The sequence below is a fragment of the Eubalaena glacialis genome, chromosome Y (genome assembly GCF_028564815.1).
Source record: "Eubalaena glacialis isolate mEubGla1 chromosome Y, mEubGla1.1.hap2.+ XY, whole genome shotgun sequence".
NCBI lineage: Eukaryota > Metazoa > Chordata > Mammalia > Artiodactyla > Balaenidae > Eubalaena > Eubalaena glacialis.
The window spans coordinates 6,018,343-6,159,828 of NC_083737.1; the positions used below are offsets into that span (position 1 = coordinate 6,018,343).

Below are 141,486 nucleotides of genomic sequence, written 5' to 3' on the forward strand. Positions count from 1 at the left end.
GGGGAGTTGCAATCAGATCAGAGTCGAAGGCTGGGCCCTGGCCTCGCCGGTGGCTCAAGGACCACGTTTCCTGCTCACAGACATCCAGGGATGGACGCCCCTGTGACCATGTCGGGACAAGTCAGACTGCAGTGGGGATGGGAGCTGTGGGTGTCTTAGGGGCCTGACGCCCGGCTGAGCCCCACACCCTGATCTCAGGAGCCCCGGCATCGTACACACTTGCGGTCAAATGCAGAAGGGACAGCCTCGGCCAACGGCAAAATAGCAACTCGGTCATCCCCGACGGGATCTCGAGAAGAGAAGGAAGAGGCACGGTGAGAAACACAGACCTTGAAACCCCAGGCAGATGGCAGAGTTTCCTCTCGTGGGGTGTACGCTGGGCTCCAGGGAAAGACCCCCAGGCTGGCTGAGACCCGGCCGACTTTTACATGATATGCTGTTTGCACAAGCTTGCAGCTCCGGTTTCCGAGTCCCAAACCCTTGGGGGCAAAGGGCTTCTCCAGGTGAATGCAGCCAGAAGGAAAGTCTGGATTCACGTGGAGTGAGTCAAGACCCAGGTGAATCCATCAGTGAGACCTAAGAGCCAGATGCAGGGTCCTGTGAGGTGCGGTGCAGGGAATACACACCTGTGACCAGTGCCGTGTCACCACAACAGCGCACGTGGTGCTAAGGTGCCTGCAGCCACGGGCTGAGGCCATCAGGATAATGTCTGTCTGGGTCAGGTCGGGCAGCTATCACAGAATATCGCAGACGGGGCGGCTTAAACAACAGGCATTTATTTCTCCTGGTCCTGGAGGCTGGATGTCTGGGATCACAGTGCCAACAGGGTCACATTCTGGTGAGGACCCTCTTCCCAGCTTGCAGACGGCCCCTTACAGGAACGTGGCATCCTGGGCAGATCCTCAGCCGAACAGCACACTTAACGGTCCCTTATGGCATCCTTAAGCCATGTCCTTGACCCCCACCCCGTGGACTCCAGGTCAGGTGGCCCAACTTGGGTGCCATCTTTGAAAGTGAGAAAATACACACGCCGCGCTTCTCTTTCTTTCTTTTGTGTTTGTTTGTTTGGTTTGTTGGGGTATTTTTGTTGTTGTTTTTCCTACTTTAAGTGTTAAAGCTCTTTTGTCCAGCATTCAAAGAAAGAGAAATCTGGTATCATCCAGGTCGATATGGCAGCGAAGCCGTCACCCAGACTTTGAAAACCAACAGAGGTGAACTAGGAGCTGCCTTTGGGTTGTGTTTACATGAGAAATTAGAAAGAAAGTGAAACGGGGACCCACTGTGCCCACAAGGCGGGGTGTATGCAGCCCCAGGATCCCTTGTCCCCGCCGGGCCCGGGCCCTCCCTCTCTGCGGGTCTGAGGGGCCGGCAGTCAGCAGCGGGGTGTGCAGACAGCTGGGCAGACTTCTCTGTCACGGGGGTGGGGGGCGGGGGGAAGATCGCAGGAAAAACAGAAGTTCAGGAGTGCAAGGTTCAAGTGCCAGCGGTTCAAGTTCCAGCAGCTCAGAGCCCACTGGCTGCAGAGGGTTTGCATTTCCAGACCGGGTCCCGGGCATCTTCCCACAGCTCAGTTATGTCCGCATTTGCAGGAGGGACCCGGCGTGTTGGGACCTGGCGTCGGCATGGGTGCCCAGCCCAGGGCTCTGGGGCTCCGGCTCCAGACTGCTCCGTGAGCTCTGAAGGGCAGGCTTGGTGCTCCCCAGCGGCTCCAGGCAAAGAACAGGCGCTTTCACGCCGTGAACGTGGGCAGGAGACCCAGCCACTTGTTCCCAACTGGTTTTGGTTTTAACGTTTCTGATAAAGCGCGGCGTGAGGACCCGGTGGGAGGTGTCGCCGTGGGCAGGGACCTCCCACCTCTGTTATCCCGAGCGCTCTATGGAAGGGTCTGGAAACGCAAACCCACTGTCTCTTAACATGAGGGTCAGCATAAAAGTAACGAGCATCTAGTCATGGTTCCCCAGCCTCAGGAGGGCCCTCAGGACCATTGGCTCTGCACCGTCAGGGTTCTCCGGAGGAACAGAAACCTAAGGATGGAGAGCTAGAAGGATGTATATACAAACACGTATATTCAATTGCACGTACATGTATGTGTACACATGCACTACTGCATAGGTGTGTATGTACATCTATACATAGACATCCTATGACATGCATATATATATATATACGTGCATACACACACACACGCATATAACCTACGGCATCTATGCCCTATTGCATTTATATACATATTTATGTCTACATATATGCACATAAATTGTATACACATACTTGTGCAATTGAATATACATGTGTATATATATACATACATATGCATGGATATGCCATAGGATATATATCTGTGTGTGTATACACACACACACACACACACACACACATATATTGGGTTGGCCAAAAAGTTTGTTTTGGTTTTTCCATAAGACCTCACGGAAAAACCCGAACGAACTTTTTGGCCAACCCACTGTATACAGGCAATAGGGTGTGTATTGTGTATAGACACGTATGTATACATGCAATATGATATGTATGCGACCGGATACATGTGTATATGCACGCACACACGTATATACACACCCATACATACAACTATATACAAGAGGATATATATACACATAAGTGTACACGTGTATACAAACACACATGCCTATATTTGCACATATACGTACCTACAAATGTAAAATACGATATATATACAAAGACATTTATCTCAAGGAATTGGCTCACACGGTTGTGGGGCTGGTGAGTGTGAAATCCGCAGGGCAGGGGGCGGGGCTAGAGGCCCAGGCACGAGCTGACGCTGCTGTCTGGACTCAGAATTCCTTCTTCTCCAGGAAACCTCAGCATCTGCTCTTAAGACCGTGACCTGATGGGCAGTTTCCCCCACTCCTGTAATACATATTCCGACTGCATCCTCCTTTGCCCACAAAGAGCCTGTCCTATGCTTGGGAAAAGCTCTGGGAGCTCACTGGGGGGGTCAAGACAAGAACAAAGATGTCACACACCCGCCCATCAGCCATTCCGTCTTCCCCATGGTTTGCAGCAGGATGGGCTGCCATTCCCACGAGGTACCTGGGCCTCTCCGTGGGCTCCTATATTGCTGTGCACTTCCCGGGAGGCAAGGAGGCCGCTGGGGCTCCAAAACCACATCCGGCGGGGACGGCGGGGACGGCGGGGACGTGGCACCTGGAAGCAGGTGCTTGCAAGACAAACACCGCTCCCTTCAACCGTGGTCCCCGGCTCCCTTGGCTGGGAGCAGCCCGGGGGAGGCTCCTCTGTGGGACCATTGGGGAAGGAGCAGAGGTTTCTCTGTGTGGTCTGGGGGGGAACCCCCAGGAGCCCCCATCAGGGCCGGGGCCGGGCAGGGGATCCACTCCCCTTTGCAGTTTGGGAACATAAGAGGATTATTGTGACATCACCGGGGAGGGAGGGAGGGAGGACATGGGGATGATGTCTCAGGGGCCCCAACATCCCCCCCCCGCCCCAAAGGAGCAGCCACAATGGGTGCTCTGGGATTGGGGTCCCGAATGTGGAAGGGAGTGGAGCTGGGGTGTTGGGGTGATGAGCGGCTATGGGCCAAAGGCAGGAGGCCAGGCCCAGGGTGACAGTTACTAACTATCCTGCTGGGACCACGACGCCAGCAGCACAGCACACCCGTGTGGTCGGGGAGGGCAGCCTGCGATACCCAGCACAGCCCTGGGGTGGGGGGAACCCTGACTTCACTGTGTGCCAGTGAAGAAATCGGGGCTCAGAGCATCTGAGGGAAGCTGCTTTGCAGGTTGGAAACAGAGTCATTCCCTTGGTAACTTTGTAACCTTGTACCTCGGCCTCACTGCCCTGCATCCTCATGGCCCCAGCATTGAAGCCTCCGCACCGTGCCTCACAGCACGCTCCCCATGCTTCCAAGTCGCAGGAAGGAAGGAAGTTGCCAGGGGAGGGGCAGGAGTGCAGTGACCCAGGTGCAGCCGGGCTGTGGGCAGTTACAGGAAGAGTCTTCTGTCCTCTGGCCCCAGCAGACTTGATCCCACACCTGCTGCCTGCAGGGACAGGACACGGGGTATCCACGTCCTGGTGCGGGGTCTCTTCCCCCTCCCCACCCAGTGCAGGATGGAGGGGCAGGTTTGTGACCCCCATGCTGGGTCAGGAGCTGGGCAGCCAGTGGTGGGTGTTTTCAAATGGTTCCTTGTAGTTTTGTGGGTGATGCAGCCCTTGAGGATTTAGCATCCATTGGGTCTGGGATACAGGTGGAGGGCGGGAAGAGGGACCAGAAGGGAGGGAGGGTCAGCAGAGGAGGAAGCGGGAGCTGCCTGCCCCTCGGGCGCCGGGGACCCTCCCACCTCTCCGCCCCTGCGCGAGCAGACCCCGTCGTCCGCCCCTCTCACCCCTGGCGCCCCTTTTCTCTTCCAGATCGGCCCCCAAACGCCCGGCTCCAGGATGGACATGAACCTGACGCGTCCAGACAACGCCACCCTCCTGATGCTGCGGGATCCGGCCATCGCGGTGGTCCTGCCGGTGGTGTACTCGCTGGTGGCACTCATCAGTATCCCGGGCAACTTGTTCTCCCTGTGGGTGCTGTGCCGCCACATCGGGCCCAAGACACCCTCGGTCATCTTCATGATCAACCTCAGCGTCACGGACCTGATGCTGGCCTGCGTGCTGCCCTTCCAGATCTACTACCACTGCAACGGCAACCACTGGGTGTTCGGCGAGCTGCTGTGCAACGTGGTGACCGTGGCCTTCTACGCGAACATGTACTCCTCCATCCTCACCATGACCTGCATCAGCGTGGACCGCTTCCTGGGCGTCGTGTACCCGCTGGCCTCCGCCCGCTGGCGCTGCCGTCGCTACGCCGCGGCTGCCTGCGCCGGCACGTGGCTCCTGCTTCTGGCCGCCCTGTCGCCGCTGGCCCGCACGGACCTCACCTACGCCGTGGAGGCGCTGGGCATCGTCACCTGCTTCGACGTCCTCAAGTCCACCATGCTCCCCAGCGTGGCCACGTGGGCGGCGTTCCTCTTCACCCTGTTCGTCGTGCTCTTCCTCATCCCCTTCGTGGTCACCGTGGCCTGCTACACGGCCACCATCCTTGCGCTGTTGCGCTCGGCCGACCGCCACGGGGAGGCCCGGAGGCGGCGCGCCGTGTGCCTGGCGGCCGTGGTGCTGCTGGCCTTCGTCACCTGCTTCGCGCCCAACAACTTCGTGCTGCTGGCCCACGTGGTCAGTCGGCTGTTCTTCGGCCGCAGCTACTACCACGTGTACAAGCTCACGCTCTGCCTCAGCTGCCTCAACAACTGCCTGGACCCCTTCGTCTACTACTTCGCCTCCCATGAGTTCCAGCTCCACATGCGGCGCTACCTGGGCTACAGGCCCCTGGCCACCGGCAGCCCCGAGGCGCGCTGCGAGAGCCTCGGCTCCGGCCGCACGCTGTCCGTGCGCTCCGCGGAGGGGCTGGACGCCGCCGGCCGGCCCAGCGTCAAGCGGCAGGAGAGCGTCTTCTGAGCCGGGCGCCCTCGGGGGCGGGCGAGGGGCAGCCGGGAGAGGGCGGCGGGGTCCTTCCCCCGCCCTGCGGGCCATCCACCCGCCGGCCCGCCGGGCGCTGGGATTTGGCCACGTGCCCGTGGACCGGCCACCTCGGGCCCCGTGCTCTGGGGGCCCATGGGTCCCTGCGACCTCACCTGTTCCCCCCGACATCACCTGGTTCCCACCGCCCCCCGGAGCCAAGCAAACACGGGGGCTTCCCGTCGGGGGTCAGGTTCTCCTTAAATATCCCCTGCTTTGTGGAATCCAATCCCTCGGCTTGGAGGTGCAGCCTGGAGGTCCCCTTCACCCTCCTCCGCCCCAGGCCATGCAGCTGGGACATCTCCACAGAGGACAGCGTCCGAGCCAGTTCCTGTGTTTACAGGGAGCCGAGAGCCACCCTCGGGAGCCTCAGAGGGACAGCCGGACGTGCCCCTGAGGAAGGACTTGAGCCCATGGGCGGAAGGGACAAGAAAAGGGCAAGCGTCAGGGACCTGGATGGTCCATGGATGGCGTGCCGTCCCCCCACTCTTCCTGACTGTCCCAAAGCCGAACCCTAGAAAGCCAGGTCGAGTGAGCAACAGGCCGGGGGCGGAAACTCTGAGCCGGGGAGACAGTGGCACCCATGTCTGGGCGTGGGCCTCCAGTGTCTGATGCTGCAAAGCTGTGAAAAACCTCAAACCACCCTCACAGGACGTTTTTCTGCTGCTTTGTGATTAAGCATCACAGCTTGAATTCAGAGGAAGCCAGTCTAGGTAGTAACACCCTCCCCCAGTGGATGTCACGTCCCTCTAGCCTTTGGGTCACAGAGGGCTCTGCCAGCCCTTATTTGGTTGTGCGGCCACTCAGCCATCCAGGGCTGTCGACGCCCCCGTGACTTCTGCATTCTAGGGGCCCCCAATTCCACCGAAGTTCAGGAGGTCCGACAGGGTCTTTCGAATTGCTGGGAATTTCCATCCAGAACTTCAGGTGACCGTCAGCCTGTCCGAGAGGTCCGTCAGATCACCTGAAATCCCAGGGCGGGATCTGCCCCTCTTTCAGCCTTTTAGTAATGTTGTGTGTGTGTGTGTACGTGTGTGTTCTCCCCACACACTCGCTCAATCTGTCGCCCTCTTAAGCCTCCCGTAAAAGGATAGCACATTTGCATTTACATAGACATAAAAAAAAACAACAAGATGTGATTCTGTGATTCAGCTCTTGGGAGGGTGTGGGAGAAGAAGGAACGCAGAGACCCACATCCCTGACTTTTCCCCGTGTGCTGGGCGGACAGGTTTCTCTCTTTGACTCCTGAGACCCCTGCCTGGCCAAGACCCCTCCCATCTCACGGCCGAACCAGCCCATTACCCTCCCACCAGGCTCCCTGGAATTTCAAGGACGGCAGAATCACGTTGTTCTGGGCTCCTGGCATGAATCGGGGCAGCAGAACATGAACGGGGCGTGGGGTGGAATCCAGGACTGGTTGGGTGGGATGATGGGGCTTTGGCTTTGTTAAAAGAAATCCTAAAAGGCTGAAGATGTAAATGAAAATAGTCCTGGGTGGAGTGCTACGATGCTTGATGCTTGCTTTAAATACGAGAGCAAATACAAGCACGCACGTACATACGTGCGTGCGTACCCATATACGCACACTTCACACGCGTGTACACGTGCATGCGCCCACGTCTTTGTGTGTGCACGCGCGTGTGTGCATGTGTGCCTGCGCACCTGGGGACCGGATGAACGAAAACGGCCAGAATGCCGATGGCTCACAATGCTTGAGCCTGGGCGACGGCAACACGGGGTTGCATTATGTCATTCTCTTTACTTGAGCCTGTTTTAAAATATCCATGCTAAAAGCAGGTGGTTTGTTGGAAGCTCTCGCACGAAGACATTGATTTATTTTTTCTTCCAGTGTCTGATCTGTCTTTGGAAACCTATACGATTCTGTAATGCCAGTGAGATTCCTTAGTGCTGTTAAAATACCTCTAGCGTAGGAATGGATGTAAATAAACGTGCAGGGCGTGTTCCTAAGGGTGATGAGATGTGTAGGATTACTGCTGTGGGACTCAGCGATAAAGGCCACAACGGTGGCCCGGAGCTGGTGAGTGAGACGGCAGGGAGTCGAACCCAGCACCTGCCCCAGAGTCCCATCCCACACCCGTGGGGACCCAGGTTTGGCTGGTAACTTCCGCCGGACGTCCCTGGCTAAATCCCTAATTTAAAGTGTGTCCCGTGCCAACCACCGTTCCTTTCTTGCCTTCCTCGTCACCTTGTTGAGTTTGTCTGTCACCAAGACCTTCCTACAGCCTAAGTCAAAACCATCAACACATCCGTCAGCCTGCTCCCCTCCATGTCAACAATCCTGAGAAAGATGGAAGCTGGAACATCTAAGGAAAATGAGAGGATCGCAAACTGGATCCCAGAAGAGCACTGGGAAAACGGGCGAGATTCCAACACCGATCCCTCCTTCGAAACGGACCGATGTCGGTTCTTCGTTATGGCCGGGATGTCGGGTGTTAACATGGCGGGGAAGGATGGGGAAGGTGGTTGAGGAGCTTCAGTACTACGCTGACAACTGCCCTGTACACCTAGAACTTCCTCAGAATAAACCGTCTATTTTTTTAAGCAAGATGTTTGGCTTGTGCATTGAACTGAACAGGAGTCTTCGGGGCTGGTTCTGGAGATTCGGGGGGAATTGACCCCGTCGGATAGGGATCCTTCATTAAATGGTTTTCGAGTTTGCCTTTGCAATACCTTCTCTGATGTCTTCATCCAGATAAAACTCAGTGACACCAGCATCGACAGAGCAGAACCAGTAAGGGCGCCTCAAGCTCGGCTGGAGGGCGGGCAGTTTGGCACCTTTTCTGCTGTGCAATTTGAAAACAGGTATTTATGCCTCCATCCTGACCTTTCCAGCTAAATATTCATTGTCACTGTCGGGGGAAGATGATTCTGTGATAAAGATGCTTCCTGACTGGTTGAACTTTTACATTTCCTTGAAATGCCTAGAATTAGAAAGAAGAAGAAGAAAAAGAATTATTTCTAACTGTAGACATTTGAGGGAAACGTAAAGTTCAACCAATCAGGAAATGACTCCCCCAAAACGGGTAAAGTTTGGGGCAGGGTGAGTCCACACGGTGAATCAGAACTCACTGTGGAGGGGCTTGCTGGTGGGTGGTCAGCCCTCTGATGGGTTAACCAAGAGAGGGTTAGGGTGGGGACCTGGGGGGCTTGGTGCACAGGGACCTGGTTTGCACGACCATCCGATGCCTTGTGCGGGATCACCCAGCACAGAAAGTTAAGGGGAAAAAAATAGGACATTACGATGCCATCAAAACGTATATTAGGATGTCACGTTGATATATCCCGCATACCATGATATACCATATATATATACAGACACATGTACATCTACATACACGTAGGTATGTATTAGTTTATATATATGTGCTCTGTCATCTACCTATTAATTATCTGTGTATCTATCTATGTATCCATCCATCCATCCACCCGTCCATCCGTCATATCTATTTGTCTCTATATTAATAATCTATCTCTATCATTTATCCATCTAGCATTTATCTAACATCTATTTATCTATCTACGATCTATGTATCTGTAGCCATCCATCCATCTAACTGCCCATCCATCCATGGTACCTATCAATCATCTATTCACCTTATCTATCCATCTATCTATCCATCTATCCATCTATCTATCTGTCTATCTATCTATCTATCTATCTATCTATCTATCTATCTATCTATCTATCTATCTATCTATCTATCTACCATCTATCTATCTATAGCCCAGGCACACAACGAGGGGCGATTCGGTCCCCCAGTGGATAGGACATGGCGCAGACGTTCGGTTGTCCCCAACTTGGAGGGCAGCTACTGCCATCTAGTGGACAGAAACCAGAGATGCTGCTAAATACCCTGCAATCGCCCAGGGCAGCCCCACAAAAATGAATGACCTGCCCCCAAACAGCACTAGCGCTGAGGCTGAGAAGTGCCGCACGCCCACTGCGCCCCGTCGACCCCCATTTCCGCCCCCCACCGCGCCCCGGGGACCCCTCATCTCCGTCCCCCACGGCACCCGCGGGGACGCCTCCACCGATTCACACGGACACTCCTTTTTTTTTCCCCATCGCCCGCTCAGTGCTCTCAAGGTGCCCCTTGGTCTCCGGGTTCTGGGGACCTGGAGACCGCCCTCGCCCCAGGCCCCCAGCCCGCGCCCAGCTCGCGTCGCCGGCTGCCGGTTGGGGGCGGGGCGAGCGTGGGGGCGGGGCTTCGTGGGTGGGGCGGGGCTTCGTTCGGGGCCGGCACGGAAGCGGTCCGGAGCCGCTTCCTCCGAGGGGGGGCGGGCCCTGGGCGGGGCTTCATGGGGGGTTGAGGCCTGGGCGGAGCTCCAGTGGCCGGGGCGGGGCTTGGTTGGGGCGGAGCCGGGGCGGAGCCTGGGCCGCGGTGGCAGGCGCGCGTCGCTGGGCGCGCGGCCCGGGGCGTGCGGATCCAGGCGCGGAGTCGAGCTTGGGTCGGGTCGCGGCGGCACCATGGTGCTATGCCCGGTGATCGGGAAGCTGCAGCACAAGCACGTGGTGTTGGCCAGCGCCTCCCCGCGCCGCCAGGAGATCCTCAGCAACGCGGTGAGCGGCCTGGGCCCGGCCTGGGCCGGGGTCTGGGGCGGGCCTAGTGACCCGGGCCTAGTGACCAGGGGCCTGGTGACCCGGGGGCTAGTGACCAGGACTTAGCAGGGGGCGGGGTGGTGTCTGCAGGGCCGGGGCCTAGTAACTGGGAGTGTCCAGTGATGGGGGGGGCAGGGTCTGGTGGCTGGAGACGAGTGACCGAGGGGCCTAGTGACCTGGGCTTAGTGGGGGGCGGGGGCACGGGGGTCGGTTGGTCTGCAGGGCCGGGGCCTAGCGACTGGGGGGGTCTAGCGGGGGGGGGGGGTGCAGGCCGGGGCTTCATGATGGGGCCTAATGACAGGGTCTGCAGGGCCGGGGCCTAGTTACTGGGGGTCTGGGGTCTCTGCAAGGCTGGGGCCTTGAGGTAACCAGGGGGCAGGACCTTAGTGACTGTGGTCCAGGCCTGTGGGCCGGCCAGCGTCTTCCAGCCAGGGCCTGGTGACCTGGTGCCCTGCCGGCCGGGGTCTGTGGGGCTTCAGGCCAAGGCCAGGTCTGTGGGCCTGAGCCGTGTCTGCCCAGGAGCCGGGAGGGAGGGAGGGAGGACGGGAGCGGACAGAGGCCCCAGCAGAGGCTTGGTCTTGATGGGGAAGCCCTGCCTGGGTGGGGGGAGTGGGCTGGGGTAGGGGTAGGTGCCGAGTAAGGGGTGCTGCCTGTACCTCCAGGGGGAGGACGGGCGGGTGCTGTGTTGTGTGGTGTGGGAGGGTAGGGGGGAGGGGAGTGGACGAGGCCCTGGCTGGACATGGTCGGGGAGAGGAGCCGTGGGTGCAGAGTGAAGGGTGCCGTCCGTACCTCCAGCGGGACGGCTGGGTGGTACAGAGCCGAGGGGGGCTCACAGTGTGGTCCAGGGGGACCTGGGGGTGCGGGAGATCGTGATGGAGGGGAGAGCTGGGGAGAGCGCTGGGATGCAGGGAAGGTAAGAGCCAGCTGGGTGCTCGGCGGGGTTCCCCGTGGGGATGGGAGTTTTACCCTCTGTGGGCAAGACCCGCAATCCTGTCCCCATCCCACTCTGGATGTCGCTGTGTCCGTGACCTGCCTTCCACAGGGGCTGCCTGGTCACACGTGTTAGGGGACCAAGTTAAAGCAGCCATATTCACCCTCGCGCAGCCCCAGTTAGTGGCATTTTTGTGGCATTTCCTGCAGGCGGTGTCATTTCAGTAGTTTGACCCCTGTGGAGGCCAAGCCTTTGGGACTCTGGGAGCCCTTTGACCCCTCAGGGCTGCAGGCCCCAGCATCCCAATCAATACAGCCCTGCTGGCCTCCGCGTGCGCAGAGGTCTTCCCGCCAACGCCCCCGGGTCCTCTGCAAGTCCCGCACGCCCTGCGGCCGGGGGTTGGCGCTTGGTCAGCATCCAATGCCTAGACCACATAGTCAGGGAAGGTGGGCTGCGTGGGGAAAGGCTAGTTCCTGCAGACCCTGCACATCCGTCAGCATCCTCGGGTTCCTCCCATGGACCCTCCTGACCCCTCCTGTCCTGTTTCAGGGCCTCAGGTTCGAGGTGGTCCCTTCCAGGTTCAAGGAGAAGCTGCATAAGGCCTCATTCGCCACCCCGTACGCATACGCCGTGGAAACGGCCAAGCAGAAGGCCCTGGAGGTGGCCGGCAGGATGCACCAGGCGAGGGCTTCTGCTTCTACTTCTTCCTGGGTCTCCTGCTAGGAGGGCATCGTCAGGTTTTAAACATACGTGTTATAAATAAGGGCCATTTACAGCATGCAGTCAGTCTGGCGTCTCTATGGCTGAGGGTCCTTGTGTTGTACACTGCTGTAATTCATGGGATAGTATCATTTACAGAACGTAGCTTATCTCTTACTTTGCTAGGATGTAACATACTATTGCAATTCATATCATAGTATCATTTACGATAAAGAATTGATCTACCTGATCTGTTACTAGGTGTTACCATGTCATATGCTATTGTAACTAATATAATAATATTGTTTATGATATAGAATTAATGTAGTTTATCTATTAGTGTTACTATATAATATACTATGGTATTTAATATAAAAACATCATTTATGATATAGAAACAATATAGCCTCTGCATTACTATGAGTGTTACTATATAATATATAATTGCAATTAACATAAAAGTATGCCTTACGATATAGAATTAACGTACCTTATCTATTACTAGGTATTATTATATAATATATTCTTGTAATTAATGTAACGGTATCATTTATGATATGGAATTAATGTAGCTTATCTATTGCTGTGTGTTACTATATAATATACTAATTAATATAATAGTGTCATTTATGATATAGAATTAAAGTAGCTTACCTGTTACTATGTGTTATAATAATACCTAATTGCAGTTAACATACATGACCCATGTATTCAAGTTAATGCTGTAAGAAGTATTGGTATAAATAAATGAACATTGATGGACCGATTTCCGGCCGTGGAAAGGTTAGAATTTAAGTGCAGCCAGAGCAGAAGGTTGTGTGCAGGTTTCCTATGAGTGTCTTGGGGTCACGTGTTCCTTGCTTGGTGTGTCGAGGACACTGAAATCTTGCTTTCCAAAGTGAGGCTGGATTCGCAAGTAAGCAGTGATGCTGTGTCATGTGCGTCATGGCGTGAAAACGTGGAAGACATGCAGAGTCGTCCTTTCTAAAGTTGAGTCTGGATTTCTTGCAGAAGGACCTACGGGCCCCTGACGTTGTCATCGGAGCGGACACCATCGTGGTGAGTCTGCTTTCTGGCTGTCCGTGTGGCAGGCATGAACTTGGTAACCGAAATCAAGGCCTCGGCAAGGCTGGTTCTTTCTGGAAGACCTAAGGGAGAATCCGTCCCAGGCCTCTCTCTCTCTCTCTCTCTCTCTCTCTCTCTCTCTCTCTCTATCCCGGCTTCTGGTGGGTTGCCTGAAATCCCGGGCATCTCTGGGCTTGTGGCCGCATCCCTCGCATCTCTGCCTCCGTCTTCACATGCCTTCTCCTCTGTGTCCCAGTTTCCTTCTTCTTATAAGGACACCAGTCATCATGGATTAGGGCCCACCTACTGCAATACGACCTCATCTTAAATTTTCTTACATCTGTAAAGACCCTATTATCAAATAATGTCCTGTTCACAGGGCCGGGCATCAGGACCTCGGCATATGTTTTGGAGGGAAACGGTTCTCCCCAAGATAGGGGTTTTGGCCACTGAGGGTTGGACTTTTTGGTGGGAGGTCACAGTGACCGGTACGGCAGCTCCGCCATGCTGGTGACAACCCTCTGTCTCAGACCCTCGCTGGCCTGATGGCAGGCATCTCCCAGGGATGCTGGGCCTCATTGCTAGGGTACCATCATGGTCTCCAGGCGAGGGACCACCTGTTTTGAAGGAGTCTGGAGTTACTGTGTAGAACAGGGAACTATATTTAATATCTTGTAATAACCTGTAATGGAAAAGGATCTGAAATATATATATATACATATATATATATGTATGTGTATAAATGAACAACTTTGCTGTATACCTGAAACTAACACAATATTGTAAATCAACTGTACCTCAATTAAAAGAAAAAAAAAGAGTCCAGGGTTGGAAAATGCCAGATGGGGTGATCCCAGGGTCTGACTTGCCGTCACGTGGCATTTGTTTCTGTGCAGCCCAGGTGGATGAGACCTACCTGTGTGCAGGTGAGAATCAGACATCGTTTCTGGTTCATGGTTAAGGCTACATGGAAGTAAAAAAGTGAACGGTGCAGGTTCTTCAAAATGTTAATCGAAGAATTACTATATGACCCAGCAATTGTGTTATGGGCTGAATTGTGTCCCCCAGCCCAATTCCTGCGTTGAAGTCCTAGCCCCCAGGACCTCAGAATATGACTGTATTTGGAGATGGGGTCTTTAAAGAGGGGATGAAGGTAAAAAGAGGTCATTAGGGTGGGCCCTGATCCCATAGGATGGGTGTCCTTCTAAGAAGAGGAGATCAGGACCCAGACACACACAGAGGGACGACCCTGTGAGGACACAGGGAGGAAAGGGCCATCTACACCCCCAGGAGAGAGGCCTCGGGAGGAACCAGCCCTGCTGACACCTGGATCTCAGATTCCAGCCTCCAGGACTGGGAGAAATAATGTCTGCTGTTTAAGCTACCCCATCTGTACTGCTCTCGGGCAGCCCCAGCTAAGACATCTACTCTTAGGTATATGCCCCAAAGAATTGAAAATAGGTGTTCAAACAAAAATTTGTACGTGAATGTTCATAGCATTATTCGCAACAGCCAAAAGGTGTGAACAACCCAGATATACCCGCCTTTGATGGACGGATGGGGTCCATCCACACAGTAGAATATGACTCAGCCATGAAAAGGAGTGAAGCTCTGACACAGGCTACAATGTGGATGGACCTTGAACCCACGATGCTCAGTGAGAGAAGCCAGACCCAGAAGGACACACAGTGTGTGATTCCATTTGCAGGGAATGTCCAGAACAGGCCAATCCACAGAGACAGAGAGTGGGTTAGGGGTGTCAGGGGCTGGGGAGGGAGATGGGGAGTGATAGCTCATGGGGATAGAGTGTTCCAGATGATGCAAAAGTTCTGGAACTCAGCAGTGGTCCTCGCCCAACCCTGGAAATGTACCACACAGTTTAGTTCAAAATGGTGAAATTCATGTTATACAAATCTCTCCTGCTTTAAAAAAAAAAGTGAATCTAAAAAGTGGACAGTGCAGCTTGCACAGACCAGCTCAGGGGGCAGAAAACGACGCTTCCCTCCCGTTTCTCTTGCAGGCGGTGGGAGCGACGATCCTGGAGAAGCCTGTGGACAAGCAGGACGCCTACCGCATGCTGTCAAGGTGGGTGGGTCTTGGCCGTCCTCCGGGGAAGTAGTCCTGCGTCGGACAGAGCCTGGGCCCGGTGGAGGGGCCGCGCTTCCTGGGGGGGGGGGTGGGCGGGTGTGGGTGTCCGGGCATCACCTCCCCCATCTCCCACCGGCAGCCCCTCCTGGTTCAGGGCAGAGGATGGGCCGGTGCCCTTGAACCTACGCTGTGTTGGCCTCACCCTCATGGGTTCGTCCGGGAGCCTCCGTGTCTGCCCCTCCCCATCTTCCTCATCCCGACTCCACCTGACTTGTCTCCCCAGGAGCCCAGTGATCCTGAGCTCCCGCGCTGGGGAGCAGGCCCTGTCCCTCTCAGCATCCCGGAACCCTGCCCCCCGGGGGAGGGGGGGGCCACACCATCGCCCATCTTCAGGGCCTCTTCCTGGCTCAGCCACCCTGCGTGTCCGCGCCCAAGAGAGCAAAGGGACCCGAGAAAGAGGCGGCTGAGAGCTGCCAGGACCCGGGTCCTCCCGGCATGGCCGGCGACTCCTGTCGGGGCCCGGGTGCTCCAGCCTTGCCTCCCGTGAGACGCCCCGGCCGTCCCCCAGCCCCCGCTCCGAGAGCACTGAGCACACTCTCGCCTGGACCTGCGCGGTCGCTGCGGGAAGGTCTCCCCGGAGACCGCGTGGCCGGGGCCGGCGGGTGGACCTGGGGCTCGCGCCCGGTGGTGGCAGGGGTGGCGCTGTCTCGGACACTCCACACGGTCGCCCGCTGGGCCCCGTCGTGTCTTGCAGGCTGAACGGGAAGGAGCACAGTGTGTTCACGGGCGTGGCCATCGTCCACTGCTGCAGCAAAGGTACCGCGGCCACCTCCGTCCCCCCCTCCCCCACCGGGAGTCGGGCGTCGTGAGAGGAGCCGGGGGTCCTCGGGGACCCGGGTCCGCGGGGGCGGCTCTGTCTTTGCTCCACGTGACCCTCCCTTCCCGTCCTGCCCGGGAAAGTCGGGGTCCCACGTGGAAATCCTGGGGTTCACCCTGAGCGCCCGATGGAGACCGTGCTGGGGGGCACGGGCCGTCATAAAAGCCCGTCCAACACGACCGGCCCAGATGCTTTCTTTGACGTTTTTGGTCTGGAAGATGGAGGAGTTTGGCCCCTGTTGGCGAGGGTTTTCTGGGTGTGTGTGTGTGTGTGTGTGTGTGTGTGTGTGTGTTTTGGCCGAGCCATGTGGCTTGTGGGATCTTAGTTCCCCAACCAGGGATCAAACCCATACCCCCTGCAGTGGAAGCACAGAGTCCTAACCACTGGACTGCCAGGGAAGTCCCAAAGGGCTTTTTAAAAATTTTTTTAAATGCACCATTTTTAAAGCTGCTTAAAAAGATTTTAGGTCCAGGAAGGACCCTGAGGCTGAGCTTGAGCTCTTGGGCTCCCCGAGCACATCCCGCAGGTGGGTGACCGCGCGTCTGTCTGCTAATCAGCGACTGGGTTCCTCGTACCCTCTTGGTCCGTCCTGGACTTTAACCTGTGCTCTTCGGGGAGGAAGCACGTGCTGGACAGTGTGGGTCCTTCACCCGGGGCCTGAGACCACAGGCGTCCACCCTCCCCCATCCTGGGGACCACGTGTCTGAGGTCACGGTGTCCCAGGGCCGAGCTCCCTCCAGAGGCTCCGGGGAGGGTCCTTCCCGCCTCTTCCACCTCCTGGGAGCTCCAGGCGTCCCTGGACTTGTGGCTGCCTCCCTCCCGTCTCTGCCTCTGTCTTCCCGGGGCTTCTCCTCTGTGTCTGTGTCTCTCCTCTTCTGTCTCTTATAAGGACCCTGTCATTGGATGTAGGGCCACCCTCATCCAGGAGGACCTCATCTCAGACCCTTCACTGCATCACATCTGCAGAGACCCTGTTTCCTAATAAGGTCCGGTTCTGAGGTTTTCAGAGGATGTGACGTTTAGGGGGTACCATTCACGCCAGAACGGCTGGTGTGGAGAACCCTCACGATTGGCCGCTATGCATAGCCACCGTACTGTGTGCCTGGGGCATTTCCAGCCCCACAACCGAAAGCCTCGTGTAGACTGCAGCATTATCCTGTGGTAACTCTACTCCACAAATTAGCACAGAAACCAGAGGCCCTGTCTCATCCGGCTCTGCAGGCTGCAGCTTTTTCTCCTGCTTGCCAATTCTGTTGCCCTCTTTTCTGTTTTATTCTTTCTCTTTTCCCTTGTCTAAAAGGAACTGTTAATGACTGTGTGTGAATTCCACGCAAAACTCAGGCCAACCCCCCCCAAAGGCAGTGGCTAGAACCTGGGGACGCGGGGGCCTGGCGCCGGCCACGTACCCTCACTGCGGGGTCCTTCCTTGCAGACGGCCGGCTGGACACAGAGGTCTCGGAGTTCTACGAGGAGACCACGGTGAAGTTCTCAGAGCTGTCAGAGGAGCTGCTGTGGGAGTACATCAACAGCGGGGAGCCCATGTGAGTCTCTGTTGGGAGCTGCGGTGCCGAGTCCCCGCTGTGGGCGGCGGACACGCCGGGCACGTGGCTCAGCCTGTGTTGGGGGCCCGTGCTCCTGACGAGCCCGGTGCCCCGGTGCCTGGAAGGTGCTGGAAGGATGCCTTCCTAGGGGTCCCCGTCCCGTGGATGCTCCTACAGCGCAGCCGGCCCTCCCAGGGCGCCACACCCACTCCCATGATGGTGGGGCAGCCGGGGCCGGTCCCTGGAGGGCAGAGGTCACCATGACCCCAGCGTCACACTGACCGCCCCAAAGCGTGCCGGGTCCGGGCAGCAATCTTGTCAAGGTCACGGAGGCTCAGCTTGTGCTCCAACCTCGCTGGCTTCACTCTCCAGCCCCGCTGGGGCGGGGCTCGGCGCCAGCTGGTGGCTGCTGGCCTCACCACGGGTCTGACGGTGCCTCGGGGACCAGCCTCCCCATGTATCTTCGGGAAGTGGCTCACTCAGGGTGCTCGCGAGGGGCTGGGCACCGACAGTCGTGGGGAGGCGAGCGCAGAAGCCCTGGGCTCCTGAGACCGAGGGTCCGAGCATGTGTTCTGCTGGTTAAAGCCGGTCTCAGGTCTGTTCAAGGTAAAGGCAGCGGAGAAGAGTCTCCCTGGGATATTGGTCTTGTGGAAGCAGCCCCAGGCCCGTTCAAGGTAAAGGCAGGGGAGAAGAGTCTCCCTGGGGTATTGGTCTTGTGGAAGCAGCCACAGGCCTGTTCAAGGTAAAGGCAGGGGAGAAGAGTCTCCCTGGGGTATTGATCTTGTGAAAGCAGCCACAGCAAGGGAACTCCCCGACTGGCTTGTCCTTCTGGCGAGCGGGGGAGCCCCCGTTGCAGGGTAGTAAGGGGTGTGCTGTGTGCCCGGCCCGGTTCTCACCATCTTCTGTGATGATGAGTCCTCACAGGAGCCTCAGCTCTGGGGCATCCTAGTCTGCTTGGGGTCCTAACAAAGCACCACAGGCAGGGAGCTTGTACACAAGAGACATTTATTTCTCACTGTCCTGGAGGCTGGAAGTCTGAGATCCTGGCGGGGCCAGATTTAGCATCTGGTGAGGCTGCTTCCTGCTTCATAGATGGTGACTCGTCGCTGTGTCCTTGCCTGGAGGAAGGGGCCAGGGAGCTCCCTGGGGTCTCTTTCAGAAGGACACTAATCCCATCCACGGGGGCTGCACCCATGACCTCGTCACCTCCCCGAGGTCCCACCTCCCGACACCATCCCATTGTGGGTTAGGATTCCGCAGGGCGCTGGGCTCTGGGTGGTGCCGGCTGTCAAGAGCGGAGCTGCTGGGTATCGGGGTGTCTCATCAGGACAACACACCAAAACGAGAGGCAGCGTCAGGCCGTTCACCGCTGCAGCTGCGGCGGGACCAAGAGGCCAAACCAGAGGGCATGCCAGCTCCCCCGTCCCCTTTCCCCCAGGAGAGGGCCCGGGCAAGGGTCAGGGGTGGGCGCAGACGTGGGGACCATGGGGGTGGGTTCACTGCCGAGGGGGCCCCAGAAAACTGCCCCGTCGCTTTATGGACCCGTGTCTGGCCCGGAGGGAGAGGCAGGGGAGTCAGGATGGAGGGAGGGGCTTCACGAGCCCCTCTTCCCTCATAAGGAGGTCTCAGCAGTGGCGCCCGGGGAAGACCTGGGCCGAGGACCCACATGAATGGACATCCGAGGGACGGGGATGCAGGTGGCAGGAGAGCACAGCCGGGGGCCTGGGTCCTTGACAGCAATCCCCCTCCCCTTAGAGAGCCTGCTGGCGGCCATGCGCCAGGCCTGGGGTGGGGGGCAGCTCACTGAGTGCCTGCCAGGTGCCCCTCGTCACGTCTCAGGGGTGGGACCGAGGGGTCACTTGGGATCTGGGCCCGGACGCCCCAGTGCACAGCCACCCGGGTCCAAGGTTGGCAGGTTCCCCTGCAGGGGTCCTGGCTGCAGGTCTGCTGACCCCGGGAAGGTCAACGTCACTGCCGTCTTCTCTCCCCTCCTCCCCTCCCCGCTGTGGTTTCCTGCCCCAGGGACAAGGCTGGCGGCTACGGGATCCAGGCGCTGGGCGGGATGCTGGTGGAGAACGTGCACGGGGACTTCCTCAACGTCGTGGGCTTCCCCCTGAACCACTTCTGCAAGGAGCTGGCACGCCTGTACTACCCGCCCCGCCCCGAGGACCTGCAGCGGGTCAAGCACGACTCCATCCCTGCCGTCGACACCTTCGAGAATCTCAGTGACACGGAGGGAGGTGGCTCGGACCCAGATCCGAGCGCCGAGGGCGGCCGTGGTGGTGAGGAGGCGGACGGAGACCGGTCACAGGCTCCCGGCGCGCTGGATGCAGCCCTTAACGGGGCGGACAGCCGGCCCCCGTTCCCCACGGGCCTCCTGGAGCTGATGGACGGCTTCAAAGCATCCAAGGTACTTGTGTGATTCATGACCACATGACCCCAACACAGGGGAGCCTAAAACCGCAGCCATCCATCCTCCCCCATCCCGGGGACCACAGGTCAAGGTGACCCAGGGCCACGCTCCCTCCAGAGGCTCCCGGGGAGGGTCCTTCCCTCCTCTTCCAGCTTCTGGGGGCTCCAGGCGTCCCTGGGCTTGTGGCCACCTCCCTCCCGTCTCTGCCTCTGTCTTCCCGGGGCTTCTCCTCTGTGTCTGGGTCTCTCCTCTTCTGTCTCTTAGAAGGATCCTGTCATTGGATGTAGGGCCACCCTCATCCAGGAGGACCTCATCTCAGACCTTTCACTTCCTCACCCCTGCAGAGACCCTGTTTCCACATAAGGTCTCATTCCCATACTTTGGGGGTCAGGGCACACACATATCCTTTTGGGGCCACCGTTGAGCCCATAACTGTGGTCTGTGCCTGGAGGGGGCAGGGCGGGGTCTGTGCGGGTGTTTGAAGGTGAGCAGGGCTCACGTGACCCCAGCGAGGGGCCCACACTATGTCCCCAGCCCAGGGAGGTGGGGCTGGAATGCCGGCCATGCGGCCGCCTCTGGGACCCTGCAGCCCTGCTGGCCAGGCAGCAGGTGGATTGTGGCCCCCAGGACACCAGCTGCCTGCAGGGCAGACCGGGTCAGGGTGTGTGTCCTCGTCGTCCTGTGGCCTCGGGATCCCGGGCAGCCGTCCCAGCCAGAGGGTGTCCTGGGCAGGGGAGGGGGCAGCACTCGGCCAGCTCGATGCTTCCTGGAACCAGCAGGTACCTTTGGCCACAGGCTGCCCTGTGCCCATGTGCAAGGCCGCTGTGCGCAGGTGTTTCAGGGAAGCCCCAGGCCCGGGGCCCGACGGGGAGTGGGTTGGGCAGCGGCCCACCCAGTTGGCCTCCACCATCTCTCTGGCTCTTGTGGACGCACTTGTGCGCCCGCCCGGCTGTGACACATGGCCCAGCCCTCCCCCTCCTCCACCAGACCCTCTCCTGCAGCTCTGGGCTCCTGGGGGTTGGAGCAGGGGGTGGCCTTGCTCGAGCTGGGGCCCTGCAGGGGCAGCCTCAGTGGCTCGTGGAGAGACAGGACACTGGCTGGGGAAGGACTGGGGGCCTGACCTTCCCCCCTCCACCCCGGCCACCTTCCTGTCACCTCCTCCTCAGGAGAGGGGACCTGTGTGCCTAGGACGGAAGGTGGTTATGCTGCGTGTAGGTCAGATCCTCTGACCCACCTGGAGATGCTGTGCAGACGCGCTGCTGCAGCCCATCAGGCTGGCACTCGGAGGTGTGCTGTGCTTCCACGGTCTGTCGATCTAGCATCTGTCCATCCATCCATCTGTCCATTTCATTTGTCTGTCATCTATATCATCAATTTATATATACTGTCATTATTGTCTGTCTATGTACCTATCATCTGTCCATCCGTCCACTGATCTAGGTATAATCTATATCCGTCGTCTATGTATGTCTATTGTTTACCTATATCTATTGTTATTATCATCTGTCTACCTTCTATCCATCCATTCATCCATCCGTCTCCCTACCTATCATTTATCTATCCACCAATCTATCAATCATCTATCCATCTATGTATTATCTATGTCTGTCTGTATCTATCATCTATCTATACATATCATTTATCTATATATATATCATCTATCTTCTCTCTATCCACCATTAATCTAGCTATCATTTACCTATCTATATCTATCTGTTATCTATATTTATCTATCTACATCATCAATGTATGTATACCTACGGTTATCTGTCTATATAACTATCATCTATCTATCCCTCCACTTATCTGTGTATAATTTATATTTGTTATCTCTCTATATCTGTTATTATCATCTATCTTCTCTCCATTGTTCATCCATCCATTTTCCTATCATTTGTCTGTCTCTATTTCTATTTACCTATTTATCTGTCATCTGTCTATCCACCTGCTTATCTGTCATGTCTATCTGTATCTATGGTCTGTGTCTTATTATTCCTATCTATGTATCCACCCATTTATTTATCATCTCTATCTATCTATATATATCATCTACATGTCTATTATTATCACCTGCCTACCTGTCTATCCCTCCATCCACCCATTTACCTATCTATCACCTGTCTTTATCTGTCACCTATCTACATACCTCCCCGTCTGTCCATCCACCCTCGTGTGACACGGGTCTCCTTACAAAGGTCTCCCAATGGCTGACCATGCCGACCAAGCCGGGGTCTGTCGGGGGTCTTGGAGCAAGTGTCACCCACCCCCCGCCCCAGGTCAGTCACGGTAGTTCTGGACGCAGCTCAGGTCGGGCCCTTTCCCGAAGCGCCCCTTTACTTGCCCCTGGAGGTGTCTGCATTACGAGGTGAGAGCTTCAGGGAGGCTTACAGTGTCACGTGAGGGTGTGTCCTGAGCAGCGTGGAGCGGCCGTGTCCCGCGCAGAGGCCCCGTCTCCACGTGGTCTCATCCTGAAGCCCTGGGACTTGGGGCGTCGGTGTAGGAACCTTGGGGGACACCACGCAGCCCCCGGCAGCAGCGCTTTGGTCTTTCTCCACTGGGACGGTTTCTCTGCCTGGTGTTCACCGACTTGGTCTTACCTGGAGCAAACCTTGTACACCCTGGAGCCACAACCCACTCTCCTCTGCAGAAGTTTCCCTTGAGCTCGATGTTTTCGACCGTCCTGCCCTCCCTCTTTGGAGCCCCTGGGAATACAGAGCAATTGATAAGTCACGTTGTACGTCCAACTGTAACTGTTCTTCGCGGACAGGTCCTGTTCACGGCTTGCAAGCTCAAACTGTTTGATGTCTTAAAAGACCAAGGTCCCCTGAAGGCCGTGGATGTCGCCCGCAAACTCGACGCCTGCGCGGGCGGGACTGAGCAGCTGCTGGATGTCTGCGCGGCCCTGGGGTTACTGGAGAAGACGCACAGAGGTGAGGGGCTTCCTGGGTGTCTTCCCAGCAGCTTTGCCTGCGAGACCGAGTCACCAAGTGACAGTGGCTTCTGAGCCGAGGCGGGGAGCACAGACCGTCCATCATCCCTCTGCCCCAGGAATGCCCCAGAGGGTCAGGAGCAGAGGATGGGTGGAAGGAGGAAACGTGTGTGTGTGTGGGGTGTGTAAGGAGACAGACTTCTTTATGGGCTCAGAGGGCCTGTATCAGCCAGGGTTCTCGAGAGAGACAGCCCATAGGGTATGTATGTGTGCACAGCATAGATATCTGTTTATTCTTACTTATTTGTTTAGGTAGGCAGACAGATGAGGTGGATGGATGGACAGATAGATATCGATTGATAATAGAGATGATAGATAGGTACATGGATGGATAGATAGATGATAGATAAACAGATGATGCGTGGATGGGTGAATGGACAAATAGGTAATAGATGGGTGGATGGATAAATGACGGATAGATGGATTGGTTGGTTGATAGGTGGGTGCATAGATGTGTAGGTAGATAAGCAGATAGATGGATGAAGAGGTAGAGGATAGAAAGATAGCTAGGTTGATAGGTGATACATAAATAGAGGACAGGTGGATGGATAAATAAATAGATGGATGGATGGATAGATAATAGGATAAGTAGATGGATAGATGATAGATAAATAGATGATGGATGGATGGGTGGGTGGATAAATAGGTAGTAGATAGATTGATAGATCGATAGATATAAATTGATAATAGAGATGATAATAGATGGGTGGATAGATAGATAAATGATAGATGAATAGATAATAGATGGGTGGATGGATAAATAATAGATGAATAGACAGATGATAGAAAGATAGATAATAGATATGATCGATACATACATAGATACATACACAAATGCTAGATGATAAGTAAATAAAAAGATACATGGATACATGATGAAGATAGATGATTAATAGTTGAGAGAGATACATGTAGATGATTGATAGGTTATAGATGCATAGGTAGATAGATAGTTTGATTGATGGGTGGATACTTAGGTATGTAAATAGATAAGTAGATGGATGAACAGGTAGATGACAGAGATAGATAGATAATAGAATAGATATGATGGATGTGTAGAGCAATGATAGATAGATGATAGAAAGATAGATAGATAGATGATAGAAAATACATGATAGATGGAGGGATGGATGAATAGATAATAGATGGGTGGATGGATAAATGATAGATGAATAGAGAGACGATAAAAAGATCAATGATAGGTATATAGATACATGTATACTTGCACAGGTGATAGATGGTAAATGAATAGGTGGATGGTAGATGGGTGAATAGGTGATGTTGAAGATAGATGATTACTAGATGAGAGAGATACATGTAGATGACTGATAGGTAATAGATGGGTAGGTAGATACATAGATAGACAGACAAAACGAAGTAGATGGCAGACGAGGTAAACGGACGGATGAAGGGTGACAGTGTGGGTCTGCTGGGTGCACAGAGCTCTCGAGGGTGTTCTCCGAGCAGAGGGTGCTACAGAGGGTCCTTGCGCAGATGGAGAGAGGCAGGGGCTCAGAAGACCCCAGAGCAGGAGACACGGCACCGCTTCTGTGGTGAGCAGGGACGCAGGGTGCTGGCGGAAGCCCCCCAGAGCTGCCCCGCATACGAGAGGCGGACAAGTACACGCTAGAGATTTGGGTCACAGGATGCAGAACTTCCCCCCAGCCAGAGCACCTTAGTAACGTTCTCCTCCATTTTTTTCTTTTTTTAATAAATTTATTTATTTATGTTTGGCTGCATTGGGTCTTTGTTGCTGCCTGCAGGCTTTCTCTAGTTGCGGCGAGCGGGGGCTACTCTTCATTGTGGTGCGCGGGCTTCCGATCGCGGTGGCTTCTCTTGTTGCGGAGCACAGGCTCTAGGCACGCGGGCTTCAGTAGTTGTGGCACGTGGGCTCAGTAGCTGTGGCTTGCGGGCTGTAGAGCGCAGGCTCAGTAGTTGTGGCGCACGGGCTTAGTTGCTCCGCGGCATGTGGGATCTTCCCGGACCAGGGCTCGAACCCGTGTCCCCTGCATTGGCCGGCAGATTCTTAACCACTACGCCACCAGGGAAGCCCCTCTCCTCAACTGAAAATAATGACCAAACGTGGAGAAAGGGTCTGAGGTCCAGGCTTTCAATTCCTGCTACGTGAGGAGTGTCTTAGAAGTCTTTGAGTGCACCTCAAACCAACACAACATTGCTCATCAACTATACTCCAATATAAAATAAAACGTTTTTTTAAAATGTATATTTATATAATTAAAGATAACAGTCCTTAAAAAAACGTGTGAGGACTTCCCTGGCGGTTCAGTGGTTAAGGCTCCGCGCTTCCACTGCAGGGGGCCTGGGTTCCACCGCTAACTAAGATCCCGCGTGCCGTGCGGTGCCGCCACAAAAAAGAAAAAGAAAAAGAAAATTAAGCAACAATAAAAATTCAGTTTCTAAAACAAAGACAACATGTAAAGTGCCGAATGGGGCTTCCCTGGTGGTGCAGTCGTTAAGAATCTACCTGCCGATGCAGGGGACACAGGTTCAAGCCCTGGTCCGGGAGGATCCCACATGCGGAGCCACTAAGCCCACGTGCCACAACTACTGAGCCTGTGCTCTAGAGCCCGCGAGCCACAACTACTGAGCCCACATGCCACAACTACTGAAGCCCGCGTGCTGCAACTCCTGAAGCCCGTGCGCCTAGAGCCCGTGCTCCGCAACGAGAAGCCACCACGATGAGAAGCCCGCGCACCGCAAGAAAGAGCAGCCCCCACTCGCCGCAACTAGAGAAAGCCCGCGCGCAGCAACAAAGACCCAACACAGCCAAAAATAAATATAATTAATTAATTAATTAATTAATTTAAAAAATAAAGTGCCGAATGGACAGTTAGTTTCAATAGGCTTCTTAAAAGTTCAGAAAAAGAAAACCGTAGACACCATGCTGTTCTCTCCGTCCAATGACCGGTGTTACGTGGGGCTGTGGAGGTACAGGGGGTCTCAGCCGCCGTCCCCTCTGCCTGCAGCCTCCCAATTCTGCAGGTAGGGGTGTCCCGGAAGGGTCCCTGGGGGCCGGGCCGGATGGACAGCCCGCCGGGAAGTGGGAGGAGAGTGGGCTGCCCCGTACCACTCAGGGCTCCGGAGAGGCAGACCCCGCGGGATATGGACGGACTGGTTGCGAGCAGTTGCTCTCCGTGCCTTTGGGCTCCGGCGCGTCTGAACCCCTCTGGCTGGCCGCTCGGTGCTTCTCTGCTCTCAAGGCCTTCAGCTGATGGGGTGAGACCCACCCACGTTACCTAGCGTCACCTCCTTTACCCAAAGTCCGCTGACTTGCAGGTGCCAAGCACGTGACCAAACCGCGCCCTCTCCGCGACGGGGACGTCTCATTGGGGACTGTAGCCTGGCCAAGTGACCGTCCCGGGGGCTTGGAGGGTCACCTCGAGGAAGAGCAGCATCCTTGCGTCGTTGCCTCTGGGCGTCCGTGCCCTTGGCACTTAGTCAGATAGACGATGCTTGTGCTGACATCCCGATGACGCTGGGCGGTGGCTCGCCCCGCGGTCAGCTGAGCCGGCACACGACGCCTGTCCTTTCAGGTTACAGCAACACGGAGGTGGCGACCCTGCACCTGGTGTCAGATGGCGAACACTCTCTCCTGGGCCTGGCCGAGTACAATGACGCCCACGTCTGGGGCGTCTTCACACGCCTGGGCCTGGCCGTGCGGGAGGGGGCAGGCCACACCCGCGGGGCTCTGGGGGTGATGGAGGAGGAGGAGCACCTGTCCCAGGTACCGTAACCCCGTGTTCCTTTCACGTCCCGTCTGTGCTGCTGAGGGACCAGTGGGCACGGAAACGTCTCAGAATGTCTCAGATTCGGGACGGTCGGAATCGGTTGGGAATCCCAGCGGGAGGCTGCAGATGGGGAACGGTGGGGACGCTGTGGCGGGGGGAGTGCGGCTGGCTGGTCACAGCTCCTGAAAAGAGGGTTTTTCTAGGAAGGGGCTGCCTTGAATCCCGGCAGCGTGTTTCCTACGTGGAGTTGAATTGCACAGACTCCTGTTTCTCAGCTCAGCGCAGGGTGTGCGAAGGGCTTCCTGGCCCTTCCCCCGGCCCCTGGCACCCACGACCCCTGTTCACTGTTGTGTGGGAGGGAAGGGGTCTCAGAGAGTCTTGGCTGATCTTGGAGGGTCTTGGGTGGTCTTGGAGGGTCTTGGAGGGTTTTGAGTGGTCTCAGAGGGTCTTGGGTGGTCTTGGAGGGTCTCGGGGGGTCTCGGAGAGTTTGGAGGGTCTCAGAGGGTCTTGGAAGATCTTGGGTGGTCTTGGAGGGTCTCGAGGGGTCGTAGAGGACAGTGTCTTGGGAGATGCCGAGGTCCCCAGGCCCCAAATCTGGGTGAAATGGCAGCAGCACCATCCGTGGCCTCAGGCAACGACTCTGGCCCCCTCGGGCCCCTGTCTGCACCCCCCTGCCCCTTGGGATTTCGGCTGACTCCCTGCCTATCCCTCTCCTCCTGCCCACCCTCAGGAGCCCTAAGAGTGTCAGGCCCAGGCAGGTCCCCTGCACGCTGTCCTGCCGGCCTCCTTCTCTGACCCAGGGGCTCATTCCCTCCCGCCCGGGTGGGGCCCGAGCACACATGGACCCCACGCGGGAGCTGGGCAGGGAGCCCTGGTTTCTGTAAACAATCAGATCAGATCTTCCTCAGTGAGGTGACAGCTGAGGGGGCAGGGGGTCGTTACTCCCTAAGTCCTCCTGGTTTTGTCCAGTGAGACCCGAATGGGGAGTCGGCAGTCTCCCCGGAGGAGACCCCCTGCAAACTGGAAATCAGACCCTGAGGGTGCGCCGTGTCAGGATGCAGTGGAGCTGCCCTTCTGGCAACACTCCAGCCTCACCCCCGAGCTGGACACAGTTCAGACCCAGTGCCCCCTCCCAGCCTGCTCTACCCCAGACCCCTCCCGCCCTCCTCTACCCCGGACCCCTCCCCGCCCTGCTCTGCCCCGGACCCCTCCCACCCTCTTCTACCCCGGACCCCTCCCCGCCCTGCTCTGCCCCGGACCCCTCCCACCCTCTTCTACCCCGGACCCCTCCCCGCCCTGCTCTACCCCGGACCCCTCCCGCCCTCCTCTACCCCGGACCCCTCCCCGCCCTGCTCTGCCCCGGACCCCTCCCCGCCCTCCTCTACCCCGGACCCCTCCCCGCCCTCCTCTACCCCGGACCCCTCCCGCCCTCCTCTACCCCGGACCCCTCCCCGCCCTGCTCTACCACGGACCCCTCCCACCCTCTTCTACCCCGGACCCCTCCCCGCCCTCCTCTACCCCGGACCCCTCCCACCCTCTTCTACCCCGGACCCCTCCCCGCCCTGCTCTGCCCCGGACCCCTCCCACCCTCTTCTACCCCGGACCCCTCCCCGCCCTGCTCTGCCCCGGACCCCTCCCACCCTCTTCTACCCCGGACCCCTCCCCGCCCTGCTCTGCCCCGGACCCCTCCCCGCCCTCTTCTACCCCGGACCCCTCCCCGCCCTGCTCTGCCCCGGACCCCTCCCCGCCCTCCTCTACCCCGGACCCCTCCCGCCCTCCTCTACCCCGGACCCCTCCCCGCCCTGCTCTACCACGGACCCCTCCCACCCTCTTCTACCCCGGACCCCTCCCCGCCCTCCTCTACCCCGGACCCCTCCCCGCCCTCCTCTACCCCGGACCCCTCCCGCCCTCCTCTACCCCGGACCCCTCCCCGCCCTCCTCTACCCCGGACCCCTCCCCGCCCTGCTCTACCCCGGACCCCTCCCCGCCCTCTTCTACCCCGGACCCCTCCCCGCCCTCCTCTACCCCGGACCCCTCCCCGCCCTCCTCTACCCCGGACCCCTCCCCGCCCTCCTCTACCCCGGACCCCTCCCCGCCCTGCTCTACCCCGGACCCCTCCCGCCCTGCTCTACCCCGGACCCCTCCCACCCTGCTCTACCCCAGACCCCTCTCCATGATCCCTCCTGAGCTCCCCACCCACACAAATGCCGGGTGGAACCTTACCCCGGGTGCAGGACGGGCTGGGCTCCGGGTGGGTCTCCTCAGACCCTGCTTCCACCACCAGAGCACGGAGATGACGCTGCAGTTCATGAGGGCCATGCACAGCCTCAGCAAGCTGACTGCCCACCACGTGGCCACGGCCTTCGACCTGTCCCGATTCACCTCTGCCTGCGACCTGGGAGGTACATTCACCCCCTCCAGGAGTCGGGTGCAAAGGGCTACATGCGTTTCTTCTCTTGTATTAAATCTAGGGCACCTTACCTGCTAATAAGAATTGCAGGATGGGTTTCTCTCTACAAACCATCTGAGGACCTAAATATACCCAGGGTGGGTGCAGGGGCTTGGGCTGATATTCCCAAGTGCTAGGAGGTCCCAGGGGATGGCCCAGGACCCCTGTAGAGGTTATGGGACACTTCCTGGTGGCTGCCAAGTAGGGGAGGGGCCGTGAAGCCCGTCTGCTGCCATCGCATCAGGTCTAATTATGCCACACACACCCTCCACCCCATCCCAGAAAATCCTTTACCCGGGACAGTGGATGGAGGAGGAGTAGATGCCCTGCCCAAGGGGTGTAGTGGGATTGGTGTCCTAGGAGGGCTACTGAGCTGCCAGCTTGCGTTTCCCCACCCTCTGCACACCTTTCCTCCTGGTGGCCCAGAGAGGCTTCTGTGGCACCAGCCATTGCGTCTGCATTCCCGCAGCAGAAAGGGGCAGGGAAGAGTACAACTCCCTAGAGCTTTGCTGTCAGGATTCCCCACGAGGCTGTGCCCACCCCACTCACCTGCTCTGGGCCAGCACCCGCCCACGAGGCCCTGACTTTGAGACACCAGTGATCTCCCCACTGGCTGACCTCATTTCAGGGCACAAGCCTCAGGCCACATCTGAGAGCATCGTTTTGGTTTTGCCAGAGCTGAACTCTGGAGACACTCCAAGGGTTTCATACACGCCAGGAGGGTCCAGAGTCTGCCTTTGCTTCTCACAGGCTGCACGGGCATCCTGGCCCACGAGCTCGCCCAGGAGTACCCGCATCTGCAGGTGACTGTGTTTGACCTCCCAGAGGTCATTGAGCTCTCTGGGGGCTTTCAGCGTGGCGGACGACAGACAGAGCGGATCCGCTTTGTGCCAGGTTAGTGTGGCATCATGTCCGCCGGGTGTCAGCATTTGGGTGACCTTATTTATCTCGTATTCAGAGCGGGTGTGTGTGTCTGTGTCTGTGTGTGTATCCATCTTTCTCTGTGTTTCTGTCTGTATGTCTGAGTGTGTATGTTTCTGTTTGTGTGTTTCTGTATCTGTGGGTATGTATCTGGGTCTGTGTGTATGTATGTGTATATATGCACGTCTCTGTGTTTTTGTGTCTGTATGTGTGGATCTGTGTGTTTTTGTGTGTCTATGTACATGTATATGTATGTATCTGTGTGTTTGTGTATGTATCCATGTTCCTGTGTCTGAATGTTTGTACCTGTGTATCTGTATATCTGTGTGTATTCTCTCTGTGTCTGTATGTGTCTGTATGTGTCTTATATCCATGTTTCTGTGTGTCTGTGTGTGCATATATACTGGTGTATCTGTGTGTCTGTGTGTGTATCTCAGTGTCTCTGTGTGTCTCTATACATGTATGTATCTGTGTGTCGATGTGTCTCTATATGCGTATGTGTCTGTGTGTGTGCATCTCGGTGTGTGTGTGCACATCTGCACACGGGCGCATCTGCAAACCCCGAGAACAGGAGTTTGAAGTTCTCAGCGAGGGGAGTAGCTGGGCGGGAGGGCAGGTGGGGATGGGTACGGGCCAAGATCAGCGTCTGCAGATGTCGACCAGTGACCCAAGCCTCACAGGGAAGTGACGTGGGGGCTACAGCAGGAAGGCCTTGGGGTGGATGTGAGGAAGGACTTCCTGGCAGGACCGGATTGAAGGGAAACTCTTGGCACCTGGTGACTCATCCACACTGCAGCCCAGCCTGAGGGTGGATGTGCTAGAGGGACCTGTGCCCCATGACCGCCTGATACTTTCTTACTTAAAAAAAAAGAACCAGTCATGCTGCTGTGGACTGAATTGTGTCCCCAAGTGCCTATGTTGAAGCCCCACCCCCAGTGTGACTCTTATCTGGAGGTAATTAAGGTGAAGGAGGTCACAAGGGTGGAGTCCTAATCCAGCAAGACCGCGTCCTTAGGAGAAGGGACACCAGGAACATCTATCTATGTATCTATCGTTTATCCATCATCTATCTATCTATGTATGTACCGTTTATCTATCATCTATCCATCCATCATCTATCTATGTATCGTTTATCTCTTTATCATCTATCCATCCATCCACTTATTTGTCTATCAGTGTATCTATCTATCCATATCTATGCATCTATCCATCCATCTATCATCTATCTATCTGTGTATGTAACATTTATCATCTATCCATCCATCCTCTGTGTATCATTTATCTATCTCTCTATCATCTATCCATCCATCCACTTATTCATCTATCAGTGTATCTAACTGTCCATCCATATCTATTTATCCATCTATCCATCCAACTGTCATCTATGTATGTATCATGTGTATCTATCTGTCCATCATCTATCTACCTGTGTATCATTTATCTATCTCTCTATCATCTATCCATCCATCCACTTATTCATCTATCAGTGTATCTATCTGTCCATCCATATCTATCTATCCATCCATCTATCATCTATCTATCTGTCCATGCATTATATCTACCATCTAGCTATCTATCCATCCATTCATCCATTTATTCATCTATCATCTATGTAACTATCAATGTAGCTATCTATCCATCTATCATATCTATCTTTTATCTACCTGTCTTTATATCAATCATCTATCATTTATCTATATATCTATCATCTATTATTTATCATCTATCCATCCATCCACCTATCATTTATCTGTCCTATCTATCCTATTTATCTAATATCTATTATCTGTCTATATCATCTATGTATTCATCCATCATATCTATTCTATTATCTATCATCTATTTATCTATCACGTCTATATCTATGTATCTCTCCATCCATCCATCATATCTATTATCAATCTATGTATCATCTATGTATCTATCATTTATCTATTATCTATACCTATCCAATATTTATCAATCTATCATTTATCTACCTCTTTGTCTTTATATCGTATATCTATCATCTACCTACCTATTATTTATCATCTATCTCTCCATCCATCCATTCACCTATCATTTATCTGTTCTATGTATGTATGTATGTATCTATCTATCATCTATGTCTCCCCACTGTGAGGACACAGCGAGTAGGCCACTACCTACAAGCCTAGAAGAGGGTCCTCACCAGGAACTGACCCTGCCAACACCTTGATCTCGGATGTCCAGCCTCCAGACCATGAGAAATCAACGTGCGTTGTTGAAGCCCCTGTCGGTGGGACTTTGTTGCTTCTGCCTGAGCTGACAGAGACACACCCTAAAGCTTCAAATCTAGGAGCAGCACGATGGAAGCTGTGCTACTGATTCACCATATATAGGAAAGAGAACCACCAAAGCAAAAAAAAAAAAAAAAGAAAAGCAGCGCATATTGTCCATCTCTGTGCAGCTGTCTGGGGCCACCCCTTGTAGACTTGTCTGCACCCCCGTGTTTACTCTCCCTTCATGCCAATTCGAAATGTTTTCTTTCTTGTTTTGTTTTGTGTTTGTAAATGTGAGCTACATCTAATCCATTGTGGAACGAGGCAGAGTTAGGAGTAACAAATAGCAAAGGTGTCTGTGTCCACAGTTACAGATACACATTTGGTAGATGCAGGGACAAATGACCCCAAAGTGGGGGCTTAAAATGACCCGAATCCATCCTCCCCCAGTTCTGGGGACCAGACGTCTAAGGTCAAGGTGTCCCAGGGCTGCGCTCCCTCCAGAGGCTCCAGGGGAGGGTCCTTCCTGCCTCTTCCAGCTTCTGGGGGCTCCAGGCGTCCCTGGGCTTGTGGCTGCCTCGCTCCCGTCTCTGCCTCTGTCTTCCCGGGGCTTCTCCTCTGTGTCTGTGTCTCTTCTGTCTCTTATAAGGACCCTGTCATTGGATGTAGGGCCACCCTCCTCCAGGAGGAGCTCATCTCCGACCCTTCCCTTCATTTCATCTGCAGAGACCCTGTCTCCGGAGGGCCCGTCCCCAGGTCAGCCCTTGAACGTCTCTTTCTTGGAGAACACAGATGTCCCCACTGCAGGCAGCGTCTCTTTCGGTTTCACCCCTTGTAGAGCGTGGTGCAACTCCTTTCCGTCGGGTGCAGGCCCAGCTTCTGTGGCCCTAACGGTTCAATCCCATTTGTTTTTAAACCAGGTGACTTTTTCAAAGACAGCCTCCCGGAAGCAGATCTGTACATTCTTTCCAGAATTCTGCAGGACTGGCCGGATGACAGACTCCACAAGTTACTGAGCCGGATCTCGAGCAGCTGCAAACCAGGTGAGACCACATCAGGCACTTGCCTTTTTTAACACATAAAGACAGTTTTCAATTTAAAAAAAGAGTACATTTTATAGAGGAAGCTCCCCGTCCTCCAGCCCGCCGTCCGGTGCTCAGTTTACCGGCTCCCTGAGGACGTACCTGATTCTCAGGTGTCAGTGATGCGTTTCTGAACTTTTTGGCGCCAGCGTCTGGGGTCTTGGGCTCGTGGATGCCCCCCCGGCCGTGTCCCTCCCCGGGCCCTGCCGGGCTCAGGGTCTCCCTCCTCCGATGATGATGATTTTCCGGGCTGCTCTGTGGTACCCAGCCTCTCCCCACAGCGCTCGGGGCCAACGTGGGTCATCGGGCTCGTGGAGTCGAGGGGACCAAGCCGCCCGGGCCCCTCCCTGGGTCCCCACGTCCAGCAGCGCAAGACGAGCTCTCTTTCCACGTCCTGCGACCCCGGCGTCTCCCGGGGCACCTCCACTGCCTCTTCTGTGTGGTTATGAAACAAAATGTTCAACAATCCGGGGTCATCTTCAACACCCAAACGCCCCTCCTGTTCTCCAGCTCTCAGGAGAACGACCCCTGTTCCTGATCTCTTATTTTGGACAAAAGCCAGAGTGAGGGCTGAGTCCATGCGGGCAGCGTTTGCAGGAAGTAACCACGTGGCCGCCGTCCTGGGGCCCCGTCTCCTGTAGCCGTGACCTGTTCCCAGGGCCCGTGCGGTCCAGTACGACTGCAGCCCCTCCCCTGGGGTCTGAGCCCTGCAAGCTGCGACGACACCTCCATCTGGGGTACCCAAAGGGCCGTTTCTTTTTTTTTTTTTTAGTTAAATTTATGTATTCTTTTTTTAGAGTAGAGTTGCTTTACAACATTGTGTTAGTTTCTGCTGTACAGCAAAGTGAATCAGTTATATGTATACATATCTCCTCTTTTATTTTATTTATATATATATTTTTTGGCTGCATCACGCGGCAAGCGGGATCCTAGTTCCCCATCCAGGGATCAAACCCGCACCCCCTGCATTGGACGCGTGGAGTCCTAACCACTGGGCCGCCAGGAAAACGCCTAGGAAAATATGAAGAAAAGCGCAGACGGTGAAGTACATTCTTTAAATGAGCCGGTTTCAGTCCCCAAGACAACCGTGTAGTTGAGGCGTTCTTGTGGGTCCCTGTAGCACGATGAAGACGGTCCCCCCCAAAATTCACGTCCACCTAGAATCTTATTTGGAAGCAGGGTCTTTGCTGATGTGATGAAGTGAAGGGTCTGAGGTGAGGTCCTCCTGGATGAGGGTGGCCCTACATCCAATGACAGGGTCCTTCTAAGACACAGAAGAGGAGAGACATAGGCACAGAGGAGAAGCCCCGTGAAGACGGAGGCAGAGACGGGAGGGATGGGGCCACAAGCCCAGGGACGCCTGGAGCCCCCAGAAGCTGGAAGAGGCGGGAAGGACCCTCCCCTGGAGCCCCTGGAGGGAGCGTGGCCCTGGGACACCTTGACCTCAGACGTCTGGTCTCCAGAACTGGGGGAGGATGGAGGTCTGTGGTCTTAAGTATTTTGTTCCGGCCGCCCCAGGACACCCACGCAGCCTGTGAGATGCCGGTTTTCATGTGGTCACAGGAACATCACACGGATATTCGGGGCACCCTCCCCAGGAACGTGGCTCCAGGAGGGCCGGTTCCTGTTCGCTCCCTGCTGTGTCCCCAGCCCGAGACCAGAGTCCCCACATAATGGATGGAACACAGTTGAGAAGGAAGGAATCACACAACAGGGGTGCCCCCGGGGGCGAGGCAGGGCCGGGAGATGTGAGAGCTGGATTCTCACCCACCTCAGAGACAGTCACTGAAGCTGGGGACAGTCAGTTCGAAGTCGCGTTTATACTGCGAAGGGTTTTTGGGGGCGGGGGTCCATGCGTGTGTTGCAGCTTAGACCTGCTGGCTAGAACCGCTTGTTAGATGTTCAGCACTCCTGCCAGCCAGCTCATACCAAGCTGTCAGCGTGAAATTGGCCATGGAGGAAATACTTAGAGCTCAGAAATGGGCAGGCACTGGCAACCAGGGCTTCCCTCCACCCCCGTAGCTGGGATTGCAAAGGTTGCCTGCACCCTGGGGACACTGGGGTCACGGATAAGAATTGAGCGTGACCTCCTGGGACTTCCCTGGCGGTCCAGTGGTTAGGACTCTGCGCTTTCAGTGCCGAGGGCGCGGGTTCAAACCCTGGTCAGGGAATTAAGATCCTGCCAGCTGCACGGCAAGGCCAAAAAAAAAAAAAAAAAGACTTCCTTTCATATAGGGCTTTTGGAGCCCGTTGAGTTAATAAGCCTGTGTATCCATGAGTTTGAAAAACATAAAAACTGACAGAAAACAGAGTGAGCACAGCATATGGTCCCAATTCTTCTTATTGAAGTAGAGCTGCTGTACAATGTTATATAAGTTACAGGCGTACAGTCTAGTAATTCACCATGTTTAAAGCTTACACTCCATTTACAGTTATGATAAAATGTGGGCTCCATCCCCTGTGCTGTACCATATATCCTTGCAGCTGATTTTATACCTAATGGTGTGGCCCTACGACCCCCATTTTGTTAACTTCATGTTTACTGAAATGCCTAGAACCCAAATGAGACTTTGCACCAGAATTCTCCCAGTGACCGTCACCGGCGTGCAGAGCTGGGGCGCGTGTGCCACCACCTGCTTTGTGCGTTTTCTGGGGGTCTCCCCAGGTAACCCAAACAAAAGGAAGAAGCACGCGTAAGCTACCTCCTGCCCCTCTGCTTCCTGCCCCAAGGCTTATCTTCTCCTGGCTTGGCTCCTCCTCCGTCACAAGCGCTTCTGAAAATACATACACAGAGAGGTGGGCAGATACAGGAGTGTGTACACACGCACGCGTACTTTCTACTTCTCAAGGCTCTCGTGTAGGTTGTTCCCACCAACGTGCAGCTCCACGTACAAACACCACGCTACATAAAACAGAGACCCAACAAGGACCTACTGTACAGCACAGGGAACTCTGCTCTATATACATACATGTATAACGGAATCACTGGTCTGTACCCTAAAACTAACACATTGCAAATCAACTATAATTAAAAAAAAAAAAAAAGATAATCTCACTGAACCAATTAAAAGTCAGAAAAAAGAAAAAGAATCCTGCTCCTGGTGCCCTCGTGGCCGGTGCCAGCCCTGTGCCACGCAGGTCCGCCCGGGATACTGCTGCCAGGGAAGTCCCTGTGCGGTCCCTTATGGCATCAGGGAGGCTGCAGCTGTGTCCCTACATTCAGAACCCCTGCCGTCCGTGTCTTCCTGCAGCGAATCCCTTCAGTGGGGAGCCCGGGGCACCCGCAGCCTGGGTCCTGAGACTCCTCCCCCACCCCGTCTCTCTCTGTCTCTGTGTCTCTGGCTCCCCAGGCGGTGGCCTCCTGGTGGCAGAAGCGGCGGCGGAGGAGGAGGAGGGGGCGTCGCGGAGCCCCCGGCTGCGGACCCTGAGCGCCGGGCAGCCCCGGAGCCCCGACGAGCACCGACGCCTCCTGCAGCGACACGGCTTCCGGGACGTGCGGGTGGCGCGCGCGGGGGACCTGCTGCGCGTGGTCCTGGGCACCCGGGCTGCGCCCTGAGGGTCACCAGGAACCCGGCGGGGCCCAGCGCCCGGGAGTGAAGGGTTCCTGGAGAGCAGGTGTCACCGGACAGATTAAAGGAGGCGGAAAGCACGGCTGTCTCCGCGCGTCTGTGGCGCTTTGGACGCGGAGGACGCGGCCGGGTGGTGGGATGTGCGGGCGGGGGGACCCCGGGGCCGGCGGGGGATGCGCGGGCCAGGCCAGGTCCCCAGGTGATGTCAGCATCTCCCTCCCTCCCTCTTCACTGGTGACTAGATCTCGGCGCATCTAGACCCTATTTCCCAGTGCTTCACTCCTATTTTCAGTGCGTTTGTCCTCTGCCCTCCGGGCCGTGTGGACACACCGATCGGTGGATCCCTTCCCTTACCCTCAGGGCGGCGGAACCCACTTCTGCCCCCGTCCATGGTGAAACCACGTCCAGGAGCTCACGCGGGGGGAGGTTTACGGGGTCAGGATGCTTGTTTACTGCAAACGTCCTCCAGGCACCTGTGTGAGGCTAAGTGTCTCTTCTCTTAAAGACTAGGCGAGTACAGTGGTGACTGTATAGCAATGTATACGTTGTCTGTTACGTGTACACCGTTATTATTAGAAAAAAATGCCCCGAATGTCACATGGCGTCCTTTCAAACAGGCCCCCTGTTGAGTGTTGACAGTTCACCTGTGCTTTCCAGCTAAAACCACCACACACTGTTAGATACATAACTTCGAAAAATAGAGACGTATAATTTTCTAGGTGTAAGGATATATTTTAGGGGCTTCCCTGGTGGCGCAGTGGTTAAGAATCCGCCTGCCAACACAGGGGACACGGGTTTGAGCCCTGGTCCGGGAAGATCCCACATGCCATGGAGCAACTAAGCCTGTGCGCCACAACTACTGAGCCTGTGCTCTAGAGCCTCCGAGCCACAACTACTGAGCCCGTGAGCCACAACTACTGAGCCTGCGCTCTAGAGCCCGTGAGCTACAACTACTGAGCCTGTGAGCCACAACTACTGAAGCCCACGCGCCTAGAGCCCGTGCTCCACAACAAAAAAGCCACCGCAGTGAGAAGCCTGTGCACCGCAACGAAGAGTAGCTCCCGCTCGCCACAACTAGAGAAAGCCTGCATGCAGCAACAAAGACCCAATGCAGCCAAAAATAAATAAGTAAATAAATAATTTTTTTTAATCCTCTAAAAAAAAGAATATATCTTATATATTTAGAGCATACAAACTATATATGTCATATATAAATGTATAAGTATATATTTATAACATGTAATATCCACACACACAAGTATATAATTTTGGACAGACTCCAATTTAAAGAAAAAAATCACAAATTGTGTCTCCATGTGAGGCAAAGAGAGAGGAGGGAGGAAATGACACACTGGTTGTAAAGGGAGCTGTGCCATCCCGATGGAGTGCCGGCAGCTCTCCCGAGTGAGAGGGGCAAAGGAGAGGGGTCACGGCCCCTCCGTCCGTCTGGCCCCGGTGTGGACCTGCAGCCTCAGTGAAACTGCAGCCAGGCTCGCAGGAGCGCAGAGCAGAGCGCCCCGCCCACCCGGGTCCCCTCTGCCCACCCCGTCCCTTCACCTGGGCAGGGCGGTGCTCGGCCGCTGGCAGGGCCACATCCGCTGCGCGGTTCACCGGGGGCCACTCCCTTCCGCCCCCTTCCTCTCCCGGAAGAAGAGGTGAGTCCCTGCAGGTGACCCTGCCTCTGCCAAGGGCACCGTGTTGCAGCAGGGCTGGGTCCCCAGTGACAAGCGACGGGTACAGGGCATGTGGAACGCCTGCGCTCTGGCCGGTCAGGGAGCCAGCCGTCTTGACACTGGCTTTGCTAGAAGAAACTGCACTTGTAACCGGAGGTGTCAGAGCGCCCGCCGCGGCCGGGGGGAGGGGGGTGGTGCCCGACCGCCCCTTAGTCCTGGCCACTGGGCGCCCTGCGGGCTGCGGGCAGGGGGGCTGCTACAGGCAGGGCTCTGACCCACGGCTGTGCCCGTGAACCAAGGATGCGCCCGAGGGACACGCCCAGTTGGAAGAGTCACGGGCAAATGACGTGTGAGAGCAATGAAGGGCCCACGGCTTCCATATACTGCTCTCTCCTTCCTGTGTTGCAACAGCTTGCAGTAGAAGAAAAAAAGAAAAAGATAAGAAATTAAAAGGTGAGAAGAGAAAATATGACTTACACACAACCTGTCTCTTCATTTCTTAGAAATACATGCAAAAGCAGGATTTTTGGGGAAGCTGGCGTAAAACAGTGTACGGGTGTGGCTGCCCGCACGTGCCTGTGTCTTTAAATCAACAGGGATTTCTAGGTTGGAACTGCCCTGGACCTGACGCCCGCCCGCCCTCCGGGTCACATTCATTCATCCATCCAGCCATCCATCCATCCATTCATTCACTCAGGAGACGTCTGAGCGCCCACTGCAGACCGGGCCTGTCCGGACGCATCACTGGGTCACATCTCTGTCCTCTCCACTTGTCTGGGGCGGAGGGGACGATAAGGATGACACCCGAGACAGCAGCGTGCGGCCCCCCCAGGTCCCCCCTGCAGGGTCCCTCCACCAGGCAGGCCCCTCACCAGACCAGTTCACTTAAAGGCCACCCGCCCATGCCACCCTCATCCCTTCTGTGACACATTCTGAACCGTCAGTGGAAACCCGTCGTCTTTAAGCACCTCCTCCACTGCTTTTCGTTAGGCCCCCCGTTTTTCAGATACTCAGCTTCTAAAACTGTCCAGGTCGTAGTAAGACCTTGGGGCAGCGTGAGGAAGGGGGGGCCATACCTCGCCCTCCCCACCCCTGCCCCTGGGGATCCTAGAACAGAACCCCTTCCTCTCCCCGCCGCAACCCCACCTCTCAGCCTCCTTTCTCCCTTTCCAATCCCCGGTGCGCAGTCTACCTCCTTCCCCAAGTACACGGTATTCTTGTGCGTGGTCCTGCCGCCCTCCCGGGTCAGATTCCCTGAAGCACGAAGGCTGGGTCACCCCTGCTCAGCCCCACCCCGACAGATGCACATATGCACTGGTCAGACAGATGGGTCTGCGTCTAAGGCCCACATGAGATGCTTTTTCAAGAAAAACGCGTTCTGAACCCCAGTTAGCAATGAGGGGGGAGAGGTCACATCCATTCATTCCTCCCAACAGCGAGGTGCTGACCTGCGCGGGGGGGGCGGGGGGTGGGCGCTGGGAATGCAGGTGGGGCACAGGGAGGGGTGTCCCTTGCCTGGGGGAGGGGAGCGGGTCGCTCAGAGGTTAACCGCTCCCACCGGGGCTGGAGAGGCTCTCCAACAGAAGCGCCTACTTCCAGGGCCTCACAGCCGGAGCCTGCAGGACCAGCTTCGGCTGGCTGGCCCCTGTCGGCCCAGCGGGCAGTGATAACCATCACAGGGTCCCTACACGCCCAGACAGGTGGCTCCTGAGTACGAATGCAGACAGGAGAGATGCTTTCCTCACCTGGGAGTGCCCAGACGGAGCCAGCACCCTGTCCCTGCCCAGAACCCACGGCCGCTCTGTCCTCTACCCCAGAGCCCTGCGGTTGCTGCCAGCGGGAGCCGGGCAGGGCCCCCAGCTCTGTTCTGTCCCCCAGTCCCGTGAAGCCTCAGAAAGCGCCAGAACATCAAGCCCCACACACACACCCCCCCGACACACACACACACACACACACACACACACACACAGCAATCCTCGCCCAGTGCGTGCCCTGAGCCGCCCCACCCTCTGCAGCGGCACCAGCCTCAGGCCCCACCTCTTACCTGCTTCTCCACGGAGGTCAGGAGAGGGCAGAGCAAGGTCCTGCAAGGACACCGGGGACCTGGGAAACGAATGGCAGGCTCCGGGTGCCCTGGGCTCTGGTGGGCCCGCCCTTGGCATCCATCCACCCAGCGTCACCGGCTGGAGGGGATGCAGGAAACCCCTCGTGAAAATATGGGGGGGGGTGGAGCAAAGAGAAAAAAGAGGGAGCGAGAAGAAACAGGCAGGGAGGGAAATAAGAAATGAAAGGACGCATCCTTGCACCAAGAAAAGGATCCTTTCTTGACCTGGGTGCTGAGACACCATTGCACTCACTTTGTGAAAATTCACAGAACGATACACTTACGACTTGTGCCATTTAGTTATAATTCAATAAAAAGTTCACAGCATTTCAAAACACCTAGGTCTCAGGAGACTTCCTGGGGGGAGGGGGACAGATGTACTCCTGCGGGTGGCATGTGTGCCTGCCTGCGTGTGTATGCAGGTGTGCGTGGGCAAGTGTGGGCACGTGTCTAGGTATGGGAACGTGGGTGCATGTGTCAGTGAGCGTGTTCGGGTAGCACATGTGCCCCTGTCGCTCTGGGAGCCGCCACGTCGCAGAGCGCGGCCTGGCAGGGGGACCCGAGTCTGAGGCCCACTGGGCCCCGGAAGGGCAGGGCCCAGGGAAAGCGGCCGGGTGGGTGGAGAGGGACCCCCCGGGACCCCCCAGTGCCCGGCGCGCCCAGTGCACCCGGAGTCTCGGGGTAAGGGTCGGGGGACCCCACGGCAGGGCGGGGTCCTCCGGGGGCGCTCCTACGTGCGGACCCGGGGTCTACCGGGCAGGGGACAGGCAAGCCCTCGAGAAACCGGGCCTGGGGGGCTCGGGGCGGCCTCCTACTCCGGCCCTGACCCCGCGAACTGTCGCTCCTCCCGCTGGGCGATCCCTGGGGTCGCGGCCGGGACTCGGGAATCACCGGGACGAGCCCAGGGGTCCGAGCATCCGAGGAAGGGGATGCCGGGGCCGGGGCAGGATGAACATCGGGCGTGGGACTCAGCGACCCCCATCCTTCCCCTTACGCAACCGCCGTCTGTCGCGTCCCCCTGGCCCGGCGTGACCTTCATAAGGTCAAGGCGGCCGCCGCGCCCCCCGGCCCGCAGGGCGCATGGGCGGGGTCCGGCTCCCTACATACCCCGGGGCGCGGGGCGCGGGAAGTGGAGGGACGCGGGCGGTGGCGCAGCCAATGGGCGCGGCGCTCGAGGGCGAGGGGCGGGGCGCAGAGCTGCTCCCGGAAGCCCGTGGGGGGCAAGGCGAGCGGGAAGGGGCGGGGCTTGGGCGGCGGCGCAGCCAATGGGCGCGGCGCGCGGGGGAGCGGGGCGGGGCGTGGGCGCCTTAGCGGCTGCGCGCTGGCCGCCCCGTCTTTTCGGTCTCGGCGGCGGCAGCGCAGACCAGTGGTGCCCACCCTCCGGCTCTCCGCTTCTCCCCTCCGCTCTCTTCCCGCTGCGTTGCCCGCCTCGCCACCATGACGGAACAGGCCATATCATTCGCCAAGGACTTCCTGGCCGGAGGCATTGCCGCCGCTATCTCTAAGACGGCCGTGGCCCCGATCGAGCGGGTCAAGCTGCTGCTACAGGTGGGAGCCGGCTGCGCACACGCGGACGCCGGGCGAGGTGCGAGGGTCCGGGGCGCGGGGACAGCGGGCCGGGCAGGCCGCGTGCACCGGAAGCGGGAGGCTGCGCCGCTTTGTCCGCGCGCCGCCGGCTTCCGGGGGTTGCCCGGGCGCGCGTCACGCGGGCGCTATCGCATGCGCAGAACTGGGGCCGCGGGCGGGCCCGCGCGTGCGCAGTGGGCCTTGCGGCACGGTTCAGAGGACGCATGCGCATGGGGCAGCCGCGTGGACGGGCCCCGCGGCGCGAGGACCGTGACCTTGGGCGTTGAGCGGGTCGCTAGGGCAGTCCTCGTGCCCTTCGTTGGGCTTCGGTTCTTTTCCCCTTTTTGTTCCCCTTTTGCGGTTCTGAGCCAGAATAAGCTGTCTTTGTTGCGGGATTGTCAGAAATGTAGCGCTAATGGAAACATCGTTGCTGGTTTGTTGTTTGTAACACTTGTAGGGACCCGTAGTGACCAAAAGATGGGTTTCTCCCGGTAGGACGTTTGGGCAGTTTAAAGGCTCCATGCACGTGTTGTCTTATGAAGACAGCGCTTTTCGTTGGGGGTCCTTGGGGGCGTCTGACTTAGGCCCTCGTTTAAAACCCTGTCTCTCTGCCCCCAGGTACAGCACGCCAGCAAGCAGATCGCGGCCGACAAACAGTACAAGGGCATCGTGGACTGCATCGTGCGCATTCCCAAGGAGCAGGGTGTGCTGTCTTTCTGGAGGGGCAACCTGGCCAATGTCATCCGCTACTTCCCCACGCAAGCCCTCAACTTCGCCTTTAAGGATAAGTATAAGCAGATCTTCCTGGGGGGCGTGGACAAGCACACGCAGTTCTGGAAGTACTTTGCTGGCAACTTGGCCTCCGGCGGGGCGGCCGGAGCCACCTCCCTCTGCTTCGTCTACCCCCTGGATTTCGCCAGAACCCGGCTGGCGGCTGACGTCGGCAAATCCGGCACGGAGCGGGAGTTCAAAGGCCTGGGAGACTGTCTGGTGAAGATCACCAAGTCGGACGGCATCCGGGGGCTGTACCAGGGCTTCAACGTCTCTGTGCAGGGCATCATCATCTACCGGGCCGCGTACTTCGGCGTGTATGACACCGCCAAAGGTGAGTGCGCTCTGCTCTCGGGGCTGACTGTCAAGGTGCTGGGCGGGGGGCTTCAACAGCAGACGTCTGTAGTCTCCCAGTCCTGGAGACTGGAATCTGAGATCCAGGTGTGGGCAGGGCTGGTTCTTCCCGAGGCCTCTCTCCTGGGCGTATAGACGGTTGTTTCCTCCCTGTGTCTTCACAGGGTTGTTCCCGTGTGTGTGTCTATGCCCCGCACTCCTCTTATAAGGACGCCATTCTTATGTGATCAGGACCCACCCTGACGACCTAATTTTACTTTAATTATCTCTGTAAAAGATTTTATTTCCTAGTACAGTTATACTCTGAGGTTCTGGGGTTTGGGGCTTTAGTATAATTTTGGGGAGGACACAGTTCGCGCCCTGTAAAGTAAGTCACGCTGGAGGTCGGGGCCCAGGCCCGCTGGCACCTTTGCGGTGGAACAAGTGTGAAACCTTCCACTTCCCAAGGCCCGTCTGTTTCCCTCTAGAGAGGCCCCTGCCGCCGGGTACCAGGTTGGTCTCTGTGGTCTCTGGGGCCGTCCTCCCAGCTTGCAGGTGGCTTCCCCATCTCTGACTGGTGTGGTGACCCCAGTCTGGCCGGTCTAGTGTCACCTGGTGCTGGGATCCCCGCGTGGAGCTGGGGGCGGCCGTGTGTGCGGCCCTGGGGCCTCACGCTCAGGGTGACCCTGCAGGCATGCTCCCCGACCCTAAGAACACGCACATCGTGGTGAGCTGGATGATCGCGCAGACGGTGACGGCCGCGGCGGGCGTGGTCTCCTACCCCTTCGACACCGTGCGTCGGAGGATGATGATGCAGTCGGGGCGCAAAGGAGGTACCGTCTCCGCCCTGCTCCCGGCCGCCCGTGCTCGGGGGGTGGGGGATCGCTGAGCGGCCTGGCGTTCAGCCCTTCGGAGGTGTAGAGCCAGCATGTGAGGTGGTTCGTGCCGAGGTGGGGGGCGGTGGGGGGGCAGCATTTGGTCCCAGAGTGAAGTAGCCGGGCTTCGTGGGGGAAGCCTGGGCAGGTGCCTGCCCCCTCTCTGCCCTTGACCCTCGGGTGTGCCGGGCCCTGGGGGGGCTGGGGCTTGAGTTTGCGTTCAATCCCCGCCCGAACGGTGGGTGTCCAGAGCTTCCTTTTCCTGCGGTCGAAACGCCTAGCCACCCAGATGGCGGCAGCCGGGGCTCAGCATCGGTACCGTGTCTCTGGGGGTCCGCTTCGCGCCTGTGTGTGATCCTCTCCGTGACCCCCACTCTCTCCCCGCAGCCGACATCATGTACAGGGGCACCTTGGACTGCTGGCGAAAGATCTTCAAGGACGAGGGCGGCAGAGCCTTTTTTAAGGGTGCCTGGTCCAACGTGCTCCGCGGCATGGGCGGCGCCTTCGTGCTGGTCCTGTATGATGAGCTGAAGAAGGTCATCTAGGCGCCCTGCCCGCCGGCCACAGCGACCAACACCTCCACATAGAGGAATACCTGTTACGGACCATCGACCTTCGAGAAATTCCAGTGTTCTCGCGGAGGGCTGGGGCGGCCCCCGCAGAGGGCTCTTTGTGATCGTCGGCCCTGGGTCCATGTATTGATTACGGGGGGAGGGGAATCGTGACGTCTTCGTGGGTCCACAGGCGGTGAGGCACCTCTACTCGCCAGACGTAGACTCCAGGTGCTTGTAGGACCAACTCGTGTTTAAGTATTTATTTAAGAAAATCATGTCTCTATTTGTACTTAAGCACTATTCTCTTTTGCACAGCTGAATATTTGCAATTATGTTCTATGTCCGGCATTCTGCTGCGAAACAATAAAATTAGGGCACACGGACGCTGCTTTTGTTTCTGAATCGAGCGGCCTTGTGTGGTGGGAGCAGGAAACAGCAGGGTCTCAAGCTGGGGGGGAGAGGGGGAGGCAGGCCCTGGCTGCCCGTCTGTGGCCTGTCCTGTCCCAGGGGCCCCCCTCGGGTGCTGAGGGGAGCCCGTGGATGCAGGGACCCGGGGGCTTCCTAACCTGAAGTTCCCTTCCCCCAGTGCCCGCCCTGGGGAATCCCTTGCAAGGTGGGCACGCACCCTCAGGTGTGCCCGACCCCCAGGCAGGTAAGCATCTTTCCCCCACTTTGAGCCGTATCTGCAGGAAGCCTGATGTTCACTGCAGGGAGAGAACTTGCTTTGAGAGTCTCTACCAGGCTGACCCCAGGGTCCTGGTATGTTAACGTGGGGGGAGTGGGGTGTATTCTGGGGACGCTTTGGGTGTTCTCAGGGTCCAGGACTGTGCCTGCGGGGTCATCACCAGTCTGAGGCCTCACGGTCACGCACAGAGCCGCCCAAGAACAGAACTGTTCCCTGGGTCCACGTGGAGCTTCCAGCACCAAGTGACCTTGGAGAGGTCAGACGGGTCCACTGCAGGGGCTGGAGAGGGGAAGCCAGCTGCAGGCCACAGCAGGACCGCCCCGAGGCCGGCTTGCTTCGTCGGAAAGCAGAGCTTCCATCTCCAGACCAGGGTGAGGCCAGTCAGAGAAGACGAGCTGGAGCTGGCTTTCCCCGAGGTCACCTTGCTGGTGCCGGGTGAGGAACAGGACGGCACCAGCCCCCACACACCCACATGGGTCCCGCCCGGCCCGGCGCCACAGAGGAATCCCGAGGAGCAGCCTGGGCTTCTGACCCACCTGTGCCCCGGCCCTCGGGGTGGAGTCACTTGGAACCGGGACGTCGTCTGTCTACCCAGACCTGTGCTGACTGCGGGGTCAGAACTGGGACACGCTTCCACCCGTGTGCATTGAGGGCCATCGACGAACTGGGACGTCGTCTGTCTACCCAGACCTGTGCTGACTGCGGGGTCAGAACTGGGACACGCTTCCACCTGTGTGCATTGAGGGCCATCGACCGTGCGCCATCCTGCAGGCTCTGCAGGGGTGCCTTCCTCAGAGCTAGCAAGTCTGCACCTGCCGTCTGGGGTGAATTCTTTCCTACAGAGCTTGACATGTTAAGCGTGTAAACAAAGGAACGAAATTAGAGGTCCTCCAGGAAAGCCTTGCCTCTTGGAGACTCGGGTTCCCGTGGGCCAGGCTGTGCACTTGGGCGTCCTTTTCCGTGGGCGTACAGGTGGGTGTCTTCACTGCCCACCACGACCACGTCTGGACGCAGGGCCGCTCCTCTGCGCCTGCCTGCCCCCGCTGCCCTGACACCCCCTTTCCTGCCGCTTTGACGCCTGTCTCCCGTGTGCCTTCCCTGGGGTCGCACACGTAGCCAGGGGAGGGATGTAGACACCACCCCCCTGGCCCCGCGTTGTCACGCAAGTGATCTAAGGGGCTTACAAAGGGGAAATGCAGCAAGAAAACGAAGTTCAGTTAAGGATAGAGAAACCAAGCAGGCAGGGACCCTTCACGGACTTGGGAAGGAGCAAACCCAGTGGACAGGAGAGCACCAGCCAAGTCCAGGAGGCTGGAAAGTGGGTCTCAGTGGCGTTGGGGGGTGGCCCCCACTTCCGGGGGCCACGGATGAGGAAAAAAGCCCTCTATTCGAGACATGAGCCCAACACATGTTTTGTTCTTTCTTCCTCGAGGCGACCCCGTGTCAATTGCACTGGGCTTTCCCATCCCTGACCCTGCTTGAAACGTCCATGACCAGCCATGACCAGGCTGTGCGCCCTCCGCCTGGCGGAAAGCGGGGCCTCTGCACCAGCTTCATGTTTCCCCCAGAACCTGCACCTCGGCCACTGGACACTCCTCCTGGCTGTCTTGGTCAGGGTCCCAGGTCATCTGCGGGGTGAGGGAGTCGAGGTGAGTGGCAGAGCCACGGGGGGGGCGAGTGCACCCTGGAAAGCCACGGGGGCAGGGCCAGCACAGAACACACCGCGGCCGGGGGGGGGGGGCTCCCCACGGGCTCCCGGACCCGCCCCTCGGGGTGACCGCCCGTGTCACAGGACTGGAGACAGCTCCTCCCCTGCCCATCACGTTCCCAGGCCACCCTCCAGGGCCAGCAGTGCCCTGCTCCCTGGGCGGGGCTGCGGGCACCTGGCCCCAGATCTGTCCCCCGCGGGAGCCACCACGTACCGTCCTTCCGTTCTGAAGTTTGCAGTTGATATGGTCTTTCATGTGAGGGATGGGAGGGAACAGCTTCTGCATCACCGAGAACCTCGGAGGAGAGAGAGAGACACCTGTTCTGAAACCCGCACCCACCGGCGCAGGGGAGACGCGGCGTCCACTAGAGGACCCCAGTGAGGCCCCGATGCAGTAGGACTCCAGCCTCCCTTGGGAGGGGTCCCTGTTCCCCTCCCCCAGTACGGAGACGTGCGGGAATGAGAAAGCGGAGCCCTAGCAGAGCTGCATCTGCTCGGTCAGCTGCACCGCACCCTCCACGGCACCTCTCCCGAGACCCCATCCTATCACCATGGCAACCTCCCCCTCCCCACAGCCTCCGAGCGGAGCCGGTGGTCCCCTCCCTGGGGCGGTGTCCCATCCACTCCCAAACCAAGCCCCTGAGCGGGGCGGCTCAGCCTGAAGCGGCTGGGAGAAGTGGGCGTGAAGCCAGCAGACAGACGAGGCAGGAGCTGGCGCTCCGCGCTGGGGGGTGAGGCGGGCGGGGCGGGGCGGGGCGGGGCGGGGCGGGTGGGGGGGAGCCGGCCTGGGCGGGGCCTGTGCCGGGCGCACCCTTTCGGCCCAGCGCGCAGGCCTGTGGAAGGGACCGCAACCGGCCGGGTTGACGCTGCCGCCCGCCTGCTGCCTGCCGGGCTGGGGAGGGGTCCCGCAGCCCCGTCCGGAGGTGGCGGGGGGCGGGGGGGCGTCGGGGTGAGGTGTGAGGGAGCGAACAGCGCGGGCATGTGGGGCCCAGCAGGGCAGTCTGACTGCAGACCCCCGCACAGGTGCTGGGGAGGGAGGGGCCCGCAGGGTGCTGCACGGGGGACCCGGCTCCTTGGGTTCCGCGGGCGGCAGGGACCAGATGGCAGAAACCAGGGTCTGGTTGGGAAAAGACCGCTGGGGCGACGAGGGGCGGTGGCCTGCAACCGGCGGGGTCGCGTCCCGCAGCCCAGACGCACGGGCACGGGCGCACGGGGCGGGGCGGGCTGCGTGGCCTGCGAATCGCGCTCCAGAAAACGACCGCGCAAACCAGGGGCCCGCGGGCTCACCTGCAAAACAGGAGCACGAACCCCATAGCGAGCAGCGTCCCCAGCGCGATCAGCAAAGACGTCAGCCAGACGGGGAGGCGCGCGCCCTCCTCGTCCTCACACACTAGGGAAGAGGGGCGGCACGCGTCGGGGAGGTCCGGGGTCGGCACCTCCCCGGGGGCTTGGGGAGGAGGTGGCCGGCACTGGGGGGCGGGGGGCGCGTCCAGGAGCGCCGTCCACCTGGGGACAGCGGTCACCTGCGCGCCGGGCCGGACCCCGCGGGAATCCCTCCCAAGTCGCCAGAATCCCGATGCCCCCCGACCACCGACCGACACTTGGAGTTGGGGGCTGGTAGCGCCGACCCCTCGGATCGCTTCGGGTCGCGGGCCGGGGGTGGGGGGGGGTCAGCCACGCCCATCGGGAGGGGCCGGGCCGAGGTTGGTCTGCTCCCCACCTCCCTCTTTCCCTGCCGCGCTGCGTCCTGGGTGCGCGCTGCCTTCGTTCTTGAATTTAATATATGGATTAAATATCATGGATTTTTCGCCTCAATTTCGATTTTTTTAAAAAAAAACTGCATTAAAAGGTTTGTCTTGTAACTCAGCGTGTTGGCAATAGCCGTCTCCAGGCGCCCAGCGCAGCTCCATGGAACAGCTTGGACACACAGAGTCCATCAGAGATGGGAGGGAGGCGGCCACAAGCCCAGGGACGTCTGGAGCCCCCAGAAGCTGGAAGAGGTAGGAGGGACCCTCGCACTCACCGAAGTGTTGGGGGACACTCCACGGGCCCCAAGGTTTGTAATGGGAAAACGTGGCATCCCTGGCTCTTACTCGCACCGTGTAGGTCCCAGGATTGCTCAGCTCCAAGAAGGCTTTATAGATCTGCAGTTTAAAAGGAAGTAGAGGGGAAAGTACGTTCCCAGTCGGTGGCGGAAGAATGGGGCCTTCAAGGGGTTGAGTGGGTCCTCCTCACATTCACGTGTTGGGGTCCTAACCCTCAGCGTCTCAGAAGGCGGCTTTATTTGGAAATAGGGTTGATGCAGATGTGATGAGTTAGGAGGTCGGATAGGGTACAGTGGATCCCAAGCCACTATGACTGGTGTCCTTATAAAGAGGGGAAACTCGGAGACAGACACATGCATACACACAGGGAGACGCCTTGTGGATATGGAAGGGATACGGCCACAAGCCCGGGGATGCCTGGAGCCCCCGGAAGCTGGAAGAGGCAGGAATGACCCTCCCCGGGAGCCTCTGGAGGGAGCGCGGCCCTGGGACACCTTGACCTCAGACTTCTGGTCTCCAGAACTGGGGGAGGGTGAATGTCTGTGGTTCTCAGTCACCCAGTCTGGGGTCGTTTTTACGGCCGCCCCAGGGAACTAAGACAGCCCCCCAAGAGAGAGCCCGGCCAGCCCCCCTTGGGAGACAAGAAGATGCCTGGTGCTCAGAGGGGCCCGGAACCTCAAGCTCCCTTTGCGTCTCAGCCCAGGCTCTTGGCATCCAAACAAAAATATTCTTTCTAATCACTAGAAGGTCAGTGGTCGTGGTGGCCGTCGCTGGTGAGGTCAAGAAGAGTGGTGGCATCTCGGGTGTCAGGCAGTGAATGGAGTCTGTAGAACGTTCAGTGGGGTCCCCCCAAGAAGATTCGTCCCCCCGGAACCTGGGACCTTATTTGGAAACAGGGTCTTTGCAGATGTGATGAATCATGTCAAGATGCTTGAGGTCCTCCTGGAGGAGGGTGGCCCTACATCCAATGACAGGGTCCTTCTAAAAGACAGAAGAGGAGAGACACATACACAGAGGAGAAGCCCCGGGAAGACAGAGGCAGAGACGGGAGGGATGCAGCCACAGGCCCAGAGAAGCTGGAAGAGGCCGGAAGGACCCTCTCTGGAGCCTCCGGAGGGAACTCAGCCCTGGGACACTTTTATCTCACTCAGACGTCTGGTCCCCAGGACTGGGGGAGAATGAAAGTCTGTTGCACACACTGTGTGGTCCTCTGTATATACACACACACATATATCTAGTATTGATTTGAATCGTATCCCCTAAAACAATAGATAAGTTCATATTCTAACAGCTGGTACCCGTGAATGGGATCTTACATGGACAAAGGGTCTTTGCAGCCGTGAAGTGAAGGGTCTGAGATGTGGTCCTCCTGGATGAAGGTGGCCCTACATCCAATGACAGGGTCCTTCTAAGACACAGAAGAGGAGAGACACAGACACAGAGGAGAAGCCCCGAGAAGACAGAGGCAGAGACGGGAGGAAGAGGCAGAGACAGAGACAGACAGAGACAAAGGAGAGACGGGGGGCATGGGGTCTGTGGCCGGTAGTTACGGTGTGGGAGCAGCTGCCTTTGCAGGTTAGAGGCAGTTAGTTAGGGAATTAGGGCACGGGACACTCCCACCGAATCCTGAGGGATTTGGGGGCCGGGGGGTGGACCTTTAGGGCAGCACCAGGCAGGTGATGGCGTCTGGTCTACGGACCGGGGAGCTTCATCTCAGAGTCGCTGGACGGTAATAGACATAAGGAGCCTGCACTTGGGGTGGCAGATTGGGGCGGGGGCGGGGGACACCCACCTCCTGTTTGTAGGCGAGCTCCATACCCTGTAAGAGACAAGCAGAGCATGGGTGCCTGACCCCATCCCCAAGAAGGGCCCTCATTTGTCAGAGCATCTTCAGGTTTACAGAAAAATCAAGGATAAAATAATCAGTCATTGAGTAGAAATAATAAATAGAATACTTCTTTACACAAAAATAATAAATAGAGGTAACTGAGTATAACATATCGATGAACTAAAAAGTACCTGGGGGAGGGATAAATTAGGAGTTTGGGATTAACAGACACACACGACTATATATATAAAATCGATAAGCAACAAGGACCTACTGTAGAGCACAGGGAACTCTACTCACTGTCTTGTAATGACCTCTAATGGAAAAGGATCTGCAATATATATGTATATATATATAAACACGGAATATATACAGTTAATATGTGTATATAACTAAATCACTTTGCTGTGACCTGAAACTAACACAACATTGTAAATCAACTATGTTTCAATTTTTAAAAAAATTTCTTTTAAGTACCTGGTCTTTTATTAAAAAAATTAAATTGATAGACTTGATTTTTTTGAGCCGTTTTGGTTAACAGAAAAATTGACCATACGCTAGTTGAGTCTAAATAATAAATATAATACATAAATCAGGAGAGAATAATAGGAAATGTAAGTAAATCGTAGAGTATAAAATACCAACTACCTCAAAAATATTTGGTCTTTTTAATCAATAGACTTGACTTTTTTTGAGTGGTTTTGGGTTTACAGAAAACTTGAATATAAGCAGTAATTGAGTATAAGTAATATGTATATAAATACATTGACATAATGAATAAATATAAGTAAATAATTGAGTATAAAAATACCAATGAGCTCAAAAATACTCATTTTCGTTTCATTTATGGACTAATTTTTTCAGCAGTTTTAGAAAAGTTGAGTATGAAATAATCAGAACATGAGTATAAATATACACAAATAGGTAAACACACATAAAAGATAAATATAAGTAAATAATTGAGTATAAAATGCTGATTAGTGCAAAAATATTTGGTCTTTTAAATTAATAGATTTTTTGAGTAGTTTTAAGGTTGTGGAAAAATTGCGTATGAGCAGTAATGGAACATAGATAATAAATAAATGTAATAAATGTAAGTATATAATTGAGTATAAAACACTGATAGACTCAAAGTGCTCGGTCTTTTTTTAATTAATAGATTTTTTTGAATAGTTTTGGGTTTATAGAAAAATTGAGGAAACAGCAAGGTCCTACTGTGTAGCACAGGGAACTCTATTCAATATCCCGTGATAAACCATCATGGAAAAGAACATGAAAAAGAATGTATATATGGGTATAACTGAATCACTTTGCTGTATAGCAGAAATTAACACAACAGAGTAAATCAACTATACTTCAATAAAATAAATTAAAAAAAGAAAAAATGTGTACAAGCGATTATTGAGTATAAATAAATAAACAATAAATAATTACAAGTAGACAATTAAGTACAAAATACCACCTAGCTCAAAAATAGCTGGTCCTTTTTTTTTTAATCTATTGACTATTTAGATTAAATAATCTATTTAATCTATTGACTCCATTTTTTTGAGCAGTCTTAGGCTTATGAAAAAGTTGAGTGTAAAGTATAAATAAACGTTAACATGCACAGAAAAATAAACATAGTCAATAACTATGTCAGTCATTGAGTATAGAATACCGGTGATCTCCAGCATATTTTTTTAATAGTAGCTTTATCCAGGTGTGGTTTGCATACAGCAAAGCACACCTGCAGAGCATATAATCTGCTGACTTTGGCAAACATGTGCATGAAACCAGCACAATACAGGAAATGTGTCCATCACCCCCAAATTCCCTCCAGCTTCTCCTCCATGCCCTCCTCCCTGCACCCCTGCCCCAGCCCTCAGATCTGTCCCTACAGAGCATCCTGAATTTTCCTGTGTAAATCGTTTCTTTTATAACACTTTTAAACATACACACGGGACCCTCCAGTTCTTGGCGGATAGGATTCCACTGTGTGGCTATATTTTGTTCATCCCCTCCCTAGGGTTGTGTCCTGTTTGGGGACCATTATACACGTAGGTGCTACAAACACTTAGGTCCCATCTTTGGGGGGCTACTGGTTTCATTTCTCGCAGGGGAATTGCAGGCTCTGTGACATACGGTCAGAGTTGCACCAAGTGGCTCTTTCAACCTTTTGCTCTTTTTCTGTAGGGTTGTTTGTCTTCTGAGTGTTGACAGGTAAACGTCCCTCCTCTACCCCAAACCTGACGGAAAGTATGCAAGCATTTCCTTCCATATTCTGACTTCCTTTCCAATGTCAGCGGTGTCATTCAAACGGCCAAACACTTTCAGTTTTGCTAAAGCTCATTTATTTTACAGTTCCTCTTTTTTTTTCTTTGCATGTTTCACCTACCCCCAAAGCCCCAGAGTCCAGGGGGGTGTAAGAGTATAAGAGATGCCCACCCAGGAAACCGTTTACCTTCTGCATCTGAAGTTCATACTTGAGGTCATCGTTAAGGTGACTCCTCACTTGCCATTGCATGAACGAGTAGCTTTGGTTACACCACCTGCTAGTGATGTTGGGAGCAGCTAATACCTCTAGGGGAGAAAAAACCACTTTTATGAGTAAAGCACATCAAAAAAGAATTTCCACCCCCCCCCCCCGGAGATACTTTTAAAACAGGCCTCCTACAAACTCAGGGGAGAAAAAGAGAGAAAAATGTCATTCCGAGGTTAAAAAGTGGCCAAAAAGTATCAAGAGACAGAGACAAGTGAGAGAAAACTGTTGGGATGATTAGGGTCACTGAGCCTGGGGACCAGCTCTCAGACACTGGCCCGGGGGGACCCCTCACCCACTCGGAGGCCCTTGCAAAGCTTTCCTCTCGTCTGTGCAGGGACACCCCTCAGAGCAGCCCTGTTCTCTTCCCTCTTGGCGATTCCAGCCCCTGGGGCTACGCTTCTCCAGCAGGGGGAGCAAAGCGCGGCCCAGCTGCAAGGTCCCTCCCTCCTGCCCACTGGACCAATCGGCTCTGCTCAGACCCCGCCTCCAGGGCAGCCGGGCCCCCTCCGCGAGCTGCCCGGGGCCGGTCCTGCCCCCATGGCCTTGGCCGCCAATTCCACTCCCAAAAGTTCACCCGGAATCTTCTGCCCCAGCCTTGGGCTCTGACCGGGTCACATCCCCTGCTTTCTTCTCACCTGCCCCAGAACCACCGCTGCCCCCCGCAGCGTGGGACCCAGCTCCTCCAGGACCCTCCTGCCCCCCTGTGGGCTGTCCCAGGGCTCCGCCCTTTGCCCTCCCTGGGGTGCTCTGCGTCCCTGATTCCGGCTCCATCAGTTTCCTGCGGGACCACGTCTAGGTCTACAGGTCTGACCCCCCCGCCAGGACCCCATCGCTGTCTCCTCAGCATCCCACCTGGACCCCTGGCAGGAAGCCCAGGCTCACCATGGGGTGGTCCCCAGTCCCGGGTCCCCCCCTGATGTGCGCTCAAGCCTGCCACCTCCATCCCACTGCCACGGGGCTGGCATCACCCCGCCACCCCTGCTGGGAACCAGGCCGTGGACTCCCCGCGTGGACAGCAGGGCTGGGGCCGCAGCACAGGTGCTGAGTCGCGGGCGGGGCCACACGTGTCGGGCTGCACTGGCCCAGGGGCGTGGTGTGTGAGGGACGCGGCATCAGAGTGAGGTTGCTTCCGGGCCGGGGGGAGACACCACAGAGGCAGGAGCCCCATCCCGCTTCCGAACCGGAGGCCCCCATCTTCTCCCCTTTTGCACCCACCTCTCCGCTCGTGCTTCCCTGCTACACGTGGACCAGCCAGGATGGCGAGAGGCCAGGTTTCATGGGGCTTGAAGCTGTCATAATTTGGGGGACAGGGGGGTGTCTAATGTAAAGGAAAAAAATATTGACAGAGCTTTGCTAAGATGGGTTTTGTGTTCTGAAAACCTGCAGTCGAAAGATTCAAAGAAAAAGAACAACTATTTTTGAGCTATTTCTGAACACAGGGCCTGGAGAGGGGCGACCCGCGTGAGACCCCCAGCCTCAAGGTGCAGCTGTCCTCGGTGGACGGGGGGCACAGAGCCACCTGCGAGGTGCGTTCTGGAAATGCTTCCTTAGGTCCAGGGAACACAGAGCAGCTGCTATGAGCTAGGTGTCTGTGTCTCCCCAGATTAACGCGCGGAAGCCCTGACGCCCAGTGGGACGGTTTTGGAGGCAGGGCCTTTGGGACATAATCGGGGTTAGATGAGGTCCTGAAGGTGAGGCCCCCATGATGGGATCAGTACCCTTATAATCAGAGCAAGGGGGTGTGGGATGAATCGGGAGATTGGGACGGACATACGTACACTAAGATGTGTAACATAGATACCTAATGAGAACCTGCCCTACAGCACAGGAAACTCCACCTCACTTCGCGGCACAGTAGAAACTAACACAACATTGTAAAACAACTCTACCCCAATAAGAAATAAGAATAAAAAAGAAGCGGGGGAAAGAGGCACCAGAGCTCGCTCTCCACTGTGTGAGGACACAGCAAACACGGAGCCACCCGCAAGCCAGGAAGAGGGCCTGGCCAGGAACTGAGGTGCCCACGCCGCGATCTCCGACTCCCAGCCCCCCGGACTGTGGGAGACGAGTGTGCTCTCTAAGCCCCCAGCCTGGGGTATTCGGTTGCAGGACAGCAAGCGGCATCTTTGACCCAAGTGCGGCACACGAAGAAGGTGGCACGTTTTCCTACTCACCGATTTTGGCTAATTTATCGCTCGTTTCAGAGCAGGGGATTTTGGAGCCACTGCTGGTGCCATTCACCAGGAAACGGGTTTGATCCTTGGATAACACAGAGATGTTGTGAAAACGGCACTGGACGTTTGTCCCTTGCTCATCTGCTGTGTACTGGGAGCACGGCCACTTCTCATAGGAGCTGTAAGGAGGGGGGCTGGGTCACGAGCGGCCCTGAAGCCCCCGCTCCAGCCCGGGGGAGCCCCAGCGAGCCCAAGGTCACACCTACTCTAGGTTCTCCAGGTAGAGACCGTACTGCACGTCCCTCGGGGCCTCCCGGCCCACCGCCCAGCTGCACGTCAGGAAATCCACGTCGTGAACCCAGCAGGTCAGGTTTTCTGCAGCCGCCCTGGGATTCCCTTCTGGGCTTGCAAAGAAGAGGGAAAAAAAAAACAAAACTGAGTCCCGCATAAACACCAAGGTCCTACTGTAGAGCCCAGGGAACTATATTCAATATCCTGGGATAAACCATCATGGAAAAGAATATGAAAAAGAATATTTATGTATAACTGAGTCACTTTGCTGGACAGCAGAAATTAACACAACGCTGTAAATCAACTCTACGTCAATAAAATTTTTTTAAAAATTGTTTTAAAGTGAGTCCCTTTTTAGCGATCCTTGTGAATTCTCACGCGGTTCTAAGAAATAATAGAGACATCCGTGTAGAGCTTACCATTTCTGCAATGGTAACAACTCCCGTCCCTGCAAGGCTCCCCGCCCGTGGCCCGCCCCCCCCCGCCGTGGCCCTATGTACCCTCACCGGACGCCTCCCATCCCCAGCCCTGCCCACCTAACCCTAACCCTAAGAAACGCCCAACGGTCCTTCAGGAACTCTCTTTCTCTTATTACCTTTCTCTTTGCCTACTCCTCAGCTAAAGTCCGTTGCCATCAGAACCCTATTTTTAAGAAGTAACATATTGTGGGTGAAACCTGGATCAGCTAGAGTCGTGAAAGACTTTTTTTTTTTTTTAATGAAAGGGGAAAAGAAAAATCCAACAACATAAACTGCATTTCCAACAATTTGGAACCAGAGTTTATCTTCCTCGTTTTCCCATTCTCAGAAGAGCACAGTTTCGTGATATTACAACTTCCTGACAAAGAGCGCAAGAAATGTTCAGACTTGCTATTGGTGTTCTCTTTGTCCAAACTGTATATGGGATCAATTTGTTTGCTTGGCATGAGGAAAATGATAAAACTCTGTTCTCAAACTACAAAAAAGCAAAAACCGAAAAACACAAAAACAACAACAACAAAAAAACTGCTCTATGTTTCTACAGTTCTGTTCATTCAGGCAGGTGCCGTGCACAAAATTGCATGAGACCCTCCGAGATGGCCTTTTTTCCACGAAGCTATGTCCCTGGAGACCCATCCAAGGTAAAAGGCATTATTTTGGTATTCAGAGCACTAACGGATGATTGAAAGCAAAGGAAACCCCGAAAGAGCATCTCCCCCTCACCTTGACTAGGATACTGAATCCACGTGGAGAACGGCTGACCTTTGGTCACCCTGATGCTGTAGTTTGTCGGTTGGCATGACAAGTCAGCAATACTGCAATACGTGCTTTTCCGTGCCTGAGAGAGACACAGCAATCTGTTCATAATTAGGGGAGAACTAAGAAAACACTGAGACTTTAGATTGAAAAAAAAAAAAGAAAGAAAGAAAGAAAACGATAGGTTTTCTTTAGTTTTCCTCAACATCCAAAGCCGGAATCTCAGTATTCATGCAGAGAGAGAGAGAGAGAGAGAGGGAGATGAAAATGAGGAAATCACTCACCAAAAGGAAAAAATATCCTAGAAGGTTCTAAGACAGAGTTGGCAGAATGCCTTGATATTTTGAGAAGACGTTTAGCCATTTGGCCAAGAATGGGATGGTAAAGTAGTGATGGACAAACCGGGCAAACAGATAAAACCTTAAGGAAACGGAAATTATTAAATTCAGGAGAAACAAACATTTGTGTAAGAAAGGAAAGAAAAATCCCCATTAACCACATGGCTCAGGTGTGAATAGTGTGTATATGGTTATAATAAACTGAATATTTGTCGAGAGAGGCGAGAGTGTAAGCCAAGGATGGCAACTGCTGGGGAGGTGAGTTGGGGGGAGGAAATAGAGAGTGAAACCTCCCGTCCCTTAGGAGAAAAATCAACACATTTTGGCTAAACTGAACGAATCAAGAATTTGTGTTCTATAGAGATGCAGAGGTCTAGAACAACAGCATCAGGTGTAAAAAGGTCAAAAGTGATGTCTCACTGAAAAGTTGCTATTTTGTCATAACGAACCCTGTACAACTATTTTCCTCTTTAAACTCTGTGCAGGTATTGCTTTAAAAAACAGTTGAAAAAGAAAACAGAAAAGAGGCAGGAAAATTTGAGAAGCAAATGAAGGCTTGAGAATTGAGTGGTCCTTGTCCTCAAGGGAGCAAACTGTGGCCACCACCACCCAAGGATGCAGATACAGCGTACGAGGGAATCTCAAGAGGGTCCCATATTTTGAAATTGTCCGCTATACTGGCTTCTACTTGAGCCGTTAGAAAAATAGCTTGATATTTAATATACATTCATTTAAATATATATTTAATATATTTGATTTCTATTGATGTAGTGTGTGAAGGAATCATCCAACTTAATTTTAGTCCTATTTATTTATTTATTCTGGCTGCGCCGGGTCTTAGTTGAGGCACGTGGGATCTTCGTTGCGGTGTGAGGGATCTTTAGTTGCGGCATGTGGGATCTAGTTCCCCGACCAGGGATCAAACCCGGGCCACCGGCATTAAGAGCAAGGAGCCTTACTCACTGGACCACCAGGGAAGTCCTCAATTTTAGTCCCTTCTGGAAACTGGGCGAGTACCGTTTATTCTATAGACTGTCATTTCTCCACTGATTGGAACTATTTTCTTAATGATGTAGAAAATTCCCCCAAATGCCTGTTTCTGTTTTTGGATTGTTGTGTTCCTTTAATCCACCCCACCCCTCTCAGGCCAGTACCTCTCTTTGGACGATGGTAGCTTCTTAGTACATTTTGATACTTGGGAGGGCAAGTTCTTAATCGCTAGCCTTCCTTATCAAAATTTCTTGGATCTTCTGCAACATTTGTTCTTGCAGATAGAGTTTAGGGTCAACTGGCCAAGCTCCATTAAAATCCCTTAGGGGTTTGTCATGAACTGGATTGTGCCCTACCCCCCCCCAAAAAAAACCTCATATATTGAAATCCAAACCCTTAATGGAACTGTATTTGGAGTTGGGGTCTTTAAAGAGGGGATGAAAGTAAAATGAGGTCATTAGGGTGGGTTCTGATCCCATAGGACTGCTGTCCTTATAAGAAGAGGAGATCAGGACACAGACACACACAGAGGGACGACCACGTGAGGACACAGGGAGGAGAGGGCTGTCTACACGCCCAGGAGAGAGGCCTCGGGAGGAACCAGCCCTGCCCACACCTGGATCTCAGACTCCAGCCTCCAGGACTGGGAGACATACATGTCTGTTGTTTAAGCCGCCCCGTGTGTGGTGCTTTGTTACAGCAGCAGCCCCAGCGACTAACATGGGGTGTGATTTGGATTGTACTCAGTCGAGAGTAATTTGAGGGAACCAGTGTTCTTCCCAAGGACGCTGACAGGTGCGTCCTTCTCATGAAGCATGCTCAACGGTTGGAATTCCCACCACGGCATGCCCATGAGATGTGTCACAGATCTCACGCCCTCCGAACCCTCTGATACAGGAGGGGGTTGAGTGGGGGGCAGGGGGTGTTGGAGGGGAACAGTGTCTCCCGAGGTCTCACTTTCAACTGGGCTTGGTTCTCTACCCGCAGTATCTCAGCCCATTTCCTCACCAACCCTGTCCGGTGGGTACCACTCTGGATGTCTTACAGATCAGGAGTCCCAAGCCGCAGTGCCCGTAAAGGACCCCACATTCCACAGCTGAGCCCAGGTGTAGAACCCGTGTCTCTGTGATGCTAAGTACAGGGAAGACGGTTTACCTTAGTGAAAGCTTTTGAATTGATGAAACACATAATTTCGGAAACGTTTCCATGGAGGTCCCAGGTCAATCTTTTTCTTTCTGGCTCCATCCTTAGGTTCTTAATCGGTGGGTCTGGATCGGAAATGTCCATAGGGTAAGAGTCTGGAGAGAGTCACACAACGCTTAAACTTTGTCCTACTCAGTTACCCCTTGGAAAGTTGAGTTCCACACGGAGAAGTGGTTGCCTGGAGCAGGCAGAGGCCCCGAATCTGTAGTACCTTAGTGATCTCACCAGCTCACCCTCCCAACAATGGGGGAAGAAAGTCAGAAAAGCAGATCACTTCTGCCGTCCGCGTTGATGTGAAATGTACCTTTCTTAACCACGTATGTCAAAGAAGGCCGTTTTCACTGAAAACCAATTCAGGCTTAGAGAGTTGGCTCAGTGTCTGCTCTACAGACTGAGATTTCAGAATGCTTTGCAAGTTGCAATAGAAATTTTAACGTAGGGACTTCCCTGGCGGTCCCGTGGTTAAGACTTTGCCTTCCAATGCGGGGGGTGTGGGTTCGATCCCTGGTTGGGGAGCTGAGATGCCACATGCCTCGGGGCCAAAAAACCAAAACATAAAACAGAAGAAGTATTGTAACAAATTCAATAAAGACTTTAAAAGTGGTCCACATCAAAAAATCTTAAAAAAAAAAAAAAGAAATTTTAATGTGATATATTAAAAATATATAAATTTTAATGTAATATATACCATGCATATATGCGACGTAATATATAAAAATATATAAACTTACATACAAGTATATATAATGGAATATATATTTTCATAAAGTAGGAGACATGATCATTACACAATGATATTTATGTTCTTACACAGAGTGCCAGAGGAATTCTCATCTTCTTGGAAAATCACCCAAAATGCATACATCTAAATACATTTTGAAGTGCAATCAAAGCACATATATATTCGTATGATGCTGTCAGTGGGGACGGAGGTCAAGAGTTTGCAGACCAAAGGATTCCACGTGTCTTATCAGTGACTTGCTTCATGAAGAATGCACATAGGGCCAACAGCTCAAAGCTGTAAAGGTCCATCAGACATTTCTTCAGCTGTTACCTGTGACCCCTCATCGAGAGGATTTCGCAGAAATGACTGTTTATAAACCGCAAGCACTGTGACCACTTCTCAGGCTCAACAACCTTCGTTTGACAAGCAAGACCAAACCCTATGACTATCTTGGTTTCTGGCATTACGGCCTCCCAACCTATAAGGATAATGTATTCCTTAAAAAACAACTTCCCTAGGGAAATTTCTTTTTTTTTTTTTTTTTTTTTTTTTAATTTTATTTATTTTTTGGCTGCATTGGGTCTTCAGTTGCTGTGAGTGGGCTTTCTCTAGTTGCAGTGAGTGGGGGCTACTCTTCGTGCGGTGTGCCAGCTTCTCATCCTGGTGGCTTCTCTTGTTGCAGAGCATGGGCTCCAGGTGCGGGGGCTCAGTATTTGTGGCTCGCGGGCTCTAGAGCGCAGGCTCAAGTTGTGGCGCACAGGCTTAGTTGCTCCGCGGCATGTGGGATCTTCCCGGACCAGGGCTCGAACCCATGTCCCCTGCATTGGCAGGCGGATTCTTAACCACTGCGCCACCAGGGAAGCCCGGGAAATTTCTTACAAGTGAAAATGTAATTTGTAATGGATTCTTATGCCTCAGAATTTATATTCACTTCTTCCAAAACAACAGTAAATATCATTAAAGCAGCTATGAGTGATGCAGTAGAAAATATGAGTTTTAGTGTATTCTTATTACATTTTAGTTTGTTTTTAATTTTTATAACTTTATTTACAACCTTAATTATTTTAAAATTAAAATTTTTAAAGAATCTTCATAATCTAATATGAAATGTACATATATAAAATTATATATATTTATGTAAATAAGTACATATATGTTTAAATAACATAACAAGGGAGTTTTCTGTCACCATGTTTTCCATAAAATCTACCTATGCTCCTTTAGAGCGGTCATCATCCACCCAATTACAGATGTGCTCACAAATAAAAAAGAACTTTAATGCAGAAAGAAGAAAGTAAAAGCAAATCTGTAAAGACAAAATGAACCAAAATCAATGCAAATACACATAAGAGTGTTTACTGCAATATACTCGCGACCCTCCGGTATTCTGAAAGAAAAGGGGCATAGTGTTCTCAACCCTAGAGCTTTTGAAAAACTATAGATGGTGGGAAATACTCTTCCAGTCATGATAAAGTAGTCTCAGATGTATCTCTCACCATAAGCCCCTAGGAAACTGGGCCAAATATATAAACCAACTATTTTTAGACTTTCTGAAAACTAAGACGAACAATTCTGAGAGTGTATTTTGGGGTGGGAAACATTCACAATCCAACGGGACAAGGTGGAGATTCCTTGCTGAACACTGAGAAGTCAGTAAAGACCCCAGAAAAGTCATGCCTTTGTTGTTGGAGAGAAAAAACTAAAGGTGACTCACCTTGAAAAAGCTTCAAAACAAGGCGACCCACCAATAAAGGAATGGCCTGCTGAAACAAAACTCACCATCTTTAAAGAAGGCAACCAAAGCAGACCCTCACCAACCCCTCCTTCACAATATCCAGCACCCAATAAAAAATTACTAGACACGCAGAGAAGCAGGAATGTGTTGGCTGTGACCAGAAGAAATATCAGGTCATAGAAATCGTCCCCTAAGTGGCCGATGATGAAATTAACAGAGAAGTCCATTAAAACAGCCATTATAAATATGTTAGAAGACTTGAAGGAAAACATGAACACTATGCAGTGAGGAATGGAAGATATAAAGGAAGAACCAAACAGGATTTTTAGAGGTAGAACATATAGCATCTGAGATGGAAAAATTCACTTGGATGAACTGGAAGACAATAGAAACGATCTACGCTGAAGCCCCCAAAGAAAAATACTTGAAGAAATTATGGCCAAACATTTTCCTAACTTAATGAAAATTATAAACCTACAGGGCCAGGAAGCTCAAAAACCCTACCTAGGATACACAGACACACACGTACCAACAAGCACACAAATAAACAAGCACAAACGCTAAGACACATCATCCTCAAATGCCTTTTTAAAAAGTGGTATCAAGAAAATCTTAAAAAACCAACGGAAAAAAGACACAGCACCTATCAGAGAACAAAGATAAGAATTTCTGCTGATTTCTCTTTAGAAACAATGGGAGACAGAAGATAACAGAACGACTTCTCCAAATGCTGCAAGAAAACAATACAAATCCTGGTCAACCTAGAATCTATATCTTAGCAATAAATGGAAGGTGAAATATAAAGACTTTTTATAGTAACAAAAAGTGAAAGGTTTTTTTTTTGTATTTTTTTATTTGTTTGTTTTTTTGCCAGAAGAGCAGGTCTGTAAGAAATGTTAAAATAACAAAGGCTTTTCTGGCTCAAGGAAAAATCACCAGACGGAAACTCACAAAGGAATGTGGAAACAAGGTGAGCAGAGATGCAACAAAAGCATACCAGAAATAGTAAAAATGTAGGCAAACATGTAAAACTTTCCCATTTTTTAATGTTTTAAAAAGAGAATTCTTTAAAAGAAAAATATTGTATTGTGTATTGTGGGCTTATAGAGATGTAGAAGTACATGTGTGACGTGGCATAAAGGATGAGGCAGGAAGTAAAAGTATACTGTTTAGAGATTCCTATGTTCTATGTGAAGTAGAATAACATTATCTGAAGATAGTGTGTAATGAATTAATCATCCCAGAGGAACCACACAAGCAATGGAACAAAGAGGGCTAGCCCAAAAGCCAATGGTAGAGAAAAAAACAAAAACAAAAAAAGCACTAAAGAAGTAACTGAAAAGAAGTCAGGAAAGGAGGGGCGAAAAAAAAAAAAAAAGGAAAACTGAAAAAAAAAAAAAAACCCCAGCAAACAAATAGCAAAATGGTAGAATTAAACTCAATCATATTAATAAGTTCATTGCATGCAAATGGTCTAAACACTCCAGTGAGAAGGAAAGTTTGTCAGACTAGATTTTAAAAGTACCCCACAGTATGCTGTCTGCAAGAAAGGTACTTTAAATATAGTTTAAATGGCAATAATAGGAAAGCATATTTTATGCAAACTCTAATTGCATAAAACCTAGGATTTTATCCCAGGATTTTATTTCCAGGGGTAAGAAGGGACCATTTCAAGTGATTAAGTGGCCAATTCATCCTAATATATGTGCTCACAAGAGTCATTTTCAAAATACATGAGGCATAAGCACCACCCCCCTCTCTAATAGAACAGATAGACAGAAAACGGGAGGGATATACTGGACTTGAACAAAATATCAACAATTTGACCTAATTGACATTGTTGGGACATTCTAACCAATGACAGCAGGGTGCACATTTTATTTTGTTTTTTTTTTGGGGGGGGGCGAGCTGCACGGCGTGTGGGATCTTAGTTCCCTGACCAGGGCTGGAACCCGCGTCCCCTGCAGTGGAAGTGCAGCGTGCTAACCAGTGGACCACCAGGGAAATCCCAGCATGCACGTTTTTATCAAGTACAAACAGAAGAGTCTCAAAATAGACCGTGTACTGGCATGCGGAGTGTCAGTCCTTTTAAAAAGGTTTAAATCATTCACTGTGTATATATTCTCTGACTACAATTCTCTCTTGATTAAATTCAAGATCAGTCTTTTAAAATCTGGAACACACCAGATATTTGCAAACAAAATGACATACTGATAAATTACCATGTGCGTCCTAGAAGAAATCACAGGAAATGTAGAAAATATTTTGAACTGAATGAAAATGAAAGCAAAAAAAAAAAAAAGTGTGATGCAGCTACAGCAACGCTTACAGGGAAATTTATAACATTAAATGTTTATGTTAGGAATAAAGAGTTTAAATTCAAGAATCAGTTTCCACATGAAGACGTTAGAGAAAGAAGAACAAATTAAACTGAAAAGAAATTAAACCTAAAGCAAAATCCCTAAAAAAAACAAAGGGAACAAAAAAAAATCAGTGAAAAAGAAAATGGAAAAACTATATAGACTGTCAAGGAAACCAAAAGCTGGTTTTATACAAGAGACAATATAATTGAAAAACCTCTCTCTCGCTACACTGGATCAAGAAAAAAACAAAAAAAGACCAATTTTAGGAATGAAAGAGGGGACACTGATACACATCCTGAAAGACATTGAAAGAAGAATTGGGGGTAATTTGAACAAAAGTTATGCCAATACCTTCAACAATGTATGACATGAACCAGCTTCTTGAAAGACACACATAAGCAGTACTGACATAAGTAGCAAATCTGAATAACCCTGTAAGTATTAAAGGAATAGAATATATAATGAAAAAGCTTCCCCAAAAGAATGCATCGGGCACAGATGGCTTTGCGGCTGAATTCCACCAGCAATTTAAAAAAGAAATAGTAACAACGTGCAGAAACTTTCCAAAAACAGAGGAAAGGCGGGAAACACGTTCTGACTCACTTTACGAGGCCAGCGTTATCCCGACACCAAAATCAAAACAGTAAAAGTAAACTAAAGCCCAATACGCCTTATACTCCTAGACACAAATTCCTTCACAGAATACTAGCACGTAAAATCAGGTAAACTATAAAAGTGGTAACACCTCCTGACTCAAGGGATTTACTCCAGGAATGCAAGGTTATTTTAACCATCACTATAATTTGCCCCTTTAACAGAAAACTGGTGATCTTCTCAATAGAAGCAGGAAACCATCTTGACAATGTTTAACACCCCTTTGGGGTTAAAAACTCTCAGCAAACTAGACATGGACGAAAACGTCCTTCCCCTGATGAATCTATGAAAATCCTGGCGCTAATTCCGACTCAGTAGGGAAAGACTAACCACTTCTCTGTATGATCCGAACAAGACAAGGTGTCTGGTTTCAACGCTTCTATTCCACCGTGTCCTGTACCCGTGGCCCCTCTAATGCGCTTTGACCAACGTTGTAGTTTTAGGGCACTTTGGGGGGAAATGTTAGAACTGTACAACACGCTGCTTCCTTCAGCTTTTGGCTCCTAGAAAGCTACTGACTTCCTGCCTGTGGTCAGTGACCCCAGAATACCCATGGGCCTGGAGTCGCCACAAAGGTGGCAGCGGCCTCAGCCCAGAACAAGAGGGGCAGACAAAGACAGGAGGCTGGGGTGGGAGCCTCAGACGTGGAGAAAGCCCCCTCCCCTCCCAGACCTCCTGCATCTCCCGGCCCCTCTGGTCACCAGGTGCGGCCACGTGACTGACTTGGAGTCCAGGAAATGGACAGAAGCAACGTGTGGTCCTTTTAGCTCAGACCTCTAAAAACTCCCGTGTGATCCTCCTACGAACTCCTCCAAGGAGATGATGGAGCCTCCCGGGTCCATCCCTATGTAAGAATCCGGGGTCCGTACATGGAACAGAGCCACCGGGGATGGACTGAACTGTGTCCTTTCCCCAGCCCTCCCCAAATCATGCTGGAGTCCTAACCTCAGAATGGGACCTTAGCTGGAAATAGGGTGAGTGCAGGTGTAATTAATTAAGATGAGGTCCCGCTGCCATACTGTGGCCCTAACCCAATCTGACTGGTGTCCTTATTAAGAGGGGAAATTTGGGTACAGGGACACACCCGGGGAGAACCCCCTGTGAAGACAGGAGAGAGGCGGCCACGAGCCCAGGGACGCCTCGAGCCCCCAGAAGCTGGAAGAGGCGGAAAGGACCCTCCCCGGGAGCCTCTGGAGGGAGCATGGCCCTGGGACACCTTGACCTCAGACGTCTGGTCCCCAGGACTGGGATAAATAAATGTATGTCACTTAAGTCCTCCAGACTATGGTATTTTGTTAAGGCAGCCTGAGCTGAGTAAGCCAGCAGCCCCCAGAAGAATGATACGTATGCCCCCCACACACACACACACACACACGCACGCACACCCCATCTGAACTCCACCGCTCTCTGAGGAAGGCAGGAACTTCGCACGGTCAGGCAACGCTGTGGCCATCACGGCAGCGCAGGGCGCCGTGCCTGACGCGAGCACCCAGCACCCACGGGGAGCGGGTGTACCGGCTCTGCTGCTGTCGCCTGAAGCTCTGCTCCTCGTGTGCGTGTTGTACGAGCTAGACGGGAGGCTGAGGTGCACATCACCCCCTTGGTCACCGTCCCGGGTCCCCCGGTCGCTCAGCGAAGTCCTGATGGGAGGGGCTTCTCTGCAGACCCTCCCCAAGGCAGCATGCCCGCCTGGAGGGCACCGTATCTCTTGTACTCCTGTAAGCGTCCCGGTCTTTGCACCCCGAGTTGGGCGCCCAGGAAACGTAGACTCTCCGCACCCCGGGGCCGAGGGAGTGGCTCCCCTTGGGGGTTCTGCTGCAAGGTGGTGGGCGCTCTCCACCAGCAGCAGACTGGCTCCTCACCCCGCCCCACCTGGGATATTCTCTCCCGGCCACACCTGTCACCCGAAGTCAGCCGGACACCGACAGTCAGAGGTGAGCACGGCAGCTTCAGAACCTACATCACTGTCTTTTCGCCTCCTTATCGAATGTCGCTGTCGAACTTCACTATCAGGTCGTGAATTGTTCCCTATCCATCACCATCATGCTTGAAGATGGTGGGAACTTCCTGGACGCCACGGAGACCCTGGTTTGCACCCTACCCCCCATAAGTCTCCGTGACGAACGTGAGAAAAGCAGGATGGAGTCGCCCCGAACGCATCTTACTCCTTGCTCATCTGCGTGTCCAAGCTCCAGACGACGCATCTCTTATGACACCTGGATTTGTACCTCCCAGTCCCGGAGGCCAGGATGCTATAGGATTGGCTCCTCCCAGAGGCTCAGAGGGAGAATCCGTTCCAGCTGGAGAATCTCTGCAGCTTCTGGGGGCTGCCCCGCCCCAGTCCTAGGCGTTCCTGCACTTGTGGCTGCATCACCCCAATCTCTCCTCTATCACCACCTGGCTTCTCCCTGTGTCCGTGCCTGGGTCCAAATCTCCCCTCCTTATAAAGACACCCATTGTTCTGGATGAGGATCCACCCACATGACCTCCTCTTAACTCAAGGACGTCTGTAAAGACCCTATTTCCAAATAACTCCCATTGACAGGTTCTGTTCGTTAGGACTTCAGCGCATGAATTTGGCGAGGACAGAGTTCAACCCATCACCCTAATGTTTGCACGGGCTGCTTCCGACCCAGAGAAAGGGTGATAATAAATCCAAGAAAACTGATGGGTCCCAGCGCCCTAGCTACACCAAGAGCTCTGGATGTAGTGTCTTGACCGTATCAGGATGAACATCCTGGCTGTGAGGTACCAGTTTTGCAAGATGAACCCGCCGGGGTGACTGAGGGGAAGGCTACATGGGAAGCGTCTGTACTATCTCTTATGGCAGCCGAGTGGCTCGACCGTGACCCCAACATAAACAGTTTCACTGAAAAACAACACAGCCCCAGGGACCCACAGACAGCACGTGGCTTTTCCTCCGGCTTTTCCTACCGTGGTCCGGTGGCAGCAGGCCGGAGACGGGCACCAGGAACGCCACCAGGAACACCGCCAGCCAGACGAAAGCCATGGCCAAGGCAGCTCCCACAGGAGGGTGGGCGCCAGCTGGAGGAGAAGAGACAGTGGCCGCATGAGGTGGCTGCAGGGAGGGGGCTGAGCCCCCCGGGGGAGTCTTGCTCAGAGGGCAGGGAGCTGCTTCCGGGAGGGGAGCCTCCCGTGCATGTGCGCATGTGTGTGCAGTGTGTATATGCATGTGCGCATGTGTGTGCAGTGTGTATGCATCCGTGTATACCGCATGCCTGTGTGAATGTGTATGCATGTGTGTGCACATATTACTCGTGTTTATGTGCCTTGCGCTGTGTATGCATGTGTGCACGTGTGTATCTGTGTGTATATCTCTGCGTCTTGTATATGCATCTGTGTGCACTGCATGTCTCTATATGCATATGCACGCATGTGTGCACACATCACATGTGTCTATGTGTCTCTGTGTGTGCTGTGTATGCATACGTGTGTCTCTGTATCGTGTGCACACATTACACAGGTCTGTGTGTCTGTGTCTGCATGTGTACCTGCGTGCCTGCGTGTATGCAGGTCTGCACATGTGTCTGCATGCCTGCATGCCTGTGTGTGTGCATTCGTGTGTGTGTGTGTGCGTGTGTGTCAGCCTCTGTAAAAAGCTCCCGCCCGGGGGTTTGAGCTCACCCTTGGCTCCAGCCCCATCCCGGAACCCAAAGCACCCTCCACGAAGCCCCAGGAAACACTGGGCTCACAAAACAGTGGAAGGAAGTTTAATTAAGAGCATGAAGTACAACGCAGAGTTTCCTGAACAGACCGAGTTACGGTCACTAAATCCCGTGCTGTCTCATCGTTCCCGCCAGAGTTGTTCCCCAGGTCCCCATGAAGCCCCCCTCTGCAGGCCGGCTCTCCTGGACCCTCCCCCAGGGGTCCACCTTCTGCACCTTCCGGGCCCCAGCGGCAGGGTCTCCCCGTGGACCCCACCCATTCCCCACCCACCCACCTGAGTCACTCATGCAAATGCCCTTGGCGCCTGGAGGCCGGCCCGGGGCTGCCACCCAAGCAGAGCCTTGGACCCTCAGCTGCCTCGGGGGCCACACCCTCAGCAGGGCCGCAGGCTCTCTGTGCCGGTCAGGGTCACCCAAAGACCTGACCCCCACTCCCCACCATCCCACCTGAAGCATCTTGGCTGGGATGGAGGAGGGGGCCCAAGACGCACCCTACCTCATTCAGGGCCTGTCTAGCACCCCTATCATGAGACCCAACCCAGACTCCATCCATCTGGGGTCTCACCTGCTCCCCTGTCCAGGTCTGGGGCTCCCACAAGATTCCCCAGGACTGACCTGGTCCCCCAAAAGTGCCAACTTTCACACAAATTTGACAGCAGAAGCCGACACCCAGCGTCCTTCTTGCTAAACTGGATGGGGGAGAGCCCGAGAGACCCCTTTCCAGGGCAAGGCCACGGGTCAGATCCAGAACTGCCCATCACGGGGAAGCATCCCAGGACAGATGCCAAACAATCCATTTGTAATAAAGGGATTAGGGGGAGGAGGGCAAGGCATCGGGCACAAAGCTTCAGGAGGGTGCCTCCAAGCCGAGCCTCACGACCCAGAGCAGTTTAATGCCGGGCTTACGAAAGGCCCAAGCAACAGATCCACGGGGAGAAAAAGATCAGAATTGTGACCAAATATCGGACGAGCACGGCCTCGGGCTCCTCTTTCCTTGATGAAGACAGGCCCCCGTGGGTGCCGAGGCAGGGGTGGGTGTCTGTTCCCGGCGTCCGCTCAGGTGAGCCGAGCCCCACAGGTACAGACGGCTCCAGCCTCGAGACACTGAGCCCACCCACAGGCATCCCTCCTCGCTCGGAGAAGCTCATGTCCTTTGAAGACCCACAGTGCACGAGGGTCATCGTCGTATCCTGCTGCCCCCAGATCGCGAAGGGAAGGGGCACGCCTGGGCGGAGCCAAGCCCCCGGAGGCCGGGGATGGGGCTGGGCTCAGCAGGATAGGGGCGAGATAAGGGGCCTTGGGGCTCTGCACCCCGGCAGCTCGCCTGCCTGGGTCTGGGGGCAAATGGGAGCCTGCGAGAGTTGGGGGCACTGTCGTTAGGGGGAGCCTCTCGTCCGGGGAAGGCCACTCTGTCCAGTTCATCCATTCGGCCAATGCCTAAGACCCGGCGCAGGACACAGAGGTGGTCAAGACGCCCTGGGCGTCCCGCTGAGTACCGGGTGACACCGCCGTCGGATCCTGTAACCGGGGTCAGTGAGACACTCAGCATCCTCCTCGGGCATAAAGGCTTTGAATCCATTGTGTGTTGCCCCGGATGACACATCTCAGCTGCCACGAGCTGCGTTCAAATGCTGGGGTCCCCCCCACCGCCCCCGGGGCTGGCAGTCAGTACTGAGTCTCCAGGAACAGCAGTCGATGAAACTGCCTGCCTTCTGCCCCTCAGCCCGGCCCCGGGGTCTTACCTGGGATGCAGAACGCGGTCTGGCCAGAGAGAGGCAGCCTCTCCTGGTGTTGGTCCGGCTGGCCTGGGGGTGGGCCCCGAGCTCTCCTCACTTGCTTCTCGGCTGTGCTGCAGGCAGCCTCCCCAAAGAGAAAAAACCTTGTTTTTTCTCTCACCAGTGTTTTTATAGCCTCGGGGGGCAGCCCCACCCCTAAAAAATAAACCCCAGTGAGCGGGGGAGGAGGGGAGAATGTGTTGAGGGTGTGACCAGGTCCAGGAGCCCTCCGCACGCCTCGACTCAGAATTACAGTCTGGGGTCAGGAACACGACTGCAGCTCTGTGCTCTCCTGGAAGGAACACCCTTTCTTTCAAAGTCTTCTTTTCCTGTTCTCACTTCTGTTTGTAGGTTCCTCTTTGGCACAACCCTGATGGCTTCCCGCCATTCACCCCGGCTGGGGCCGTTTCCTGGAGCCGAGTCGTGGGTAAAGCCCGTCAGCATGAATGGCCGGGGCCCTGACCCCCTTCCTTCGAGGTCCCATTGGAATGACCGCTCGTGCCCAAGGGGACCGGGAGGTGACCCCGGGCCCCCGATGCGCTGGCTGCACGGGACTCACACAGCTCTCAGCCTGGCCCCTACCAACCTGCTCCCAGGTGACCTTCCCTCACCCGGGCCCTCCTGGGCATCCCTTGCCCTCGCCCTACACCTGTCATCCGCCTGTCACTGCTCCCAAGCTCCAGCCCCACGTGCCCGTCCCTCCACCCTCTCCCTTGAGGCAGGTCCTCTTGTCTCCTCCAATGTTTTCTGTCTACTCCCCACCCCCAATGCACATCCACCTGGACTTCAGAGCGCGATTTATTTAGAAGCAGGGCTGTCACAGGTGTAATGGATTAAGGTAACACAGACTCCACCTGGAACAGGCTGGTCCCTATGTCCCATGGGACTGCTGTCCTTATGAGAAGGTGGCCCCCGGGAGACAGGGACACAGGGAGGACACAGCCACATAAGCACGGAGGTGGGAGGGACGCGGCCACAAGCCCAGGGACGCCTGGCGCCCCCAGAAGCCGGAAGAGGCAGGAAGGAGCCGCCGCTGGAGCCTCCGGAGGGAGCGTGGCCCTGGGACACATTGAGCTCAGATGTCTGGTCCCCAGGGCTGGGGGAGGATGCAGGTCTGTGGATTCAAGCCGAGCAGCTTGGGGTCCTTCGTGACGGCCGCCCACTTCCCACAGAGCATGAGTCTTGGTGGCCAACCAGCCCCTCTGAGAGACAAAAGCCGTGTCTCCCCGAGGGAAGGACCAGACCCCCGTCCCCTCATCCCTCTTCAGGGCTGATGAGCGTCTTGCTAAGAATTGAGGCAATTCTGAAATGCATGCTAGGCAGTGACCACTTGGTGGACACCTCTTGTCTGCGGGTCCCTCTTCATCTGGGACTGAAGCACAGTGATGCAGGGGCAGGGGGTGTCTAGACAGATGCAGTGTGGGGGAGGGGTGGGCATGGATGACAAAGCTGAGGAATGACAGTCAGTCCGGAGTGGACTTCACCCACGGGGCTACCAGAGCCCAGGTTGGACCCCTTTCCTGGCAGTGCGCCCCCAGATGCCGAGGGGGTGACATTCAGATGTGGATTCTGACTCCTGGGTCTGGGGGGGATGCCCCACCACCCTTCTTTCTTTCTTTCTCTCTCTCTCTCTCTCCCTCTCTCTCTTTATCTTTCTTTCTTTCTTCCATTTCTTTCTTCCCTCCCTCCCTCCCTCCCTTCCTCCTCTCCTTCCTTCCCTTTTATTTTTCCCCTAAAAGCCCAAAACCCCAGTAAAGAAGGAAGACACAACAGAAAAGCACCGCAGGGCCTCCAGGTCACAGGACAGGTGCCCATCAGCTCAGCCGATCCGAAAGAGCTGAGCCCTGACTGTCCATGGGGAGACCCAGCCCCAAACCAGCCCAAACGTGCGGGCACAGCACAAACCCCAGGAACCTTGCAAACGGGAGGCCCTGGGCGTGTGGACCTGGGGTGAGAAGAGGACAAACAGGGGCCACTGGTGACAGGTCTGTTTCACGAAGACCACACCCCCAAATCCGCCCGCAGCCCCGCCAGTGTCCCTATAACCCGGGAGAAGACTTGAGGTTCAGTGTTTGGCGGGGGGGGGGGGGTTTCTGGATGGGGGGCGGGACCAGGCGAGGTGGAGGATGGTGGCGCTACCCGGAGGAGGCGACAGAGGCCCAGGGGCGCATGCGTGCTGAGCCGCCTCCCTCCGTGGGACCGCAGACCCCTCGGCCGCCCACTCCGGGGACCCCGGCTCCGTCCCCATCAGCGGTTTAGTGCCGTCAGACAAGCAATGACTAATTTCAGAAAAGCCCACACACACCCGGGGGCTGGAGGCGGGAGAGCGTGCGTTGTGCGCCTGGAATCCAGCCCGCGATGTGGGGAAGGAGCTACGGGGAACAGAAATGGGGAACCGGGAAAGGGAGTAGGCGAGGCCAGGGCACGGAGCAGCTGGGCCGGGAGAGACCAGAACAGCAGCCCGTCCAGCCAGCGCCTGGCACCTGCCACGCGACCCCCGGGGGCACGGCCGGCTCGGCGAGGAGGGCAGGGCCAGCAGCGCCTCCGCCCCAGGAAACCCGTGGCCGCACGGACGGCAGACGACGGCCCACGGCCGCTCTCTCTCCGGGCTCCCGGCCGACACGGGTGGCTCCTAGGGACCTGCCGAGGGGCTGGACGCCCCCCGCGGGATGCAGTGGGTCAGTTCCCGGGGGGCTGCCTCCCTGTGGCCACGGTCACGGCCCAGAAACGCAGCCCCTAAACCCCCTTCCCACGCGGCGTCCGGCTGGACCCGCGTACCCAGAACGCAGGCCACGGCACAGAGCTTCGAGCGGCCCGTGGACATAAAAGTGATGGGCTCCCATCCTTAGCATCCAGGCGCCCGGGCTTCCCATCCTCCCAACAACGTTCATGAGGCAGGGTTTGGCGATGAGATGCCGCTTTTTTGCTACATGACCTCCAAACACCACAGTAAGATGCTAACAATACTGGTGACTGTGATTCTATGATGAAATAGTTTCAGGACCACCTTATATCAAAGGAGGCTCACATATTTAAGAGACTATATGTACACAGTGCTATATATAGGATGGATAACCAACAAGGACCTACCGTGTAGCACAGGGAACTCTATTCAATATCTTGTAATAACTTGTAATTGGAAAAGAATCTGGGAAAAAAAAAAATATATATATATATATACATATATAAAAAACTGAATCACTTTGCTGCACACCTGAAACTAACACAACACTGGTAATCAACTATACTCCAATATAAAATAAAAAGTTTAAAAGTAAATAATAACTAAATAAAAAAGAGACTACATGTATACAGTATATTATTAGAATCATACAGGTCCATTAACGTATGACTTACATGGTGTACATTAATTAATGTTTGCATCAATGTTACATAGCATTAGTGTCTATTAATTAACCTTGGTGTATAAGTACATTCGTATGCATTAAATATTAAATGTGTGTTTAATTTATTTAAGGGAAAACGTTCCGTCTGCCTGTCTGTCACTACAGACACACGCGTATTTCCGGCGGGGTTCAGCCCGTCACCCTGGGGCCTGTGTCTCACACACCCTGTTGTGTCCAGCGGGTCCGTCCTGAGGGCAGAACCTGACCTTCCTGGGGCCACCATCCCCACCCCCTGGGGGGCCCCGGACCCACTTCAAATCCACTCTGGTTTAGACGCCAACACCCACCCCTGCTCTGAAGCGTTTCAGGAACCTCTCTCTCATGGGGAGACTTGTATCTAGTCTTTCGTCCAGAAAAACGTGCAGAGAGAAATTCATGTCTCCGGGGAGTCCCCCCCCCCCCGCCCTCCTCCCCCGGCTCTCCACCCCCCCCAGCTCTGCCTCTAAACCGGAAGTCCCTCAATTTTGCACGTGTTCTCCATACGTAGGTGGTCATCACCTGGTCCGAGAGCACGACCTTCGGGGAAGCCAGGGCCGTCCAGTGGCTAAGACTCCGCGCTCCCAGGGCAGGGGGCCCGGGTTCGATCCCCGGTCAGGGAACTAAGATCCCACACGTGGGCCGCAACTAAGACCCGACGCAGCCAAATAAATAAATAAATATTAAAGAAAAAAAAAAGAAATTCGCAGGCTGCGATACAGGGTACCCCGTGCGCTCTGAGGTCCCCAGAGACCCTCCAGGGCCACTTCCCGGCACAAGGCTGGCCTTGCCCTGGGGGTCAGGCCAGCCTGGTCCCCGCGACTCCGACCGCTTCCTGTGGGATTCTCCCGAAGGGAGAGGCTTCCCTCCTGACCTTTCCCAGCAGAAGCGCTTCCGGCCGTGGGGGCGGAGCGTCCTTCCTGGAGGAGGGGACACGCCTTGCGCCGAGTCCTGGCCTGGCGCTCCGGACACGGCGCGGGTGAGCTGTGCCCCCTGCGTCCCCGGGGGACCCGCAGACCTGTCCTCCCAGCTGCTGCTTCTGGGGGACCCGGCACTTAGGGATCACCCGCTCCCCGTCCGCTGGGGGTGTGGATCTTTGCTGCACTTTTTAATAACTGTACTCAGTGAATGGTCCTCTCCAAATTCACATCCCTTAGAGCCTCAGAACGGGACCTGATTAGGAAACAGGGTCTTTGCAGACGTGGTGAAGGGAAGGGTCTGAGATGAGGTCCCCCTGGAGGAGGGTGGCCCTACATCCAATGACAGGGTCCTTCCAAGACACAGAAGAGGAGAGACCCAGACACAGAGGAGAAGCCCCGGGAAGACAGAGGCAGAGACGGGAGGGAGGCGGCCACAAGCCCAGGGATGCCTGGAGCCCCCAGAAGCTGGAAGAGGCGGGAAAGAGCCTTCCCTGGAGCCTCCGGAGGGAGCGCGGCCCTGGGACACCTTGACCTCAGGTGTCCGGTCTCCAGGATGGGGGAGGATGGATGCCTGTGGTTTTAGGCCCTCAGTCTGTGGTTGTTAGAGCCGCCCTGGACTCTGCTGTAAAAAAGAACACTCTTTTCTCCTGACACTCACCATGCACCCCTAGCCCCTCCCTCTGGCCTCCTGAAACCCGCCCGGGTCCCCGGCCACATCCCAGGGAGCAAACTCACCCTTCCCATAGGGTCCCTGTCCCACTGGTACACAGGTCTGCTCTGGAACCTGCCAGTGGCCAACCCCGGCTTGGGCTGACTTGCCAGCTTCTGATTTTTATTGTAAATCCATCCGTGTAAATAAGAGTCTGCCGGGGCCAAGCCCATCCGTAGCCGGAGCTGATGCTCCCACGAGAAGCCCATCTTTCCAGGTCCAGGTTGTCTCAGGTGGCGCCTTGGCCCGAGGCTCTCTGGGGTGATGACACAGGGTATCTTGGGGTCACGGGTTCCTCAGCCACAGCGATAACGAGTGTTTCCTCCACTTAGACCTCATCCCTTCTATTTTCTCTGAAGCACCGCACGTCTTTCGAAAGAGGCGCCTTCTTAGCTCTGGCCTAACCCCAAACATGGAAGTTTCTAAGTGAAATCTTCCTTATCAGCGGCCGCGGCCTTTTGTGAAACGCCCGTAGTGTTGACTTCGATGGGCTCAGGGTGTCCCAGGAAATCGGAGCGGGCATCTCCCTCTGTGTCTGGGGCGCGACTCTGCTGTTTGCTTCCCTGGCCGACAGCCTGAGCGAGCCCCGCCGGGGAGATGGGTCTCTTCTGGGCGTGGACGGAACCCAGCCTGGATATTTAATGTGGGGTTGTAGAGACATGCCACCGAAGAGAACTGTCCTCAGCTGGGCGTTTTCTGTACTTCCTTTGTCCTTCTTCCCCCGTGGCTGGAAGATGGGCAGGGAGACAGGTGTCTTTGTGGTTCATATCAAGTTTTGGGGGTGCCCCATGTTGGCCACCTTGGGGGGCGGTTTGTGATTATTTTCCTCAATGCCTTCGCTCATTCTTTTTTTTTTTTTTTAAATCAATTTATTTATTTATTATTTATTTTTGTCTGCGTTGGGTCTTCGCTGTTGCGCGCGGGCTTTCTCTAGTTGCAGTGAGCGGGGGCTACTCTTTACTGCGGTGCGTGGGCTTCTCATTGCGGTGGCTTCTCTTGTTGCGGAGCACGGGCTCTAGGCACGTGAGCTTCAGTAGTTGTGGTGTGTGGGCTCAGTATTTGTGGCTCGTGGGCTCTAGAGCGCAGGCTCAGTAGTTGTGGCGCACGGGCTTAGTTGCTCCGCGGCATGTGGGATCTTCCCGGACCAGGGCTCGAACCCGTGTCCCCTGCATTGGCAGGCAGATTCTTAACCACTGCGCCACCAGGGCAGTCCTGTCACTTTTTAATTTTACTAAAAATACACCACGAATATCTTTCCTTAGGCGCAGAAATGAATCTACGTTTCCTCTTACAATTTCTACACAGCCCACACCATTGCATTCATACAAATCCGTGAATAAACATCCAGGCGATTTTTTGTTTTCTTTACTTATTATAAACTGTTTTCCCTGAAAGGGAAAGAGGTCACAACCGGACAGGGGAGGGTCAGGGCGGAGCACAGATGCCAGCTCCAAAGTCTGCACATGGTAGTGTGACAGCAAGGATGGGGGCCTCTGTCCTAAGTCGGAGGCTGTCTGTCTGTCTGCCCCCAGGAGACGGCGAAGACCCATCCCTCCACTTGGATTGCAGGCATCTCGGAGATGAAGATGCCCATGATGTGTTCGTTCTTTTCTTTTTTAAAAACAGCGTTATTGACGTTTAACTCACAAGCTGTAGCACTCATGCTAAGTGCACAGTTTGAGGGCGTTTAGCACATTCACAATGTTCGGCCACCATCACTTCCGTCTGGTTCCAAAGCACTCTCACCCCCCCCACGGAGACCCTGGGGGCCCCACACATTCCCAAGCCCCCGCAGGACTCCCCAGCTCTCTCCAGATGTCCCCCAGGGCTGCATGCTATAGGAGAACCCCAAGACGCTCCATCAATGATGTGGGTCCTTGTGTATGCAATGGTCCACAGACGTCCACAGCGGACACGGGATGCCCCCCACCTTCCTCCACACGCCCACAGCCCCCTGCCTGGGTGGTCTCCTAGGGATGCCCCCGCTGCAGACACTCCAGGTGGTCACCTGGCATTCAACACATCCTGCACAGGTGGGGCGAGCCAGCCGGCAAAGGGGACAGGGCCTGCATCTGCAGCCAGGGCTGATGCCACCACCCTGAGTCGACCCCTCGGGCCAGAGACCACCCCGCTCTGTGCCTGGGAAGCTGAGAAACTGGGGCCGGGAAATGGGCGGGTCACTCACCGCTGCCCCCGTGTGGTGGCTGTGACCATAGCTGGCCTCCATCGCCTGTGCCTGGACGGTCAGCCAGCAGGTGGTTCCGAATTGTGACACCAGGGGCAGCCCTTAACCGGTACTGAGCTCACAGTCACTTTGCCCGGCGGCGTCCTCAGGACCCGTCTTCCGGACACGTGTGTGCTCTCCGCAGAGACCCCTGGCTTTGCCTCTTTCTTGAAAGCCTCTTCTTTTTAATCAATAAACATTTATTCATTTTTTTATTGGCGTATAATTGCTTTACCATGGTGTGCTAGTTTCTGCTGTACGATGAAGTGATTCAGCTATATGTATACCTATATCCCCTCCCTCTTGGACCTTCCTTCCGTCCCCCCTCCCCCATCCCACCCACCTAGGTCATCACAGAGCACCGAGCTGAGCTTCCTGTGCTATACAGCAGGTTCCCACTGGCTATCTGTTTTACCCATGGTACCGTATTTATGTCAATCCTAATCTCTTTTTAAAGTTTATTCTTTCGGGCACAAAATAATGACTGCCTTTTGCAGGAAACATAAAGCCCGCAAGCACACGGGAAAGCCAAACTCCCCCCTGACCCGGCCATCAGGAGAGAACCAGTGAGGATGTAGGGCCACGTACGGGGCTCAGGCAGCAGACACGCCATCCCATTAGCAGCCGCCCCCTGCCCTCATTCCCCTCCCTCCGCCCTAAGCAACCTCAAATCTGCTTTTTGAGTCTGGGTTTCTGGCCATTCTGCGTGCACGGGGTGACAGGCGTGGGCTCTTTTGTGTGTGGCCTCCGTCATGCTGTTCTCGAGGTTTTTTTGGGGGGGGCGGGTGTTCCCTTTTACAGAGGAACTTCAGGCCCATGCTGGACAAAACCGCTGCCCTCACCACCAGCCAGATCAGGACCACAAGGAAATTCTTCTCTGGGAAACCTGATGGGGCAGAGGCGCAGAGGGTCAGGAGTGACCGGGTGGTCAGGTTTGCACACATCGGCCGCCAACCCGTTATCAGACTATGGGGTGGGGGAAGCAGGGCTGAGCAGAGGAGGAGAGAACTTCCAGACACAGGGGCCTGAGGAAGGTGGGACTCTTGGCAGTGAAAAATCGATTCTTCTGGGATCCTGTCCCACCCCACCCCACCCCTTTTCACTGTCCCCATCTTTCCCACCCTGCTGCTCACAAGAGAGGACCCACCAATTACATTTCCACAAGGGCACAGCTAATACCACACAATGCCTTCCTTCTCAATGGATATTAACTTTCAATACTGCACTACATACCCAAAGGAATGAATGTGTAATTGTGAAATGTCAAGGAGGAGAGAAAGGGGTGTGTGTGTGTGTGTTTGTGTGTGTGTGTTGTTTTTGTTTTCATTGCAAATGAGGCTTTTCTGGGGGAACTCTGACTTGACTCGTGTAGCCTGGACCCCTTCTGCAAGCCGTGAACCCACTGCCTACGAGGAAGGAGGCTCAAACATGGATTTGGTAGCTCCTCTCTGGGGAAGGGGTGGGGCAGCCTGTATGTCTTTTAGGCATTCAGCAGGTGCATACTTAGAGCTCATGCCCCGTTGGCTCCTAATGAATCCCGAGGGACCCCTGGAAGAGGGAGTGGGTGGATCCCGACCTTGTGGGTTTTCTGCTGGTCCTACAGGGCAGGCTTGAGGCTGCATGAGGTGCCCTGTGGGTCTGCCGACCTTGAGTTTGCGGGGCCAACCCTTGGCATTTCCTGCCAGGAGCCAAGCCAGCCATGCTGACAGATGGCAGCTGTCAGATTTTCAGGCAACTCACTTTGTGATACCCCTCCCGGCCCTCTGAAGGAGGGAGGCACTCTGGAGGTCAGACAGACCCCCCCCCATGTGGGGAAAGAAGTGGGGACACCCTGGCTGACCCCGCAAGGGTGACATCCCTGGGGTGGGGGGTGACCGGCAGCCAGAGCCTCAGGGACACCCCAGTGAGACTGAGGCAGGAGTGACCCAGAGCAGCTTGTGTCCTTGTGGTTGCAGCTGGGAGGGCCCCTCCCCATAGGATGACCCCAGAAACACAGGAGGGGGCCCAGGGCCGCAGGACAGGCTGCAGATGGTGTGTTTAATCAGAGAGCTTGCGGGACCCACCCTGGGGCCCCTCTGCTGGGAGGGGCCCTGCAGTTGGCTCAGTGGACCCCCGTAAAGATGTGTCCCCATCCTATACCCTGAGAATGGGACCTTGTTTGGAAAGAGGGTCTTTGCAGACGTGATGCAGTGAAGGATCTGTGATGAGATCCTCCTGGATGAGGGTGGCCCTACATCCAATGACAGGGTCCTTCTAAGTTACAGAAGATTCTTTCCTACCAACCAACCTCTGTACTGTTACCATTCTATAGGAGAATGGTTTCCAGGAACACATAATCTTTTAACAGTTCAATTATTAATGTGCAAGTTTTAATTTATAGAACAAACATTAAAATTGCACTTACAGTTACCTCCTTGCGAAATGGAGATTAAATGAGATACTGCATATACTAAATGAGAGAATGCATATACTAAATGAGAGAATGCATATACTAAATGAGATACTGCATATACTAAATGAGAGAATGCATATACTAAATGAAATAATGCATATACTAAATGAGAGAATGCATATACTAAATGAGAGAATGCATATACTAAATGAGATACTGCATATACTAAATGAGAGAATGCATATACTAAATGAGATAATGCATATACTAAATGAGATACTGCATATACTAAATGAGATAATGCATATACTAAATGAGAGAATGCATATACTAAATGAGAGAATGCATATACTAAATGAGATAATGCATATACTAAATGAGAGAATGCATATACTAAATGAGATAATGCATATACTAAATGAGAGAATGCATATACTAAATGAGAGAATGCATATACTAAATGAGATAATGCATATACTAAATGAGATACTGCATATACTAAATGAGATAATGCATATACTAAATGAGATACTGCATATACTAAATGAGATACTGCATATACTAAATGAGATACTGCATATACTAAATGAGATACTGCATATACTAAATGAGAGAATGCATATACTAAATGAGATAATGCATATACTAAATGAGAGAATGCATATACTAAATGAGATAATGCATATACTAAATGAGAGAATGCATATACTAAATGAGATAATGCATATACTAAATGAGAGAATGCATATACTAAATGAGATACTGCATATACTAAATGAGATACTGCATATACTAAATGAGATAATGCATATACTAAATGAGAGAATGCATATACTAAATGAGAGAATGCATATACTAAATGAGAGAATGCATATACTAAATGAGATACTGCATATACTAAATGAGAGAATGCATATACTAAATGAGATAATGCATATACTAAATGAGAGAATGCATATACTAAATGAGATACTGCATATACTAAATGAGAGAATGCATATACTAAATGAGATAATGCATATACTAAATGAGAGAATGCATATACTAAATGAGATACTGCATATACTAAATGAGAGAATGCATATACTAAATGAGATACTGCATATACTAAATGAGAGAATGCATATACTAAATGAGATAATGCATATACTAAATGAGAGAATGCATATACTAAATGAGATAATGCATATACTAAATGAGAGAATGCATATACTAAATGAGATAATGCATATACTAAATGAGAGAATGCATATACTAAATGAAATAATGCATATACTAAATGAGAGAATGCATATACTAAATGAGATACTGCACATACCCGACCGTTCTGTAAGCTCTTAATGAAGGTGAAACTATTTGAAATAAAAGAGAAACTGCCAAAAAAAAAGAAGGAGGGTCGAGCAGTAGGGGTCACAGGAAGGGCCCCTGCTTCCCTCCCTCCTGGCCAGGCGTCGGTGGCCACGGGTGTTCCCCGGAGACTCACCGAAATGCCGCGTGGAGCGCCATTCACTCCAGATTTTATCGGACACGCGCTTCACCCGCATGCGGATGGTGTGCTCTCCCATCACGGCAGAATCGGGCATTCGGTACTCATTTTTATCTCCTCCTCTTTGAAAAACCTTTAAAAGAAAAGAGGATCTTGTGATGGACTTCGGTGACAAACGCTGGGCTGGGAACAGGGAGAAGGCGGAGGGTGTGCACATCCTGACACCGGGCGGACACATGGGACCCGCCTCCTCGGTCCATATTCCCCCGCCCCCCCACCGGCAGTGGCGGGACCCTAAGGGGCTTTGCCGTCTTGCATCTGGGTCTCACAGCTGTCCGTCTGTGCCCACGTCTCGGGCAGGGTCCCCATGCCCTTGGGAAGTGAGGTTGGGGTTATTCTGATTCTTTCTACACAGAGGACAGATCCTTCACTTCATCACATCTGCAAAGACCCTGCTTCCAAATAAAGTCCCATTCTGTGGTTCTGGGTGGACATGACTTCTAGGGGGACGCTTTCAGGTCACTACACTGTGTACTGAGAAGGTGTCAGGAGCTCCATTAGGAGGAAGGACGTTGCTCTCTCCTCAGGGTGGGTGACAACCGGCTCCTTGAGCTGAGTCAGAGGCATTCGGGAAATCACAGCTTCACCATTGGAGACAAAGCCCGGTGACCCCTAAAGGGGCTCAGTGGGACCCGGGGCTGAGCTAAGCCTGCTGCCCGCTGAGGGCTCAACTTTGAGCATCTATGACCCAAGCAGGGAGGCTGCAGAGAAAGGAAGGGGTACTTACGTCTCTTTTAGAGAGGCTGCCCTGTAAAGACAGAACAAAGGAAAGATGGTAAGTGGCTCTCTTCTCAGCATTGTCTGCAAATGTGGGAACCCCTCGGAACCCCAGGATGGGTATGAAATTATTTTAAGTGGAAGATATTTGGGATTCAACAGATGCAGGGAAAAAAAGGCTTCTCAGAGTTTCTCTTATCAAACTGAAAGCAAAAACTTCTGGGAGTGAGGCATGCCATAAACTCCCTCTGGGGAGGCTTCACTCCCAGGAAAGAGTAGAAACCATCATAAATTCTGTCTCCAGGGAAGTTTTACGGCCTTGAAGAAAGTACCACTCCTACCGGCATAAACAAACATTATCACAGACTTTTATGCACCATTTGTTCTCCTAGAAACCCATCTGTCTTTCCTAAAGATACCCCCATCTGTAGAAAATTCCCTGGTGGGCCAGTGGTTAGGACTCGGCGCTTTCACTGCCATGGACCCGGGTTTGAAAGAAACCCATTTTTTTTTTCCCCCATTGAAGCCTCTTCTCCCTTCTTTCCTTTCCCCTATTCATTTAGGAAGAAAAGTCCCTAAGTTCAGCTATTGAAGAGTGACTTCTTTTGTGCACTCCATATGGATAGGAATAAACGTTGCCTTTTTTGACAGGGCCCCTGCTCTGAGGCAACTTGCTTTCTGAAGAAAGCAAATGTGGATGAAAACCCTAAAGGTAAGAGCTAAAAGTACAAAACCTTCAGAATCAAAAAAAACCAAAGCGCAATCTTTACAACCTTGGGCGAGGCAAACCAATTTGCTAGGTACAGACAATGTCTTTTGTCTTTCAGTGACAAAAGAAACAAGATAAGTGAAGTCATCAAAAAGGGATTAGCAGCATTTTTAGGGCAAAGAGACGGTAAACGGGGAAACACAGAACAAACCTGTGGAACAAAGAGTTACCTTGTCATGAGTGAGGGTTGTACTCCAAATCGGGAGAAAAGGAGGAGAGAAAGCTCGTGGCTCTTCATGAAGGTTTGGGGTTCTTACCTTTCTCTGGATGTCCAGTTCATAACACAAGACGCTATCCTTCGACATGCTAAATGTAATCTCGGGATCATCCCAGCAGGTAATGTAATACGATCCATGGTACTCAGTCGTGATGTTTGCTGGTGGGTTATACTTTTCTGAGAAGAAACGCAAACGGGAAACAGACTCTAAATCTGCAACGCACAGGAATCAAGTGGATGAGAGTTCCCCGAGGCACCTTTATAGTAACTGGTCCCATTTCCTTTTTCTTGCGTAAAAGAGAAGAAAGCCCGCGGCCTGGGAAGCAAGACCTCAGGTCAGCTGAGCGTGCATCTCGGGCTGTCCCCTCCGTGGCTGGCGCACGCAACTGTCCTGGCTGGGTCCCCGCCCTCTGCCTTCCATGGTGCAGAATTGCTGGAGCCCCAGGCAGAGATGCCGGCAGGGGAAAACGTGCTTCGACCGCATCCCTCACCTCCTCTGGGACACCCTACAACCCCGGGGAGCTAAAGGCATCCAGCATCTACACGGACCAACCAAACAGCTTGACTTGGTGTCGTACTGGAGTGCCCAGCTTTAGGAAAACACGCCGACCAATCCACCAGGTGGTTTATCCAGAACCAGACACTGTGGAGGACGAAGTGTCTCCCAGAAGTACAGTAAGTCCCCTACGTACAGACGAGTTCTGTCCCGAGAGCGCACTCCTAAGTCCAACAAAGTCAGCGTAGGTACCCAACTTTTACAGACAACGCCAGACGCCTGAGTTAACTTATGTGATTCGACATGCGAACGCACGTTCGCATCTTTCAAAGTTCGCAACTTGAAGTTTCGTAATGTAGGGGACTTACTGTATGGTTTCCAGAAGCCCCATCCTCTGGTGCAGGAATGCAAATGAAATTCTGACGCGCAATCGCCCAAGCTCAGGACTGGAGGGTCCCCGGAAGACTAAGGGAACAGAGGCACCAGTTACCGTGCTCAGTTCTCAAAGACCCCCGGGTCACACCATGAACAAAGTCCCCCTCCCTGGGCACCAGGACCCTCCCCTGCCTCAAGTCTGGTGGACACAGGTCAGCCAGGAGAGGGTGCCTTTGCTACCTAGCGCGTCTTGTTTATTCACAGATTCCAAATCTGCAGAAATTTGCCTACTCCCTAAAACTTCTCTGAAACCCCCAAACCAACACCTTGGGTCCTCTGGCAGTTATTTGCCAAAATGTGGCAAAAAATGTGAGTCACCCGGACGTGTGTGTTCTCAGCTGAGGTGCAGCATTGCAAACAGGTGCCCTTTTTGGGGTCTGTCAAGGGCTGTGTATTTTGCACTGTTTTGCTTAGCATTCCTCCTGTCACTGTCGAAAATTGCCCCCAAGTGTAGCACTCAAGTGCTGGCTGGTGTTCCGGAAAGGGATCACAATGACACCCCAAAATAGGACACTTTGGCAGGGGGGTTATTTAGACCTGAAGGCAAGTGAGAATCAACAGATGCAGAAAGAACTCATTCCATGGCTTCCCTTAACTGGAAAAAAAGCAGAAACTTCTGAGAAATGAGAAGTTCCATGGGGAAGTTTTATGGCCATGAAAACGATGGAAAATCAGCCCCAAGATGAATCTGCACAAACCTTACTAAAATAATCTTATCATCCATGAGTTTCCACATATATTTACCCCCTCTAGACGTTCAAAACCCCTTTCCTTTGTTTAGTCATGTGTGCACAATTTATTACTCTCTATTAAAATGGTATATATGTCCCTAAGTCTAATCACTTCTCACACAGGGCAGTCATTTCTTTTCTATAGACCCCCACACACACACTGTGCGTGTAAAACCTAAAATTAAATTTGTATCTTTTTCTTATGGTTATCATTTGCCAATTTAATTGGCAAGCCCCTGTCGCAGAACCTAAGAGGTTAGAGGAAGAGGATTTTCCTTCCCTTGCATTCCTAAGCACAGGAAGACTTTGATGTACCTTATGGAGAAAATACATGCATTAGATAAGCTGATGAAAATGCTGTGACCAGAGGCTAACCCTGTATTTCCCATTGGAGCGATGAATCAGTACTTGCTAATTCTGGGTTTGCAGGGGGAATTTCCAGAACATCATTACCACAAATAATGAGAATCCATTGTTATTTGACATATTTCATGCGTGACACAAGCATACGCATTGCACCCCAAGGGAGAGTCATAACACCCTGCCTTCCTCTCTGCATATTTCCCAGACCCCGAATCTACATCCTGCATCTTGCTGAGGCCAGTCGGGGACCCATTACCTGGTCCTACAGAGCCTTGGTTCAGACGAAAATTCAGTCCATCAGACGGCTCACAGAGGGGCAGAAGAATACAAGGGAAGCAATTGTCTTACCCATTTCAGGGGCTTTAAAGGGAGGAAAGTCCAAAAACTGGATGTCCGTGTCATTGCTGGTTCCATTCACCAGGAAGAAGTAACTGTCTGTTCTCTGGGGTTTGCCTAGCTCATCAAAATGGCATCCCACACGTGTCCCCGCCGAGTCAAGGATGTACCAGCCACACTCGGACATGTTTCCATGCCTGTAATTTCCAAAAGGGCATCAAGGAACAGTGGGAGGAGCGTGCATCCTCTTGGGGAGGGCGCATCAAACCCCAAATCTTGGGCTTCCCTGGTGGCACAGTGGTTAAGAACCCACCTGCCAATTCAGGGGACACGGGTTTGAGTCCTGGTCCGGGAAGATCCCACGTGCCGCGGAGCAACGAAGCCCGTGCGCCACAACTACTGAGCCCACATGCCACAACTACTGAAGCCCGTGCGCCTAGAGCCCGTGTTCCGCAACAAGAGAAGCCACCGCAATGAGAAGCCCACGCACCGCAACGAAGAGTAGCCCCCGCTCGTCGCAACTAGAGAAAGACTGCGGGCAGCAACAAAGACCCAATGCAGCCCTAAATAAATAAATTAATTAAAAATTCTGTATAGTAAAATATACCAAAATAAAATTTAAAAAAAACAAAAAAAACAAAATATCCCTCCAACCCAGAAAACCCTTCTGAAAAGGAGACAATTTTATCATTGACTCAGTGTGAAACCAGAAGGCAACCAAAGAGATTGCAAAGATGGGGAGGAATGTCACCCTTTAATAGAGCAAAGTGGCTAAAACCCATCCCATTCACAGTCTGAGGATAAAACTGCTCCATCATCAAAAAGTCTATACATAATAGACGCCGGAGAGGGTGTGGAGAAAAGGGAACCCTCCTGCACTGTTGGTGGGAATGTGAATTGGTGCAGCATCTATGGAGAACAGGATGGAAGTTTCTCAAAAATACTAAACATAGAGCTACCGTATGATCCAGCAATCCCACTCTGGTATTTATCTGAAAAAAACAAAAACACTAATTGGAAAAGATACTTACACCCCAATGTTCACTGTAGCACTATTCACAACAGCCAAGACCAGGAAACAACCTAAATGTCCTTTGACAGAGGAGTGGATAAAGAAGTTGTGGTGCATATACAATGGAATATTACTCAGCCATAAAAAAGAATGAAATAATGCCATTTGCAGCCACAAGGATGGATCTAGAGATGGTCATACTAAGTGAAGTAAGTCAGAGAAAGATAAACAGTATATGATATCACTTACATGTGGAATTGAAAAAATAATACAAATGAACTTATTTACAAAGCAGAAACAGACTCACAGACATAGAAAACAGACTTAGGGTTACCAAAGGGGAAAGGGAGGAGGGATAAATTAGGAGTTTGGGATTAACAGATACACACTTCTACATATACAATAGATAAACAAGGACCTACTGTATAGCACAGGGAACTCTACTCAATATCCTATAAGAACCCATAATGGAAAAGAATCTGAAAAGGATATATATATGTGTGTATGTATAACTCAATCACTTTGCTGTACACCTGAAACTAACACAACGTTGTAAATCAACTCTACTCCAAAGTAAAAAAAAAAAAAAAGATAAAATTGCTAATTTCCTGACACTTTCAGACCAGAGGAGGATTTTAGAACCTAGAGCCACTAGCCATGTGAAGGAGACAGGTGTTTTCTTCCTGGATGTTTGGGCATTTTAGACCGGTGCCCCCCCCCACCCCGGGTCCTTGAGGAAACATTTCTGGACTATGGGACAGCATTTAACGTGACGACTCCAGAGAGGCCTCGGGCCCCCAGGCGCGCCGCTTCCGGGGAGGCCCCCCTGTAGAGGTGACAGCGCACGTCTGCAGGGGCGGCCGGGCCCGGCGTCCAGCTGCGGTTCGTGAAACGGACGTTGTAGATGACACAGGAGAAGTTCTCGGCTCTGGAACCTTCCTTGCCTGGGAAGACAGACACCCCAGTCCTCACGGGCGTCCCCACTGGCCCCAGCGCCCCGCCGGCGACACGGATGTGTGTCACCATAGGAAATGTCAGGGGTCGGCAGGGGGCGACGTCACCTGGGTTATGAAAGGGCAGGACTTCTGGAACACCTGTCCGTCAGAGGCGGCGTTCACAGTCAGCGCGGCGCCCCCGTGCAGCCCGGCGTTGTGTAATGTTGTGTAATGTGCAGAAGTAAGTGTCATCTTCTGTGACCTGCAAGACGTACAACCGGGAATAAGCGCACAACCTGGGCTGCGGGCTCCTGGGGACCCAAGTCAATCCCGCGACAGTTTCAGGAGGTGAGGGTCCCTGACCAGTACCCCCCTCCTTTTTATTGAGGTACAGTTGATGTACAATATTGTATGTTTCAGGTGTACAACATCATGACTCACAATTTTAAAGGTCATAGTGCATTTATAGTGATTATAAAATATTGGCTCCATTCCCTGTGCTGTACAATATATCCTTGTAGCTTATTTTATACATATAGTTTGTACCTCTTAATCCCCTACCCCTATCTTGCCCCCCCTGGAAACCACTAGTTTGTTCTCTGTATTTGTGAGTCTGCTTCTTTTTTGTTATATTCACTAGTTTGTTTTATTTTTTAGATCCCACATATAAGTGATATCGTATGGTATTTGTCTTTGTCTGACTTATTTCACTTAGTATAATCATCACTGGGCCCACCCACGTTGCTACAAATGGCATTATTTTGTTCTTTTTTATGGCTGAGTAATATCCCATTGTATATTATGTACCACATCTTCTTTATCCATTCCTCTGTCTATGGACACTTAGGTGGCTTCCATGTCTTGGCTATTGTGAATAGCGATACTATGAAAATAAGGGTGCATGTATCTTTTCCAATTATGGTTTTCTCCAGAAATATGCCCAGGAGTGGGATTGCTGGGTCACGTGGTAGTTCTAGTTTTAGTTTTTTGAGGAACATTCCCCATCTCCAAACAGCCACTGTCACTGTGAAACAAAAGCAAAAATAAACAAATGGGACTTACCTAAACTTAAAAGCTTTGCCACAGCAAAGGAAACCGTCGACAAAACCAAAAGATAACCTAGGGAATGGGAGGAAATGTTTGCAAAGGACCCCCTTCCTTGATCAAACTTTGCTCAGGCCTCACCTTGCCCTCTTTGGGACTAGCTCTCGTCCTCGGCCTGCGGAGCCCGGTCTGGGCAAAGCACCCTGTTAAATCAGATTACTGAGAACCCTTGATTCTGTAGGGGATCAGAAAACATCACCTGAAAGAGGCCACTTTGGCATAAGGATTATTTGGAGCTGCAGGCAACCGAGAAAGGGCAGATCGAAACAAAACAAAACAAACAAACAACAACAACAACGAAACCAAAACAAACCCTCTCTGGCCTCCCACCCTTTGCCTAAAAACAGGGCATAAATTTCTCTTAGGGAAAGTGTCCCCTCTTTGAAGCTCTCGTACCAGGAAAGGCAGGATGAGCTGGTGCCACACTCTTACCACCCCAGAGAGGCACGAATCTAAGGAACAAACCTCACTAAAACAACCCTCATCTTCCGTAAATTTCCCCAATATTTACCTCCCCACAGTTGGCAGCTCCTAAAAGCCGAAACCCCTCTTCCTTTGTCTTCTCCCCTCTCTAGAAATTGTTCTTTTTTTTTTTTTTAACTTTGTTTATTTATTTATTTATTGGCTGTGTTGGGTCTTCGTTTCTGTGCGAGGGCTTTCTCTAGTTGCGGCGAGCGGGGGCCACTCTTCATCGCGGTGCGCGGGCCTCTCACTATCGCGGCCTCTCTTGTTGCGGAGCAAAGGCTCCAGACGCGCAGGCTCAGTAGTTGTGGCTCACGGGCCTAGTTACTCCGTGGCATGTGGGATCTTCCCAGACCAGGGCTCGAACCCGTGTCCCCTGCATCGGCAGGCAGATTCTCAACCACTGCGCCACCAGGGAAGCCCTGTTCTTTGTTTAAAATGCTATAAAAGCTCCCAAAGAGTGGCATCTAAGCACCCAAAGAAACTCTAGCTCCTTCTTTGGGTCTTCGCTATTGTCCAGGAAGGCCTGGGATGCACATCGTGTTGAAATGGAGCAGGGCCTTGTGGGGCCCTCCTGGGGACAAACCCTTTCTGTGTCCCCCTTTCTTGTTTGTAGGCAAAAGGCTTCAGCCTCCATGACCTTCCCAGCGTTCCAGAGGGCAGATGCAGTTGCTAATTAGGGAAGGGAGGGGATGCAGAGACAAGGTAGGAGCAGTCAAGACACAAGAGTGCAGCCTTGGGGCAGGGTCCTGGTTCCTCCTCAAGGGATATGCATAGCAATATCTTTGAGTTCTTCTGCAGGAACTAAGGCCCCCACCCAGGTGGAGGATGGTAACTTCAGGCTGAGCACAAGATTCCCCAAATGTCGTCCTCTTACCTCACCACTAACCAATCAGAGGAAACCCACACACCCTGCATCTCCCAGCCCAGGAAACCAACCCCTTGCTGACAATAACCAGCCCAGAAGGCCAGCCTGCCTTACAGACGTGCAGGAATCCAGGTTGCTATGATGACCCAGAATGCTGTAACAATAACTCCTGTAACAATCAGCCCATAAAGGCCAGGACTTAATTACCCACCATAACTTCTCTAAACCTGTCCCACCTTCCAACTTGGCATAAGGGTTATTCTGAGCTGGAAGCAATTGAGAATCAACAGATGCAGAAAGACGCTTTCCTGGAGCTCCCCTTAGCTGACTAAAAGCAGAAAATCCGAGAAATTAGGACTTCCATGAATCCCCTCTCTGGGGAAATTTTATGACCGTGAAGAAGACAGAAAGTCGGCACCACGATGGACCTCCACAAAAATACTCGTCTTCCATGAGTTTCCCTCACGTGTTTACCTTCCCACAATTTGCCACCCTTGGAAAACTAAACCTCCCTTTTCTTTGCCTAGTCGCCTTGCCACAATGTATTGCTCTTTGTTTAAAATGGTATATAAACTCTCAGACCTAACTGCTTCTTTGGGGGTGCTCTCTTCTCTCTATGAAGTGCCGCCACCCCATGCCACGTATAACACCATATACAATTTGTATGCCTTTTCTCCAGTTAATCTGGCATTTGCCAGTCTAATTTGCAGGGCTCCAGGGACCGCACCTAAGAGTGTTGAGGGAAAGTGTTTTACCTCCCCTCCAGCACTAAGAAGCTTTCCCACACCTCTGCCTGCCTTTGAGGCTCAGACAAACACAAGTGATGGTGGCCGACCCCCTTCTCAGAGCAAGCTCTCATTAAACGGCCTCTGTTTGTCCTCATTGGGGTGGTCTTTGTTTATTTCCACAGGTTTAATGCTCACTTGGTAATAAAACAGCTTCCTATCTCCTGCAGCTTTGTGGAGGGGTCTTATCGGTTGGTAGGAGATTTCGGTTTTAATTCTATTTCCCCAACAATACAGGAGGTTATTATGGGATGTGGACCGTGGCAGAGAAAAGATTTGGGGTGTCCAGCCAGGCCTGTTCTCAGGAATCTGCCCTCTAGCTTCACTTTTGGAAGGGGATTCTGGAAGCAGCCAGTTGACAAAAGGGAAATCCCAGATTCCCACACTATCCCTGGCACATGCCAGGCCTGGGGTGGGTCCCCTCATTCAAAAATAAGTAAACAGGTAAACACTGGGAGTCTAGTCTTATTGCAGAAATGAATATGGGGATTCTTCCCCCCCTAGGGATAGAAAGAGATCACATTCTATTTCCATTTCTATAGGAACATTCTTGTGAAAAGGATTTGCTCCAGAAAAACAAATGCACGAACAGCTGCTTGGAAATCCTAAAATGAAAGGAAACTTAAGTTTTGAAACAAGGATGCTGCAAACAAGTAGACAGAGCTGGCTGGCCAGCAGCTCTTTTTGTTAAGAGGAAAACTTTGAGTTATACTGATAACAAAGACTTCTTTAAAAATCCAGGCAGGAAAATCCGTGACTTACATAAAAATCAGGCCGATGGATGGATTTAAAACACCCATGGGGAGCCACCCTCGGGGAAATCCATGCAGATTTTTTTAGGAGGGGGAAATGCTTCAAAAGAAGTTTAAATACAGTCAGAGTTGGGCGTGTTTGTGACCAAGATGAAGACAAATGGACCTTTTTAGGTAATCAAGGACTCACAGAAAGACCTCAATTGTACATTGAAAGGGTGAATACAAATCTTTAAAAAAAAATTAAAATTTGCCTCGTTCCAAAATAAGAAAGAAACCCCTCCTCCTTCTCATTAGCTTTCCCTTTAGAAACCTTGCAACGTAGAGCAAGCTGAAGGACCCCCAGGCTGTGTGCATCCCAGGAATGTCTGTCTGGGGGCCCTGGAGCCTCTCTGCAAAGCGAACATCGGGAAGGGGGTCCTGCCTCACCGTGGGGGAGTTTGGCTCCAGGATGTGAGTCCCTGCTTGTCGACAAGATGCCTGAACTTGTATTTTTCCTTTGGGTAAAGACAGCTAACGTGGGACTTCCCTGGTGGTCCAGTGGTTAAGACTCCGTGCTCCGAATGCAGGGCGCTCGGGTTCGATCCCTGGTCAGGGAGCTAAGATCCTCATGCCACAACTAAGTCCCGGCGCAGCCAAATAAATAAATAAATATTAAAAAAAAAAAAAAAAGACAACTAACATGTGTGTGATGGGCTCCGTCTTCCCAGCCCTAAATCCTCTTACAATCTCTGAAATGTCATAGCAGGTGGCTGTGGATGCAGGTCACCCTAGTTTTCTGCTTATTCAATGATAAAACTGTTCTCTGGGTGGGCAGGAAATTTTGTCTTACGCAGTTATTTATGAATTCATTTATATTTTGCTCTGTGCTTTAGCTTTTTTTTTTTTAATGTGTTTAATTTTAATTTTTTATGGTGGTCCAATATACATAACGTAAAGATGTACCATTTTCCCTTTTTTAAAGTAGACAGTCAGTGGCATTGAGCACATAAGGGTTGTATCACTAGGATCTCTAGTTCCAGAACTTTCTTATCCCCCAAAAGGAAACCCCATCCCCATGAGCAGTCACTCCCCATCCCCCTCCCCCAGCCCCTGGTAACCACGAACCCACTTTCTGTCTCTGTGGACTTGGCCTGTTCTGGACGTTTCCTATCAATGGAATCACACACTGTGTGTCCTTCTGGGTGTGGCTTCTCTCACTGAGCATCGTGAGTTCAAGGTCCATCCACGTGGTAGCCTGTGTGTGTGCTTCCTTGAAGGAGGGCTTTTATTTTTAAGTCTATTTCCCCAATAGCATCTCTTCTGAAAATGCTTCCTTGGGCTGGGACCAAAGGAGGAAACAGAACAGGGCAGTCTGGCGGGAATCTGAGTAACACCGACAGCCATAAACCCAACACCAAGCGCCAAACGCTGATCGTAAACATGGGAACACGACGGACGGCAGAAGTTTAAAAACCACTGAAAGGAAAAACATAGGTGAAAAAAAATCAGTGCACGATCCTGTTTCTGAAATCTCAGATCATGGGGGCCAAGGGCCTCCACGTGGGTGGGGAGTGAATACAGGCTCCAAACCCTCTCGTGGCAGGTCAGACGGGAGTCTGAGAATTCAAGGCATGATGTCTCTTCAGATTTCTGAGCGTTAAAAACGAAGGAAAGTCAGAGTGGCATTAAAATATGTGCTGGTGTATGTGCCAAACCAACAGAGGAAAAAAAACAAAAACAAAAACGCAACAAACCCCAAGCAGAGGGAGTGATTTCTGTGGCAGATAAGAAAGTGTGCCTGGAATTCTTTAATTGGTGAAAACAGCACCAGGGACAGCAGAGGACTGGGGAGACAGGCCGGTGGCACCAATAACAGAAATGGATGCATTCACCTACTCGTAAAAAGCTCCCAGATATCCCTGGAGCCGTGTTGTGGCAGATGGGAGCCTGGACAGTCTAGTTCCCGGAGAGGACGGGGCGACTCCAGTTCCCCGACAGCAACAGGTCAACCGGCTGGAAAGAGGGACCTGGGATGTTCCATCCTCACCCCCAGCTGCTTCTCCGGAGGCGCTGGGACCAGTGAGTTAAAAACACAACTTTGATTATGGTTTTCTCTGGATATAAAATCCCACTCCTGGGCATATATATGGAGAAAACCATAATTAGAAAAGACACATGCACCCCTATGTTCATAGCATCACTGTTTACAATAGCCAAGACATGGAAGCAACCTAAGTGTCCATCAACAGAGGAATGGATAAAGAAGATGTGGTACATATATACAATGGGATACTACTCAGCCATAAAAAAAAAAAAGAATGAAATATTGCCATTTGCAGCAACATGGATGGACCTAGTGATGATCATACTAAGTGAAGTAAGCCAGAGAAAGACAAATACCCTATGATATCACTTATGTGTGGAATCTAAAATATGACACAAACAAACATACTTACAAAATAGAAACAGACTCACAGACATAGAAAACAAACTTAGGGTTACCAAAGGGGAAAGGGTGGGGAGGGGAGAGGGATAAATTAGGAGTTTGGGATTGGCTAATACACACTGCGATATATAAAATAGATAACCAACAAGGACCTACTGTATAGCACAGGGAACTCTACTCAATACTCTGTACTAACCTATATGAGAAAAGAATCTGAAAAAGAGTGGATATATGCATATGTATAAGTGAATCACTTTGTTGTACACCTGAAACTAACACTACATTGTACATCAACTCTACTCCAATAAAATTTAAAAAAGAAATACAACTTTGAGGAACATCATTCAACGGCCGCAAGCCCAGGCACGTCCTGTCTCTCCTGTAAGTGGTCACCAGCCCCCCCAGCCTCTGCCAATGCTCAGCTCGAATTCAGCCTCACAGAAAACCCCAACCAGGGTCCCGTTTATCTACATTATTTGCTTCTGATCTTCTTTCCCCAAGACATAAGTAGGGAGGAGCTAATTCTGGTTTTTTGACATGGTTTTGCTTTCTCTCTTATTACTCTGTCTTTTGTGAATTTGCAGGGCTCCAGCCAGAAAACCCAAGCTGGGTAGGGAACAAGGACTTCTCCCTCCCCTACAGATGCTTGTTGGCCCGAGCTGGTTTCGTGAAGCGAGGAAAATCAGAAAAATGCGTTGCTAGGGATCCGTGAACAGAACCCACATTTTAATCCTGCCCTATGACTTTTTCTAAGGAGGTTTGAATCTTCACATTTCAGCATATACCGGTTTTACAGATCACCCCCAAGGGGTCTGTCAAAACAGATCACCTCCAAGGGGTCTGTCAAAGTCCTTCTTCCCGCAGGGGAATGAGATCTGCGGGACTGAAGGGGCCCCCGCGGGGGGAGGGGGCAGGATTCCTACTTGCGTTATTCACTAGGTACAGATGTATCCCCTGTAGCCCCCTGTCCAGGGCACCACCCACCTCCTCTGGGGACCCACTGGGAGCCCCAGAATTCGTATCAAGATTATCTTAAGCTGAAGATATTTGAATTCAACAGATGCAGAAAGAAGCATTCTCGGACCTTCTCTGATCTGCCAAAAAGCAGAAACTTCCAGGAAATGAGACGGCCATACGTCTTCTGTTTGGGGTGGCTTTTACACCCAGGAAGGAGACTGAGGGTCAACCTACCATAAATCCCCTCTCTGGGGGAGTTTGATGGCCATGAAGAAGCTTGAAAGTCCACTCACATCTCCATGAACAAGCATTATCTCAAACTTTCTTATCTCCCAGCTGTTCTTTTATAAACCCATTTTCTTCCCATAGAGATCTATTCTCCCTCCTTCCTTTTCCCTGCTAGTTAGATATACTGAATAGAAGCCCCTAACTTTAACCATGTATCAAGCTACTTCTTTTGTAAGCTCCCATATGCATAAGAATACACTTTTTTCTCCAGCAAATCTGTCTTTGGTCAGTTTAATTCACAGGCCTCCAGAGGCAGATCCTAAGAGTGTAGAGGACAACTCTTTCTTCCCTGACTTCCTCAAAACCAAACAAAGGAAGCAGAAGTGTATGAACTATGTGATGAGTGAATGAAAGTAGTCCAAAGACACCAGTGGAATCCAGGGGACTGTTTTTAAGGGAAGGAGGGGGAAGTCCATTTAATCAGCAGGTTCACATCCCTCCCCCTCCTCCCCCCTAGAAGGAGAGAAATCAAAATAAAGGCAGGTGCAGAAATGACAGCCATGGTATTTGTTCTCATACATGAGATTCAGTGAGTAAATTTTACCCCTGCTCTACAGAAGCAGAGTGAAGGGGACCATCCCATGCTTGGATATGGGACCCGAAAACATGCCACTTAGGCATACGGATTATTTAGAGTTGAAGGCAGTTGAGAATCAATGAATGCAGAAAGAGTTCTCTGCCCTCCCCTTATCTGCGTAAAAGCAGGCATGGATTTCCCTTTGTGAAGGTGGCATAAACACCCCCCCTCCTCTGTATCAGCTTGAGGAGGGTGACCTTTATCACTGAGACGGAGAGCTGGCCCCAAGATGACCGTATAAAATAACTTTTTTCTTTTTTTTCTTTTTTCAGCTGCGCCACGCAGCTTGCAGGATTTCAGTTCCCTGACCAGGGATTGAAACCAGGGCCAGCCGTGAAAGCCTGGAATCCTAAACACTAGGCCACCAGGGAACTCCCTAAAACAACCTTTATCTTCCATTAGTTTCCACACATATTTCCTAGTCATTTCCCCACAATTTTTCAGCCCCAGAGGCCCCAATCCCCTTTCCTTCGCTTTCTCACTTCTTCACAATTTATTGCCGTTTGTTGGAATGGTAGATAAACTCCTACGTCTGACCCCTTCTTTAAGTTTTCACTTCTGTGAAGCTTGGCATACGTAAACTTTAAGAATGTGAACAAAACTGGGTGCCTTTTCTCCTGTTAATCTGGCTCTTGTCCATTTCATTTGTGGACCCCTGTCACTGAACCTAAGAAGATGGGGGAAATGTGTTTTCCTCCCCGACAATAACAGTAAAAGTGGGAACCTCAAGAGACATTTTCCAGGGACATTCAAGATTTACAAGGAGCAAAGCCACAGGGCTTGAGCCGTGAGCACCCACCTGTGGGTCTTGGCTGATGAGAGGGTCGGGCGGGGCGGCTGTTGTACATTCCTGCTGAGTCACGTTTCTCCTGGAATTCCAGCTTAATATTTTTTTCCCTTGAATCGAGCTTCACATTTATAATAGGAGATTCCTTCTCCTGTGCTGTAATTAAAAACAAAACCAAAAAAAGGACAGTTAAGGAGTCCCAATTCTCCCCTCCCCCCAGTTGACACCATAGTTATAGTTGAAGGGAAACATCAGGGGTGGATTGCTATGCTTTTTGTGTGTGTGTTTTTGTTTGTGTTTTTTCTTTTTTTTTAAAATAAATTTATTTATTTATTTTTGGCTGCGTTGGGTCTTTGTTGCTGCGTGCGGGCTTTCTCTAGTTGCAGCAAGCGGGCGCTACCCTTTGTTGTGGTGCATTGGGCTTCTCATTGTGGTGGCTTCTCTTGTTGCGGAGCACGGGCTCTAAGTGCGCGGGCTTCAGTAGTTGTGGCACGTGGGCTCAGTAGTTGTGGCTCGTGGGCTCTAGAGCGCAGGCTTAGTAGTTGTGGCGCACGGGCTTAGCTACTCCACGGCATGTGGGATCTTCCCGGCCAGGGCTCGAACCTGTGTCCCCTGCATTGGCAGGCAGGTTCTTAACCACTGCTGCCACCAGGGAAGCGCCGGCAGGCAGATTCTTAACCACTGCACCACCAGGGAAGTCCCGATTACAGAATATTGAGTAGAGTTCCCTGTGCTGTACAGTAGGTCCTTGTTGTTTACCTATTTTTCCCCTATTTTTAAAGGTAATTTTTATTGGAGTATAGTTGACCTGTTGCTTATCTATTTTATATACAGTAGTGTGTATATGTTAATCCCAAGCTCCTAATAAGTTTGTTTTCGAAATCTGTGAGTCTATTTCTATTTTGTAAATAAGTTCATTTGTATTCTTTTTTAAAATTAGATTCCACATATAAGTGATATCATACGGTATTTGTCTTTCTCTATCTGACTTACTTCACTGAGTATGATAATCTCTAGGTCCATCCATGTTGCTGCAAATGGCATTATTTCATTCCATTTTATGGCTGAGAAATATTCCATTGTATACATGTACCACATCTTTTTTATCCATTCATCTGTCAGTGGACATTTAAGTTGTTTCCATGACCTGGCTATTGTAAATAGTGCTGCTATGAACATAGGGGTGCATGTATCTTTTTGAATTCTGGTTTTCTCCAGATCTAAGCCCAGGAGTGGGATTGCTGGATCACGTAGTGGTTCTATTTTTAGTTTTGTAAGGAACCTCCATCCTGTTCTCCATAGTGGCTGCACCAATTTACATTCCCACCAACAGTGTAGGAGGGTTCCCTTTTCTCCACACCCAGAACTAAATGGGAGGTTTCCAGGGCCCCCGATTTTCTAGGAAGTGCTAAGGGGTCTCTCTTTTGCTTTGACCTGGATTCAATATGGCAACCTCTCCCTCCAGACCCCTGGGAGTTAGGGAATAAGACCTCCATGCAGATGGTGACCAAGCTCCATCAGCTGTCAGGAACCAGGCTGGGCAGGAAGGGATGCATCGGTCAGCGTTTTAATTTATAAATTCCACAGATATGGATTGCAGATCTGTATCATAGCTGGTATTGTCCAAGGCGTTGGGGATAAGGGAAAGAAGAACAGGAGGACAAAGGTCTTGTTCTTATTGAGTTTACATTCGCACGTGAAGGATGATAAAAATGGAGAAAATTGTCACGTAAGGTGGTGATGCTTAACCAAGACAAATAAGGCAGGAACGAGGTGGGGTAAGTAGGAACGGGGCTTCGTGGTGATGGCCACATAAGGATGCTCTGAGACAGTCCTGCTGAGGCGGGGACCATGTGGTCAGCAGATTTTCCAGTCATTCTGAAGACAGAAACCCTCACTATCTTCATGATTAATTACACAGCTTGTGACACAAGAGAAAATGACTCAAATAACTGCCAGAAAAAAAAAAGTTTTTTTTCTGACAAGGATAGATGTGGAACCTATAATTTTTGATCGATGAACTGCTACTTTAACAATGCTCAGGTGGCCTGGGGATGGAGGAGACGGTAGGGAAGTGTGTGTGGGCTACAAAGGGGCACCCAGAAATTGATGCGGTGATGCAGATGTTCACCATAGGGGCTGTGGTGATGGTTTCACAGGTGTCTACCTAAGTCAAAACTGACCGCATTTCACATTATAATCATGTGTAATTCACTGTATGTCTATTCATCCTCAGTGACAAGATAAGAAAACAAAACCTCTTTGGGGGTCACAAGAACTCTTGTCAAATCTGCACCTTCATCAGAGAGCTTGAACGACGTTCGTTACGGGGTACCATCGGCTACAGGTTTTAGACACACTTGATGAACACGCTGAATATACGGCAAGATGATTTTGCGGGGTAGGGGATGTTTAGGGTGTTATGAAAATTTAACTTCACACACAGGTATGGTATAGGATTCAAAAATGTTATTGTTATAAATTAAACCAGCAAAGTTGTAACCAAATTCCCAGGGAGGGAAGAGCCCATAAGACGGTATCACTGAGCAGAGAAATCATTCTTTCTTTTCAGCTAAGAGCTACTGACAGGGACTTCCCTGGTGGTCCAGTGGTTAGGACTCTGTGCTTCCACTGCAGGGGGCACAGGTTCCATCCCTGGTCGGGGAACTAAGATCCTGCAAGCCATGTGGTGCGGCCTAAATAAATAAATAAATAAATAAATAAAGCTACTTTTTGGAATCACTATTTTAGGCACGCAGACGTTTTGACATCTAAGGGTAGGCATTCTATCAAAGCTCATAAATATATAGAAACAAGCAGCGGGAAGGTTATGAAAAAGATCATAACAAGAGCTGGTAAGGATGCTGACAACCCAGAACCCTCAAGCACTGTTTGTGGGGATCTAAAATAGTGCAGCTGCCTTGGAGAACAGTCTGGCATTAATCTGTTCGAGCTGCCATAGCAAATACCATTAGTCAAGTGGTTTAAACCACAGACACTTATTTCCCACAGTTCTGGGGCTGAATGTCTAAGATCAGGATGCTGGCATGGCTGGTTTTCTGGGGAAAACCCTCTTCTTGTCCTTCGGACAGCCACCTTCTCACTGTGACCTCACGTGATGGAGAGAGGGGCTCTGGTGCATCTTCTTCTCTTTTAAGGACACTAATCTCATCATGGGGGCCCCACCCTCATGACCTCATCTAACCCTAATTAACCACCTCCCAAAAGCCTCACCTCCTAACACCATCCCATTGGGGGTCAGAGCTTCAGCATATAAATTTTGGGGAGGACACAGCAAAAAGCAGGCAGTTCTTAGACCTTATAAAGTCAGACATACAATTCCTATGCGGCTTGGGAATTTCACTCTCAGGTATTTACCCCAAATAAAGGAAGATTTCCTTCCACAGAAAGACTTGTACCCGAATGTCATACAGCAGCTTGATTTTTTTGTCGCCCCAAACTGGGAATGACCAAAACGCCCATCAGTGGGAAAATGCACCTAGCAACTGTGACATAGCCACGCGCTGGGGTGGAGAGAGACTCATGCATGAAAAGCACCGAGCTACCCGTATACTCAAGGACGTGGACCAACCTCAAAAACACGCTGAGCTAAAAGAAAGCCAGACAGCAGAATTCATACCGTTGGCTTCCCTCTCTAGGAAACTTGGGAGATGGTGCATCTCATCTACAGGGGCTGGGGTGTCCCCTGGCTGAGGGAGGGACAGGGAATCCAGAGGGAAGCGTTCCACATCGTGCTTGTGACACGGGTTTGTCCACTTGCTAAACCTCACGAGGCTGCACGAAGGATGTTCAAATCATCCCTCCATCCGGCAGCTTTTTCCAGAAGACCTTAGAGTTGTTACCTAGGAGATGTTGAATTAGGAGGGATGTGACTGCCCCCTCCTCACTCACCCCCGCCCCCCGGGATTAGAGAAGGAGATCGCAGACCTGGTAGATGTTTCTGCCGCCCTCAGCAATGGGGTCCCCGGCTGCCCTGAACTTTTAGGACCGCACAGGGTGATGCGGGGTGGGAAAGACCCCGTGCGCAGTGTCACCACGCAGAGAACTAACCCCATGGGCTGGCTGGTCTCAGGGACCCTGAGGGCTGCATCGCCCTGAAAGCTCAGGGGTGGGACGCCTCGAGGGCACCCTGGGGGTGAGACAGGCCCTCCCCCTGCAGGATGGTGTGTGGGTCAGTGAGTGAGTCAACAAGTCCACGTCCCGTTTCCCCCTCTGACCTGGCCGCCCACGATGGACCGGGGTCCCTGGCGTGGACCCCAGAGGCAGCAGGCTTCACCCATGGCCGAGGGGCTGTCCCCTGTGTCTCAATGAGGGGGGGGGCCTCCCCGGGACCCTCAGGTCCTGCAGGTCAGCCACTGCCCGCTGGGGACTCCACTGAGAAAGAGACAGACACCGCCGGAAATGGTGCAAGTTGGCAGTGACTCAATTTGTACTGCGGTCCCTCTGCAAATGACATTTCCTCAACTGTCACTATTCTGTGTTCCTTCTGTGTTTCATCACCTAAAAGAGAGAGTCTGCCGAGACACGGTTTCCCTTCCAAAGACCCTAATACGCTCTGGAGATATTTTATTTTTCTGCTGTTCCCCTAGCCTCTCCCTCCTGGGACTTTAATATTATTATTATCATCATTACTAACGGACAATTTTTTCAGCAGTTTTCGCTTTTCAGAGACGCTCAGCGGAAGGCACGGAGTTCCCGTGGACCTCTCTCCCACCCTCTCCCAGTTTCCTGTTATCCTCCTATTATGGAATATCCTGCGTTGGGTGGTGCATCTGTTACCATGGATATGTTGATACTGATACATTGTTATTAGCCAGGATGTAGTGTAGCCACACAGAACCGGTTCCCTGTCTGAACCAGGGCTTCCAAAGCCCCAGAACACACTTTTCGATTTTTTTTTCCCCCCGCATATAAAACAGAGAAGTTGCAGTTGCCATGGGGAGGGTTGGGCTCCGGACTACCCTCATCCCCACTTTCTTTGTTCTCCTTCCTGCACCCCCAACCCACCTACGCATTTCTTTTTCTGTTTCAGCAAGAAACGGGGCCCTTTATTAATGAACTCAGCCGTGTTCCTTCCTTAGGGGGTTTTACAACCATCTGGTGTTTTGTGGTTTGTGGGCAGTGACTGTGCTGGTGACAGAGGAGGGTCCATCTGTCTGGTCTGGGCGGCCGGGCTGGACTTGAGGATTTGAGCTGGCAGGGTGGGGAAGGGGCTTCTGGATTTGCTCCCTGAGTCCAGGTGGGTGGTCACGGGTCCCTGGTCCTGGACACCTTCCCCCCATGTGAGATGCCCCGGCAGGTCTTGTCTTGTAGGGCTGGACCCCTGCGTCCCTGTGGGGGGGTGGTGGTGATATCTGGTCCCGGAGACTCCTGTGCCCCTCCTCCTGTGGGTGGTCTTCCTGCAGCACCCCAGCTTCTCCATCCCAGGGAGGCATCAGCCCCCAGAGCACTGGGGTCCCCGGTGCAGCCCTGAGGAGGAATCAGTGTGCTGGGGTGAGGCAGGAAAGTGCATCCTCAGGTCTCTGAGAAAGGCAGGAAAATCCTGGTTTTATTCCGGGCTCTTCCCTACCCACCCCATCCTGGGCCCTCCAGACCCAGTACAGACAAAACTCTCTGCACAATCTCCTCCCCTTCCGCCCCTCCCCTCCCCAAGCCTCGGGGGTCTGTTCAGGGACTTTGTGGGGCTCCCTGGAATTCCCACAGCCCAGTGGAGCAAGCACTGTCCTCAATCCCATTTCACAGATGCGGCACAGAGGGCAAGCAGGCTGCCCAAAGTCACACAGCCATGCCGGCATATCCCCCGTGCGCACCTGCGGACTGTTGCCCGGAGTTCCGAGCCTGCACTCAGCGCAAGAAAGAAAGCATTGCTCTCTGAGCAGGTACGGCAGACACCCAAAGACCCTGCAGGGCGGGTATGGCCCAGTCACTCAGTGCCTGTGGGGATGTGCAGAGGGGTCCCCAGAACGGGGTGGAGGTCATTTATGACATCGGGGGATCCACGTAATGTGATGCCATGGTGAGCAGATTCTCAGCCTCACGCTGTTGGGGAAATATAATTAACCCCAAGTCTCCTGCGAACCCAGAACACCTTCCCACAATGACAGGAGGGTAAGAACACGTTTTATCACTGAAGGAGCCCAAAACCAGGAAGGGACGCCCATCACAGGCTGAGACCTGGCAGGGACGGGAAGAGTCCCACCCTCTCGCACAGCCCGGAGGGGACGACCAGCCCCAGCCTCGTTCTCGGGATAAACAATCACTATTTCCTGAACCAACAGGTCTTGACAGCCCCGTGGGCTGCGCAGAGTTTGTCCTAAACTCCCCGGTTTATCGGGGCCCCATCTCCGTTAACCAGTTGCCTCTCTCCGGAGAAAACAACACACGGCTCCCAGCTTTGTTCCAGCAGGTTCGTTTGGAAGTTGGAGCGAGGTGGTACTTGCCCTAATGTGGCAGAAGAGAGAGTTTAAATTATCTTTCTTGGCCTCTCACCTTCTGAGATGGCCCACACTGTCTGTGGTGTGTGTCTCTCTCTAAATAAAGAAAAACAAATATCATATAATATCACTTCTACGTGGAATCGAGAAAAGTGGTACAGATGAACTTATTTGCAAAGTAAAAACAGAGTCACAAGATGTAGAGAACAAACGTATGTTTACCGAGGGGGGGCGGGTGGGTGGGACGGACAGGTACACACTACTATGTATAAAGTAGGTGACTAAGGAGAACCTGCTGTACGGCACGGGGAACTCTACTCAGTGCTCAGCGGTGACCCAAACGGGAAGGACATCCAAAAAAGAGGGGATAGGTGTATACGTATAACTGATACACTTGGCTGTACAGCAGAAACTCACACAACAATGTAAAGCAACTCTACTCCAATAAAAATTAGTTTCAAAAATAAATAAAATTATTTTCCTTAATTTTAGTTTGTGTCTGTCCTTACAAATCTCATTTACCTGGCCTTCACCTCAGAGGGCATGCACTGGGGTTACCCCGCCAAACGCCACCTGTGTTTGGAGGGCCTGTGAGCTAAGAATAAATTGTTACATTTTTAAAGGGTTGTTAAAAAAAAAAAAAAAAAAAAAAAAAAGAGACCGGATCTGGTTGACAGATGCACGTGGCCTGCGGAGCCTTAAGCGTCTGGTTTTCACAGTAGCGAACGTTTGCGGACAGTTGGGGGAAGTGGATGGAGGTGGGGCTGTGGGTGCAGGTTGGGGGCACTTCAGGGCAGGGCTGGGCGTAAGGGGTGCACACAGTCGGGAAGGAGCCTCTTTAGAGGGGCGTGTGGGTGGAACTGTGTTCCTCCCAAAGCGGTATGTCCACCTCCTGACCCCCCAGAACCTCAGAATGTGACTTAATTTGGAAACAAGGACTCTGCAGAGGTGATGAAGGGAAGGGTCTGAGATGAGGTCCTCCTGGAGGAGGGTGGCCCTACATCCAATCACAGGGTCCTTCTAAGAGACAGAAGAGGAGAGACACAGACACAGAGGAGAAGCCCTGGGAAGATGAAGGCAGAGACGGGAGGGAGGCAGCCACGAGCCCAGGGACCCCCTGGAGCCCCCAGGAGCTGGAAGAGGCGGGAAGGACCCTCCCCTGGAGCCTCTGGAGGGAGCGCGGCCCTGGGACACCTTGACCTCAGACGTCTGGTCCCCAGGATGGGGGAGGATGGATGCCCGTGGTTTTCAGCCCCCCGGTCTGCGGTCATTTGCTGCTGCCACCGCAGGACACTGTCCATGCTTCCCGCCAGCCCCGGCCCTCCTGCCTGTACATCCAGACTCAGATTCTCTTCCAAAGGTCCCCATTTCCCCCCCACCCAGCCATCATTCCCCCTGCTCCCCGCTCCCTGGCAGAGTCTGGAGACCCCTCGCCCTGCCCGTGCACGTGAAGACACCCGGAATCCTCTCTCCGGCCTCCACGAGCCCCAGCACTTGCTCAGCTTTAGTTCTTCCTGGGAGAACCCCTTCCCCCCAGCGGGGCTGAGAGCTCACCCTCAACTACGAGGTCTTACCGAGTCCAAGCCCGCTCTGCCTGAAAACGAGGTGCTGAGGCAAGGGATACGACTTATTCATTCGGCTTTGGAGAAGACGGCAGACGAGTGTCTCTGAAAAACCATCTTTTGGGGGCTTTGGATGCCAGTTTCTTTTATTGCACAGAGAGGGGCAGAAGATGAGGAAGTAAAGTAAAAAGGCCATAAGTTTTGCAAATACCCCCTGGAATGGCCAGCCTCGGGGAGGGGATGTGTTAATTTCTTCTTTCTTGCAGCCCTCCGCAGGTGGGCGGGGTCCGGATGCTTCCCTGAACAAAGACACTTTGGTTTAACATTCAGGCAGAGGGGCAGGGTCCCCCGAGGCAGGCCATTGTGTATAGACAGTATCCTTTTCCTGAACAAAAGCAGCCAGGAAGCAAAGGTTAAAGTGAAAGAAACAGACCCAACGTGGAGTCAGAATTGGCTCTTCCTTGTTACACCTTCACACGACTTTGTGGACCACGTGAGTGCACACGAGGCACGTGGGTGTGTGAGCTGGATGCTGATGGACATCTCAGCCCAGGTGTGTGATGGATGCTTCTCCCCAGAAGCAGGTGGGGGTAGGGCCCCCGTTGTCAAGGTAAAGAAGCCCCGAGGAGCATGGGCTGCAAAGACAACCATGGCAACCATGACTGGGGCCCAGTCCCCGCCATCCCCAGTGGCACATCCCACGGCCCCTGCCGTGGCCCCCAGCCCGGGTGAAGCAGGAGGAGGGTCAGGATGGAGAGAGGGGAAGTGGGCCTTGGGCATTGCAGCCCACAGGGAAGGCTGCCCTGTGATTAAAATACAGCATCATTGCCAAAAAAAAAAAAAAAGACTTCCCTGACAGTCCAGTGCAGGGGGCATGGGTTTGATCTCTGGTTGGGGAAGATCCCACACGCCATGCAGTATGGCCAATAAAATTTAAAAAATAAAATAAAATAAAATGCGGCATCATCACCAGATGATTGGTTTAAGAAGATGTGGTGTGTACACACAGGGGAATACTGGGAAACCAAAAGGTTCATGTGACTTTATGGAGCTACTCGATTTATTGCGATGGTCTGGAACCAAATCCACAGCATCTCCAAGGTCTGCCTGTTTGCCTGTATGGTCAGGTATTCTCTGTTTTAAATAAGTTGAAATCTGGGTGCTCACAGCAGCACACAGCTCACATGGCCCCAGCATCTTCACCTTGACTAAGTTTGTGTGGCTTTGGTGAAAATGATTTCTGGCTTGAAGTCCCCATAAGAGGGCAGAGCTGGACCAGTCTCCCAGGAGCCCTTGACAATCAGGGGGCTTCATGTGAATGACCCGGAGAGGGGGCTTTGCAGAGACCAATCAATCAGAGAGAGAGAAGTATGTGAGGGTTCCTGATCTTCCAGATGACGACTTCACCAAGTCTTTCTCATGGTGTTATTTCGGGGCCACTGAAAACATCTCCTGAACAACAACAAAAATATGTCCAGCCCCTCCTCCCCCTGAATTTAAATTCTTTTAGCGGGGAAGGAAAACTGTCAATACTTATGCCTTAGAATAAAATGCGCCTGTCTGGGAGGCGTTTTGCAAATTCATACTAAAGTGGTCATGACTGATATCGGATCTGCTCATAAATGCAGGAAGTCAAGATGTTAAGAAAGAATGGAGAAGAAAAGTGGAATAGAAAGTGAGAATCCTAAAAATAAAATGTCTCTAGTTCACCATGTTCTCTGCACGGCCCTGTACCCACTGTTTGCTGTTGGATAGCTGTTACCAGAAATTTTTTTTTTTCTGTTCGTAGAATTTTTTTTCCCCATCTGGACCACTCTAGGGCAAAATTTCAAAGCGGAAGGAAATTTCGAGTTCCTTTGTCCCCCTCTCAACCCTGTGTGTGCCCTGATGCTGTTGCTACACCACCACTGCACAGATGTCCCCTCCTCTACCCTCGCCCTCGGATGGGCAGACGGACGTCTGATCATTGGGGAGGGCAGTCTAGTCTCTCAGGCTTCTGGGCGGCACTTCCTTTCTGATGACAGGTCTTGACCTGAAGGAATGGCCCATAGGGATTGCCCCACGGGATCTGGGGCACTGGGAGTGAGGTGGTGATGTATTGGACAGGTGCTGGGGGTACAGTCGTTGGGGGCAGGTGTCCATCTTCCTGGCGGGCAGTCCCCAGGAAGAGCACAGTGACCCACCAGAGCCTGGACGGCCCCAGGTGAGGACATGTCGCAGTGTCCACCCGCCATGAATGTTCCTGTGGTGATCAGTTCATGTGTCCGGATGTCCAGGTGACAGCCCCACTCATTCAAACACTTACCTGGGGGTGGCTGGGAAGGTGTTTGCTAGGTGTGACTCAAGTCCACAACCAGCTGACTTGGAGTAAAGAGAAGATGCTCCATATGGCGGTGGGCCTCGTCTAATCAGGTGACGGTCTTAACAGCAAACACTGAGGTTTCCTAGAGAAGAAGGAATTCTGACTCATGATGGCAGCATCAGCTCCTGTCTGAAATTCCAGCTCAGCCCCCTGCCCTGCAGATTTCAGAGTCACCAGCCCCATAAGCATGTGAGCCAATTCCTTGAAATCAATCTCTTTGCATTTATATATATATCTATCGCCATATATATATATTTATCTTTCTCCAAATATATATCTCCATATAGATATGCATATTCATATCTCTTTCTATATATAGATATATACTCATATATATATCTCCATACGTATACTGTTGGCCATCCATATCCTTGGGTTCTGCATCTGTGGATACAGAGGGCCAGCTGTATAAACTACTCCTCTCTCTCTCTCTCTCTCTCTCTCTATCTATCTATCTATATGTATACACACATATATATGAATATCTCTCTCCCTCTGTGTATCCATATAGAGCTCCATATCTATGTTTATGTGTATGGCTATATCTATAGCCTATATCTTGTCTCTATCTATGTACCAATCATCTCAATATCTATTTATCAATCAATCATCTATTTATTATCTATCTACAAATCATATCAATCACATCTATCTATCATCTATCTTTCTATCATATCTATCATCTATCTTTCTATATCTATCTTTCTATCATATCTATTTATGATATCTGTCTGTCTTTCTATGTTTCTATCCTATCTGTCTATGATATCTATCTGTCTATCATATCTATCTATCATCTATCTAATATAAATCTTCATCCTATTGGTCTTGTTTCTCTGTAGAACACTGACTGCTACAGTTTCAAAGTCACTCTGAGCAGAGCTGACCTACCAGCAAGGCTGTAGATGAGACTTCACTGGTTGGGAGCTGCTCTGGGCATCATGCATCCAGCCCTATGGAGGATACAGGCAAAGTACACAAGAGGTAGGAGAGAAAACATAACCCCACAGCGGGTCTGCAGACCCCTGACTGCTCCCCGACACATAAATGCTCAGGGAACAAGGGGAATCGCCACCAGTAGACGTAGCTTGGAAATAGCCAACCATCCAACTCTAGGGAAACCAGCTTCTTCCGCAAATCAGAGTTCTCAGGATAAATGCCACGGTTACAGAACAAGCTCAAGCAATCCGCCACATCCTGGACCAGTGACCCGGTTGCCTGCTCAAATGCATGGCATAAGAAGACAACTTCCAGGGTGGAAAGTGAAAACCATTACAGATCCAAGAGCTTTGAGATGCGTGAACCAAACGCATCCATGGGCCACGTGTGGACCTTTGGTCCCTGGGGCAAAAAGACTAATTGTAAAAAGATGCATCGGCAACGCCCGGGATTTTGTGAAGACAGAGCTGAGGAATTTGTGTGAAGGCATTACGGAATCAGGGATGACAGCCGAACCATGCGTGAGAGAGGCAGGCGTGTGGTGACCCTGAAGTCCTTCTCTTAGAACCCCGTGGCAGGGTTCATGCCAAAGTGAGATCATCCCTGGGACATGCTTCGGAGTTCCCCATCAGTCCATGGCTCTCCTCGGATACCACATTTCCCAGGATCCTTCCCTGGCAGCCCCTCCAAAGCCACACACGGCCCCGTCTCCCCTCTGCCCCCGGAACGTGTCACTCACACGCCGTCCACGTCCTTCTCTGCTGTCCAATGGTCGGCTGCCTCAGCAGGAGGAGAGCTCCATCGGGGCGGGAGTTTTCTCCTGTCTCCCCCTCCCAGTGCCCCTGTGGTACCCCGTGATCCTAGGACAGAGCCCGGTGCGTGAATCTGTGCCCGGTCAGTCTCTGCTGACCGAGTGCCTCAACTGTCTATTTACGGATGCGACTTAGGCAGCTGCACAGCTGCCCCGAGAGGGGTCCCCAGGAAGCACATGCTCGCCTTCTGCCCTCCCACGGGGAGAGGATGCCGGGGAGACGGCTGTGTCGCTGGGACCAATCCCACCACCCCAGCTGTGCCAGCCTCACACATCCTGTTGGGCAATGCTGTGGCCTGCAGGTTCCTGAAAGCCTGTCTCTGCAGCCGCTGACCCCTCGTGTGAGTACAGGGGCACCATTGTGCAAACCACCCAGCCACCAGGAGGGTCCACGCCGGGCCTCCCGGGTGGCAGAGACGGGCAGGCGCCTGCAGGGGCCCTTCCGGGGGAGAGGATGGGGTGGGACGCTGCAGCCGATCGCCGCCGGGGCCACAGAACGACACAGGGGCATTAGGTGCTGAGTGCCTGGGGCATCAGTCCAAGAATTCGGTTTTTTCCATTAGAATGACCTTAGTTTCTTTTTTAATTTTTATTTTATATGGGAGTCTACTTGGTTTACAATGTTGTGTTGGTTTCAGGTGTATGACAAAGTGATTCAGTTATATATATATATATTTTTTTCAGATTATTTTCCACACTAAGTTATTACAAGATATTGAATGTTGTTCCCTGTGTTACAAAGTAAATCATTGTTGCTTATCGATTTTATGTATAGTAGTTTGTATCTCTTAATCCCTAACTCCTAATTTATCCCCTCCCCCGCTTCCTTTCTCCTTTTGTTATCATCACTTTGGAATCTAAAAAATAAATGAATTTACATACAAAGCAGAAACAGACTCACAGACATAAATAACTCATTTCTCTTGAGATGTGACTTCCGTGCAGTGAAACGCTCAGCTGCTGTGTTTTTCATGTGGGTGTGCGCGGTCTTCTGGGCCATTTTCCAACACCTACAACCGGCTCCCCAAGACTCCAGACCCCACTCCCTTCAGACCCCCAGTTGGGAGTCCCGGGCAGCCCGGACTTCTGACCGACTGGCTGTAAATCAGGGCTTCCCATGACCCGCCTCCGCAGGGTTGATAATTTGCTAAAACTGCTCACAGGACTCAGGCAAAGACTGGAATTGAAAACAAAGACTTTGCTGGTTTATGATAAAGCATGTAACTCAGCTGGGGTTTTTGGGTTTTTTTTCTTATTTCTTTTCTTTTTTTTTTTTTTAATTTATTTATTTTATTTATGTATTTTTGGCTGCACTGGGTCTTTGTTGCTGCGTGTGGGCTTTCTCTAGCTGCGGCGGGCGGGGGCTACTCTTCGTTGCGGTGCGCGGGCTTCTCATTGCGGTGGCTTCTTTTGTTGCGGAGCACAGGCTCTAGGCGCGCGGGCTTCAGTAGTTGTGGCATGCGGGCTCAGTAGTTGTGGCTCGCGGGCTCTAGAGAGCAGGCTCAGTAGTTGTGGTGCACGGGCTTAGTTGCTCCGCGGCATGTGGGATCTTCCCGGACCAGTGCTCGAACCCGTGTCCCCTGCATTGGCAGGCGGATTCTTAACCACTGCGCCACTGAGGAAGCCCACTCAGCTGGTTTTGACTTAGGATCCAAGTCAGACGGGAGGAATGCACAGGGCAGGTATGGGGAGGGGGCACAGAGCCCAGTGGGTCAGGTGCGAATTCGGAGGAGTGAGGGCGGCTCTGAGCTCGCCCATCACGGCCGCTCGACCAAGCTCCCCTCCTTGGGCTCCGTGTGGGGGACAGAGTAATGTCCCCAAGGACCTCCAGGTTCTGATCTCCGTGTGGTGGACAAAATAATGTCCCCAAAGAGGTCCACATCCTAATACCTGGACCCTATAAAAATGTTGCCTTCTGACAAAAGGGACTTTACAGATGTGATTAAGTCCCGGCTCTCGAGATGGGCACTTGGTCCTGGATTAGCCAGGTGGGTGTGACATAGTCCACAAGCATCCCTGTAAGAAGCGGGCGGGAGGGCTTACAAGCTATAGGCTCCCACCGTGTCGACTCAGGAATTGTGGTCCTGTTAGAGCAGCCACTGGAAAGCCATTCCTTTCTACACTGCAGCCAGTAGAGAAAAAAAGAGGATGAGAATCTTCTGCCAGTGGAAGCGGGCGGTGGCACAGACCCTCATCCCATCCCCAGCGGCCAGCAGCGGCTTGGACCCCTCCCTGTGAGGAAGGGATGGTGTTTCCCTGGAGGAGCTGGAAGGCGCATTACGTGGTCAGGATCGATGGGCCTCGAACCATCCCTCCAACTACAAAAGCATCTTTGCAAAACATCACATTATTTTTTAGAGTAAAAAAACCAAAACAAAACAGAAAGCTAGAAAAATGCTCAAAACAATTTTAAAAAGCTACATTCAAAAAAAGTAAGCAAAACATTGAAAAAACATGAAAAGAAATTGTAAAAAAACCAACAACTTCCAGAAAGTCCCGGGGATGCAGACATCTGGAATTCACGCGTTCGCTGGGGCTTCTGTGACTTCTTCCACGGCTAAGACCTCTTCCTTGTCACCTTTTCCCACATCATGTGTAAATTTCTCCCAGAGGATCTGATGGGGAGAAGGATGGGGGTGTCAGGAGCCCCGTAAGCAGTGGCCATGGGGGGGTTTAGCTAGAAATCAGAGACGGGTCTCTGCGTCAGACCTTGCAGCTGGCAGATGAGCTTGTGGGAGGGACATCTGAGCCTAGGGTACCATGCACGCTAGGGCCACCCGGAGCTCAAGGGGAGTGGGAGATGGCTCGTCCTGGCCCCCTGTGGTGCGCAGGACCCTGGAGGTCCCAGGGAACTGGAGAGGGTGTGGGTCGGTGCTCCTGAGAGGAGAGATGCCCAGCTCAAGAATGGGGGTGAGCAAGCTGAGAGCTGGGGGATATGATGCCAGACAGCGGAGTAGGTAGATGTAGCCCCCTCCCCATGGAGAGGCAGATGTGATGGGTGCACCCAAGGGGGGGGTCTCACGTATGGGGGTCTCCCTTGTCCCTTGTCCTTTTTTCATCCTCTCTGGGAGCTGTCCCCTCCCGGAGATCTGGTCAGACCCCTTTCAGTCTGTCTCTACCTCTCTCTTTCTCCCTCCCCATCTTCCTTCTCTCCTTCTCCTCCTTCTCCCCCCACCCAGTTTCCGCAGACACAGCTCGCAGGTAAAACCCCAGTCCCTGACCCCTGAAGAAGGCCAGTGAGCAGGACACGGGATGGCAGCCACGTCCTGTGGACCCCTTTGGGTGGACACAGTTGAGATTCTGGGGTCCCTGTTCCCTCTTCTCCATCCTGGTTTGCCCCCCACCCCATATGTACCTGGTGGTCGATTTGATGGTTATCGTTCAATTTATCTTTGATCCGTGGAATTGGCGGGAATAACCTGTGTGTCCCTAGGAACCTGGTGAGACAAGAAATGTGTGAAGAAAAGACCTAGACGCCCAATTTCCTTCTTGCACCCAAAGGGGGCATGTTGTCATGTCACGTGCAAACACGCCATCCAGGCTCATTTCTTCAGAACAATTTCCTTTAAGAATCACAGAAGGACCAACTCCAGGCTTAGACCGTGGAGAAAATGACAGACTCTGTGAGGATCTTTCTAGAACCTTCACTCACTCCCTTGGGCACAGGGATGGGAGTGGGGGACATGTCCAGTCTCCGGCAGCTTGGAGGAGTCTGGGGTCTCTGGTGTTTAAAGACCAGGAGGCTTATCCAACCTTGAAGCCCACGGTTCCAGATTGGGCCGTCTTCTGTTGATGTCACGTATTTTCAATGCTATCTTTTAACCAGCATATTCCATGGTCCCACAGCAACCCAATCCTGCTGCATGTTCACAGGGGCGTTTATTTTCTTTCTCACCACACGAATGGTACCTCCAATCCTGTGACATCATCAGGAGAGGTTGTACTGAGCTGAAAGGTAGCCTCCAAATATATTCAACTCCTGTATATTCAACTCCTGACCCCTGAAACCTGGGAACGGGAGTTTATTTGGAAACGGGGTTTTTGCAGATGTGATGTAGTGAAGGGTCTGAGATGAGGTCCTCCTGGATGAGGGTGGCCCTACACCCAATCACAGGGTCCTTCTAAGACACAGAAGAGGAGAGACACAGACACAGAGGAGAAGCCCCGGGAAGATGGAGGCAGAGACGGGAGGGATGCGGCCACAAGCCCAGGGACGCCTGGAGCCCCCAGAAGCTGGAAGAGGCGGGAAGGACCCTCCCCTGGAGCCTCTGGAGGGAGCACAGCCCTGGAACACCTTGACCTCAGACGTCTGGTCTCCAGGATGGGGGAGGATGGATTCCTGTTGTTTGAAGCCTCTGGCTTGTGGTCACTGGTGCCGGCAGCTACAGGAAACTCACACAGCTTTTCTTTAAGATAAGTCTTCCGTGTAAGGCATGAGATCTGTCCCTGTCACCACAGCCAGTGGCCGGGCTGCCCAAACGCCTCTTTGCTCCCAGGTCCAGTGTCCCTGGGAACAGGGGTGCTTCGCAGTTGCTTTCACAGGGCAGACCAGTGTCTTGCCTGGTCCTGGGGGACATTTAGCACGGGACGCCCAACCAGGACAGGGGCATCAGGACAGGGGCCGCAGGTGGATGCCCACAGCATCCCCACATCCTGCAGGAGGGTCTCCAGGTGCAAAATCTCCCCATGCTTTGCAGAGTGTGTCATATCGTACACATGCAACTTTAGTCTGCATGTTCATGCTTCCTTGCAAAGCATTTGCCCGGCGGCCACAGACCCTGCGTGATGCCAGGGTCACACAACAGGAAAGATGACTGCAGAGGTGCCCACGGACAGGCTGATTGCAGTGGTCTGGGAGCCGGGGCTGAATAACTTGTGCTGGGGGAAATGAAAGTCAGAGGAGGAGAGACATTCTGAGAATTCCAGAAGCTCCAAGGGGCTGAAGGCAGGCAGAGCTGTGAGGAGTGTCCGGCAGGAGTCTGGGGGCAGGATGAGACCCGTGTTGGTTGCCAGCTCGCCTGCCACTGACGGATGCAGCATCAGAGCTGTTTCTCTCCTGGGTGTTTTTCCATCTCTCCAACTTCCTTCCCTTCTTCCAGACAAGTTTTCCTCCAGAAAACCCACACGCCAATTGGCTGCTGGGACTGCCTGGGGTGTTTGCAGGCTGCCCTCTCTTTTTTGCCAGCCGATTGGGACTGCCTTTGGAGTAAACACCGGCCCGCTCCGCTGACCACGGGGATGCCCACCTAGGACGACCTGGGCTTACCTTTTGAAAAGGCAGCTGACGGTCAGGCCACAGACGAGGGTCCCCAGGACCACCAGCAGGTAGACATGCACCAGGCTGGATTCTGGTTCTGCAGAGCCTGGGGAGAGAGAGGGGAACACGCCAAGTACGCCGGGGGCCGGGGTATGAGGTGTCACCACTCAGCCAGCTGCTGTCCTCACTAGCTCGCGGAGGGGGAAACACGCCCAGAGCAGGACGGACATCTAGAGAAAGGACCCAGTCCTGCAACTTTCACAAAAAGATGTTCGTGAGACAACACGACCCCGGGGTCACGTCCAAAACACATAAAGCGATTTTAAGACACAGCAACCCAAAGACGGAGAATTCAATTTAAAAACGGACCAAAAAAAGATGAATACACATTTCCAGGCATACGGTTTTAAACAAAATCGCGTCCCATCTATTCTTAAGCTTTAATTTCGTGTGCCATTTAGAATAAGTACTCTTTACAGTACATTATTTTTCTAACAGGGCACATTTGGTCTGTGAATATTTAAAAATCCAGTGAGAAACCCCAATTCTATCAGGATCCTCATAACCTGATGGAAGGGCCGCCATTGTGAGATTTTTCGATATGAACAGATGAAATGTGACCTATTACACAAAGCTGTTGTTGTTGTGTTTTAAAGCAACATGTTAATTGTCAAAAGTGCATATTCCAGAGGGGAAGTGAAACCAAAAAGTCACATGGAAGTCAGCCAAGTCTGTTTGGAACTCTATTCCGGGAAAAGTCTATTCTTTTTGTCTGTTCTTATTTTTTTGGTGGTGGTGGGGGGGCCATATTTTAAACCCATTTTTGAAGTGGGTTGTCAGTGTCTTTGTTCTTGGCTTCTCAGAATACTTTATATGCTTCGGAGGCTTGGCCCTTATCAAACGATTTGAAATATTTTCTCCCCTTTCATGGGTTGTCTTTTCACTGTCTTGAGCGTGTCCTTTGATGCACAAGAGTTTTCATTTTTGATGAAGTCCGGTTTACCTATTTTTTTCTTTTATCATTCCTGCTTTTGGTGTCACGGCTAAGAACCCACTGACAAATGCAAGATGGCAAATCGATTCCTTATTGTACTCAGCTGTCCCTTCCAGCTTATGAAATATTGCTGAATCCTTATTTCATTTCATAAATTCTACACCGGCAGGCATCAAAGGCATTGATCTTGGATCAGAAAAAAAAAACAAAAACATATGCGTACTATGCTTGCTAAAACACTGAAGGTGTTTGAGACTGGATGTAAGGGAAGGTAGACTCTTAAGTATCAGATTGGCTTTAGGGTTGCCAACTAATCAAAGTTAGAAGGAGGAAGGCAGTAAAATCTGTCAGGCTAGCCCTCCCCCGATTAGAAAGAAACAGAGCCAGTTTGGATGTGAGCTGTATCCTGACCAGAGGTGGACCTTGATGGCTGTTTGGCGTGACCAGGAGGGATGGGTCATTTCCTGGTGGGGCGGAGGCTTAGGAAGGCTCTTAGTTATTCTTAAAGGGTCCCTCTCACTAGCCGTTGCTGTTGCCAGGGGAACAGTGTTGCAGGGGCCAGTGGGCAGGAACCCCTCCCAGAATGGCTCAGAGGTGAATTCAGGATGCCAGGATCTGTCCAGTGATGATCTTGGGACACGTACCAAACTCAGCTGGCTGGCTCCAGGCACCCCAGTGGGCTTTCCGGGCATCTGCCGTCCTGATCTTCACAGTATGTTTGGCTCTGAACCCCAGTCTCGGAAAGCTGTATTTATTCCCCGAGTCACCAGACACCACAATCTTCGGAGAAAACAGAAAGTTAGACAGAGTTGTTGCCTGTGTTGAGAAACAGAGTGCGGGTGTCTTTTCAGTTGCCCAACTGAAGTGAAAGATTCAAAGCCACACTCTCCCAATCTGGGCATGAATGTGGTACTTTACGTCCTGAGGACTTGGGAGGAATGCTTAAGGGAATAATGACAATGAGTGATTCTGCCATTTTCCGAGTAACCACTCCTGGGTTGCTAGGATCGTAAGTATAGATGCAGAAATGATTCAAGAGCTACAGTGGGTATGAACCGACCCATGGATGGATAATGCCCCTGTAAAGGATGTTAAGAGGACCAAGTTCAACTTCCTCATCGGACAGAGGAGGATACTGAGGTCAGAGTGGTGGTGAAACTTAGAAAAGATCAACAAAAAGTACTTTGATGATCAACCTCGAGAGGAATTTTGGAAGAAGACATCATTTCCTTGACACTCCAAGGAATATTTCCTTGACCAACATGGATAGAAGAGGGAGACCCCATCCAGGGGGCTACTCGATGGTGCCCCTATATCACTGACTGGACGGTACTCTAGGGAACCTCCATCCTCTGGTTTTCACCCCGTCCCCATCCTGGCCACCGCTGGACCAAGTTTGCAGTTGGCATGTGTCCATTGCCCAACACTGTACGCTTAAGCTACAAGGGTGATATTTTGGGTCAGAGTTGTAACTCACCAGTTGATTTCTACTGCTTCCGGTATTACTCTAGAAAAAAAAAAACCCAAACCAAAATAGAATGTTTATTTCTCTCCATTTTGAAAGTTTTTCATAGGTCTCATCCAATCTCCCCCTTTGAGTGCAGTCAGGAAAAACCGAAACAGTCAGGGCCCAACAAAGGATTGAGCTCCTTCTGTCCCCCCTAACCTGCAGTGGACCCCACACAGAAGGACGGAACGTGTCCACAGGAGGAAGGGTGCCCCTGTTCATGGCTCCTTCTAGAACCTCAGCTGGAAATGGATCCTAATAAGAATTCAGGTGGGCTTGGAGCAAAGGCTCCTCCTTGTCTGCACTGGGTCCAGGTGGACATAGGGAGAGGGTTCCTCCTTGTCTACACTGGGTCCAGGTGGGCTTGCAGCAGACCCTGAATTTTCCCAGATGTTCACCCATTCCGAGCCCACCTCATGTGCCCCAGGTCCTCACAGTGGGTCATGGGGGTGGCTGCCAAGCTTCTTGAGGCGTGGTGCCCTGCTTGGAGCAGTGTCCACTCACCTGTCTCTGGATATCCAGCTGGTACTGGAACTCCCTGATGGACAGTGTTTTCCGGGTCCTGGGCTTTTCCCACTGGATGAAGCAGTGTGATTCGTTGCAGTGCGCAGTGATATTGTTGGGTGGGTTGTATTGCTCTGTAATGAGAACCCAGCAGACACCTCTAATCCAGAATGCTTCCCCTGGACCACAGAGAGGAGACCCAGTTCTGCCTTCCCAACATTGATGGTAGCTCCCCAAGGTCACCGGGAGGCAGGGGTGGGTCTGAGTGTTGGCTCTTGGGGAAGATGATCAATCATGAGGCCACCATGTGCAGAAGGGAGGAAGTTTGGGTTCAAGAAGACCTGGGGAGACTTCCCTGGTGGTGCGGTGGTTAAGAATCCACCTGCTGATGCAGGGGACACGGGTTCGAGCCCTGGTCTGGGAAGATCCCACATGCCGCAGAGCAACTAAGCCCGTGAGCCACAGTTACTGAGCCTGTGCTCTAGAGCCCACGAGCCACAACTACTGAGCCCACGTGCCACAACTACTGAGCCTGCACTCTACAGCCTGTGCTCCGCAACAAGAGAAGCCACCGCAATGAGAAGCCCGGGCACCATAACAAAGAGTAGCCCCCGCAACTAGAGAAAGCCCGCGCACAGCAACGAAGACCCAACGTAGCCAAAAATAAATAAACTTTTAAAAAAAGAAGACCTGGGGAGGTAGGTGGTGATGGGTTTGGAGGGCAGGAGAGAGGCTGATTTGAGATGTCTTTAGCCTTAAGAGGCCTGGACTATCCTATGGGATCAGGGAGCCTGCAGGTAGAAGGAGGGGGCTGGCGTTCAAGAGAAGACATTGTTTGGCATACGGGAGTATCTTCAAGAGACCAGCCTGGAGCAGAGCACTAGAAAGAAGAGAAAGAGCTGGCAAAAAAAAGCAGAAGAAGTGAATTCACAGCGGTCCAGGGTGGGTGGAGGGGCTTGGACTGTCAGATTCTAAGGAGAGAAAGAGGAGGTGGCATCTGGGTAGATTCAACTGGGTGTACACTTGTCCTTGTAGCAGGTTACCCAAAGGGAGGGAAGGAGGGAAAGATGGGGGCTGGGAGGAATCGGGTCCACATGGAGCTAGCAAAGTCATGTTTTCCAACTGGGGGAGTTGATGCATGTCTGAAAAGGTCAAGGAACTTCAGTGTCCTTCATCGTTGAACAGATATCCAAACAGTGACCCCAAGACGGTGCATGCCAGCAATCAACAGGATGGGAGTTCTGTATCTGACTGCATTTTGACAGGCGTCTGTTCCATTCTAAAAGCTGAGACTCAATTCTGTTGTTGGAACTTTTGAAGGTCTGTTTGGACAGCTTGGCTGTGTGAAGCTTCTCTTGTGATTGTGAATCTCATGGACTCCACGTCCACATCGAGTAGATCTGATCATCTTTAACTTTCGAGATGAGATGCTCTATCCCTAGGATACTTACACTGGATTTTCCAGCTTAGAACAAAGTAAGGGATATAACTCCTCTGGCCCATCGTTGTGATCCGGACTTAGGATTCTGCACCCTGTTCTGATGTGTGGGACTTCCCTCCGACCCCCAACACCACCAAGCAATTCTCTGACACCAGCTGGGTGTCCTACAATTCAACTCAATTCTGACACTATCTACCTGGAGATAGCGTCAGATTCCACAGGTGAAGGGCTCAGTCCTCCCACTTCAGATGTCAATCCCAAGTCCAGGTCATCACCTGTGCTTCCAACTGACCTGCTATAGATCAAAGATTCCCCTGACCTCCTCCGTGGGTTTGATTAATTTGCAAGAGAAGCTCACATAACTCAGGAAACATTTTACTTACTAGATCACTGTTTTACGATAAAAGGACATAACTCAGGAGCAGCCAGACAGAAGAGATGCATTGGGCAAGGCATAGGCAAAGGGTGTGGAGCTACCATGCCTGCTCTTCTCGGGTGGCTGTCTCTCTAATTTGTGGACATGTTTGATTGAGTAATTAAGGATCTTGAGATGAGGTCATTCTGGATAAGATGAGCCCTAAATCCAATGACTGGTGTCTGTATAAAAGGAAGGAAGGGAGATTTGTGATATACCAGGAAGATGGACATGTGGACAGAGATTGAAATGATGCATCCATAAGCCAAGGACTCCTGGCCATCACCAGAAGCTAGGAAAGAGGCATGGGAGCAGAAGTTCTTTCAGACAGTCCAGAAGGAACCAACCCTGCCAATGCCTTGATTTTGGATTTCTGGCCTCCAGAACTGCAAGACAATACATTTCCATTGTTTTAAGCCTCCCAGTTTGTGATCATTTGTTACAGCATCTCCAGGAAACTTACGCAGATTTCAACGCAAATTCTGTCGGACCTACTAGGCAGTGGTTAAATCACAGGTGGTTGCTCTCACCTATTTCTTTTAACAACAAAACCGAATCGAAGAACTGGATTCCTGTTTCTTGGCTGGTACCATTAACCAGGAAGTAACTGTACGAAGTTAATCCCGAGAGGTCTTGGAGGTGACATCCCACGTGGGTTCCCGAGTCTTTTAGGTAACGAGGACATTCTCTTTCGATTTTTTTCCTGTAGGATTCCAAAGTGTTCAGAGAACAATCAGGGCATATTTCTTTCTTCACTGTATTTCTCAGGGTTGTCTACATGAGGTCAACACTTACTTTGAGTCTCTTATATACAAAAAATATTGAACGTCATTGGGCGCTGCTTGGCCCTTGGCCCAGGTGCAGTTCATGAAATCCGCATTGTAGATAAGACAGGAGAAGTTTTGGGCAGCTGTGCCTTCCCCACCTGGGAAGAGACAGAAACAAAATAATTTGTACATGGAGTTTAAAGGGGGATGGACCGGACGGCTTCATGGTTCAAAGAAGAATCAATACCAATTCTTCTCAAACTCTTCCCAAAAAGAGAAGAAGAGGGAACACTTCTTAACTCATTTTATGAGGTCAGCATCACTCATCACTCTGATACCAAAGCCAGACAGAGACACAAGAAAAGAAAATTACAGGCCAATATCCCTAATAAGCATAGATGTAAAAATCCCCAACAAAATGTTAGCAAACCATATCCAACAGCACGTTAAAAGTCAAATTTATCCCTTGGATGTAAGAATGATTTTACATACGCAAATCAATCAACGTGATGCACCACATTAACAGAGAGAAAGAGATAAACCACATAATCATCTCAATGGATGCAGAAAAAGTGTTTGACAAAATTCAACATCCATTCAGGATAAAAACTCTCAACAAAATAGGTATAAAAAGGATTTACTTCAGCACAATGAAGGCCAAATATGAAAATCCCAAAGCTAATGTCATACTCAATTGAGAAAAACTGAAAGCGTTTCCTCTAAGATCCTGTGCAAAACAAGGATGCCCACTCTCACCACTCCTATTCAACATAGTACCTGAAGTCCTAGCCAGAGCAATTAGACAAGAAAAAGAAATAAAGTTATTCAAATCAGAAAGAAAGAAGTAAGATGATCTCTGTTTGCAGATGATATGATCATATATGTAGAAAACCCTAAAGACTAAACAAAAAAAAAAATATTGAAACTAATACATTTAGTAAAGTTGCAGGATACAAAATCAACATACACAAATCAGTGGCATTTCCACACAGTAACAATGACATAGCTGAAACAGAAATTAAGAAAAAAAAATCTCATTTACAAGAGCAACAAAAAGAATAAAGTACCTAGGAATACACTTAACCAAGGAGGTGAAAGGCTTGTAAGTTCAATGTTATAAGACATCGATGAAGGAAATGAATGAAAAAAGACACAGATAAATGGAAAGACACCCTGTGTTAATGGACTGAAAGAATTAATAGTGTTAAAATGTCCATACTACCCAAAGTGATCTATAGATCAATGTGATCCCTATCAAAATCCCAATGACATTCTTTAAAGAAAAAGAAAAAACAGTCCTAAAATTCGTATGGAACCACAGGACTCCAAATAGCAGAAACTATCTTGAGCAAGAAGAACAAAGCTGGAAGCCTCATGTTGCCTGATCCCAAGATATATTACAAAGCTACAGTAATTAAAACTGTACTATGATGGCATAAAAGTAGACATAGAGATAACTGAAACAGATTAGAGAGCCCAGAAATAAATCCCCACACTTACGGTGTACTGATATTTGATAAACCTGCCAAGAACACACTAGGGAGAAAGGATTAGTGTCTTTACTAAATGATGATGGGACAATTGCATATCCACATGCAGAAGAATGAAATTGGGTCCTTATCCCACACCACATACAGAAATCAAGTCAAAATGGATTAAAGACTTAAATATAAGACCTGAAACTGTAAAACTCCTAGAAGAAAACATAGGGAAAGAACATCTTGACATTGGTCTCGGCAATGATATTTTGGATTTAACACCAAAAGCACAGGCAACAAAAACAAAAGTAGAAAACTAGAATTGGATCAAACTAAACACTTCTGCACAGCAAAGGAAACAATCAACACAGCGAAAAGCCAACCTATGGAATGGGAGAAAATGTTTGCAAACCATATGTATCTGATAAGGAGTTAATAACCAAAATATATAAAGAGTTCAAGCAACCCAATAGCGAAAAACAAATTTTTAAAAAACAAATAATCTGTTTAAAAAACAGTCAAAGGATCTGAATAGATGTTTTTCCAAAGAAGACATCCAAATGTCCAACAGGTACCTAAAAAGATGCTCAACATCACTAATTGTCCGGGAAATGCAAATTAAAACCACAATGAGGTATCACCTCACACCTGCCAGAATGGCTTTCATCAAAAAGACAAGAAATAGGGGCTTCCCTGGTGGCGCAGTGGTTGAGAATCTGCCTGCCAATGCAGGGGACACGGGTTCGAGCCCTTGTCTGGGAAGATCCCACATGCCGCGGAGCGACTAGGCCCGTGAGCCACAATTGCTGAGCCTGCGCGTCTGGAGCCTGTGCTCCGCAACAAGAGAGGCCACGATAGTGAGAGGCCCGCGCACTGCGATGAAGAGTGGCCCCCACTTGCCACAACTAGAGAAAGCCCTCGCACAGAAACGAAGACCCAACACAGCCATAAATAAATAAATAAATAAATAAATAAATAAATAAATAAAAATTAAAAAAAAAAAAGACAAGAAATAACAAGTGTTGGCAAGGATGTGGAGAAAAGGGAAACCTTGTGCACTGTTGGTGGGGATGTAAATTGGTGCAGCCGCTATGGGAAACAGTGTGGCGATTCCCCCCAAAATTAAAAATGGAACTACCATTTGATCCAGCGATCCTTTTTATGAGTGTATATTCCATGGAAATAAAATCTGGATCTCAAAGAGATATCTGCATCCCTATGTTCACTGCAGAATTATTCACAGAAGCCAAGATATGGAAATAAACTAAGTGTTTTTGTGAACAGATGAATGAATAAAGAAGATGTGACACACACACACACACACACACACACACACACACACACAGAGGAATATTATTCAGCCATGAAAGGGAGGAAATTCTGCCATTTGCAACAACATGGAAGGACCTGGGGGGTATTATGCTAAGTGAAATAAGTCAGACAGAGAGAGACAAATACTATATGATTCACTTATATGTGGAATCTAAAGAAAACTCATAGAAACACAGAATAGAATGGGGGTTCCAGGGGCTGGGGAGGGTGGGGGAAATGGGGAGATGTTCATCAAAAGATACAAATATCCAGCTATAAGATGAGTAAGTTCCAGGGATCTAACGCACAACATAGTGACTATAGTTAAAATACTGGATTGTTCACTTGAAATTCACTAAGAGAGTAGATCTCCAGGGTTCTCACCACAAAAACAAAAACAAAAACAAAAAAAACTACGTGACAGGATGGATACGTTAATAGCTCAGTTGTGGTAATCATTTCACGAAGTATACGTACATCAAAACACCAAATGTGGGAATTCCCTGAGGGTCCAGTGGTTAGGACTCAGTGCTCTCACTGCTGAGGGCCCAGGTTCAATCCCTGGTTTGGGAACTAAGATCCCACAAGCTGTGCAGCATGGCCAAAAAGATAAAAAAAAAAACAAACCCACCAAATGGACATCTTAAATATATGCAATTCCTATGTGTCAATTCTATCTCCATAGAGCAGAGAAAAGTGGGGGAATGTGCCCTGATGCTCATGGGGAGGGGGAGGATCCCCACCATGTTTTCCCTACCTGGGTTCGGGTAGACCAGTGTTTCTGAAATTCGTCTTTGGTTGATATTTACTTCGACAGTGAGCGTGACTCCCCCATGGAGAGAACAGTCCTGAAAAGTGCACTGACATTCCTTGTCTTTGACCTGAAAAGATGTCATCAGTCAGTGAATTAAGAACCAGCCTTCTTTTGTTTCATCCCGATGTCGTTTGCTCCTACCCTGACCCTGTGATGACATCTACCTCCCTCTGTGACATCTCCCCCAGGTACCTTCTTTGGGAAGATGCCAACTAGCAGCATTCAGAAGGTCAGAATAGAGCTCACCTTTTTTTTTTTTTTTTTTTTAATTAATTTATTTTATTTATTTATGTTTGGCCGCGTTGGGTCTTCGTTGCTGCGTGCGGGCTTTCTCTAGTTGTGGCGAGCGGGGGCTACTCTTCATTGCGATGTGCGGGCTTCTCATGGCGGTGGCTTCTCTTGCGGAGCACAGGCCCTAGGCACGAGGGCTTCAGCAGTTGTGGCATGCAGGCTCAGTAGTTGTGGCGCGCAGGCTCTAGAGTGCAGGCTCAGTAGTTGTGGTGCATGGGCTTAGTTGCTCTGCGGCATGTGGGATCTTCCTGGACCAGGGATCAAACCCGTGTCCCCTGCATTGGCAGGCGGATTCTTAACCACTGTGCCACCATGGAAGTCCCAGAGCTCAGCTTTTAATGTGAGAGCCCTCATCCCTTTAAACCGTATGGGAACTTCACACCCTCTTTTATGGGATTGACTTTTCTTGTCCTATCTCATACCCACCATTCTCTCACAGGTGTCACGTTTACATTGTATCCAAGTCAGTCTGTTTACTTTATTTCCATTGAACAGGCAGAGCTAATACTATTTCTTTCTCAGGATTAAGTCTTGCAGGTGGACCAACTGAGCAAAAGGCTGCCATTGCAGGCAGCCAGGAGCCCCCAGGCTAATTGGAATAGGGATGCCTGAGGGAGGAATGGGGTTCCCTCAGGGAATCAGCCCAGTGGACACATCTTGGACACAAGCAGCACTTTGCTGGTGCACTTCGAACCATGAGTCTGTGATGTGTCCCAATGTCACGCGTATGTTTTTTATTTGTCCTGCTTGACGAGAGCTCTACAAAGAACAGTGATTGAGCACATCCAATCCATCTTACCTTTTTTTTAATCTGTCCCTTCTCCTTGTGAATCAACACACATTCCCCGTAGGTAGCGTTTTCCTGGCAGTCCCAAGTTAATTTTGTCGTCTTTGGGTCAAACTTCACGTTTAGGCTGGAGTTCTGTTCCACGGTTGGAAGATCTGAAACATACAGCCTCAGGAGTCAGAAACTACTCCTCCCGTCTCCATTCTCCCTTAACCAATGCGTCTCACGTCTTGTGAGCAGAGATCAGGGCTGGGATTCACTGTCCCCCCACCCCTCTCACATCCTCACCACCCCCTACCCCTTTCCCACCTCTCCTTCCTGCCCTTTCTGCAAGGGGAGATGTCCACTGTGGAAATAAACCAAGACCAACCAAGCAGGAGGGAGCAAAGGCTACTTATTCAGATCCTGCCATAGTGGAGGGAGCCGGCCTCCATCACCTGTGTCTGCAGAACGGGTGGGGGAGCATTCACATCACCAGCAGGGTGAGCACAGCAGGAGGTGTGATGCTGGTTGACCGTTGCATACGAGGATAAAATGAAATTAGATGCAGGCACTGGGATGTGTCCCCCAGAACCCAGGGTCACGGGAATGGGGGCAGCAGGACGAGGTCAAGCACATTCGTACGTTTATTCCGGTGCTCCTGGCTCAGGAGGAATGAGGGCGCCAGCAGCATGGAGAGCAGAGCGGCCATCGCCAGGGCACACATGGAGCTGCCCGAAGGACGTGCAAGTGCTGGGGGAAGAGAAAATCAGCTTTCATGGGGGTCTTGACATGGAGACCAGTGACGTTTCCCTGGGGGGATGTCCAGGGGAAAAACACAGGACTCTGTCCAGGGGGATGGTCAGCATGGTGACCTGGCCAGCCTGGATCACTGCTGCCCACAGAGGGTCCTCAGGCTTCAGTAAGCCTCAGAGATGGCCCCAGAACCGAGAGCCTGTCCTCAAGCCTGAACACCAGGTCCGGTCTTCCCTGCTACCCTCTGAATCACTTTGGGCAAGTTGCCCACCCGCCTGGTCTGTAACCTGGTGGCAGGGGTCGGGGGGTGGGGGGATAACTCCCAAGTCAAAGGCAATGAAAGGCCATGTACCGCGCCCGAGGGTGGGGTTCCTTCATGCAGTGGGAGACCCTCCACCTGACCCTTCAGCATCCTTTCTCCAGAGCCTGAGGATGAGGGTCCCTCCATGTAGTGCATTTGGGGAAACCCAAACCCTGAGTCTCCAACATGGTTATCAGAGTCTGTGGATGGGAATCCCTCCGTGCAGTGTCTTTCTCTCTGCCCTAAGAGACTGTAAGCCCCCAGCCATAGCTGTTTCTCTATCCCCAGAAATGCATCCCCAGCATATGGGTATCAGGGCGCTGGATACGCATTTTACAAATTGAGTGGATTATTTCTCCAGAGCAGACTGTGCTAAAAGCAGGTGTAGCCCCTGGAACAGCTGCTGAAGGTGGGAACAGAATAGCAGGGATGGTCTATGTAAAGAAAATATAAGCCATTTATATACATATATACGTTATTATATAATTCCCCTATGTATTATTTACAAAATCTATCTCTTCATTTATAATATATATCTTCGTATAAAATTGTATATATAATGGGAATTATATAGAAATAATTCATGTTTGTATGAATATGAACAATTTTATAAATAATATTGATACATAAGGACATTTTGTCACTTATTTATATTATCGTTATGCTAGGAGACTCTCTCTCTCACAAGCTTGCTTCACACTTTGATCCCTTCATTATTCACACCCGATGAGGGAAGTGTTGATAAATGAGCAGAAAGACAGACACAAAATCAGACAGACGTCATGAGTTTGTAGGGGCTGAGCCTGACATGGATGTACAGTTCCCCACAGAGCGTGGAAACTGGGGAGCTTTTCCTGCCCCCGAAGAAAACTGTGGCCTGTGTTACTTTCCTTGTGCTCCTGTAACAAATTCCCACAAACTTGGCATTTTATTTTTTAATTTTTTTATAAATTTATTTTTATTTATATTATTTATTTTGGGCTGCGTTGGGTCTTCGTTGCTGCATGTGGGCTTTCTCTAGTTGCGGCGAGCGGGGGCTACTCTTCATTGCAGTGCGTGGCCTTCTAACTGCGGTGGCTTCTCTTGTTGCAGAGCATGGGCTCTAGGCGCGCGGGCTTCAGGAGTTGTGGCACGCGGGCTCAGTAGTTGTGGCTCGCGGGCTCTAGAGCGCAGGCTCAATAGTTGTGGCACACAGGCGGCTTAGTTGCTCCGTGGCATGTGGGATCTTCCCGGACCAGGGCTTGAACCCGCGTCCCCTGCATTGGCAGGCGGATTCTTAACCACTGCGCCACCAGGGAAGCCCCAGACTTGGCATTTTAAAAACTACAAACTTAATCTCTTGCAGTGCTGGAGATCAGAAGTCTGACAGGGTCCCTTTGGGGTAAAATCAAGGAATTGGCAGAGCTGGTTCCCTGTGAAAACTCTACAGGGGAATGTATTTCTCTGCCTTTTCCAGCTTCCGGAAGCCACCTCCTTCCTGGGTGCATGGTCCCCCCTCCATCTTCAAAGTGCATTAGTCCAACCTCTTCTTCATCATCACAGCACTGCCTCTCTCTTATAAGGACACTTGGGATGACACTGAGCTCAACCAGATAATCCAGAATAATCCCCCATCTCAGTACTTTTCACTTAGTCCTGTCTGTCACGTAAGGTAACATATCCAAAGTTTCTAGGGATTAGGACGTGGGTGTTTTGGGGGACGTTATTCTGTCGACCACAGGGGGATCAGACGTGGACCTCTTTGGGGGACGTTTTCTGTCGATCATACGGGGATCAGGACGTGGAATGCGTGACTCAGGTGACCCATGAAGCCACGGCTGCCACATCACTGTGATTACAAGATGCTTTGGGGGGCTTCCCTGGTGGCGCAGTGGTTAAGAATCCACCTGCCAATGCAGGGGACACGGGTTCGAGCCCTGGTCCGGGAAGATCCCACATGCCGCGGAGCAACTAAGCCCGGGAGCCACAACTACTGTGCCCATGTGCCACAACTACTGAAGCCCGCGTGCCTAGAGACTGTGCTCCGCAACAAGAGAAGCCACCTCAATGAGAAGCCCGCGCACCGCAACGAAGAGTAGTCCCCGCTCGCGACAATTAGAGAAAGCCCGTGCACAGCAACGAAGACCCAATGCAGCCAAAAATAAATAAATAAATAAATAAATTTATTTATTTATTTATTTTTTAAAAAAAAGATGCTTTGGGGAAAATTACAGCCCCTTTGCTTAGTGTCTTATTGCTCTGACTTTCTCTTACTAATCAGACTGGATTTGGGGAGAGTGGAACAAGAAATGTGGGTTCAGGTTTCCTTTATGATATTAACACATTTTTTGAGATCTTAGAATATTTTTTAAAACTTGAGTTTTGCAACCATTAAAAAGAGTCATTAGGAACAAAACAGAAAAATAGAAGCAGTAAGTACACAGAGAGACACGGAGGAACTTTCAGTGCATATGACTAAGTAAAAGAACCAATCTGAAAAGGGCACGTAGTGCATGATTCCAGCTCTATGACATTCTGGAAAAAGCAAAACTGTGCAGACAGTAAAAGGATCCGTGGTTGCCAGGGGTTAAGAGAGGAAGAGGGATGAAGAAGTGGAGCACAGGGGATTTTCAGGGCAATGAAACTGCTCTGCAGGACGCTGTATATAATGATGGATACAGGTCATCGTACATTTGTCCACACCCATAAAATGTGCAACACCAAGACTGACCCCTAATGCAAATTATGAACTTGAGTCAAGAATCATGTGTCCAACTTGCTCCATCAATTGTAAGAGATGTACCACACTGGTGAATGGTGTCCATCACAGGGGAACTATCTGTAGGGGAAGTGGGTACGTAGGAATCCCCTGTACTTTCCACCTAATGTTTCTGTAAACCTACACCTGCCTTACACAAAGTCAATTAACATTACAAAAAAAGAGTACTACAAAAGCACCATGCTCTGTTCCGATAAAGCCACGCTCCACAGAAAACACCTGGTCTTCCGGCTGGGTTTGGGGTGGCATCTGCCACTCTGCTCATCGTTTCCCCAGCAGTATTTTTGGTTGCGGTGATGCATTTTTTGGTGTTGCTGGGACTTGGAATGTGGCCTTACCTCTTTCCTTCTCTTGCGCTAAGTTCTGCCAGGCCACACCTCACCTCTTCGTGCTGCCAGGAATCCCATCCTTGTAACACTTCATCTTTTCTCTGAGGGCCCTCTCTCTCTGCATTTTATGGTGCATGATCACATTTTCTGTAATTTCCTTGGATTTATGGAGTCTATTGGTCTAAATGCAGCCTCTGTCTCTTGCTGTTTTAGTTTCCTGGGGGCTGCCCTAAGAAATGACCACAAGTTTTCTTTCCTTTCTCCCTCTTTCCTCCCTCCCTCCCTCCCACCCTTCCTTCCTTCCTTCCTTTGTTCCTTCCTTTGTTCCTCCATCCCTTCCTCCCTCCCTCCTTCCTTCCCTCCTTCCTCCCTCCTACCCTTCCTTCCTCCCTCCCACCCTTCCTTCCTTCCCCCCTTCCTCCTTCCCTCCCTCCTTCCTTCCTTCCTTCCTTCCTCCCGGCATGTCCCTAATTCATTCCTTCTCTGTCCAACCCTGTCCTGCCTCTGCTTTTTGGAGGCCCCTCCCACTATGCCCAGCACGCCTACCCCTTGGACCTCCATCTCCTCATTCTCATGTCTCCCTCCTGGGCTCCAGCCGCACCAAGGGGGCTCCTCCCCTTTCCGCCAAGGCTCTCGGACGACCTACAGGACCCGCCATCAGCAGACCGCTGGCCCAACTCCTCCGCGCCATTCCACTCTTTGCCTGTGTCACCCCGGGTGACTTTGGCATCTATTGTACAAGGGGGATCTCCCGACTTCCGTGAGCCATCTCCACCAGCAAAGGCCCTCCCCTTCACCCCAGCTGCCTTCACATGCCCAGTCCCCCCGCCCGGTGTCACCTGGACACCCCCTCTCGGAGACCTGTTCATGACGGCCCCAAGCCTGCTGTGCTCCACAAGCACCAGACACCCTCTCCTCACACCCCAGCTGCCTCTGCTAAGAAGCGCCAGCACCTCCGACGTTTAATTCGCTGTTTCCATGAACGCGCCTCCTTTCCCACCTCCTCTGTTGAAGGCTGGACTGGCTCATCTATTGGAGCCAGGAAGGAAGGAAGGAAGGAAGGAAGGAAGGGAGGGACGAGGGAAGGAAGGAGGGAGGAGGGAAGGAAGGGAGGGAAAGAGGGAGAAAGGAAATACATTCCCTGAACCTTCACCATCTCCTCCTGGCTGGATCCCAACGATGGAGGACCCCACCCACTCCCTGTTTCAGGTGTGCACACCTGGACCACCGCACACCTGGAGACAAGCACCCAGCCTCAGATTCCTGCCCCCAACTCCCCCCCCCCGCCCCCTGGGACCTCACTTGCTATCGGAGAGGAAATAAAAGCCACAGACCAGACCTGTTCCAACTTCCCCACCTGACTGACATCTCCTGCCTTCCTCCCACGATGGGAAAGCACCCAGCTTCCTCCACCTGCGAACGGGACCCTGGACCACCCAGCTTTCCTCTGGGTCTTGTCCCCGATCCTCTGTGCTGGGGCCGGGGCACCCTCTGGCTGCACCCCAGAGGCTCTAGGAGAGGACCTTCCTGGGTCAGTGCACACCCACAGCGACTCTTGCCTTGCCTTGATTTTCACATCCGCAATTTGTGCAATGCCCTTGCGGTTTGAGCTGAGCTTCACTGAACAGGACGGGGGATGGGCCGTGGGCGGGGCGCGGAAGGGCCACAGTCTGAAGCTTCTTAGTCCTCTGGTTACAGCACCTGCGTTCATCCCCTGGCCCTCTGTCCCGTCAGCTTCCTGGGCGCACTTTTCTCCTCCTTAGTGCCTCGCATCGTACCTGCCTCGGGGAGGGGGGTGGACACACAGCGGGTACCCAAGGATACACACTATCTTAGACTGATCGACACCCTACAGCCCGGTTCCCCATTCAGCTTCCTCTGAACTGAACCCCCCTTGGCTTCTTGCTCATTGTGATGGGGCAAAACCAGAAACTTCTGTAAACTTGACTTAAAAAAAAACCAACCAAGTTCTCACACACCACAAAGGGACACAGAAATCCACACAAAGGTTGCTGCTTTAAATCATCAGTTCACCGCAGCCCCCGGCTCTTGGTCGAGGACGGTGAGAAAACCTCCAGAGGGCAATTCACGCAGAGCATGAGATAATTACTGCTATGATGTATCATGTTCAGACATAACCTGGTTTAATTCTCACCCCCGTCCAATGAGGCAGCTCCTGGTACCCTCGCAGAAGCGGCCAGAAGACCAAAGTCCAGTGAAATCTCATTCTTTTACTTTATTTGTTGCCTTGATTTTTTTTAAAGTCGAGGCAAAATTCGCACGGTATAAAATTCGCCCTTTTAAAGCGTACAGCTCAGCAGCACTTAGCACATTCATAACGTGTATCCACCACCTCTGTCTGGTTCCAGAACCTTCTCATTCCTCCAAAAGGAGACCCCGTCCCCTGAGCTGTCACTCCCCATCCCCCTCCCCCCAGCCCCCAGACACCATGAACCCACTTTCTGTCTCTGTGGATTTGCCCGTTCTGGTTGTTTCCTATAAATGGAATCATGCCATATTTTGCCTTTTGTACCCACTTTCCCTCTTCTTTTGGTTTTCACCAGGCTGGGTTTTCTTTCCTCTTTTCAAGATTTCAGCTTTACACAGATGTCAGCTGGAAAGAAGGCGCTGAGACCATGTCTCAGAACAACATCTCTCAAATTTGAGGCACACAGGACACACCTTGAGGGGGTATGGGTCCATGGGTGACCCTTGCACAAGCTGGCATTTTGATCTCGCTGTGGTCCTGGGGGGTGCCACACATCACTGTGACCGGGCAACACACAGACACAGAATGCAACGCCACCCTCTTCAACAGCACCTGTAACCCGGGCAGGCCACCTGCTCTGCAGGACACACAGCTCCACGAAGGCGTCCCACCCGAGCCTTTGGACTAAATCCAAGCCACGTTCCAGGCACAGGCTTGTACAGGGAACTCCACAAACACCCACTGCAAGCTGGCTGACTCCCCGGGACTCATTCAGACCTTAAAACGCAGCTTCACGTGCTACAAGATGTACCCATCACCGATCACCATCTTCACCTCGGTGCCCTCCACCCAGCAGTTTTTAGTGCCCACCCTCAAGTTCTCACCCGCCCGGAGTGCCAGCTGCCCAGAGCAGCAACAAAAGGTCCCCTAGTGACTGGACACTCTGGAGGACCCCAGGGTCAAGGGGACCGGACTGCCCCACCGTACCACGCTCGCCCCTGCCAACCTGCGTTCCTCCATGCTGCTGCCTGACGCTCCCACATCTGGCCGATCTGACAACTAAGTCTCTTCCTTGTCTGATTGCGTGACAAGAACATTTCGGCTCAATATCTTCCTTTTTTTTTTCCTCCTTGATTTCCTCCCCCGTCTGTGGTGTTTCTCATTATAAGGAATTGGGAAACCTTCATGGTGGAGTTGCCCCCCTTCCCCATAGATACAGAGAAGGTCACCTTCCTTAAAGTTCAACCAGGTGGCTCAGGAGGTGGCTCAGACCGGCTACCAGGTAGGTCTCTCGTCTCACTGCCCGTCTTCATCATTGACGTGGAGAAGGCCATTCTTCTCGGAGTGGACACCATGGTGGGTCTTCATGTCTTCGGTGGAGAATACCCCCTTGCTCACATTCAGAACCAGCCCAGTTCTGTTCAATCCATCAGAACTTTCCTCAGTATCCCAGGGATGTAAGACCAGCCAGAGTGGGTAGGAAGTGGCTTTCCCGCTCATGATGGGACCAGGCTGAACAGAAGGGTCATGGGGGCTGGGGACACAAACGCAGCACTGGATGTCCCCAAGGAGGGTCCGTGACATGAGGTGGTGGACAAGAGTGGGTGTGGGGTTCCATCGGGACCACATCCTGGGTGTGAGGGAGAGATGATGTCTCCCAAGCTAACTGGGGCTTCGGGCTTCAGAGATGCAGGAATGCTGGTACCGGATCAGAGTTAGGGAAAGAGGAGATACAGGCAAAGGGGATGGAGCTGGGGGCAGGCTCAGTCCTGCCATGTTTAACTGGCTTCCCTGACGAGCCATGAAGGGGAGGCGTCCATCAGGGAGTCGGATGTAGGGGTCGGCCTCAAGGGAGAGATCTGAAAATCTGAGCAGGGGACCTTCTCCTGAGCTCCCTTCCGGGCGGGACTCCTGTTCCTGATTCTCACAGGATTTGAGTGGCTGCAGAATGAACATACTTGGGTAGTAAAGAGTTACCTCAGCGGCCCTGGGTGGTCCACACCCTGCCCACTGCAAAGAAAGGTCTGACCGTTGACCAGCTCCTGGGAGGTCGCCTATGAACCCTTGGAACATCCTGCCTTGTTTGCCTAGAGCCTTGGGTCACGCCCAGTGGTCTGTGCTCCAATGTGAGTTATGATGGGATTGTGGCTCATGCCACATCCGGACCTCGGGAGGGGCTGGTGACTGAGTAACTCAGGTCAGCCATGTGGACGCTCCGTGCTACCTGACTGACCCCAATAAAAAGCCTGGACACCAAGGCTGGCTCAACTTTCCCGTTGACAATACCCCATGCATGTCATCAGGCATCCTTGCTGGGAGAAGTAAGGCCTGTCCAGACAACCCCACAGGGAGACGACACTGAGAAGCCTAGTCTCTCCTGGACCCTGCTCCCTGCATCTTTTGCCTTTGATGACTTCAGTCTGTATCCCTTTGCCGTATGAAACCAGAACTGTGAATATAACGGTCTTGCTGATTTCCGCAGGTCCTTCTAGTGAATCGTAGAACCTGAGGGTGGTCTCAGGGACCCCGACACGCTACCTGTTTACCATCGTGCAGGCCGCTATGTCTGTCAAGCATGACACACACAAGAGAAGGTGAATAACTAAAGGTCTGGACAAGCGACAGCGTGATGTTTCTCGGGACCCCCTGGTGTTCTTTTTTTTTTTTAATTAATTTTTAGTGGAGTATAGTTGCTTTACACTGTTGCGTTAGTTTGTACTGTACAGCAAAGTGAATCAGCTGTATGTATACATCTATCCCCTCTTTTCTGGATTTCCTTCCCATTTAGGTCACCACAGAGCACTGAGTAGAGTTCCCTGTTCTCTACAGTAGGTTCTCATTAGTGATCTATTTTATACATAGTAGTGTATGGATGTCCATCCCAATCTCCCAATTCATCCCACCACCCACCTTTCCCCCTGGGTATGCATACATCTGTTCTCTACGTCTGTGTCTCTATTTCTGCTTTGCCAGTAAATTCATCTGTATCATCTTTCTAGACTCTATGTATCTGCGTTTCTCTTTCTGACTTAGTTCACTCTGTATGACACTCTCCCAGTCTGGTTTTCATCTTCTGTGCTTTTCCCTGGCTTTTTCAGATTCGCTCAGAGTTCCCACCAGGGTGTGGACAAGGGGAAGGAGAGTAAAGGAGATGCTGCCTGGTCTTGGGTGTCTTGTAAGGGTCCTTCTGGGACAGCCTGGGGAGAGCATGCAGGGTGGGGTGGGGGCATGGGCGCCAGAGTCCTCTCTAGTGACCACCAACTTCACAGGGCTTCTCACCATTAGACTGTCACTTTAGCACAATGCACTGTGTGTTTTCATTTTCACTTTCTCTATTTGGGGCTTGGGTGTTTTGTTTTTTTTCCGACACAATACATTTTACCCTTTATTAAAGGGTAAGTGTAACCTTTGTCATAGGTCACATTCTGAGAACTGAATGTGGACCTGGATGGGCACACTCCAGCCTTCTAGGGACTCACAAAGGAGGAGGAAAGGTTAAACTGTTCCCAACAGCTCCAGCCCTCCGATCCAGGGCATCAGGATGGGTGGGTTGGAAACACCCCAGGGCCCAGGGGCAGGCCACCAAGGCTGGGGACTCAGCAGCCATCACTCGCTCCAAGGAAGCGTGAGCCCTCACTCCTTCTTCTTTTTTGTCGAGAATATTTTGGCTCTTCTGGATCCCTTGCATTTCTGTGTGAATTTTAGGATCAGCTTGTCAATTTCTGCAAAAAAAGGCAACTGGGCTTTTTGAAGGGATTGCATTGAATCTGAAGACCACGCGGAAGATTTCAGACGTGTCGGTGTCTTAAGAAGATTAAGGCTTCTGATCGAACACAGGATGTCTTTCTGTTTATTTGGGTCTTCTCATCCCTTTCAGCAAAGCTTTGTAGCTTTCAGTGTATAAATCTTGCACTCTTTGGTTAAACTGATGTTATTTATTTATTTATGGGTAAAATTACTCATCAGTAAAAATGGATGGATTTTGTTCCTTTGGATGCTATTGTAAACGGGCTTGTTTTCTTAATTTCATTTTTGGATGGCCCATTGCACATGTGTGTTTACGTATGTATCTCGTATCCCGCAGCCAAGCCGAATCTGTTTATTAGTCCGAAGAATTTTTTAGTGGATTCCTTATGATGGTCTATATATAATAGCCATCTGCAAATACATATAGTTTTACTTCTCTTTTCTGATCTGCATGTTTTAAAAATATTTTTTTTTATTGAAGTATAGTTGGTTTACAATGGTGTGTTAGTTTTGGGTGTACAGCAAAGTGGTTCAGTTATTATATATATATATTATGTATATATATATATTCTTTTTCAGATTCCTTTCCCTTACCGGCTACTACAAAATTTTGAGTATAGTTCCCTGTGCCATACAGTAGGTCCTTGTTGGTTATTGCATATGTTAAGGCAAGTTCATGTGCCTGACGCACAGAGGCCAAACAAGTTCACACAAGGAGACGAGGTGGCTCATGCCTTGAAAAGCCTTGAGCTCCCCGAAGGGTTCTGGCAAAGCACTTTTAAAAGCCAGGTGGGGGAGGGGTGTCGCAGGGTCTGTGATCAGCTTGGGCGCAGTTGTCTGACCGGCTGATGGTGAGGGAACAGGGTGCTGTCACAGGGGTCAACGTTATCAGTCCTTAGGCTCCAGGAGGCCTGGGGCTCTGTGCTCATGGTCATCAAGTACTTAACATCCACCATTTCGCAGGGGGGTTTTCACATCTGCAAAAGAACTCAGGGAACGTGCATCAAATACTATCATCTAGGTACTTCAGAGAGGAGCTACAACAGAGGATGTGGGAGAAGGGGGCTGTAGGACAGACTTACACATATTTTTAAAGTAATACAATTTTAATGCATTTTATATTTTTAATTTTTTTTAATTTTAATAAAACTTTTGCCTAATTGGCCTGACTAGCACCTCCAGCAGAAATGTTGGGTGTAAGTGTCAAGAACAGACATCCTTGTCTTGTGTTTTTAATTTATTGGAGTCTAGTTGATTCACAAAGTTGTGTTAGTTTCAGGTGTACAGCAAAGTGATTCTGTTATACACGTATCTATTCTTTTTCAAATTCTTTTCCCATTTAGATTATTACAGAATATTGAGTAGAGTTCCCTGTGCTACACAGGAGGTCCTTGCTGGTTATCTATTTTATATATAGTAGTGTGTGTATGTTAATCCCAAACTCCTAATTTATCCCTCTCCCACCCTTTCCCCTTTGCTAACCATGAGTTTGTTTTCCATGTCTGTGGCTCTATTTGTTTTGTAAATAAATTCATTCCTGTTATAGTTTAGATTCCACCTGTAAGTGCTATCATATGGTATTGATCTTCCTCTGTCTGACTGACTTCACTTAGTGTGATCATCTCCAGGTCCATCCATGTTGCTGCAAATGGCAATATCCTCCTTGCCTTTCTACAGCACGTTTGGGGCAGCCAGTCTGAAAGTCACAGCTGTGACAGAAATGATGAGGGGCCGAGTGTCTACGTTGGGATGGTTTTTACTGACGTCACTCCCTGTAGCAGCTCCGCTGACACTGGTTAATCAACAGGGCCGTGGCGATGACTCATGGGCCTGCAGCCAACTCTGCCCACACCCCGGCTGTGAGACGCCCACACCCACTGAAGCCCGACGTCCCCCCCATAAGGACACTGATGTGCCAGGCGCTCGTGGGGAACCTGTGTCCATCGCATCGCCTGGCAACAGGCTCCCACGGTGTGCCTTCAACAGGGACAGGTGCTGGGGGTGTATTTACCACCCAGCGTGGACGCTCCCCTTCCCCCCGCCGACGTCGGGGAGCTTCGTGGGGCCCCCAGCTTGCAAAGAGCTTCCCGCGTCTAAAGCCCAGTTGCTGATACACAGAGCCGGAGATCACAGTCGTGACAGCAGACGGGGGAGGACCCGTCTTCCGCCTTCCTTTTCCACGTCAAACCCGCCTTCCTGCAGGATTGAATTCTGCTTTACGCTATTTCACGCCAGACCTGCCCTCACGCCCCACCTCCCGTGCAATGTGCTCTTTAGACAGGTTTGCTGACACTCCCAATGGGGGGGGGAGATTTTGCTTTCCTACCCCCAGGGGACACCTGGTGATGTCTGGGGACATTTTTGGTTGTCACAACTGGGAGGGGGAGCTTCTGGCACCTGGTGGGTGGGGACCAGGGAAGCTGCTCCACAGCCCACAGGGCACAGGATGCCCCATGTGAGACAGTCATCCAGCCCCAGATGTCAGCAGTGCTGAGGCTGAGAACCCCTGACAGAGCATTAGAGACTTTATCTATCACCTATCATCTCTCTATCTATCTATCCATCTATCTATATCCCCTATCATCTATCTATCTACCTATCTATCTATGTATCTATCTCTTGTCAATCTCTCTGTGTATCTATCATCTATCTCTGTGTATCTCTTTTTTTTTTTTTAATTTTTATTTATTTGTTTTTTATTTATTTATGGCTGTGTTGGGTCTTCGTTTCTGTGCAAGGGCTTTCTCTAGTTGCGGCGAGCGGGGGCCACTCTTCATCGCGGTGCGCAGGCCTCTCACTATCGTGGCCTCTCTTGTTGCGGAGCACAGGCTCCAGACGCGCAGGCTCAGTAGTTGTGGCGCACGGGCCCAGCTGCTCCGCGGCATGTGGGATCTTCCCAGACCAGGGCTCGAACCCACATGCCGTGCATTGGCAGGCAGATTCTCAACCACTGCGCCACCAGGGAAGCCCTCTGTGTATCTCTTAATACATACCTATCCATCATCTATCCATCATTCATCTATCATGTATATCAATCATGCATCTATCTGTCTATCTATCAGGCTATCACCTCTCTGTCTGTCTGTGGCAGTGGTTCAAAACCAGAGATGATTTTGCCCCCAGGGGACACTTGACAACAACTGGAGACATTCTGGCTGTGACAGCTATGGGGGAGGGGGTCCTCCTGGCACCTGGCGGGTGGAGACCAGGGAAGCTGCTCTGCACCCCACAGGGCCCAGGACGCCCTCATCAGAGAGTCATCCAGCCCCAGATGCCTGTAGGGTGAGGCTGAGAAGCCCACCCCAGGTGCTGGGTGAGTATATCCCTTTGCTGACACCTGCTCCCGCCCCCCAGAGTCACGCTTTTCCTCCTTCCCCAGACTCTCCTCCTGGGCAGAGAAGGGGGGTGGGAGAAGCAAGTCATTCACTCTTCCAGAGAAAAACAGACGTGAGGGCAGCAGCTACTCAGAAGCAGGACCTCTGTGAGTGAACGTTCTGGGGAGGGTGTAGCCCGGCAAGTTGTAACATCTCTGTTCCCAGAAATGGAAGCAGGTACTTGGAGACACATTTCCAAATAGCTCCACCTCCTCCCAACTTCCGGAAGGAACGTCTTCAGGCCACGAGAAGGCTGGGCTGCGTTGCTCTTCTTAAATGCCTAGGTTTGTGTTTTTTAGTTTTTATTTTAGTTTTATTTATTTTATTATTATTATGATTTTCGACACGCGGCATGTGGGATCTTAGTTCCCTGACAAGGGATCGAACCCGTGCCCCCTGCAGTGGAAGCGTGGAGTCCTAACCACTAGACTACCGGGGAAGCCCCTATTTTATTATTTTTTTTTAATTGAAGTATAGTTGACTACCAATATTGTATGAGTTTCAGGTGTACAGCAAAGTGATTTGGTTATACATACGTATTTTTTTTCAGATTCGTTTCCATTATAGGTTATTACAAGATATTGAATATAGTTCCCTGTGCTATGCAGTAGGTCCTTGTTGGTTATCTATTTTATATATAGTAGTGTGTATCTGCTAATCCCAAACTCCTGATTTATCCCTCCCCCACCCCCTTTCCCCTTTGGTAACCATAAGTTTGTTTTCTATGTCTGGGAGTCTTTCTGTTTTGTAAATAAATTCATTTGTATCATTTTTTTAGATTTCACATATACGTGATAGCATATGATATTTGTCTTTCTCTTTCTGACTTACTTCACTTAGTATGATCATCTCTAGGTCCATCCATGTTGCTGCAAATGGCACTATTTTGTACTTTTTCATGGCTGAGTAATATTCCATTGTATATATGTACCACATCTTCTTTATCCATTCCTCTGTCGATGGGTTGTTTCCATGTCTTGGCTATTGTAAATAGTGCTGCAATGAACATTGGGGTGTGTGTGTACCTTAAACTTTTGCAACTGCTTTTCCTTATGGAGGTAAATCGGGCCACCCCAGGAGCAGAGAGAGGAAGTCTCCGCACCCATCACTAACCTGGCTTCAGGAATAGGCAGACAACTTTACGTGTCTCCTCATGTAAACTTGGGTTCTACCTGGAAGGTGAGACTTGATCGGAGAAGAAATAAAATCGTAGGGTGAGTCCCTGAGGTTTTCCCTGAAGGAATGAGCATGGTGTCCACCATCTCCTTGGCTTTCTAGATGACGGATACAAAGGTGACACTGATTAAGGTGTTCTGGGAACTTCCACCCCGCCCTGACCAGCAAGGCAAAGGAGGATTCTGCCAGGACCAATGCACTGGAAGAACCCTGGTGCCTCAGATCCCTGGGGCCTCACTTGCATCTCCGGCCCCTGTTTACCTCTCAACCAAGATTCTTCTGCACCTTGGTCTCTTCCCAGGTGTGCTGAAGCAAGGAGAAGCTTCTTCCTCCCCCTGGAAGATGCACCCAAGACACACAACATGTCAGATTCCACAGAGCACACAGAATCCCTTCCTTCTACCCTCACTCCACGGAGCATGGTGGGCCTTTGCCGCTACACTTGCTCCTCAGCCCAGCGGCCAGCAAGCCCCCAGAGCATCTCCTGCACCTTGAAGATCAGCTGACGAGCGTCCTGGGAGCACATCACTGCTCCATCGTCACATGGCTTCTCCTCTGAGTGTCTCTGTGTCTTCTCTTCTTACAATGACGCCACTTATACTGGATTAAAGACCCACCCTCAGAAGCAACCTCAATGTCCATCGACAGACAAATGGATAAAGAAGATGCGGTACGTATATACAAGGGAATATTCCTCAGCCATAAAAAAGAATGCAATTATGCCATTGGCAGCAACATGGATGGACCTAGAGGTGATCATACTAAGTGAAGTCAGACACAGACAAATATCATATGATATCACTTACACGCAGAATCTAAAAAAAATGATACAAAGGAACTTATTTACAAAACAGAAACACACACCCAGACATAGAAAACAAACTTATGGGTACCAAAGGGGAAAGGGAGGGGAGGGATAAATTAGGAGTTTGGGATTAACAGATACACACTACTGTACATAAAATAGATAAACAACAGGACCTACTGTATAGCACGGGGAACTCTACTCAATATCTTATATAAAATATATAAAAACAAGGCATTACCATATAGCACAGGGAACTATTCATATCTTGCAATAACCTATAATGGAAAATAATCTGAAAAAAAAAAATATATATATATATAAAGTTTAAGGTCGGTAGACGTAAGCAAGACCCGTTCTTAAAAACATAAGACTCTTCCTCCCAGACTTCTGCCCTATTTTACATAAAGGACTGAAAAGCCTCAGCAGAGATTAAAAGGACAAGAAAATACATCGACCAACACGGCAAGACAGAGTCAAAATCACGTAGCGCATAGTTTGGACTGAAGAAAGACAGGGCAGGACCCAGAGGACAGCATCCCCTGCCCAGCCCGTTAGGAGAACGTGCTGGACACACAGTCAGAAATCCCGAAACAAAACCAACTGGGACCCACACCCTCCAGGATGCCTGATGGAAAATGTGACCTCCTTACTTTCAGGTCCTGCCTTTGAGCTACATTTCTCTCCAGCTTCCTGAGAGGCAGGACTTAGTCTGGCCCATTACTCTGGGTCCCCTGGAGGGGTTGCTCCTGGGGGACGGCTCGGACAGGGCGCAGCGCTCCTGGGCCCCCTCTGAGCTGCCCTCATGAGACATTCCGGGGCTCCAGACGTCCCTCCCCACCCTGGGGCGTCCCGGGTGTTGGACTGTGCCCCCCAGGCTCACAGCTCGGTCTCCCTCACCACTCCCACCCCCGACCACGGTGCCCTATTGAAGCTTCAGTTTCACTTTTGAGCCCAGCGCCCCTGCACCGGGTTTGCAGAGAGCGCTACTGACCCCTAGTGACCAAAACTTCCCAGTGAAAGCACAACCCCCAGGACACGAGGCTAGCCAGCCCGGCTCCTAGCCCAGCAAGGTAGAGAGAGCTTTCAGCACAGGCCGACCCTCCCAAGTTCCGCCCAGCAGCACCCGAGTGCAAAGGCCTTCCTTGTAGCTCAGGATTTGCTGGGTCAGAAGGTGCTGGAAGCACCTGGTTGCTTTGGTGGCTGGCTGGGTGGTCAGAGCTGCTCTGGCCAATGTCCCCTGGTGTGGGTTTAATTGTCCCCCCAAAGATATACTGAAATCTGACTCCCTGGTACCTGTGACTTTGACAGCACTGGGAAATAGGGTTTTTGCAGATGTAATGAGTTGCGATGAGGTCCCTAGGGTGGGTCCTTCATCCGACTGGACCAACGTCCTTAAAAGAAGAGACAAATTCAGGTACGGCTGCGTCTCAGAATTCCAGTGGAAGGACACTGCTGACCCTTACGTCCGGTGTTCCCTCTGCACCCCTCCATGCAAGGGTGTACAGCTCAGACCCCAGGGCGACCCCCCTGAATCTTTCTT

General features: G+C 51.8%; 5 protein-coding genes across 6 annotated transcripts; 3 read left to right on the forward strand and 2 right to left on the reverse strand.

Moving 5' to 3' along the window:
- Positions 1-4,431: 4,431 nt before the first annotated feature.
- Positions 4,432-5,493, forward strand: LOC133082929 (P2Y purinoceptor 8-like). The gene has a single exon (XM_061179615.1). The coding sequence runs from the start codon at positions 4,432-4,434 to the stop codon at positions 5,491-5,493; it is 1,062 nt and encodes a 353-aa protein (XP_061035598.1).
- Positions 5,494-9,941: 4,448 nt separating this feature from the next.
- Positions 9,942-36,867, forward strand: LOC133082918 (probable bifunctional dTTP/UTP pyrophosphatase/methyltransferase protein). Its single transcript, XM_061179605.1, has 13 exons — positions 9,942-10,135; positions 11,655-11,786; positions 12,816-12,863; positions 14,890-14,954; positions 15,712-15,773; positions 17,267-17,375; positions 19,398-19,785; positions 22,556-22,718; positions 26,332-26,522; positions 28,811-28,928; positions 29,726-29,869; positions 33,057-33,179; positions 36,569-36,867. Exons 1-13 carry the CDS (start codon positions 10,043-10,045, stop codon positions 36,772-36,774), a joined length of 1,842 nt encoding a protein of 613 aa, XP_061035588.1. The 5' UTR covers positions 9,942-10,042; the 3' UTR covers positions 36,775-36,867.
- Positions 36,868-41,890: 5,023 nt separating this feature from the next.
- LOC133082920 (ADP/ATP translocase 3) lies at positions 41,891-45,046 on the forward strand. Its single transcript, XM_061179608.1, has 4 exons — positions 41,891-42,112; positions 42,749-43,235; positions 43,927-44,067; positions 44,497-45,046. The coding sequence occupies exons 1-4, from the start codon at positions 42,002-42,004 to the stop codon at positions 44,652-44,654; spliced, it is 897 nt and encodes a 298-aa protein (XP_061035591.1). The 5' UTR covers positions 41,891-42,001; the 3' UTR covers positions 44,655-45,046.
- A 1,698-nt stretch (positions 45,047-46,744) lies between these two features.
- LOC133082919 (interleukin-3 receptor subunit alpha-like) lies at positions 46,745-70,903 on the reverse strand. 2 transcript variants are annotated; one of them, XM_061179607.1, is made up of 12 exons: positions 70,589-70,903; positions 68,095-68,205; positions 59,637-59,749; positions 57,121-57,235; positions 55,894-56,026; positions 55,628-55,806; positions 53,373-53,491; positions 50,894-50,920; positions 49,080-49,200; positions 48,344-48,446; positions 47,271-47,352; positions 46,745-46,976 (listed from the first exon to the last, which is right to left on the reverse strand). In XM_061179607.1, exons 2-12 carry the CDS (start codon positions 68,168-68,170, stop codon positions 46,902-46,904), a joined length of 1,143 nt encoding a protein of 380 aa, XP_061035590.1. In that variant the 5' UTR covers positions 68,171-68,205; positions 70,589-70,903; the 3' UTR covers positions 46,745-46,901. The 2 variants fall into 2 exon arrangements, with proteins under 2 accessions (XP_061035590.1, XP_061035589.1); XM_061179606.1 differs by having other exon boundaries at positions 59,637-59,779.
- A 38,759-nt stretch (positions 70,904-109,662) lies between these two features.
- On the reverse strand, positions 109,663-131,892 carry LOC133082904 (granulocyte-macrophage colony-stimulating factor receptor subunit alpha-like). The gene is made up of 12 exons (XM_061179576.1): positions 131,848-131,892; positions 125,134-125,241; positions 124,522-124,664; positions 123,375-123,498; positions 119,857-119,986; positions 119,592-119,764; positions 117,206-117,339; positions 116,672-116,701; positions 115,839-115,974; positions 114,210-114,306; positions 112,299-112,380; positions 109,663-111,558 (listed from the first exon to the last, which is right to left on the reverse strand). The coding sequence occupies exons 1-12, from the start codon at positions 131,882-131,884 to the stop codon at positions 111,463-111,465; spliced, it is 1,290 nt and encodes a 429-aa protein (XP_061035559.1). The 5' UTR covers positions 131,885-131,892; the 3' UTR covers positions 109,663-111,462.
- Between the last annotated feature and the right edge of the window lie 9,594 nt (positions 131,893-141,486).

What these genes read in the sequence shown, in the direction of transcription:
- LOC133082929 (XM_061179615.1), top strand. Translation starts at nt 4,432, where the DNA reads ATGGACATGAACCTGACGCGTCCAGACAACGCCACCCTCCTGATGCTG.
- LOC133082918 (XM_061179605.1), top strand. Translation starts at nt 10,043, where the DNA reads ATGGTGCTATGCCCGGTGATCGGGAAGCTGCAGCACAAGCACGTGGTG. An exon ending in AGGAGATCCTCAGCAACGCG is followed by an intron (nt 10,136 to 11,654) that starts GTGAGCGGCCTG and finishes GTCCTGTTTCAG; the next exon opens with GGCCTCAGGTTCGAGGTGGT. An exon ending in TCGGAGCGGACACCATCGTG is followed by an intron (nt 12,864 to 14,889) that starts GTGAGTCTGCTT and finishes TTTCTCTTGCAG; the next exon opens with GCGGTGGGAGCGACGATCCT.
- LOC133082920 (XM_061179608.1), top strand. Translation starts at nt 42,002, where the DNA reads ATGACGGAACAGGCCATATCATTCGCCAAGGACTTCCTGGCCGGAGGC. An exon ending in GGGTCAAGCTGCTGCTACAG is followed by an intron (nt 42,113 to 42,748) that starts GTGGGAGCCGGC and finishes CTCTGCCCCCAG; the next exon opens with GTACAGCACGCCAGCAAGCA. An exon ending in CGTGTATGACACCGCCAAAG is followed by an intron (nt 43,236 to 43,926) that starts GTGAGTGCGCTC and finishes GTGACCCTGCAG; the next exon opens with GCATGCTCCCCGACCCTAAG.
- LOC133082919 (XM_061179606.1), bottom strand. Translation starts at nt 68,170, where the DNA reads ATGGCTTTCGTCTGGCTGGCGGTGTTCCTGGTGGCGTTCCTGGTGCCC. An exon ending in AGCTCGCCTACAAACAGGAG is followed by an intron (nt 49,201 to 50,893) that starts GTGGGTGTCCCC and finishes TTTAAACTGCAG; the next exon opens with ATCTATAAAGCCTTCTTGGA. An exon ending in AACTTCAGAACGGAAGGACG is followed by an intron (nt 46,977 to 47,270) that starts GTACGTGGTGGC and finishes CTCACCCCGCAG; the next exon opens with ATGACCTGGGACCCTGACCA.
- LOC133082904 (XM_061179576.1), bottom strand. Translation starts at nt 131,884, where the DNA reads ATGTGGGAGCGTCAGGCAGCAGCATGGAGGAACGCAG. An exon ending in TTGTATATAAGAGACTCAAA is followed by an intron (nt 119,765 to 119,856) that starts GTAAGTGTTGAC and finishes GGAATCCTACAG; the next exon opens with GAAAAAAATCGAAAGAGAAT. An exon ending in AGCTGGATATCCAGAGACAG is followed by an intron (nt 116,702 to 117,205) that starts GTGAGTGGACAC and finishes TTTTTTTTCTAG; the next exon opens with AGTAATACCGGAAGCAGTAG.